The sequence below is a fragment of the Melospiza melodia genome, chromosome 1 (assembly GCF_035770615.1).
Source record: "Melospiza melodia melodia isolate bMelMel2 chromosome 1, bMelMel2.pri, whole genome shotgun sequence".
Classification (NCBI taxonomy): domain Eukaryota; kingdom Metazoa; phylum Chordata; class Aves; order Passeriformes; family Passerellidae; genus Melospiza; species Melospiza melodia.
In genome coordinates this window covers 173628768-173768330 of record NC_086194.1, presented here as the reverse complement: position 1 = coordinate 173768330, position 139563 = coordinate 173628768, and the positions used below count along the sequence as shown (strand labels likewise).

At 47.6% G+C, this 139563-nt stretch overlaps 3 protein-coding genes across 4 annotated transcripts; 1 reads left to right on the top strand and 2 right to left on the bottom strand.

Annotated features, from left to right (window-relative positions):
• The first annotated feature begins 17548 nt into the window (after positions 1-17548).
• Positions 17549-32976, top strand: LOC134431043 (leucine-rich repeat-containing protein 14-like). 2 transcript variants are annotated; one of them, XM_063179031.1, is made up of 4 exons: positions 17549-17604; positions 22578-22878; positions 25158-25787; positions 32185-32976. In XM_063179031.1, exons 2-4 carry the CDS (start codon positions 22586-22588, stop codon positions 32738-32740), a joined length of 1479 nt encoding a protein of 492 aa, XP_063035101.1. In that variant the 5' UTR covers positions 17549-17604; positions 22578-22585; the 3' UTR covers positions 32741-32976. The 2 variants fall into 2 exon arrangements, with proteins under 2 accessions (XP_063035101.1, XP_063035093.1); XM_063179023.1 differs by lacking the exons at positions 17549-17604; positions 22578-22878 and adding an exon at positions 23299-23364 and having other exon boundaries at positions 32185-32975.
• A 37290-nt stretch (positions 32977-70266) lies between these two features.
• Positions 70267-96718, bottom strand: LOC134417724 (leucine-rich repeat-containing protein 14-like). Its single transcript, XM_063155334.1, has 8 exons — positions 96648-96718; positions 92857-93086; positions 92499-92584; positions 91045-91180; positions 90812-90905; positions 85260-85697; positions 80656-81294; positions 70267-70855 (listed from the first exon to the last, which is right to left on the bottom strand). Exons 1-8 carry the CDS (start codon positions 96716-96718, stop codon positions 70282-70284), a joined length of 2268 nt encoding a protein of 755 aa, XP_063011404.1. The 3' UTR covers positions 70267-70281.
• A 15437-nt stretch (positions 96719-112155) lies between these two features.
• On the bottom strand, positions 112156-123315 carry LOC134417668 (rho GTPase-activating protein 39-like). Its single transcript, XM_063155197.1, has 5 exons — positions 123260-123315; positions 122594-122974; positions 118575-118666; positions 118309-118478; positions 112156-112358 (listed from the first exon to the last, which is right to left on the bottom strand). Exons 1-5 carry the CDS (start codon positions 123313-123315, stop codon positions 112164-112166), a joined length of 894 nt encoding a protein of 297 aa, XP_063011267.1. The 3' UTR covers positions 112156-112163.
• Positions 123316-139563: the final 16248 nt, after the last annotated feature.

Below are 139563 nucleotides of genomic sequence, written 5' to 3'. Positions count from 1 at the left end.
TGGGGGTCTTTAATTTTGGGATTTTCCAATCTTGAAAGACAGAAAAAAGGCAGGGACAAGTTGGAAAAAGGCAGAGAAAAGCTGGGGAAAAGTTGGAAAAAGGCTGGAAAAGGTGGGGAAAAAGTGGGAAAAGCTGGAAAAGGTGGGGAAAAAGTGGAAAAATCTAGAAAAAAAGTGGGAAATGTTTTAAAAAAATGGGAAAAAGGCAGAAAAATGCAGAATTACCGAGCTCTGCGTGCACTTTTGGGTTTCTCTTCCTCCTCCTCTTCCTCCTCCAGGAATCCTCCAGATCGATTTTGGGATTTTTCCTTTTCCTGATTTTCCTGATTTTCCCAATTTTCCCGCTTTTCCCAATTTTCCTGCTTTTCCCTCACCCGAAAATTCTGGATTGGGTTCTTTGATCTTGGCTGGAACCTCCCCATCCCCATCCTCATCCGGGGCCTTTTCCCCCCAAAATTCCCACAAAATTCCGCCCCAAAATTCCCCAAAAATTCCTCATTTTTTGGGGATTCCCAAATTTTCTGGGATTCCTCCACCCTCTGGATCCAGGCGGGGTCCAGAGAGCCCAAAGTTTTGGCCACGCTCGCTGGAGCCGCTGGAATTTTCCAGAAATGGGGAAAAATTGGGGATTTGGGCCAAAAATTCGGGGGAATTTGGGGAAATTTTGGGATTTTTTCTAATGAGGTTGGAGGGGAAATTTTGGGGAATTTTTGGGATTTCCTGATGGAATTTTGGGCCCAAGTTCTGGGAATTCTTGGGAATTTTGGGGATTTTCTGATGGAATTTCAGCTCCAGCTCTGGAAAATTTTGGGAATTTTTGGATTTTTTTCTAATGAGGGAGGAAGGAAAAAATCTGGGAATTTTGGGAATTTTTGGGATTTTCTGATGGAATTTCAGCTCCCAACTCTGGGGATTTTTGGGAATTTTTAGGATTATTTTCTATTGAGGTTGGAAGGGAAAATTCTGGAAATTCTTGGAATTTTCTGATGGAATTTTGGGTCCCAACTCTGGGAATTCTTGGGAATTTTTGGGATTTTTTCCCATTGATTGAGGAAGGAAAAAATTTTGGGAATTTTTGGGATTTTCTGATGGAATTTCAGCTCCCAGCTCTGGAATTTTTTGGGAATTTTTGGGATTTTCAGCTCCCAGCTCTGGAAATTTTGGGGAATTTTGGGAATTTTTGGGATTTCCTGATGGAATTTCAGCCCCCAGCTCTGGGAATTTTGGGGAATTTTTGGGATTTTCAGCTCCCAGCTCTGGGTTTTTTGGAATTTTGGGAATTTTTGGCTTTTTTCGGAGGTTTGGGGTCAGAGGAGGCTCCTGGAGAAAAAAGAGAGAAAATTTAAATTTTTTATCCACTGGAATTTCAAATGCTGAATTTAACAGGGATTTGGAGAAAATCCAAATTTTGGGGTTTCAACTTTTGGGATTCTTCATTTTTGGGGTCTCTGATTTTGAGGGTCTTTAATTCTAGGGGATCCCAAATTTTGGGGTTCTCCAATTTTTGGGTTCTCCAATTTTCCAAAATCCCAAATTTTGGATTTCTCCAACTTCAGGAGTTTCCAGTTTTTGGGGTCTTTCATTTTAAGGGGTCCCAAATTTTGGGATTTTTCTGAATTTTGGGGGTCTCTGAATTTCAGGATCTCCAATTTTTGGAGTCCCAAATTTTGGGACTTTTCCATTTATAGGGGTCCAAATTTTGGGATTTTTCAATTTTTAGAGTCCCAAATTTTGGGATTTTTCCATTTTCAGGGGTCCAAATTTGGGGATTTTCTGAATTTTTGGGGTCTCTGAATTTCAGGATCTCCAATTTTTGGAGTCCCAAATTTTGGGATTTTTCAATTTTAGAGTCCCAAATTTGAGATTTTTCAAATTTTTTTGGGATTTTTCAATTTTTGGAGTCCCAAATCTGGGGATTTTTCAATTTTTTGGAGTCCCAAATTTTGGCATTTTCCAATTTTTTAGAGTCCCAAATTTTGTGATTTTTCAATTTTTAGGGTCCCAAATTTTGGGATTTTTCCATTTTTAGGATCCCAAATTTGGGGATTTTTCCATTTTTAGGGTCCCAAATTTGGGATTTTCAATTTTTGGAGTCCCAAATTTTGGGATTTTTCAATTTTTAGGTCCCAAATTTCGGGATTTTTCCATTTTCATGGGTCTCCAATTTTGGGGTTTCATTTTTTGGGGTCTCCAATTTTGGGCATCCCAAATTTTAGGATTCTCCAATTTTTGGGGTCTCTGATTGTGGATTCTCCATTTTTTTGAGTCCCAAATTTTGGATTTTTCAATTTTTGGAGTCCAAATTTTGGGATTTTCCAATTTTTTAGAGTCCAAATTTTAGGGTTTTTTCCATTTTCAGGGTCCCAAATTTTGGGATTTTTCCATTTTCAGGGGTCCAAATTTGGGGATTTTCTGAATTTTGGGAGTCTCTGAATTTCAGGATCTCCAATTTTTGGAAGTCCCAAATTTTGGGATTTTTCCATTTTTTAGAGTCCCAAATTTTGAGATTTTTCAATTTTTAGGGTCCCAAATTTGGGGATTTTTCCATTTTTAGGGTCCCAAATTTTGGGATTTTTCCATTTTTAGAGTCCCAAATTTTAGGATTTTTCATTTTAGGAGTCCCAAATTTTGGGATTTTTCCATTTTTAGGATCCCAAATTTTGGATTTTCCAGTGGTCCCAAATTTTGGGATTTTTCCATTTTTTAGGGTCCCAAATATTTTGATTTTTCAATTTTTAGGGTCCCAAATTTTGGGATTTTCCAATTTTTTATGTCCCAAATTTTGGGATTTTTCCATTTTTAGGGTCCCAAATTTTGGGATTTTTCAAGATTTTGGAATCCCAAATTTTGGGATTTTTCAATTTTTTAGAGTCCAAATTTTGGGATTTTTCCATTTTTAGGATGCAAATTTTGGATTTTTCAATTTTTGGAGTCCCAAATTTTGGGATTTTTCAATTTTCAGAGTCCTAAATTTTGGGATTTTTCCATTTTTAGGTTCCCAAATTTTGAGATTTTTCCATTTTCAGGAATCCCAAATTTGGGATTTTTCCATTTTTTAGCGTGCCAAATTTTGGGATTTTTCAATTTTTGGAGTCCCAAATTTAGGGATTTTTCAATTTTTTAGAGTCCCAAATTTTGAATTTTTCAATTTTTGGAGTCCCAAATTTTGGATTTTTCCATTTTCAGGGGTCTCCAATTTTGGGATTTTTCCATTTTTAGGGTCCCAAATTTTGACATTTCTCCATTTTTAGAGTCCCAAATTTTGGATTTTTCCATTTTCAGGGGTCTCCAATTTTGGAATTCTCCAATTTTGGGGTTTCTTTTTTGGGGGTCTCCAATTTTTGGGGTCTCTGATTGTGGATTCTCCAATTTTCAGGTCCCAAATTTTGGGATTTTTCCATTTTTAGGGTCCCAAATTTTGGGATTTTTCATTTTTAGGTTCCAAATTTGAGATTTTTCCATTTTCAGGAATCCCAAATTTTTGGGATTTTTCCATTTTTTAGCGTCCCAAATTTGGGATTTTTCCATTTGTAGGGTCCCAAATTTTGGGATTTTTCAATTTTTAGAGTCCCAAATTTTGGGATTTTTCCATTTTTTTCGGGGTCCCAAATTTTGGGATTTTTCCATTTTTTCAGGTCCCAAATTTTGGGATTTTTCCATTTTTAGGGTCCCAAAATTTGGGATTTTTCAATTTTTTAGGATCCCAAATTTTGGATTTTTCCATTTGTAGGGTCCCAAATTTTGAATTTTTCAATTTTCAGAGTCCTAAATTTTGGGATTTTTCCATTTTTAGGGTCCCAAATTTGGGGATTTTTCCATTTTTAGGGTCCCAAATTTTGGGATTTTTCCATTTTCGGGGTCTCCAATTTTGGGATTCTCCAATTTTGGGGTTTCTTTTTTTGGGGTCTCCAATTTTGGGGTTCCCAAATTTGGATTCTCCAATTTTTGGGGTCTCTGATTGTGGATTTTTCAAGTTTTTAGAGTCCCAAATTTTGGAATTCTCCAATTTTTGGTTTGTTGGTTTTTTTTTTCCATTTTAAGGGGTCTCCAATTTTGGGATTTTCTGAATTTTGGGGGTCTCTGAATTTCAGGATCTCCAGTTTTTAGAGTCCCAAATTTTGGGATTTTTCCATTTTTGGGGTCCCAAATTTTTGGTTGTTTTTTTTTGGTTTCTTTGGTTTTTTTGTTTTTTTTTTTTTTTTTTTTTTTTTTGTTTTTTTTTTTTTTTTTTGTTTTTTTTTTGTTTTTTTTTGGTTTTTTTTTTTTTTTTTGTGTTGTTTGGGTTTTTTTGGTGTTTTTTTTGTTGTTTTGTTTTTTTTTTTGTTGTTGTTTTTTTTGTTGTTTTTTGGTTTTTTTTTTTGTTTTTTTGTTTTTTTGGTTTTTTTTTGTTTGTTTGGGGTTTTTTTTTGATTTTTTTTTTTCCCAAATTTTGGGGATCCCAAATTTCAGGATTCTCCAATTTTTGAGATCTCTGAATTTAGGATTTTTCAATTTTGGGGTTTCTTTTTTTGGGGTTTCCGATTTTGGGGCCCCCAAAGTCCCCCCTTTTCCCCTTTTAACCCCTTCCTGACCTTCCCAGTGGGTCCCAGTTTGGGTTTGAGTCGGATCCCGCAGAATTGGGAAATTCCCGCCCGGGGCTGCCGGGCCCGGGGGGTTTGGGGGGCTCTGTTCAGGTGGGACCCCAAAACCCCAAATCCTCCTCCTGCAAAGAGAGAAAAACGAGAAAATCCACAAAATCTGATCAAAAATAGGAAAAAATTTCGAAAAAAATCAAAATTTCAGGTCAAAGTTACAGAAAAACCCCAAAATTTCAGCCCGGAATCGCCAAATATTCCCAAAATTCCAAAGAAAATCCCAAATAAAAATCTCATCCCTGGATCCCAAAAAATCTCAGCACAAAACCCCCAAAATTCCCAATCCCAACGTCTCCCAAAATTCCCAAAATCCAAAAAATCTCCTAAAACTTCCCCCCAAATCTCCAAATCTGCTCAATGCCAGCCCCCCCAAAATTCCCCCAATCCAAAATATCCCAGCCCTAAATCCCCAAAATACCCCCCAAAATTCCCAATGCAATATGCCAAAAAATCCCACCAGAATCCCAAAAAATCCCCTCAAAAAAACCCACAAAAATCCAAAAAAATCCCCAAAAATCTCCCAAATTCCCAAATCCAAATCCACAAAAATCCACAAAAATCCAAAAAATCCCCCAAAAATCCAAAATATCTCAGCCCCGAATCCCAGAAAAATCCCAAAAAATCTCAGCCCAAACCCCAAAAATCCAAAAAATCCCAAAAATTCCCAATTCCAAATCCCCTAAAAATCCAAAAAAAACCCCAAAAGTTCCATCCCAAAATCCAAAAAATCCCCAAAAATTCCCCCAAATCTCAGCTCAGAATCCCAAAAATCCCCAAAAATCCCCTCAAAAAACCCCACAAAAATCCAAAAAATCCCCAAAAATCTCCCAAATTCCCAAGTCCAAACCCCACAAAAATCCCCCAAAAATCCAAAAATCCCCCAAAAATCCAAAATATCTCAGCCCAGAATCCCAGAAAAATCCCAAAAAATTCCAGCCCCAAACAATCCCAAAAATCCCCAAAATTCCCAATTCCAAATCCCCAAAATCCCAGCCCAAACCCCAAAAGTTCCATCCCAAAATCCAAAAAATCCCCAAAATTCCCCCAAATCTCAGCTCAGAATCCCAAAAATCCCCAAAAATCCCCTCAAAAAAACCCCAAAAATCCCCTCAAAAACCCCCACAAAAATCCCAAAAAAATCCCCTCAAAAAACCCCAAAAAATCCAAAAATCCCCTCAAAAAAACACAAAAAATCCAAAAAAATCCCCCAAAATCTCCCAAATTCCCAATTCAAACCCCCCAAAAATCCCAGAAAAATCCCCAAAAATCCAAAAAATCCAAAAAAAATCCCAAAAATTCCCAATTCCAAATCCCCCAAAAATCCCAGCCCAAACCCCAAAGTTCCATCCCAAAATCCAAAAAATCCCCAAAAATTCCCCCAAATCTCAGCTCAGAATCCCAAAAATCCCCAAAAATCCCTCCAAAAAACCCCACAAAATCCAAAAAATCCCCAAAAATCTCCCAAATTCCAAGTCCAAATCCCCCAAAATCCCAAATACTCAGCTCAGAATTCCAGAAAAATCCCAAAATTCCAGCCCCAAACCCCCCAACAATCCCCAAAAATCCCAAAAAATCCAAAAAAATCTCAACCCCAAACCCCAAACCCCAAAAATCCCAAAGATCTCAGCCCCAAATCCCAAAAAATCCCAAAAAATCCCCAAAATCTCAGCCCCAAACCCAAAAATCCCAAAATCTCAGCCCCAAAAATCCAAAAAATCCCAAAAAATCTCAGCCCCAAACCCCAAAAATCCCAAAAAATTCCCCAACATTCAAAAAAAACCCCCAAAATCCCAAAAAATCCCCCAAAATCCCAAAAATACCCAAAATCCCACCCCAAATCCCAAAAAATCCCAAAAAATCCCAAAAATCCCAACCCCAAACCCCAAAAAACCTCAAATCTCAGCCCCAAACCCCAAAAATCCCAAAAAATCCCAAAAAATCCCCCAAAATCTCAGCCCAAACCCCAAAAATGCCTCAAAAATCCCAAAAAATCTCAGCCCCAAATCCCAAAAATCCCCAAAATCTCCGCCCCAAACCCCAAAAATCCCAAAAAATCTCAGCCCCAAACCCAAAATCCCCCAAAATCCCCCAAATCCCCAAAATCCCCAAAATCCCAGCCCCAAACCCAAAAACCCCCTAAAAATCCCCAAAATCTCAGCCCCAAACCCCAAAAATCCCAAAATCTCAGCCCCAAAAATCCCAAAAATCCCTCAAAAATCCCAAAATCCCAGCCCCAAACCCCAAAAAATCCCAAAAGAATCCCAAAAAATCCCAGCCCCAAACCCCAAAAATCCCCAAAATCTCAGCCCCAAACCCCAGAAATCCCAAAAAATCTCAGCCCCAAACCCCAAAAATCCCAAAAAATCTCAGCCCCAAACCCCAAAAATCCCAAAAAATCCCAAAAATCCCAAAAAAATCTCAGCCCCAAACCCCAAAAATCCCAAAAAATTCCCCAAAATTCAAAAAATACCCCAAAATCCCAAAAAATCCCAAAATCCCAGCCCCAAATCCCAAAAAATCCCAAAAAATCCCAGCCCCAAACCCCAAAAATCCCAAATCTCAGCCCCAAAAATCCCAAAAATGCCTCAAAAATCCCAAAATCCCAGCCCCAAACCCCAAAAAATCCCAAAAAAATCCCAAAAAAATCCCAAAAAATCCCAGCCCCAAACCCCAGAAATCCCAAAATCTCAGCCCCAAAAATCCCAAAAAATCCCCAAAATCTCAGCCCCAAACCCCAAAAATGCCTCAAAAATCCCAAAATCCCAGCCCCAAACCCCAAACCCCAAAAATCCCAAAAAATTCCCCAAAATTCAAAAAAAAACCCAAAATCCCAAAAAATCCCAAAATCCCAGCCCCAAATCCCAAAAATCCAAAAAAATCCCGAAAAATCCCAGCCCCAAACCCCAAAAATCCCAAAATCTCAGCCCCAAAAATCCCAAAAATGCCTCAAAAATCCCAAATCCAGCCCCAAACCCCAAAAATCCCAAAAAAAATCCCAAAAAATCTCAGCCCCAAACCCCAAAAATCCCCAAAATCTCTGCCCCAAACCCCAGAAATCCCAAAAAATCTCAGCCCCAAACCCCAAAAATCGCCAAAAATCCCAAAAATCCAGCCCCAAACCCCAAAAATCCAAAAAATCCAAAAATCCAAAAAAATCTCAGCCCCAAACCCCAAAAATCCCAAAATCTCAGCCCCAAAAATCCCAAAAAATCCCCAAAATCTCAGCCCCAAACCCAAAAATCCAAAAAAATTTCCCAAAATTCAAAAAAAACCCCCAAAATCCCAAAAAATCCCAAAAAATCCCCAAAAATCCCAAAAAATCCCAAAATCCCAGCCCCAAATCCCAAAAAAATCCCAAAAAATCCCAAAAAATCTCAGCCCCAAACCCCAAAAATCCCAAAAATCCCCAAAAATCCCAGCCCAAACCCAAAAATCCCCTAAAAATCCCCAAAATCTCAGCCCAAACCCCAAAAATCCCAAAATCTCAGCCCCAAAAATCCCAAAAAATCCCAAATCCCCAAAATCTCAGCCCCAAACCCCAAAAATGCCTCAAAAATCCCAAAATCCCAGCCCCAAACCCCAAACCCCAAAAATCCCCAAATCTCAGCCCCAAACCCCAAAAATCCCAAAAAATTCCCCAAAATTCAAAAAAAAAAAACCAAAATCCAAAAAATCCCAAAATCCCAGCCCCAAATCCAAAAATCCCAAAAAATCCCAACCCCAAACCCCAAAAAACCCTCAAATCTCAGCCCCAAACCCCAAAAATCCCAAAAAATCCCAAAAAATCCCCAAAATCTCAGCCCCAAACCCCAAAAATGCCTCAAAAATCCCAAAAAATCTCAGCCCCAAATCCCAAAATCCCCAAAATCTCCGCCCCAAACCCCAAAAATCCCAAAAAATCTCAGCCCCAAACCCCAAAAATCCCCCAAAATCCCCCAAAATCCCCCAAAATCCCCAAAAATCCCAGCCCCAAACCCAAAAACCCCCTAAAAATCCCCAAAATCTCAGCCCCAAACCCCAAAAATCCCAAAATCTCAGCCCCAAAAATCCCAAAAAATCCCAAAAAATCCCCAAAATCTCAGCCCCAAACCCCAAAAATCGCCAAAAATCCAAAAAATACCAGCCCCAAACCCCAAAAAATCCCAAAAATCCCCCAAAATCTGAGCCCCAAACCTCAAAAATCCCAAAAAATTCCCAAAAATCCAAAAAAATCTCAGCCCCAAACCTCAAAAATCCTTTTGGGGTTTTGGGTTTTTTTTTTTTTTGGGTTTTTGGGGTTTTCTTTGGATTTTTGGGTTTTCTTTGGGATTTTTGGGTTTTCTTTGGATTTTTGGGTTTTCTTTGGGGTTTTTGGGGTTTCAGGGCCCTGCTCCTCCTTTGGGGTTTTTATTTTGGATTTTTTGGGATTTTTGGGATTTTTTGGGGTTTTTGCGTTTGGGGGTTTTTTGGGTTCCAGGCCCTGCTCCTCATTTGGGATTTTTTGGGATTTTTTGGGATTTTTTGGGATTTTTGGATCCCTCACCTGCTCCTCCTTTGGGATTTTTGGTTTTTTGTGGGTTTTTTTTTTATTTTTGGGGATTTTTTTGGGGGATTTGGGGGTTTTGGGGATTTTTTAGGATTTTTGCTTCCATCACCTGCTCCTCCTTTGGGGTTTTTGGTTTTTTGTGGGTTTTTTTATTATTATTTTTTGGGGTTTTTTTGAGGTTTTTTAAAAGATTTTTTAAGATTTTTGGGGGTTTTGGGATTTTTTAGGATTTTTGGGTCCCTCACCTGCCCCTCCTTGGGGTTTTTGGGTTTTTTGGGGGTTTTTATTATTTTTTAGGGTTTTTTGGGATTTTTTTTAGGATTTTTGTGGTTTTTGGGGATTTTTTTTTAGGATTATGGGATTTTTTTAGGATTTCTGGGTGCCTCACCTGCTCCTCCTTTGGGGTTTTGATTTTTTGGGGGTTTTTGATTTTTGGGGGTTTTTTGGATTTTTTTAGAATTTCTGGGTTTCTTGGGATTTTTTAGGATTTTTCAGTCCCTCACCTGCTCCTCCTTTGGGGTTTTTTGATTTTTTTGGTTTTTTTTTTTATTTTCTGGGTTGTTTTTTTTTTATTTTTTGGGGGTTTTTTTTGTTTTTTTTGGGTTTTTTGGGGTTTTTTGGGATTTTTTAGGATTTTCGGTTCCCTCACCTGCTCCTCCTTTGTGATTTTGGGTTTTTGGGATTTTTTTAGGATTTTGGGGGTTTTTTGGGGATTTTTTAGGATTTTTGAGTGCATCACCTGCTCCTCCTTTGGGGGTTTTGATTTTTGTGTTTTTCTTTAATTTTTGGGGGGTTTTGGGATTTTTTTTTAGGATTTTTGGGGATTGTTTTTTAGGATTTGGGGTTTTCTGGGATTTTTTAAGATTCCTGGGTCCCTCACCTGCTCCTCCTTTGGGTTTTTGCTTTTTGTGGGTTTTCTGTTTTTTGGTTTGGGGATTTTTTGGGATTTTTTTCAGATTTTTGGGTTTTTTGGGGGTGTTTTCTGGATTTTTGGGATTTTTTGGATTTGTTTTTAGGATTTTTGAGGATTTTAGGGATTTTTTTTGGGTCCATCACCTGCTCCTTCTTTGGGTTTTTTTTTTTATTTTTTGGGGTTTTTGGTTTTTTTTTTTTTTTTTTGTGGGTTTTTTTATTTTTGGGGTTTTCTTGACTTTTTGGGATTCTTTTTAGAATTTTTGGTTCCATCACCTGCTCTTCCTTTGGGGTCTTTGTTTTTTTGTAGGGTTTTTTTTTTATTTTTTTGGGGTTTTTTGGACTTTTTGGATTTATTTTCGGATTTTTGGTTCCATCACCTGCTCCTCCTTTGGGGTTTTTGATTTTTTGGGGGTTTTTTGGGATTTTTTTTAGGATTTTTGGGTCCCTCACCTGCTCCTCCTTTGGGGTTTTTGCTTTTTGTGGGTTTTCTGTTTTTGGTTTGGGGGATTTTTTGGGATTTTTTTTCAGATTTTTGGGTTTTTTGGGGGTGTTTTTCGATTTTTGGGATTTTTTGGGATTTTTTTTTTAGGATTTTTGAGGATTTTAGGGATTTTTTTGGGGTCCATCACCTGCTCCTTCTTTGGGGTTTTTTTTTTTATTATTTTTTGGGGTTTTTTTGATTTTTGTTTTTTTTTTTTTCTTTATTTTTTGGGGTTTTTTTGGGATTTTTTAGGATTTTCAGTTCCCTCACCTGCTCCTCCTTTGTGGTTTTTGTTTTTTGTGGGTTTTTTTTAATTTTTTGGGGGTTTTTTTTTGATTTTTGGGGATTTTTTTAGGATTTTGGGTCCATCAACTGCTCCTTTTTGGGGCTTTTTTTGGTTTTTTGGGTTTTTTTTTGGGATTTTTTAGCATTTTTGGGGTTTTTGGGAATATTTTTAGGATTTGGGGGGTTTTTTGGGATTTCTTTTTAGGATTTTTGGGATTTTTGGGGATTCCTTGGTCCCTCACCTGCTCTTCCTTTGGGGGTTTTGGTTTTTTTGTGGTTTTTTTTTATCTTTTGAGTTTTTTGTATTTTTTTTTTTTTTTTAGGATTTTTGGGTTTTTTTGGGGTTTTTTTTAGGATTTTGGGGATTTTAGGGATGTTTCAGGATTTTAAAGGATTTTTTAGGATTTTTTTTAGGATTTTTGGGATTTTTTGGGATCTTTTTTAGGATTTTGGGTTTTTTTGTGGGTTTTTTTTTTTTTTTTTTTGATTTTTTAGGATTTTGGGTATTTTGGGGATTTTTTTTTAGGATTTTGGAGGTTTTTTGGTATTTTAGGATTTTTGGGATTTTTTAGGATTTTGGGTGCCTCACCTGCTGCTCCTTTGGGGATTTTTGTGCCCCAGGATTTTCTGCCTTCCTGGGGGTTTTTGGAGCCGTTTCAGCTCCCGGTACTCCCGGTACAGCCCTGGCAAAGGAAATTCCTGAAATTATTGGAAAATTGGAAAATTTAGGGAAAATTTCAAAAATTTGGGAATTTGGGGAAAATTTGGGGAAAATCAGGGGAAATTTTGGGGAAATTTGGAGAAAATTGGTGCATTTTGGAAGGAATTGGAACAAATTGGGATTTTTAGGATAAAAATGCTGCAGAAATTGGGAAAAAATGAGGAAATTTGAGAGATTTGGGGGAATTGCGGGAAGAATCTGGGGAAAATGAGAATTTGGGGGGAAATTGAGGAAAGGGGGAAAAAATTTGGGGAAAAATTTGGAAAATGGGAGAATTTGGAGGAAATTTTGGTCAAAATTTGGAGAATATTTGGAAATTTTGGGGGAAAATTTCGGAAAAAAATTGGGAAATTGGAGGAAAAATTGAAAATTTGGGGAAAAATGGGAAACTGGAGAGAATTTGGGGAAAATTTGGATTTTTTGGGGAAATTTGGAGAAAATGGTGCATTTTGGAAGGAAATTGAACAAATTGGGATTTTTAGGATAAAAATGATGCAGAAATTGGGAATTCGGGGAAATGGGGAAAATTGATGAAAAAAGGGGAGGGATTTGGAGAAAATTTGGGAAAATGGAGAATTTGGAGGAAATTTTGGTGGAAATTTGGAGAATATTTGGGAATTTTTGGGAAAAATTTGGAAAAAATTTGGGAAATTTGGGGGAAATTGGAGAAAAATGGGAAATTTTGAGACAATTTGGGAAAAATTCGGGAAATTTTGGGAATTTGGGAGAACTTGGGATTTTGAGAATTAGGGAGAAATGGGGAATTTGGGGGAAAATTGGAAATTTTGGATACATTTGAGAATTTTGGGGCAATTTTGAGGAAAATTTGGAATTTTGGGTGTAAGTTGAGAATTTTTGGAATTTTGGGGGAAACATTGGGAAATTTGGGGAGAAATGAAGGAAATTTGAAGGAAATGTGAGAATTTTGGGGTAAATTTGGGAATTCTAGGAAAAAAATATTTTTGAGAGGAAAAAGGGGGGATTTGGGAAAATTTGAGAACTTGGGGCAATTTTGAATGAAAATTGGGAAATTTGAAGGTATTTTGGAAAACATGGAAATTTGAGGGAAAATTGGATTAAAATTTGGAAAATTGGGAGAAATTGGGAATTTTGGGTAATTTTGAGGAAAATTTGGAATTTATTGGGAAATTGGGGGGAAATGTGGGAATTTTGTGTGAATTTTATGGAAATTTTGGGGAAAAATTGGGAATCTGAGAATTTTGGGGAAAAATGTGAGACAAATTTTGGGGTAATTATGAGGAAAAAATTGTAATTTGGGGGAAATTTAGGATTTTTTTTAAATTTGAGGGAAATATGAGGGGAAAAATTGGATATTTGGGATAAAAAATCAGAAAATTTGGGTAAAATTGGGAATTTTTGAAAATTTTGGGAAAATGTGAGGCAAATTTTGGAGAAAAAATGGAAATTGGGGGAAAAATGGGAATTTTGGGGTAATTATGAGGAAATTTTGTAATTTTGGGGTAAAATTTGGGAATTTTGGGGCAATTTCCAGGAAAACATGAGGATTTGGGTGAAAATTGGGAATTTTCAGATCTGGGGAGGTTTAGGGGAAATTTGGGAAAATTTGAGAGATTTGGGGGTCATTTTGAGGGAAAATTGGGAAATTTTAGAATTTTGGGGGGAATTTGGGGATTTTGGCGAAAATTTTGGTAGAAAATTGGGGAAAATGGGGGATTTTGGGGTAATTTTGAAGGAAAATTTGTAGTTGGGGAAGCTGGGAAATTTTTTTAGAAATTTGAGGGATTTTTGGGGAAAATTTGGAAATTTTCTAGAAATTTGAGGGAATTGGGGGTAATTTTGAGGAAAATTTGGGTAAATTGGGGATTTTTGGGGAAAATGTGAGGCAAATTTTGGGAAAAATTGGGATATTTTGGGGGAAATTTGGGTATTTTGGGAAAAATTGGGGAAATTTCGTAAAATTTGGGGATTTTGGGGGTAAATTTGGGGATTTTGGGGGGTAAATTTGGGGATTTTTGGGCACTCACTGCGAGTTTCCTCTGGAGCCTCCTCGATGTCGGCCTGGAAGGAAAAAAATCCCAAAAAATAAGAAAATTTGAGAATTGTCCCAAATTCTGGACAGGGGAAGGATTTGGGGGTTTTGGGGGTTTTTTGTGGGGGATTTTGGGGTTTTTTGGGGGGATTTTATGGTGAGAAACCAAAGGAATTTTTTTTAATGGGGAAAAAAAAACCAAAACCTCCAAGGACCCCCTGAGGCCCCCAAAAATGGCCCCAAATATTCCAAGGACACCCCAAAATCCCATCAAGCAAAATCCCCATTTCAGGGACTCCCCAAACCCCCAAAACCACCTCAAGATCACCCAAAAAAAACCCCAAGACCCCCCTAAATCAAATCCTCCCCATTGCAGGAGCCCTCTAAAGCACCCAAGGAGCCCAAAACCTCCCAAGGGACACCCCAAAAAGCCCAGACCCCCCTAAATCAAACCCTTCTCATTCCAGGACATCATTAAATCGCCCCAAGGACCCCAAAAAAAAAAAAACAGGACCCCTAAACCAATCCTGCCACCCCAGGACCTCCCTAAACCACCCCAAGGACACCCCCAGCACCCCAAAATCACATCAAGGACCACCCAAAAAAACCAGGACTCCCCTAAACAAACACTCACTAATCCAGGGCCTCCCTAAACCACCCCAAAAACACCCTCAGACCCCAAAACCACCCCAAGGACACGCCAAAACCCCAAAGACCTCCCTAAACCAAATCCCCCCATTCCAAGGATCCCCCTAAAGCACTCTCAAAACCCCCTCAGACCCCAAAAAACACCCCAAGAAAACCCAAGACCCCCTTAAACCAAATTTTTACCATTCCAGGACCCCCCAAAACCACTTCAAGGACCCCAAAACCATCCCAAGGTCCCCCCAGATCCGCCCCCACCAATCCCGGGCTTCCCCTCAGGAATTTTCCCCTCACGGTTCCCCTCAGGAATTCTCCCCTCAGGATTTTTCCCCCAGGAATTTTCCCTCAGGAATTTTCCCCTCACGATTCCCCTCAGGAATTTTCCCTCACGATTCCCCTCAGGAATTCTCCCCTCAGGATTTTTCCCTCACAATTCCCCTCAGGATTTCTCCCTCACGATTCCCCTCAGGAATTCTCCCTCAGGAATTTTCCCCTCAGGAATTTTCCCCTCACGATTCCCCTCAGGAATTCTCCCTGACGATGCCTCTCAGGAATTTTCCCCTCAGGAATTTTCCCCTCACGGTTCCCCTCAAAATTTTCCCTCAGGAATTCTCCCCTCAGGATTTTTCCCCCTAGGAATTTCCCCTCACGATTCCCCTCAGGAATTCTCCCTCAGAATTTTCCCTTCTCAAGTTTTCCCCTCATGGATTTTCCCCTCAGGAATTCTCCCCTCAGATTTTTCCCCCAGGAATTTCCCCTCACAATTCCCCTCAGGAATTTTTCCCCTCAGGAATTCTCCCCTCAGGATTTTTCCCCTCGGAATTTTCCCCTCAGGAATTCTCCCCTCAGGAATTCTCCCGTCAGGATTTTCCCCTCGGGAATTTTCCCCTCAGGAAAATCCCTCACGATTCCCTCAGAATTTTCCCCTCAGGAATTCTCCCCTCAGGGATTTTCCCCTCACGATTCCCCTCAGGAATTCTCCCCTCAGGATTTTCCCTCACGATTCCCACAGGAATTCTCCCCTCAGGAATTTTCCCCTCAGGAATTCTCCCCTCAGGACTTTTCCCCCAGGAGTTTCCCTCACGATTCCCCTCAGGAATTCTCCCCTCAGGGATTTTCCCCTCAGGAATTCTCCCCCTCAGGATTTTTCCCCCCAGGAATTTCCCCTCACGATTCCCCTCAGGAATTCTCCCCTCAGGGATTTTCCCTCACGATTCCCCTCAGGAATTTTCCCCTCACGAGTTTTCCCCTCAGGAATTCTCCCCTCAGGATTTTTCCCCCCAGGAATTTCCCCTCACGATTCCCCTCAGGAATTCTCCCCTCAGGGATTTTCCTCACGATTCCCCTCAGGAATTCTCCCCTCAGGAATTCTCCCCTCAGGAATTTTCCCCTCAGGAATTCTCCCCTCAGGATTTTTCCCCCCAGGAATTTCCCCTCACGATTCCCCTCCGGAATTTTCCCCTCACGATTCCCCTCAGGAATTCTCCCTCAGGAATTTCCCTTCTCAAGTTTTCCCCTCATGGATTTTCCCCTCAGGAATTCTCCCCTCAGGATTTTTCCACCCAGGAATTTCCCCTCACGATTCCCCTCAGGAATTTTCCCCTCAGGAATTCTCCCCTCAGGATTTTTCCCCTCGGGAATTTTCCCCTCAGGAATTCTCCCCTCAGGAATTCTCCCTCAGGATTTTTCCCCTCGGGAATCTCCCCTCAGGAATTTTCCCCTCAGGAATTCTCCCCTCAGGGATTTTCCCCTCACGATTCCCACAGGAATTCTCCCCTCAGGAATTTTCCCCTCAGGAATTCTCCCCTCAGGACTTTTCCCCAGGAATTTCCCCTCACGATTCCCCACAGGAATTCTCCCCTCAGGAATTTTCCCCTCAGGATTTTTTCCCCCAGGAATTTCCCCTCACGATTCCCCTCAGGAATTCTCCCCTCAGAATTTTCCCGTCAGGAATTCTCCCTCAGGGATTTTCCCCTCAGGAATTTTCCCCTCCGGAATTTCCCCTCACGACTTTTCCCCTCAGGATTTTTCCCCTCACGAATTCTCCCCTCACGATTCCCCTCAGCCGCACCTGGCTGGGTTTGCGCTGCCGCTCCCGCAGGAATTCCGCTTCCCAACGCTTCAGCAGCACCTTCAGCTCCTGCTGCCGCTCCATGGCCGCCAAGCGGGATTGGGGTCGGGATTTGGGGTTTGGATCGGGAATTGGGGTCAGGGATCGAGGGAGGCTCCGGGGGGATCCCAGAGCCGCCTCAGAGCGAACCTCCCGCTCCCGCCAACCGCCAGCCAATAGGAAGGCAGGGATCAATGATTGACAGCCAAATGAGCCAATGGGAAGGCGAATGTACAAGAGCCCGCCGTGTCGCCTTAAACCAATGAGAAGTTTTAAAAGTATTGACGGACAGCTGGAGAAGCCAATTGAAATAAAGGAGTCAGCCCCCAAGGCGGGTTTTGCCCGCTGATTGGTTGTCACAACGAGCAGACACGGAAGTGAACCTTCTGTACGGGATGGGGGCCAGCGGAGTTTGCGGGCGGGCGGTGAGTGGGGGGCGCCATGAGGATCGGGAATCGGGATTGGGACCGGGACTGGAGTCTATGATCGGGATTAGGACCGGGATTGGGGTCGGGAATTGGGGTCGAGGATCAGGGAAGCTGCGCCGAGAACCCCAAAGCCGCCTCAGAGCGAACCTCCCCCTCTCGCCAAGCGTCAGCCAATAGGAAGGCAGGGATTCGTGATTGACAGCGAAATAAGCCAATGGAAAGGCGGATGTAGAAGAGCCCGCCCGTGTCCGCCTTGAACTGATGAGAATTTTAAAAAGCATTGACGGACAACTATAAGAGCCTATTACAGAAAAGGACTGAGCCCCTAAGGCGGGTCTTGGACGTTGATTGGTTGTCACAACGAGGAAACACGGAAGTAAACATTCCGTACGATTTGGGAGACTGCGGGCGGGCGGTGACTGGCTGCCGCCATGTGGATCGGGAATCGGGCGGGGATTAGAACCGGGATTGGGGTCGGGATTCGGGACTAGAACCGAGATTTGGGGTCGGGATCGGGAATTGGCGTCGGGATCGAGGGAGCTCCGGAGGGATCCCAGAGCCGCCTCAGAGCGAACCTCCCGCTCCGCCAAGCGCCACCCAATGGGAAGGCAGAGATTAGTGATTGACAGCGACATGAGCCAATGGGAAGGAGGATGTAGAAGCGCCCGCCTCTCGCTTTGAACCAATGAGAAATTTAATAAAACTTTGACAGACAGATGCAAGAGCCAATTGAAAGAAAGGTATCATCCACTAAGGGGTGTTTTGCTCGCTGATTGGTTGTCACAACGAGCAAACAAGGAAGTAAAGCTTCCGTACGCGCTGGGGGCAGCCGGGGGCTGCGGGCGGGCGGTGAGTGCGGGGCGCCATGTTGGGGGAAGCTCCGGTCCCCCCGCTTTTGTGGGTGCCTGAGGGGACTTTGGGATAATTTGGGGATCCCTGTGGGAATTTCCACATCCCCGGGAGGGGAATTTGGGATCCTGTGGGAACTTCCGGATCATCGGGAGGGATTTGAGATTCTGTGGGATTTTGGGGTGTCCGGGTGAGGTGGGGGAAGTCGGGGGTCTCCGAGACGCCCTGAGGGTCCCCTCACAACCGCCGCCATCTTCTCCTGGCTTTTCTTTGGGGTCTCTTCCCATCTGGGGTTTCTTTGGAATTCTTTGCTTCTCCATCACCCAAGGGGTCCCCAAATCCCCACAGGCCCCCAAAATCCTGGCTTTTCTTTGGGATATCCTCACATTTGGGGTTTCCCTGCAATTCTTTGATCCCCAAATCTCCATAGCCCACCCCGAGACTCGCTGAGGTTCCCCTCACAACTGCTGCCATCTTGTCCCGGCTTTTCTTTGGGATCTCCTCACATTTGGGGTTTTTCTGGAATTCTTTGCTTCGCCATCACCCAAAGGGTCCCCAAATCCCCACAGCCCTCCCAAAATCCAAGTTTTTCTTTGGGATATCCTCACATTTGGGCTTCTCTGCAATTCTTTGTTCCCCAAATCCCCACAGCGCCCTTCGACACGTGCTCAGGGTCCCCTCACAACCACCGCCATCTTGATCCCAGCTTTTCTGTGGGATCTCCTCGCATTTGGGGTTTTTCCATCGCCCAAAGGGTCCCCAAATCCCCACAGCCCCATAAAATCCAAATTTTTCTTTGGGTTACTTTGCATTTGGGGTTTCCTTGGAATTCTTTGATCCCCAAATCCCCACAGCCTCCCCCGAGACGCCCTGAGGGTTCCCTCACAACCGCCGCCATCTTGTCCCGGCTTTTCTTTGGGATCTCCTCGCATTCGGGGTTTCTCTGGAATTCTTTGCTTCTCCATCACCCAAAGGGTCCCCAATCCCCACAGCCCCCAAAATCCAAATTTTTCTTTGGGATTATCCTCACATTTGGGGTTTCTCTGCAATTCTTTGATCCCCAAATCTCCAAAGCCCACCCCGAGACTCGCTGAGGTTCCCCTCACAACCGCCGCCATCTTGATCCCAGCTTTTCTTTGGGATCTCCTCACATTTGGGGTTTCTCTGGAATTCTTTGCTTCTCCATCACCCAAAGGGTCCCCAAATCCCCACAGCCCCCCAAAATCCAAGTTTTTCTTTGGGATATCCTCACATTTGGGGTTTCTCTGCAATTCTTTGATCCCCAAATCTCCAAAGCCGACCCCGAGACGCGCTGAGCATCCCCTCACAACCGCCGCCATCTTGTCCCGGCTTTTCTTTGGGATCTCTTCACATTTGGGGTTTTCCTGGAATTCTTTGCTTCTCCATCACCCAAAGGGTCCCCAAATCCCCACAGCCCTCCCAAAATCCAAGTTTTTCTTTGGGATATCTTCACATTTGGTTTTTCTCTGAAATTCTTTGTTCCCCAAATCCCCACAGCGCCCTTCGACACGTGCTCAGGGTCCCCTCACAACCACCGCCATCTTGATCCCAGCTTTTCTGTGGGATCTCCTCGCATTTGGGGTTTTTCCATCGCCCAAAGGGTCCCCAAATCCCCACAGCCCCCCCAAATCCAAGTTTTTCTTTGGGATATCCTCAGATTTGGGGTTTCCTTGGAATTCTTTGATCCCCAAATCCCCACAGCCCTTCCGAGGCGCGCTGAAGGTCCTCTCACAACCGCCGCCATCTTGTCCTGGCTTTTCTTTGGGATCTCCTCGCATTTGGGGTTTCTCTGGAATTCTTTGATCCCCAAATCCCCACAAGCCCCCCAAATCCTGGCATTTCTTTAGGAGATCCTCACATTTGGGGTTTCTCTGCTATTCTTTGATCCCCAAATCCCCACATTCCTCCCCGAGACGCGCTAGGGGTCCCCTCACAACCGCCACCATCTTGTCCTGGCTTTTCTTTGGGATCTCCTCGCATTTCGGGTTTCTCTGGAATTCTTTGCTTCTCCATCACCCAAAGGGTCCCCAAATCCCCACAGCCCCCCAAAATCCAAGTTTTTCTTTGGGATATCCTCAGATTTGGGTTTTCTCTGAAATTCGTTGTTCCCCAGATCCCCACAGCGCCCTTCGACACTTGCTCAGGGTCCCCTCACAACCGCCGCCATCATGATCCCAGCTTTTCTTTGGGATCTCCTCGCATTTGGGGTTTTTCCATCGCCCAAAGGGTCCCCAAATCCCCACAGCCCCCCCAAATCCAAGTTTTTCTTTGGGATATCCTCACATTTGGGGTTTCTCTGCAATTCTTTGATCCCCAAATCCCCACAGCCCTTCCGAGGCGCGCTGACGGTCCTCTCACAACCGCCGCCATCTTGTCCTGGCTTTTCTTTGGGATCTCTTCGCATTTGGGGTTTCTCTGGAATTCTTTGCTTCTCCATCACCCAAAGGGTCCCCAAATCCCCACAGCCCCCCAAAACCCAAATTTTTCTTCGGGTTACTTTGCATTTGGGGTTTCCTTGGAATTCTTTGATCCCCAAATCCCCACAGCTCCCCCTGAGACCCCCTGAGGGTTCCCTCACAACCGCCGCCATCTTGATCCCAGCTTTTCTTTGGGATCTCCTCGCATTTGGGGTTTTTCCATCGCCCAAAGGATCCCCAAATCCCCACAGCCCCCCCAAATCCAAGTTTTTCTTTGGGATATCCTCACATTTGGGGCTTCTCTGCAATTCTTTGTTCCCCAAATCCCCACAGCCCTTCCGAGGCGCGCTGACGGTCCTCTCACAACCGCCGCCATCTTGTCCTGGCTTTTCTTTGGGATCTCCTCACATTTCGGGTTTCTCTGGAATTCTTGGATCCCCAAATCCCCACAGCCCCATAAAATCCAAATTTTTCTTTGGGATATCCTCAGATTTGGGGCTTCTCTGCAATTCTTTGTTCCCCAAATCCCCACAGCGCCCTTCGACACGTGCTCAGGGTCCCCTCACAACCACCGCCATCTTGATCCCAGCTTTTCTGTGGGATCTCCTCGCATTTGGGGTTTTTCCATCACCCAAAGGGTCCCCAAGTCCCCACAGCCCCATAAAATCCAAGTTTTTCTTTGGGATCTCCTCGCATTTGGGGTTTCTCTGGAATTCTTTGATCCCCAAATCCCCACAAGCCCCCCAAATCCTGGCATTTCTTTAGGAGATCCTCACATTTGGGGTTTCTCTGCTATTCTTTGATCCCCAAATCCCCACATTCCTCCCCGAGACGCGCTGGGGGTCCCCTCACAACCGCCACCATCTTGTCCCGGCTTTTCTTTGGGATCTCCTCGCATTTTGGGTTTCTCTGGAATTCTTTGCTTCGCCATCACCCAAAGGGTCCCCAAATCCCCACAGCCCCCCCAAAATCCAAGTTTTTCTTTGGGATATCCTCACATTTGGGGCTTCTCTGCAATTCTTTGTTCCCCAAATCCCCACAGCGCCCTTCGACACGTGCTCAGGGTCCCCTCACAACCACCGCCATCTTGATCCCAGCTTTTCTTTGGGATCTCCTCGCATTTGGGGTTTTTCCATCGCCCAAAGGGTCCCCAAATCCCCACAGCCCCCCCAAATCCAAGTTTTTCTTTGGGATATCCTCACATTTGGGGTTTCTCTGCAATTCTTTGATCCCCAAATCCCCACAGCCCTTCCGAGGCGCGCTGACGGTCCTCTCACAACCGCCGCCATCTTGTCCTGGCTTTTCTTTGGGATCTCTTTGCATTTGGGGTTTCTCTGGAATTCTTTGCTTCTCCATCACCCAAAGGGTCCCCAAATCCCCACAGGCCCCCAAAATCCAAGTTTTTCTTTGGGATATCCTCACATTTGGGGTTTCTCTGCAATTCTTTGATCCCCAAATCTCCAAAGCCGACCCCGAGACGCGCTGAGGTTCCCCTCACAACCGCCGCCATCTTGATCCCAGCTTTTCTTTGGGATCTCCTCGCATTTGGGGTTTCTCTGGAATTCTTTGCTTCTCCATCGCCCAAAGGGTCCCCAAATCCCCACAGCCCCCCCAAATCCAAGTTTTTCTTTGGGATATCCTCACATTTGGGGTTTCTCTGCAATTCTTTGATCCCCAAATCTCCAAAGCCCTTCCGAGGTGCGCTGAGGGTCCTCTCACAACCGCCGCCATCTTGTCCTGGCTTTTCTTTGGGATCTCCTCACATTTGGGGTTTCTCTGGAATTCTTTGCTTCGCCATCACCCAAAGGGTCCCCAAATCCCCACAGCCCTCCCAAAATCCAAGTTTTTCTTTGGGATATCCTCACATTTGGGGCTTCTCTGCAATTCTTTGTTCCCCAAATCCCCACAGCGCCCTTCGACATGTGCTCAGGGTCCCCTCACAACCACCGCCATCTTGATCCCAGCTTTTCTTTGGGATCTCCTCGCATTTGGGGTTTTTCCATCGCCCAAAGGGTCCCCAAATCCCCACAGCCCCCCAAATCCAAGTTTTTCTTTGGGATATCCTCACATTTGGGGTTTCTCTGGAATTCTTTGATCCCCAAATCCCCACAGCCTCCCCCGAGATGTGCTCAGGTTCCTCTCACAACCGCCGCCATCTTGTCCTGGCTTTTCTTTGGGATCTCCTCGCATTTGGGGTTTCTCTGGAATTCTTCGGTCCTCAAGTCCCCACAATCCCCCCAAATCCTGGCTTTTCATTAGGAGATCCTCACATTTGGGGTTTCTCTGCAATTCTTTGATCCCCAAATCCCCACAGCCCACCCCGAGATGCGCTGAGCGTCCCCTCACAACCGCCGCCATCTTGTCCCGGCTTTTCTTTGGGATCTCTTCACATTTGGGGTTTCTCTGGAATTCTTTGCTTCTCCATTGCCCAAAGGGTCCCCAAATCCCCACAAGTTCCCAAACTCCTGGCTTTTCTTCGTGATATCCTGACATTTCTGTTTCCTCTGCAATTCTTTCTTCCCCAAACCCCCACAGCCCCGCCGATGGATTCCCTCCTCTTCCTCTGCGCCCGCCGCGTCGTCGCCCACCGCCCTCTTCCCGTCCTTCCCGCCGATCTCCACCCCGTCCTCTTCCAGGCGGCGTTCCTGGACGGGCGGCCCCTGGTGCTGCGGGACCTGGTGGCCGCGTGGCCGTTCCCGGTGCTCAACTTCCAGCGGCTGGTGGGGCGCCGGGAGCTGCTGCGGGACCATCCCTGCAAGCTCTGCGTCCAGGCCGTCATCCTGGCCGTGGTGGCGCAGCTGCGGCGGCAGCTGGAGGAGCCCGGCCACGACGCCAGGTGGGTTCTGGGCAGCGTCGGGATGGGGGCACCACCTCCGTTCCTGAGGTTCCTCCGTCGCTTTTGGTGGTTCCTGCTTGGTTGCGATGGTTTCCTTCTTGTTTTTCATGGTTTCTTCCCATTTTTGATGGTTCCATCCCGTTTTTGATGGTTCCTTGCTGTTTTTGAGGGTTCCTTCTTGATTTTGATGGTTTCCACCCATTTTTGATGGTTCCTTCCCATATATGGTTTCCTCCCATTTTTGTCACTTTAGATGGTTCCTTCCTTGACGGTTCCATCCCGTATTTTTGATGGTTCCTCCTGTTCTTGATGGTTCCTTCCCATCCTTACTGGTTTCTCTCATTTTTTGGTGGTTTCTTCCCATTTTTTATGGTTTCCTCCCATTTTTGATGGCTCCATCCCTGTTGATGAATTCCTGCTTTTGATGGTTTTTTCCGTGGTGGCGCAGCTGCGGCGGCAGCTGGAGGAGCCCGGCCACGACGCCAGGTGGGTTCTGGGCAGCGTCGGGATGGGGGCACCACCTCCGTTCCTGAGGTTCCTCCGTCGCTTTTGGTGGTTCCTGCTTGGTTTGGATGGTTTCCTTCTTGTTTTTCATGGTTTCTTCCCATTTTTGATGGTTCCATCCTGGTTTTGATGGTTCCTTTCTGGTTTTGAGGGTTCCTTCTTGATTTTGATGGTTTCTTCCCATTTTTGATGGTTCCTTCCCATTTATGGTTTCCTCCCATTTTTGATGGTTCCTTGCCACTTTGGATGGTTCCTTCCTTGACGGTTCCATCCCGTTTTTGATGGTTCCTTTCTGGTTTTGAGGGTTCCTTCTTCATTTTGATGGTTTCTTCCCATTTTTTGATGGTTCCTTCCTGTTTTTGGTTTCCTCCCATTTTTGTCACTTTAGATGGTTCCTTCCTTGACGGTTCCATCCCATTTTTGATGGTTCCTGTTTTTGATGGTTCCTTCCCATCCTTAATGGTTTCTTTCATTTTTTGATGTTCCCTTCCCATTTTTGGTGGTACCTTGTTGGTTTGGATGGTTTCCTTCTTGTTTTTCATGGTTCCTTCCCATTTTTGATGATTCCATCCCATTTTTGATGGTTCCTTTGCATTTTTGATGGTTCCTTCCCATTTTTGGTTTCCTCCCATTTTTGATGGTTTCTTGCCGCTTCAGATGGTTCCTTCCTTGACGGTTCCTTCCCATTTTTGAGGACTTCCTCCTGTTTCTAATGGTTTTCTCCCATTTTTGATGGTTTCCTCCAGTTTTTCATGGTTTCTCTTTGTTTTTGATGTTTCCTTCCTGTTTTTGACCATTTCCTCCCATTTTTGATGGTTTCTTGCCACTTCAGATGTTTCCTTCCTTGACGGTCCCATCCCATTTTTGATGGTTCCATTTTTGATGATTCCCTCCTGTTTTTGATGGTTCCTTCTTGGTTTAGATGGTTCCTTCCCATTTTTCATGATTCCTTTCCATTTTCGATGCTTTTAATGGTTTCTTTGATTTTTTTTGATGGTTTCTTTGCATTTTTTATGATTTCCTCCCATTTTTAACGGTTTCCTCCTGTTTTTGATGGTTTCTTCTTGCATTTGATGATTCCGTCCCATTTTTCACGATTCCTTCCTGTTTTTGATGCTTTCCTCCCATTTGTCATGGTTTCCACACAATTTCTGATGCCTTCGTCTCATTTTTTATTATTTCTTCCCATTATTGATGGTTTCCTCTCATTTTTGATGGTTCCTTCCTGTTTTTGATGGTTTCTTCCTGTTTATGTTTTCTTCCCAGTTTTTATGGTTTTTTTCCTTTTTGATGGTTTCTTCTTGTATTTGAACGTTTTTTCCCATTTTTGATGGTTTCCTCTCATTTTTGATGGTTCCTTCCTGGTTTTGATGGTTTCTTCCCATTTACGTCTTCTTCCCACATTTTATGGGGTTTTTTTCCTTTTTTGATGGTTTCTTCTTGTATTTGAACGTTTCTTCCCATTTTTGATGGTTTCCTCTCATTTTTGATGGTTTCCTCTCATTTTTGATGGTTCCATCCTGTTTTTGATGCTTTCTTCCCGTTTATGTCTTCTTCCCTGTTTTTATGTTTTTTTTCCATTTTTGATGGTTTCTTCTTGTACTTGAACGTTTCTTCCCATTTTTGATGGTTTCCTCCAAGTTTTGACGGTTCCTTCCCATTTTTCATGGTTCCTTCCTTTTCATGATTGTTCCTTCCCAATTTTTAATGATTTCTCTCTTCCTGTTTTTGATGTTTCCATCCCATTTTCGACGATCCCTTCCCACGTCCCCCAGCCTGCGCGTTCTGGACATCACCGGCCTCCCGGACTCGGCGTCCGGCCGCGCTCCGGACGGGATGAGCGTCTGGTCGGGCACGGTGGCTTTGGCCAAGGCTTGCGTGGAGGTGTCCAAGCACCGGCGGGAATTCCAGCGGCGCGGATCCAAGCGGCACAAAGGCCGCTCCGGCGCCGCCACGGCCGCGGCCGCTCCGCAGCCGCCGGGCGTCGACGTCCACGCCGACCTGTTCGTCAACGGGACGTCCTACGGGATCCTGCGCGACGCGCTCCGCACCGGATCCGCCGGCCCGCTGCGCCTCAAGTGCCGCGAGCTCCAAGCCGAGGAGCTCTCGGCGTCGGCCATCGCGGCCTTGCTGGAATCGCTGGACCCGTCCTTCCTGCGCAGGGTGGACCTGAGATTCAACAACCTGGGGCTGGCCGGGCTCTCGGTGATCCTGCCGCACCTCTCGCGCTTCCCGGAGCTGCGCAGCCTCAAGCTGCAGTACAGCAACGTGGACGTGCGGCGCCCCACGCCCGAGTCGGCCATCGGCATCCGGTGCCTGGCCGGGCAGCTGGGAATGCTGCCCAGCCTGCGCGAGCTCAACCTGGGATCCTCCCGGCTCTCCGGGAACCTGCGCCAGATCCTCTGGTGAGCTCCTCGCGCGGCGGGGCCCGGCCGGGCCCTTCCCGCTCTTCCCCCCAAGGCTTGGGGGGCTTGGGGGTCTTTGCCACCCTCGGTGATCCCGTGGTTCCCGGATTTCATTGTCACGATGTTCCCGCGGTTCCGTTATCCCGATAGTTCGTGACTCGGTGACTCCGTTGTCCCGTCGTTCCGTGATCCCAACATTCAGTGATTCCAGGATTCTCCAATGCTGAACTTGATGATCTTGGAGATTTTTTCCAGCTTAAGTGATCCCATAATTCCAGGATTTCATTATCCCAATATTCCCATGATTCCGTTATCCCAATAATTGATGACTCAGTGATTCCATGATCCAGAACTCCATGATCCCAGGATTCTCAAAGGCTGAACTTGACGATCTTGAAAGTCTTTTCCAATCTTAGCCCCATAATTCCAGGATTTTATTATCCCAACATTCACAAGATCCCATGGCTCTGTTAACCCAAATTGTTTATGACTCAGCGATTCTATTATCCCATAATTCCATGATCCCAGAATTCCAGGATTCCCAAAGCTTGGGCTCGATGGTCTTGGAGGTCTTCTCCAATCTTGATGATCCCTTGATTCCATGATTTCATTATCCCAGTGTTACCATGTTCCCATGATTCCGTTATCCCAATAATTCATGACTCAGTGATTCCATGATCCCAGAATTCCATGATCCCAGGATTCTCAAAGGCTGAACTTGATAATTTTGGAGGTCTTCTCCAATGTTAATGATCCCATAATTCCAGGATTTCATTATCCCAACATTCCCACAATCCCATCATTCCCATATCCTATCACTCACCGCTTCCATCATCCCATAAATTCATGGTCCGATAATTCCATGATTCCAGGATTCCCAAAGATTGAGCTTGATGGTCTTGGAGGTCTTCTCCAACCTTAATGATCCCATGATTCCACAAACTCATTGTCTCATTGTTCCCATGATTCCATTGTCTCAATAGCTCATGACTCAGTGATTCCACGATCCCAGAATTCCAAGATCCCAGGATTCTCAAAGGCTGAACTTGGCAATCTTGGAGGTCTTCTCCAATCTTAGTGACTCCATGACTCCCGGATTTCATTATCCCATTGTTCCCATGATTCCCTTATCCCAATATTTTATGACTCAACAATTCCATTATCGCATAAATTCATCATCTCATAATTCCGCCATTCCAGGATTCCCAGAGGTTGGGCTCGATGGTCTTGGACGTCTTCTCCAAAATGATGATCCCTTGATTCCAGAAACTCATGATCTCTTTGTTCCCGTGATTCCATGATTCCATTGTCTCAGTAGTTCGTGACTCAGTGATTCCATCGTCGCATCATTCCAAGATCCCAGAATTCCCTGGTTCCAGAATTCCCAAAGGTTGGTCTCGATGGTCTTGAAGGTCTTCTCCAATCTTGATGATCCCTTGATTCCATGATTTCATTATCCCAATATTCCCATGTTCCCATGATTCCATTATCCCAATAATTCATGACTGGGTGATTCCACGATCCCAGAATTCCAAGATCCCAGGATTCTCAAAGGCTGAACTTGATAATTTTGGAGGTCTTCTCCAATGTTAATGATCCCATAATTCCAGGATTTCATTATCCCAACATTGCCACAATCCCATCATTCCCATATCCTATCACTCACCGCTTCCATCATCCCATAAATTCATGCTCCGATAATTCCATGATTCCAGGATTCCCAAAGATTGAGCTTGATGGTCTTGGAGGTCTTCTCCAACCTTAATGATCCCATGATTCCACAAACTCATTGTCTCATTGCTCCCATGATTCCATTGGCTCAATAGCTCTTGACTCAGTGATTCCATGATCCCAGAACTCCAAGATCCCAGGATTCTCAAAGGCTGAACTTGGCAATCTTGGAGGTCTTCTCCAATCTTAGTGACTCCATGACTCCAGGATTTCATTATCCCATTGTTCCCATGATTCCCTTATCCCAATATTTTATGACTCAACAATTCCATTCTCACATAAATTCACGATCTCATAATTCCGGCATTCCAGGATTCCCAGAGGTTGGGCTCGATGGTCTTGGAGGTCTTCTCCAATCTCGATGATCCCTTGATTCCATGATTTCATTGTCCCAATGTTCCCGTGTTCCCACGATTCTGTTATCCCAATACCTCACGACTGCGCGATTCCATGATCCCAGAATTCCATGTTCCCAGGATTCTGTGATTCCAAGATTCTCAAAGGCTGAACTTGGCAATCTTGGAGGTCTTCTCCAATCTTAGTGACCCCATGATTCCATGATGTCATTGTCCCAATATTCCCATGATCCTGTGACCCTCTCCTCCCAATAGTTTATGACTCAGCAATTCCATTATCACATAAATTCATGATCGCGTAATTCCGCAATTCCACGATTCCCAAGGTTTGGGCTCGATGGTCTTGAAGATCTTTTCCAACCTCAATGATCCCAGGTTCCCATGATCCCATTATCCCAACAGTCCATGACTCCATTTTCCCTTAAATTCAAGATTTCATAATTTCTTAATTCTAAGATTCCCAGAGCTTGGGCTTGATGGCCTTGAGCATCTTTCCCAACCGGAATGATCCATTGATTTCAGGAACTTTTTATCCCAATGTTCCCATAATCCCGTGGTTCCGTTGTCCCAAGAGTTTGCAACTCAAATATTCCATCATCCCATAATTTCATGATCCCATCATTCCTCAGTCCACAATTCCCAAGGTTTGGGCTCGATGGTCTTGGAGATCTTTTCCAACCTCAACGATCCCAGGTTCCCATGATCCCACCAGTCCATGACTCCATGATTCCATAACTACGTGACCCCACAATTCTGCGATTCCAGGATTCCCAAAGGTTGGATTTGATGATCCTGAAGCCTTTTCCAACTTCAATGGCTCCATGAGCCCGGAACTCCATGATTCCGTAATTTCATGGCTCCCTGATCCCAGAATCCCAGTATCCCACGATTCCCTAATCCCGTTAACTCCAGGATCCCAAAACTCCGTAACTCCACAATTCCCCGGCTCCGTGACTCCATAATTCCACGATTCTCAAAGGTGCAGCTTGATGGTCTTGGAGATTTTCTCCAGCTTCAGCCATTCCATCATTCCATGATTCCATGACCATGCCACTCCATGACCCCACAATCTCATGGATCCACAACTCCATGATCCCATCATCCTCAGATGTCAAACCTGATGGTCTTGGAGTCCTTTCCCAACCTGAGCCATTCCATAATTCAATAACCTCAAAACTCCAAAATCCCAGGATTTTCAGAGGTCAAACTCGATGTTCTTGGAGCTCTTTCCCAACCTCAGTCATTCCAGAATCCCATGGCTCTGTGATCCCGTAATTCCATGAATTTCAAAGCTTGAACTTGATGGTCCTGGAGCTTTTCCCCAACCTCACCCATTCCACAACTCCATGGTCCCACCATCCTCAGATGTCAAACCTGATGGTGTTGGAGACCTTTCCCAACCTGAGCCATTCCATAATTCCATGATCTGATTCCACAGTTCCGTGTTCCTGTGATCCCATAATTCCATGATTCTCAAACCTTGAACTTGATGGTCTTGGAGACCTTCCCCAACCTCAGCCATTCCATAACTCCATTATCCCATAATTCCCAAATCCCAGGATTTTCAGAGGTCAAACACGATGTTCTTGGAGCTCTTTCCCAACCTCAGTCATTCCCGAATCCCATGGCTCTGTGATCCCGTAATTCCATGAATTTCAAAGCTTGAACTTGATGGTTTTGGAGCTCTTTCACAACCTCAGTCATTCCAGAATCCCACGGCTCTGTGATCCCTTAATTCCATGATTCTCAAACCTTGACCTTGATGGTTTTGGAGCTCTTTCACAACTTCAGCCATTCCATAACTCCATGATCCCATATTCCAAAAATCCCAGGATTTTCAGAGGTCAAACTTGATGTTCTTGGAGCTCTTTCCCAACCTCACCCATTCCATAATTCCATTGTTTGATTCCACAATTCCATGGCTCCATGATCCCATAAATTCCATGATTCTCAAACCTTGACCTTGATGGTCTTGGAGACCTTTCCTGCCCTGAGTAATTCCACGATTTCATGACCCCATAACTCCAAAGTCCCAGGATTTTCAGAGGTCGAACTCGATGTTCTTGGAGCTCTTTCCCAACCTCAGCCATCCCACAATCCCACGGCTCTGTGATCCCATCACTCCATGATTCTCAATCCTTGACTTTGATGTTCTTGGAGACCATTCATGACCTGAGTAATCCCATAACTCCCTGACCCCATAACTCCAAAATCCCAGGATTTCAGAGGTCAAACTTGATTCTCGGCCATCTTTCCCAACCTCAGCCATTCCATAACTCCATGATTTTGAAACCTTGAACTTGATGCTCTTGGAGACCTTCCCAACCTCCATCATTTCATAACTCCATGATCCCATCATTCCAAAATCCCAGGATTTTCAGAGGTCAAACTCGATGTTCTTGGAGCTCTTTCCCCACATGTTCCCACCCGATCCTGACCTGTCCCTTTTCCCTCCCCGCAGCGACCTCCAGGCCCCGTTGGAGAGCTTGGAATTGGCCTTCTGCTCCCTCGTCCCCGCCGACCTCGCCTTCCTCTCCCAAAGAGTCTCTCCATGGCTCCAGAGCTCTGGGATCCATCCCAGCCTTCCATGGTCCCACATTCCACAAGTCCATGGATTATCATCCAATATCCCACATCCCAGAACTCCATGATGACAGATTCCATCATTCCATGAATTTCAAACCTTGAACTTGATGGTCCTGGAGCTTTTCCCCAACCTCAGCCATTCCACAACTCCATGGTCCCACCATCCTCAGATGTCAAACCTGATGGTCTTGGAGACTTTCCCAACCTGAGTCATTCCATAATTCCATTATTTGATTCCACAATTCCATGACCCCACGATCCCATCATTCCATGATTCTCCGACTTTGACCTTGATGTTCCTGGAGATCTTTCCCAACCTCAGCCATTCCATAACTCCACGATCCCATCATTCCAAAATCCCAGGAATTTCAGGAGTCAAACTTTACGTTCTCGGAGCTCTTTCTCAAGTTCAGCCATTCCACAATTCCATGGCTCTGTGATCCCGTAATTCCACGATTCTTAAACCTTGACCTTGATGTTCTTGGAGATCTTTCCCAACCTCAGCCATTCCATAACTCCATGATCCCATCATTCCCAAATCCCAGGATTTTCAGAGATCACACTCGTTGTTCTTGGAGCTCTTTCCCAACCTCAGTCATTCCAGAATCCCATGGCTCTGTGATCCCATAATTCCATGAATTTCAAAGCTTGAACTTGATGGTCCTGGAGCTTTTCCCCACCCTCAGCCATTCCACAACTCCATGGTCCCACGATCCTCAGATGTCAAACCTGATGGTGTTGGAGACTTTCCCAACCTGAGTCATTCCATAATTCCATAACCTCAAAATTCCAAAATCCCTGATCCCAAGACCTCACAATTCCACAATTCTACAATTCCCTGGCTCCATAACTCCATTATTCCATGAGTCTCAAACCTTGAGTTTGATGGTCTTGGAGACCTTTCCCAACTCCAGCCGTTCCATGCATTCCATGATCACAATCTCATGGACCCATCATTCCACAACTCCATGGTCCCACCATCCTCAGATGTCAAACCTGATGGTGTTGGAGACCTTTCCCAACCTGAGCCATTCCATAATTCCATTGTTTGATTCCACAATTCCATGACCCCACGATCCCATCATTCCATGATTCTCCGAATTTGACCTTGATGTTCCTGGAGATCTTTCCCAACCTCAGCCATTCCATAACTCCATGGTCCCATGATCCCATAATTCCATGATTCTCAAACCTGGAGCTTGATGGTCTTGGAGATCTTTCCCAACCTGAGCAATCCCACGATTCCATGACCCCATAACTCCACAATCCCAGGATTTTCAGAGGTCAAACTCGATGTTCTTGGAGACCTTCCCCAACCTCACCCATCTCACAATCCCAACATCCCATCATTCCAAAATCCCAGGATTTTTAGATGTCAGACGTGATGTTCTTGGAGCTCTTTCTCAACCTCAGCCATTCCAAAATTCCATGACCCCATGATCTGATAATTCCATGATTCCAATCCTTGACCTTGATGGTCTTGGAGACCTTTCCTGCCCTGAGTAATTCCTTGATTCCATGACCCCGCAACTCCAAAATCCCATGATATCAAGAGCTCAAATTTGATGTTCTTGGAGATCTTTCCCAACCTCAGCCATTCCATAACTCCATGACCCCATAATCTCAAAGTCCCAGGATTTTCAGAGGTCAAACTCGATGTTCTTGGAGCTCTTTCCCCACATGTTCCCACCCGATCCTGACCTGTCCCTTTCCCCTCCCCGCAGCGACCTCCAGGCCCCGTTGGAGAGCTTGGAATTGGCCTTCTGCTCCCTCGTCCCCGCCGACCTCGCCTTCCTCTCCCAGAGCTTCCACGCGCCGGCCCTCAAGCGCCTGGACCTGAGCGGCCACGACTTCTCCCAGGGCCTCCTGGAGCCGCTGCGGCTGCTGCTGGAGGAGACCTCGGCCTCGCTGCTGCACCTGGACCTCATGGAATGCCGCATGGCCGACCCCCACCTGGACGCGCTGCTGCCGACGCTGCGCCGCTGCTCCCGCCTGCGCTTCCTGGGACTCTACGGCAACTCCCTGTCCACGGCCGCGCTCAAGGAGCTGCTCCGCAAGACCCTGGAGCTGCCCGACCTCCGCCTGGTGGTCTACCCCTTCCCCGTGGATTGCTACAGGCCGCAGGGGTCGCGGTGGGGTTTGGGGGCCGCGGTGGATGAGGAGATGGTGGCCATGGTGGAGGTGGAGTTGGGGCGGATGCTGGAGGGTTCCGGGCGGAGCGACCTCGTGTGGAGCTCCAACCCCTGCGGGCACGGGCAGTTGGATTTCTTCGCGTTGTGATTGGGGGGAAAAGGTGATTCACGGAAAAATGCAAATTCTTCGTGCCAAAAATTCATCCCAAAATCCAAACCCTTCAATCCCAAAATCCAAATTCTTCATCCCAAAATCCAAACCCTTCAATCCCAAAATTCACCCCACAATCCAAAGCCTTCAATGCCAAAATCCAAACCCTTCATCCAAAATTCACCCCAAAATTCAAATCCTTCATCCGAAATTCATCCCAAAATCCAAACCCTTCACCCCAAAATCCAAATCCTTCACCCCAAAATTCACCCCAAAATCCAAATCCTTAACCCAAAATCCAAACCCTTCAATCCCAAATTCATCCCAAAATCCAAATTCATCATCCTAAAGTTCCCAAGTCCTTCATCCCAAATCCTTCACCCAAAAATCCAAACCCTTCAATCCCAAAAGTCATCCGAAAATCCAAATTCTTCATGCAAAAATCATCCCAAAATCCAAAGCCATCACCCAAAAATTCACCCCAAAATCCAAATTCTTCACGCCAAAAATTCGTCCCAAAATCCAAATTCTTCATCCCAAAATCCAAATCCTTCAATCCCAAAATTCACCCCAAAATCCAAATTCTTCACCCCAAACTTCATCCCAAAATCCAAACCCTTCATCCAAAATTCATCCCAAAATCCAAATCCTTCACCCCAAAGACCAAAGCCTTCAATCCCAAAATCCACATTCTTCACCCAAAAATTCATCCCAAAATCCAAATCCCTAAACCCCAAAATCAAAATTCTTCATCCAAGAATTCGTCCCAAAATCCAAATCCTTCAATCCCAAAATCCAAATCCTTCAATCCCAAAATCCAAACGCTTCAATCCCAAATTCATCCCAAAATCCAAATCCTTCAATCCCAAAATCCAAACCCTTCAATCCCAAAATCCAAATCCTTCATCCCAAATTCATCCCAAAATCCAAATCCTTCATCCAAAATCCAAACCCTTCAATCCCAAAATCCAAATCCTTCACCCCAAAATTCACCCCAAAATTCAAATCCTTCATCCCAAAATCCAAACCCTTCAATCCCAAAATCCAAATCCTTCATCCAAAAATTCATCCCAAAATCCACATTCTTCAATCCCAAAATCCAAACGCTTCAATCCCAAAATTTACCCCAAAATCCAAATTCGTCAATCCCAAGATCCAAATTCTTCATCCCAAAATTCATCCCAAAATCAAAATTCTTCACGCCAAAATCCAAATCCTTCATCCAAAATTCAACCCAAAATCCAAATTCTACACCCAAAATTCATCCCAAAATCCAAATCCTTCATCCAAAATTCATCTGAAACTCCAAATTCTTTATCCCAAAATTCATCCAAAATCCAAATTCTTCACGCCAAAATCCAAATCCTGCATCCAAAATTCATACCAAAATCCAAATCCTTCATTTAAAAATCCAAATCCTTCAGCCAAAAATCACCCCAAAATCCAAATCCTTCAATCCCAAAAATTCATCCCAAAATCAAAATTCTTCATCCACAAATTCATCCCAAAATCCAAAGTATTCATACCAAAATTCATCCCAAAATCCAAATCCTTCCATCCCAAAATCGAAACCCTTCAATCCCAAAATTCATCCCAAAATCCAAACTCTTCATCCCAAAATCCAAATTCTTCATCCCAAAATCCAAACCCTTCAATCCCAAAATTCACCCCACAATCCAAAGCCTTCAATGCCAAAATCCAAACCCTTCACCCAAAATTCACCCCAAAATTCAAATCCTTCATCCGAAATTCATCCCAAAATCCAAACCCTTCACCCCAAAATCCAAATCCTTCACCCCAAAATTCACCCCAAAATCCAAATCCTTCACCCAAAATCCAATCCCTTCAATCCCAAATTCATCCCAAAATCCAAACTCTTCATCCCAAAATCCAAATTCATCATCCTAAAGTTCCCAAGTCCTTCATCCCAAATCCTTCAGCCCAAAATCCAAATCCTTCACCCAAAAATTCATCCCAAAATCCAAATTCTTCATCCACAAATTCATCCCAAAATCCAAAGGATTCATTCCAAAATTCATCCCAAAACCCAAATCCTTCCATCCCAAAATCCAAACCCTTCAATCCCAAAATTCATCCCAAAATCCAAACTCTTCATCCCAGAATCCAATTTCTTCATCCTAAAGTTCCCAAGTCCTTCATCCCAAATCCTTCAACCCAAAATCCAAATTCTTCATCCCAAAATCCAAACCCTTCAATCCCAAAATTCATCCCAAAATCAAAATCATTCACCCCAAATTCATCCCAAAATCCAGACCCTCCATCCAAAATTCATCCCAAAATCCAAACCCTTCAATCCCAAAAATTCATCCCAAAATCAAAATTCTTCATCCGAAATTCATCCCAAAATCCAAACTCTTCACCCCAAAATCTAAATCCTTCAATCCCAAAAAATCATCCCAAAATTGAAATTCTTCATTCCAAAATTCACCCCAAAATCCAAATTCTTCACCCAAAATTCACCCCAAAATCCAAATTTTTCATCCAAAATTCATCCAACATCCAAACCTTTCACGCCAAAATCCAGACACGTCACCCAAAAATTCACCCCAAAATCAAAATTCTTCACGCCAAAATCCAAACCCTTCATCCAAAATTCATCCCAAAATCCAAATCCTTCACCCCAAAATCCAAATTCTTCACACCAAAATTCATTCCAAAATCCAAATTATTCATCCCAAAAATTCATCCCAAAATCCAAATTCTTCAATCCCAAAATTCACCCCAAAATCCAAATCCTTCATGGCAAAATCCAAACCCGTCACCCAAAAATTCACCCCAAAATCCAAATTATTCACGCCAAAATCCAAATCCTTCCTCCAAAATTCACCCCAAAATCCAAATCCTTCACCCAAAAATTCACCCCAAAATCCAAATTCTTCACGCCAAAATCCAAATCCTACGTCCAAAATTCACCCCAAAATCCAAAGCCGTCACCCAAAAATTCACCCCAAAATCCAAACCCTTCAATCCCAAAATTCACCCCAAAATCCAAATTCTGCACCCTAAAATTCATCCCAAAATCCAAATCCTTCAATCCCAGACTCCAAATCCTTCATCCCAGAATTCATCCCAAAATCCAAATTCTTCATCCCAAAATCCAGACCCATCACCCCAAAAATTCATCCCAAAATCCAAATTATTCACGCCAAAATCCAAACCCTACGTCCAAAATTCATCCCAAAATCCAAATCCTTGAATCCCAAAATTCACCCCAAAATCCAAACCCTTCAATCCCAAAATCCAAATCCTTCGTCCAAAATTCACCCCAAAATCCAAATTCTTCAATCCCAAACTCCAAATTCTTCATCCAAAAATTCACCCCAAAATCCAAATTCTGTTTTCTGTTTTATTTTATATTTTTTTACCCTGATGTTTTCTGTTTGATTTTATATTTTGTGTTTTATTTTATATTTCCCCACCCTGATGTTTTCTGTTTTATTTTATATTTTCCCCCCACCCTGATGTTGTATTTTATATTTTTTTACCCTGATGTTTTCTGTTCTATTTTATATTTTATATTTTATTTTATATTCCCCACCCTGATGTTTTCTGTTTTATTTTATATTTTATATTTTATTTTATATTTCCCCACCCTGATGTTTTCTGTTTTCTCTTTCATTTTATATTTTTTCCCCCACCCTGATATTTTGTGTTTTATTTTATATTTTTTTTATCCTGATGTTTTCTGTTTTATTTTATATTTTTCCCCCACCCCGATATTTTCTGTTTTATTTTATATTTTTTTACCCCACCCTGATGTTTTCTGTTTTATTTTATATTTTTCCCCCACCCCGATATTTTATTTTTATTTTATATTTTTTTCCCCACCCTGATGTTTTCTGTGTTATTTTATATTTTGTGTTTTATTTTATATTTTTCCCCCACCCTCATGTTTTTTATTTCATATTTTTTCCCCACCCTGATGTTTTCTGTTTTATTTTATATTTTTTATCCTGATATTTTCTGTTTTATTTTATATTTTTTCCCCCACCCTGATATTCTATTTTATATTTTTTTTAACCCCACCCTGATGTTTTCTGTTTTATTTTACATTTTTTTACCACCCTGATATTTTCTGTTTTATTTTATATTTTCCCCCACCCCGATATTTTATTTTTATTTTATACTTTTTCCCCCACCCTGATGTTTTCTGTTTTATTTTATATTTTTTTACCCTGATGTTTTCTGTTTCATTTTATATTTTCTGTTTTATTTTATATTTTTCCCCCCTCCTGATGTTTTCTGTTTTATTTTATATTTTTCCCCCACCCTGACGTTTTATTTTTATTTTATATTTTCCCCCCACCCTGATGTTTTATTTTATATTTTATATTTTTCCCCACCCTGATGTTTTGTGTTTTATTTTATATTTTTCCCCCTTCCTGATATTTCCTGTTTTATTTCATATTTATTTTCCCCCACCCTGATGTTTTCTGTTTTATTTTATATTTTTCCCCATCCAGATGTTTTCTGTTTTATTTTATATTTTATATTTTATTTTATATTTTCCCCCACCCTGATGTTTTATTTTATATTTTATATTTTTTCCCCACCCCGATGTTTTCTGTTTTATTTTATATTTTGTGTTTTATTTTATATTTTCTGGTTTATTTTATATTTTCCCCCGCCCTGATATTTTCTGTTTTATTTTATATTTTGTGTTTTATTTTATATTTTTTTCCCCACCCCGATATTTTAATTTTATTTTTTATTTTTTTCCCCACCCTGATATTTTCTATTTTATTTTATATTTTTTTACCCACCCTGATGTTTTGTGTTTTATTTTATATTTTATATTGTATTTTATATTTCCCCACCCTGATGTTTTCTGTTTTATTTTATATTTTTTTGATGTTTTGTGTTTTATTTTACATTTTTTACCCTGATGTTTTCTGGTTGTTTTTTTTACCCTGATGTTTTCTGTTTTATTTTATATTTTTTTCCCCACCCTGATGTTTTTTATTTTATTTTATTTTATATTTTGACCCCACCCTGATGTTTTCTGTTTTATTTTATATTTTTTTAACCCCACCCTGATATTTTCTGTTTTATTTTATATTTTATATTTTATTTTATATTTCCCCACCCTGATATTTTATTTTTATTTCATATTTTTTCCCCCCACCCTGATGTTTTGTTTTATATTTTTTTCCCACCCCGATATTTTCTGTTTTATTTTATATTTTTTCCCCACCCCGATATTTTAATTTTATTTTATATTTTTTTCCCCACCCCAATATTTTATTTTTATTTTATATTTTTTACCCCACCCCGATATTTTCTGTTTTATTTTATCTTTTTTCCTCACCCCGATATTTTATTTTTATTTTATATTTTTTTCCCCACCCCAATATTTTAATTTTATTTTATATTTTTTTAACCCCACCCCAATATTTTAATTTTATTTTATATTTTTTCCCCACCCCGATATTTTAATTTTATTTTATATTTTTTCCCCACCCCGATATTTTATTTTTATTTTATATTTTTTTCCCCACCCCAATATTTTAATTTTATTTTATATTTTTCCCCACCCCGATATTTTAATTTTATTTTATATTTTTTTCCCCACCCCAATATTTTAATTTTATTTTATATTTTTTTCCCCACCCCGATATTTTAATTTTATTTTATATTTTTTTTCCCCCACCCCGATATTTTATTTTATATTTTATTTTACCCCACCCTGATATTTTCTGGGTTTTTTAATATTTTTTTGACCCCACCCTGATATTTTAATTTTATTTTATATTTTTCCCCACCCCGATATTTTAATTTTATTTTATATTTTTTTTAACCCCACCCCGATATTTTATTTTTATTTTATATTTTTTTCCCCACCCTGATATTTTAATTTTATTTTATATTTTTCCCCACCCCGATATTTTAATTTTATTTTATATTTTTTTTAACCCCACCCCGATATTTTATTTTTATTTTATATTTTTTTCCCCACCCCGATATTTTATTTTTATTTTATATTTTTTTCCCCACCCCGATATTTTAATTTTATTTTATATTTTTTTCCCCACCCCAATATTTTAATTTTATTTTATATTTTTTCCCCACCCCGATATTTTATTTTTATTTTATATTTTTTCCCCACCCCGATATTTTAATTTTATTTTATATTTTTTCCCCACCCCGATATTTTAATTTTATTTTATATTTTTTCCCCACCCCAATATTTTAATTTTATTTTATATTTTTCCCCACCCTGATGTTTTCTGTTTTATTTTATATTTTGTGTTTTATTTTATATTTTTTCCCCACCCCGATATTTTAATTTTATTTTATATTTTTTTCCCCACCCCAATATTTTAATTTTATTTTATATTTTTTTTAACCCCACCCCGATATTTTAATTTTATTTTATATTTTTTTCCCCACCCCGATATTTTAATTTATATTTTTTTTAACCCCACCCCGATATTTTAATTTTATTTTATATTTTTTTTAACCCCACCCCGATATTTTAATTTTATTTTATATTTTTTTCCCCACCCCGATATTTTAATTTTATTTTATATTTTTTTTCCCCACCCCGATATTTTATTTTTACTTTATATTTTTTCCCCCCCGGATATTTTCTGTTTCATTTCAGAGTTTCCCGCCCACTTTTGGGAGATTTTCCTGCCCCAATCCCGAAGTTTTTCCCGAGGTTTTGTTGCCGCGTCCGGAGGGGAAATTCTGGAACGTCGGAATTGCCGCGGGACGTGATTTCATGATGGAATAAATGTTAATTAATGATTCAGCAGGAATTGGGGGTTCATTCATTGGATGGCACCGCCCAAATCACCCAAACCCTTCCCCCCAAAATCCAAATTCTTCACCCCAAATTCCAAATCCCAAATTCCAAATCCTTCATCCCAAAATCCAAATCCCAAAATCCAAATGTTTCACCCCAAAATCCAAATCCCAAATTCCAAACCCTTCACCCCACAATCCAAATCCCAAAATCCAAATCCCAAAATCCAAATCCTTCACCCAAAATTCATCCCAAAATCCAAATCCCAAATTCCAAATCGTTCACCCTAAAATGCTTCACCCCAAAATTCTTCACCCCAAAATCCAAATCCCAAAATCCAAATCCCAAAATCCAAATCCCAAAATCCAAACCCTTCACCCCAAAATCCAAATCCCTCATGCCAAAATCCAAATCCCAAATCTTTCACCCCAAAATCCAAATCCCAAAATCCAAACCCTTCACCCCAAAATCCAAATCCGAAATTCCAAATCCGTCACCCCAAATCCCCAAACCCTTCACCCCAAATTCCAAATCCCAAAATCCAAACCCCAAAATCCAAACCCTTCACCCCCAAATCCTTCACCCCACATTCCAAACCCTTCACCCCAAAATCCAAACCCCAAATTCCAAATCCCAAATTCCAAACCCTTCCCACCAAAATCCAAATCCGAAATTCCAAATCCTTCACCCCAAATTCCAAAACCCAAATCCCAAACCCTTCACCCCAAACTCCAAATCCTTCACCCAAAATCCAAACCCTAAAATCCAAACCCTTTACCCCAAAATCCAAATCCCAAAACCCTTCACCCCAAATTCCAAATCCTTCACCCCAAAATCCAAACCCCAAATTCCAAATCCTCACCTTAAAATCCAAATCCCAAATTCCAAATCTTTCACCCCAAAATCCAAACCCTTGACCCCAAAATCCAAACCCTAAAATCCAAATCCTTCACCCCAAAATCCAAATCCCAAATTCCAAATCCTCACCCCAAAATCCTTGCCCCCAAAATCCAAACCCTTCCCACCAAAATCCAAATCCGAAATTCCAAATCCGTCACCCCAAATCCCCAAATCCTTCACCCCAAATTCCAAATCCCAAAATCCAAACCCCAAAATCCAAACCCTTCATCCCAAAATCCAAATTCAAACCACAAAATCCAAATCCCAAAATCCAAATCCCAAATTCCAAACCCTTCACCCCAAATCCGAAAATCTTCACCCCAAAATCCTTCACCCCAAAATCCAAACCCTTCACCCCAAATTCCAAATTCAAACCACAAAATCCAAACCCCAAAATCCAAATCCCCAAATCCAAACCCTTCACCCCAAAATCCAAATCCCAAAATCCAAATCCCAAAATCCAAACCCTTCCCCCCAAATTCCAAACCCTTCACCCCAAATTCCAAATCCTTCACCCAAAATTCATCCCAAAATCCAAACCGTTCACCCCAAAATCAAAATCCCAAAATCCAAACCCTTCACCCCCAAATCCTTCACCGCAAATTCCAAATCCTCACCCCAAAATCCAAATCCCAAATTCCAAATCTTTCACCCCAAAATCCAAACCCTTCACCCCAGATTCCAAACCCTTCACCCCACAATCCAAATCCCAAAATCCAAATCCCAAAATCCAAACCCTTCACCCCAAAATCCAAATTCTTCAATCCCAAAATACAAATCCTTCAATCCCAAAATCCAAACCCTTCACCCCAAAATCCAAATCCTAAAATCCAAATCCTTCACCCCAAAACCCTTCACCCCAAAATCCAAATCCTTCACCCAAAATTCATCCCAAAATCCAAACCCTTCAACCCCAAATTCCAAATCCCAAAATCCAAATTCTTCACCCCAAATTCCAAACCCTTCACCCCAAAATCCAAATCCCAAATTCCAAATCCCCAAATCCAAATCCCAAAATCCAAATCCTTCACCCCAAAATCCAAACCCTTTACCCCAAATTCCAAACCCTTCACCCCAAAATCCAAACCCCAAAATCCAAATCCAAACCCCAAAATCCAAATCCTTCACCCCAAATTCCAAACCATTTACCCCAACATCCAAATCCCAAAATCCAAACCCTTCACCCCAAAATCCAAATCCCAAAATCCAAACCCTTCACCCCAAAATCCTTCACCCCAAATTCCAAATCCTTCACCCCAAAACCCAAATCCCAAAACCCAAATCCCAAAATCCGAATCCCAAAATCCAAATTTTTCACCCCAAATTGCAAATCCTTCACCCCAAAATCCAAATTCTTCATCCCAAAATCCAAATCCCAAAATCCAAATCTTTAACCCCAAATTCCAAACCCTTCACCCCAAAATCTTTCACCCGAAATCCAAATCCTTCACCCCAAAATCCAAACCCTTCACCTCAAATTCCAAATCCCAAAATCCAAACCCTTCACCCCAAATTCCTTCACCACAAATTCCAAATCCCAAAATCCAAATCCTTCACCCCAAAATCCAAACCCTTCACCCCCAAATCCACACATCCTTTATCCAAAGTTCCTGAATCCTTCATCCCAAATTCGCAAATCGCCAAACCCTTCACCCAAATTTCCACCCTTCATCCCAAATCCCCAAATCCTTGGTCCAAAATTCCCGAATCCTTGATCCCAAACCCCCCATCCCAAACCCTTCATCCCAAATTCCCAAATTCTCCATCTCAAATCTGCCATCCCAAATCCACAAGTCCTTCACCCCAAACCCTTCACGCCAAATCCCAAAATCCTTGGTCCAAAATTCCCAAATCCTTCATCCCAAATCCTTCACCTCAGATCCTTCATCCCAAATTCCCAAATCCTTTGTTACAAATTCCCCATCCCAAAATCCCCAAATCCCCCAACCCCAAATCCCAAACCCCCAAATTCCCAAAATCCTCGATCCAAAATCCCAAATCCTTCATCCCAAATCCCCAAACCCGCCATCCCAAAAACCCCCAAATCCCCAAACCCCAAACCCCAAATCCCAAATCCCAAAATCTTCAATTCAAATTTCCCAAATCCTTGGTCCAAAATTCCTGAATCCTTGATCCCAAATCCCGCATTCCAAGCCCTTCATCCCAAATCCCCAAATCCCCAAATCCTTCACCCCAAATCCTTCATCCCAAACCCCCAAACCTTTCATCCCAAATCTCCATCCCAAACCCCCAAACCTTTCATTCCAAATCCCCAAATCCTTGGTCCAAAGTTCCCAAACCCTTCATCCCAAATTTCCAAACCCTTCATCCCAAAAACCCCCAAATCCCCAAATCCCCAAATCCCAAAATCCTCAATTCAAATTTCCCAAATCCTTGGTCGAAAATTCCCGAATCCTTCATCCCAAATCCCCCATCCCAAACCCTTCACCCAAATCTCCAAATCCCCAAATCCTTCATCCCAAATCCTTCATCCCAAACCCCCAAACCCTTCATCCCAAATCTCCATCCCAAACCCCCAAACCTTTCATCCCAAATCCCCAAATCCTTGGTCCAAAATTCCCGAATCCTTCACCCCAAATCCTTCACCTCAGATCCTTCATCCCAAATTCCCAAATCCTTTGTTACAAATTCCCCATCCCAAATCCCCAAGTCCTTCAACCCAAATCCCCAAACCCACCATCCCAAAATCCCCCAAATCCCCAAACCCCAAACCCCAAATCCCAAACCCCAAATCCCAAAATCCTCAATTCAAATTTCCCAAATTCTTGGTTGAAAATTCCTGAATTCTTGATCCCAAATCCCCCATCCCAAACCCTTCACCCAAATCTCCAAATCCCCAAATCCTTCATCCCAAACCCCCAAATTCTTCACCCCAAATCCCCAAAACCCCAAACCCTTCATCCCAAACCCCAAACCCCAAATCCTTCATCCCAAATCTCCCATCCCAAATCCCCAAACCCTTCATCCCAAATCCTTCACACCAAATCCCCAAATCCTTCACCTCAAATCCCCAAATTCTTCCTCCCAAACACCAAACCTGTCATCCCAAAAACCCCAAACCCGAAATCCCCAAATCCCCAAATCCCCAAATCCCCAAATCCTCGATCCAAAATCCCAAACCCTTCATCCCAAATCCCCAAACCCCAAATCCCCAAACCCGCCATCCCAAAAACCCCCAAATCCCCAAACCCCAAAGCCCAAATGCCAAAATCCCAAATCCCTAAACCCCAAACCCAAACCCCAAACCCAAACCCCAAATCCCAAACCCCCAAATCCCAAACTCCCAAACCCTTCATCCCAAATCCCCAAACCCGCCATCCCAAAAACCCCCAAATCCCCAAACACCAAACCCCAAATCCCCAAACCCTTCATCCCAAATCCCCAAATTCTTCCTCCCAAACCCCAAACCCGCCATCCCAAAAACCCCCAAACCCCAAATCCCCAAACCCCAAATCCCAAACACCAAATCCCAAATCCCAAACCCCAAATCCTTGGTCCAAAATCCCCAAATCCTTCAACCCAAATCCCCAAACCCGCCATCCCAAAAACCTCCAAATCCCCAAATCCCCAAATCCCCAAATCCTTCATCCCAAACCCTTCATCCCAAATCCCCAAATCCTTCACCCCAAACCCTTCATCCCAAATCCCCAAATCCTTGATCCAAAATCCCCAAATCCTTGGTCCAAAATTCCCGAATCCTTGATCCCAAATCCCCCATCCCAAACCCTTCATCCCAAATCCCCAAATCCCCAAATCCTTCAACCCAAAATCCAAAATCCTTCATCCCAAAATCCCCAAATTCTTCCTCCCAAACCCCAAACCCTTCATCCCAAATCCCCAAACCCTTCACCCCAAATCCTTCACCTCAGACCCTTCATCCCAAATTCCCAAATCCTTTGTTACAAATTCCCCGTCCCAAATCCCCTTCAACCCAAAACCCCAAACCCCAAATCCCAAAAACCCCCAAATCCCCAAACCCCAAACCCCAAATCCCCAAACCCCAAATCCCAAACCCCAAATCCCCAAACCCTTCATCCCAAATCCCCAAATTCTTCCTCCCAAACCCCAAATCCGCCATCCCAAAAACCCCCAAACCCCAAATCCCCAAACCCCAAATCCCAAACACCAAATCCCAAACCCCAAATCCTTGGTCCAAAATCCCCAAATCCTTCAACCCAAATCCCCAAACCCGCCATCCCAAAAACCTCCAAATCCCCAAATCCCCAAATCCTTCATCCCAAACCCTTCATCCCAAATCCTTCACCCCAAATCCCCAAATCCTTCACCCCAAACCCTTCATCCCAAATCCCCAAATCCTTGATCCGAACTTCCCAAATCCTTTATCACAAATGCCCCAAAATCTGTACCTCAAAATCCAAAATCCTACATCTCAAATCCCCAAATCCTTGATCCAAAATCCCCAAATCCTTGGTCCAAAATTCCCGAATCCTTGATCCCAAATCCCCCATTCCAAACCCTTCATCCCAAATCCCCAAATCCCCAAATCCTTCAACCCAAAATCCAAAATCCTTCATCCCAAAATCCCCAAATTCTTCCTCCCAAACCCCAAACCCTTCATCCCAAATCCCCAAACCCTTCACCCCAAATCCTTCACCTCAGATCCTTCATCCCAAATTCCCAAATCCTTTGTTACAAATTCCCCGTCCCAAATCCCCAAATCCTTCAACCCAAATCCCCAAACCTGCGATCCCAAAAACCCCCAAATCCCCAAATCCCCCAACCCCAAATCCCAAACCCCCAAATTCCCAAAATCCTCGATCCAAAATCCCAAACCCTTCATCCCAAATCCCCAAACCCGCCATCCCAAAAACCCCCAAACAGCCAAATCCCCAAACCCCAAATCCCCAAACCCCAAACCCCAAATCCCAAAATCCTCAATTCAAATTTCCCAAATCCTTGGTCGAAAATTCCCGAATCCTTCATCCCAAATCCCGCATTCCAAACCCTTCATCCCAAATCCCCAAATCCCCAAATCCTTCATCCCAAACCCCCAAACCCTTCATCCAAATCTCCCATCCCAAACCCCCAAACCTTTCATTCCAAATCCTCAAATCCTTGGTCCAAAGTTCCCAAACCCTTCATCCCAAATTTCCAGACCCTTCATCCCAAATTCCCAAATCCTTTATTACAAATTCCCCGTCCCAAATCCCCAAATCCTTCATCCCAAATCGCCAAACCTGCGATCCCAAAAACCCCCAAATCCCCAAATCCCCAAAACCCCAAATCCCAAATCCCAAAATCCTCAATTCAAATTTCCCAAATTCTTGGTTGAAAATTCCTGAATTCTTGATCCCAAATCCCCCATCCCAAACCCTTCACCCAAATCTCCAAATCCCCAAATCCTTCATCCCAAATCCCCAAATCCTTCACCCCAAATCCCCAAAACCCCAAACCCTTCATCCCAAACCCCAAACCCCAAATCCTTCATCCCAAATCTCCCATCCCAAATCCCCAAACCCTTCATCCCAAATCCTTCACACCAAATCCCCAAATCCTTCACCTCAAATCCCCAAATTCCTCCTCCCAAGCACCAAACCTGTCATCCCAAAAACCCCAAACCCCAAACCTGAAATCCCCAAATCCCCAAATCCCCAAATCCTCGATCCAAAATCCCAAACCCTTCATCCCAAATCCCCAAACCCGCCATCCCAAAAACCCCCAAATCCCCAAACACCAAACGCTTCACCCCAAATTGCCAAATCCTTGGTCCAAAGTTCCCAAATCGTTCATCCCAAATGCCCAAACCCCAAATCCCCAAATCCTTGGTCCAAAATTCCCGAATCCTTGATCCCAAATCCCCCATCCCAAACCCTTCACACAAATCCCCAAATCCCCAAACCCTTCACCCCAAATTGCCAAATCCTTCAACCCAAAATCCAAAATCCTTCATCCCAAATCCCCAAATTCTTCCTCCCAAACCCCAAACCCTTCATCCCAAATCCCCAAATCCTTCAACCCAAACCCTTCACCCCAAAATTCCAAATCCTTGGTCCAAAATTCCCAAATCCTTCACCCCAAATCCTTCACCTCAGATCCTTCATCCCAAATTCCCAAATCCTTTGTTACAAATTCCCCGTCCCAAATCCCCAAATCCTTCAACCCAAATCCCCAAACCCGCCATCCCAAAAACCCCCAAATCCCCAAACCCCAAACCCCAAATCCCAAATCCCCAAACCCCAAATCCCAAATCCCCAAATCCCCAAACCCTTCATCCCAAATCCCCAAATTCTTCCTCCCAAACCCCAAATCCGCCATCCCAAAAACCCCCAAACCCCAAATCCCCAAACCCCAAATCCCAAACCCCAAATTCCCAAACCCCAAACCCCAAATCCTTGGTCCAAAATCCCCAAATCCTTCAACCCAAATCCCCAAACCCGCCATCCCAAAAACCTCCAAATCCCCAAATCCCCAAATCCCCAAATCCCCAAACCCTTCATCCCAAATCCTCCACCCCAAATCCCCAAATCCTTCACCCCAAACCCCTCATCCCAAATCCCCAAATCCTTGATCCGAACTTCCCAAATCCTTTATCACAAATGCCCCAAAATCTGTACCTCAAAATCCAAAATCCTTCATCTCAAATCCCCAAATCCTTGGTCCAAAATTCCCGAATCCTTGATCCCAAATCCCCCATTCCAAATCCTTCATCCCAAATCCCTAAATCCCCAAATCCTTCAACCCAAAATCCAAAATCCTTCATCCCAAAATCCCCAAATTCTTCCTCCCAAACCCCAAACCCTTCATCCCAAATCCCCAAACCCTTCACCCCAAATCCTTCACCTCAGATCATCCCAAATTCCCAAATCCTTTGTTACAAATTCCCCGTCCCAAATCCCCAAATCCTTCAACCCAAAACCCCAAACCCGCCATCCCAAAATCCCCCAAATCCCCAAACCCCAAATCCCAAATCCCAAAACCCAAATCCCAAAATCTTCAATTCAAATTTCCCAAATCCTTGGTCCAAAATTCCTGAATCCTTGATCCCAAATCCCGCATTCCAAGCCCTTCATCCCAAATCCCCAAATCCCCAAATCCTTCATCCCAAATCCTTCAACCCAAATCCCCAAACCTGCGATCCCAAAATCCCCCAAATCCCCAAACCCCAAACCCCAAATCCCAAATCCCAAACCCCAAATCCCAAAATCCTCAATTCAAATTTCCCAAATCCTTGGTCCAAAATTCCTGAATCCTTGATCCCAAATCCCGCATTCCAAGCCCTTCATCCCAAATCCCCAAATCCCCAAATCCTTCACCCCAAATCCTTCATCCCAAACCCCCAAACCCTTCATCCAAATCTCCCATCCCAAACCCCCAAACCTTTCATTCCAAATCCTCAAATCCTTGGTCCAAAGTTCCCAAACCCTTCATCCCAAATTTCCAAACCCTTCATCCCAAATCCCCAAATCCTTCAACCCAAACCCTTCACCCCAAAATTCCAAATCCTTGGTCCCAAATCCCCAAACCCTTCACCCCAAATCCTTCACCTCAGATCATCCCAAATTCCCAAATCCTTTGTTACAAATTCCCCGTCCCAAATCCCCAAGTCCTTCAACCCAAATCCCCAAACCCACCATCCCAAAAACCCCCAAATCCCCAAACCACAAATCCCAAATCCCAAATCCCCAAACCCTTCATCCCAAATCCCCAAATTCTTCCTCCCAAACCCCAAATCCGCCATCCCAAAAACCCCCAAACCCCAAATCCCCAAACCCCAAATCCCAAACACCAAATCCCAAACCCCAAACCCCAAATCCTTGGTCCAAAATCCCCAAATCCTTCAACCCAAATCCCAAACCCGCCATCCCAAAAACCTCCAAATCCCCAAATCCCCAAATCCTTCATCCCAAACCCTTCATCCCAAATCCTTCACCCCAAATCCCCAAATCCTTCACCCCAAACCCTTCATCCCAAATCCCCAAATCCTTGATCCGAACTTCCCAAATCCTTTATCACAAATGCCCCAAAATCTGTACCTCAAAATCCAAAATCCTTCATCTCAAATCCCCAAATCCTTGATCCAAAATCCCCAAATCCTTGGTCCAAAATTCCCGAATCCTTGATCCCAAATCCCCCATTCCAAACCCTTCATCCCAAATCCCTAAATCCCCGAATCCTTCAACCCAAAATCCAAAATCCTTCATCCCAAAATCCCCAAATTCTTCCTCCCAAACCCCAAACCCTTCATCCCAAATCCTCAAACCCTTCACCCCAAATCCTTCACCTCAGATCCTTCATCCCAAATTCCCAAATCCTTTGTTACAAATTCCCCGTCCCAAATCCCCAAATCCTTCAACCCAAATCCCCAAACCTGCGATCCCAAAAACCCCAAAATCCCCAAATCCCCCAACCCCAAATCCCAAACCCCCAAACCCCAAATCCCAAACCCCCAAATTCCCAAAATCCTCGATCCAAAATCCCAAATCCTTCATCCCAAATCCCCAAACCTGCCATCCCAAAAACCCCCAAATCCTCAAACCCCAAATCCCAAATCCCAAAATCCTCAATTCAAATTTCCCAAATTCTTGGTTGAAAATTCCTGAATTCTTGATCCCAAATCCCCCATCCCAAACCCTTCATCCCAAATCCCCAAATCCTTCATCCCAAATCCCAAAATGTTGGTCCAAAATTCCCAAATCATTCATGCCAAAACACCAAACCCTTCACCCCAAATCCCCAAACCCTTCACCCCAAATCCTTCTCCTCAAATCCTTCATCCCAAATTCCCAAATCTTGGTCCAAAATTCCCAAATAATCTCAAATTTCCCATCCCAAATCCCCAAATTCTTCACCCCAAAATCCAAAATCCTTCATCCCAAACCCCCAAATTCTTCCTCCCAAATCCCAAACCCTTCATCCCAAATCCCCAAATCCTTGATCCAAAATCCCCAAATCCTTGGTCCAAAATTCCCGAATCCTTGGTCCCAAATCCCCCATTCCAAACCCTTCATCCCAAATCTCCAAATCCCCAAACCCCAAATCCCCAAACCCCAAAATCCCAAATCCCCAAATCCTTCACCCCAAAATCCAAAATCCTTCAACCCAAATCCCCAAACCCGTCATCCCAAAAATCCCAAACTGCAAATCCCAAACCCCAAACCCCAAATCCCAAATCCCCAAATCCCCAAACCCGAAACCCCAAACCCCAAAATCCTCGATCCCAAACCCCAAATCCTTCATCCCAAATCCCCAAATCCCCAAATCCCAAACACCAAACCCCAAATCCCAAAGCCCAAATCCCAAAATCCTCGATCCAAAATCCCAAACCCCAAAATCCCCAAACCCCAAATCCCCAAACCCCAAAATCCGAAATCCCCAAATCCTTGATCCAAAATTCCCGAATCCTTGATCCCAAATCCCCCATTACAAACCCTTCATCCCAAATCCCCAAACCCCAAACCCCAAATCCCAAACCTCAAACCCCAAAATCCCAAACCCCAAATCCCCAAACCCCAAATCCCCAAATCCCAAATCCCCAAATCCCAAATCCCAAATCCCGAAACCCCAAACCCCAAACCCCAAATCCCAAATCCCCAAACCCCAAAATCCCCAAACCCCAAATCCCCAAACCCCAAATCCCAAACCCCAAACCCCAAACCCCAAAATCCTTGATCCAAAATCCCAAATCCCCAAATCCCCAAACCCCAAACCCCAAATCCCAAACCCCAAATCCCAAATCCCCAAACCCCAAATCCCCAAACCCCAAACCCCAAAATCCCAAACCCCAAACCCCAAAATCCTCGATCCAAAACCCCAAACCCCAAACCCCAAACCCCAAATCCCAAACCCCCAAATCCTTGATCCAAAATCCCAAATCCTTCATCCCAAATCCCCAAACCCCCAAATCCCCAAACCCCAAATCCCCAAAATCCCCAAATCCCCCAAATCCCCCAAATCCCCCAAATCCCCAAACCCCCAAAACCCCAAATCCCCACATCCCCAAACACCAAACCCCAAAATCCCAAACCCCAAATCCCAAATCCCCAAACCCCAAAACCCCAAACCCCAAAATCCTCGATCCAAATCCCCAAATCCTTCATCCCAAATCCCCCAAGTCCTTGATCCAAAGTTCCTAAATCCTTGATCCCAAATCCCCAAATCCCCAAACCCAAAACCCCCAAACCCTCGATCCAAAATCCCAAACCCTTCATCCCAAATCCCCAAATTCTTTCTCCCAAAACCCAAAACCCAAATCTCCAAACCCCAAATCCCAAATCCCAAATCCCCAAAATCCCCAAATCCCCCAAATCCCCCAAATCCCCAAACCCCCAAACCCCAAATCCCAAATCCCAAATCCCAAACCCCAAACCCCAAAATCCTCGATCCAAATCCCCAAACCCTTCATCCCAAATCCCCCAAGTCCTGGATCCAAAGTTCCTAAATCCTTGATCCCAAATCCCCAAATCCTTCATCCCAAATCCCTAAATCCCTCATCCCAAATCCCCAAACCCTTCACCCCAAATCCCCAAATCCTCGATCCAAAACCCCAAATCCTTCATCCCAAATCCCCAAATCCCCAAAATCCCAAACCCCAAATCCCAAATCCCAAATCCCCAAACCCCAAACCCCAAACCCCAAACCCCAAACCCCAAATCCCAAACCCCAAACCCCAAAATCCTCGATCCAAATCCCCAAACCCTTCATCCCAAATCGCCCAAGTCCTTGATCCAAAGTTCCTAAATCCTTGATCCCAAATCCCCAAATCCTTCATCCCAAATCCCTAAATCCCTCATCCCAAATCCCCAAATCCTTCATCCCAAACCCTTCACCCCAAATCCCCAAATTCTTCCTCCCAAACCCCAAACCCCAAATCCCAAACCCCAAACCCCAAAATCCCCAAATCCCAAACCCCCAAATCCCAAACCCCCAAATCCCAATCCCCAAATCCCAAAATCCCAAATCCCCAAATCCCCAAACCCCAAACCCCAAAATCCTCGATCCAAAATCCCAAACCCCAAACCCCAAACCCCAAATCCCCAAACCCCAAATCCTCGATCCAAAATCCCAAACCCCAAACCCCAAATCCCCAAACCCCAAACCCCAAACCCCAAAATCCCCAATCCCCAAACCCCAAAATCCTTGATCCAAAATCCCAAATCCCCAAACCCCAAATCCCAAACCCCAAACCCCAAATCCCAAACCCCCAAATCCCCAAACCCCAAACCCCAAATCCCCAAAGCCCAAACCCCAAATCCCAAATCCCCAAATCCCCAAATCCCCAAACCCCAAATCCCAAACCCCCAAATCCCAAATCCCCAAACCCCAAAATCCTTGATCCAAATTCCCAAATCCCCAAACCCCAAACCCCAAATCCCAAGTCCCAAATCCCCAAATCCCAAATCCCCAAATCCCAAACCCCAAGTCCCAAATCTCCAAACCCCAAATCCCCAAGTCCCAAATCTCCAAACCCCAAATCCCCAAACCCCAAATCCCAAAACCCCAAACCCCAAACCCCAAACCCCAAATCCCAAACCCCAAATCCCAAATCCCAAACCCCAAACCCCAAATCCCCAAACCCCAAATCCCAAACCCCAAATCCCAAATCCCAAACCCCAAATCCCAAACCCCAAAATCCACAAACCCCAAAACCCCAAATCCCAAATCCCCAAATCCCAAATCTCCAAACCCCAAATCCCCAAATTCCAAATCCCAAACCCCAAATCCCCAAATTCCCAAATCCCCAAACCCCAAACCCCAAAATCCCAAACCCCAAACCCCAAACCCCAAACCCCAAATCCCCAAATTCCCAAACCCCAAATCCCCAAACCCCAAATCCCCAAACCCCAAATCCCCAAATCCCAAATCCCCAAACCCCAAAATCCCAAACCCCAAATCCCAAATCCCCAAACCCCAAATCCCCAAACCCCAAACCCCAAAATCCCAAACCCCAAATCCCAAACCCCAAATCCCCAAATCCCCAAACCCCAAAATCCCAAACCCCAAACCCCAAATCCCCAAATCCCAAACCCCAAATCCTCAAACCCCAAACCCCAAATTCAGCATTTAAACAAGGAATTAATTTAATTTTCTTGGGGGAAATTTTTAGAAATTTCTGGGATGAGAAAAAAGAGGAATTGGGAAGGGGGAGCCCATCCTGAAATTAATTCTGGAAATCAAAAATAAAATTTTGGGGTTTTTTTCCAGGATTTTTTTAGGGTTTTTTGGGGTTTTTGGGGTTTTCTTGGTGATTTTTTGGAGGCAATTTTTGGTGTTTTTTGGGGTTTTTTCAGGATTTTTTAGGGTTTTTTTGGGGTTTTTTGGGGTTTTCTCGGTGTTTTTTGCAGGGGATCTTTGGTGGTTTTGGGGTTTTTTTTTCAGAAATTTTTTAGGGGTTTTGGGGGTTTTGGGGTTTTTTTCAGTATTTTTTAGGGTTTTTGGGGCTTTTTTGGTGGTTTTTTGGTGATTTTTTTCAGGATTTTTTTGGGTTTTTTGGAGGATTTTTGGAGGGGATCTTTGGTGGTTTTGGGTTTTTTTCAGTATTTTTAGGGGTTTTTTTGGGGTTTTTGGGGCTTTCTTGGTGGTTTGCTTGCAGAAGATCTTTGGTGTTTTTGGGGTTTTTTTCAGGATTTTTTTAGGGTTTTTGGGGTTTTTTTCTGTATTTTTTTAGGATTTTTTAGGGTTTTTCTGGGGTTTTTTGGTGTTTTTTGGAGGGGATCTTTGGTGGTTTTTTGGGGTTTTTTTTCAAGGATTTTTAGGGGTTTTTTTGGGTTTTCTCAGTGGTTTTTTGCAGGGGCTCTTTGGTGTTTTGGGGTTTTTTTTCAGGATTTTTTAGGGTTTTTGGGGGATTTTTGGGGGGTCTTTTGTGGTTTTGGGGTTTTTTTCAGTATTTTTTAGGGGTTTTTTGGGGTTTTTGGGGCTTTTTTGGTGTTTTTTTGGAGGGGATCTTTGGTGGTTTTGGTTTTTTTTTTCAGTATTTTTTAGGGTTTTTGGGGGCATTTTTGCAGGGGATCTTTGGTGTTTTTGGGGTTTTTTTCAGGACTTTTTTTTGGGGTTTTTGGGGCTTTCTCGGTGGTTTTCTTGCAGAAGATCTTTGGTGTTTTTGGGGTTTTTTTTCAGGATTTTTCAGGGGTTTTTTAGGGGATTTTTGGAGGGGATCTTTGGTGGTTTTGGGTTTTTTTCAGTATTTTTTGGGGTTTTTGGGGTTTTTTGGGGCTTTCTTGGCGGTTTTTTGGAGGGGATCTTTGGTGTTTTTGGGTTTTTTTTCAGGATTTTTTTAGGGTTTTTTGGGGTTTTTTTTCAGGATTTTTCGGGTTTTTTAGGGGTTTTTTGGGGCTTTCTCGGTGGTTTTTGGAGGGGATCTTTGGTGTTTTGGGGGTTTTTTTTTCAGGATTTTTTGGGTTTTTTTTGGGTTTTTTCAGTATTTTTTAGGGTTTTTTGGGGTTTTTTGGGGTTTTCTCGGTGTTTTTTGCAGGGGATCTTTGGTGTTTTTGGGGTTTTTTTTTTCAGAAATTTTTTAGGGGTTTTGGGGGTTTTGGGGTTTTTTTCAGTATTTTTAAGGGTTTTTTGGGGCTTTTTTGGTGGTTTTTTGGTGATCTTTTTCAGGATTTTTTAGGGGTTTTGGGGGGATTTTTGGAGGGGATCTTTGGTGTTTTTGGGGTTTTTTTTCAGTATTTTTTAGGGGTTTTTTGGGGTTTTTTGGGGCTTTCTCGGTGGTTTTTGCAGGGGATCTTTGGTGATTTTGGGGTTTTTTTCAGGATTTTTTGGGGTTTTTTTTGGGTTTTTTCAGTATTTTTTAGGGTTTTTTGGGGGTTTTTGGGGCTTTCTTGGAGTTTTTTTGGAGGGGATCTTTGGTGCTTTTGGGTTTTTTTTTTTCAGAAATTTTTTAGGGTTTTTTTGGGGACTTTTGGGGTTTTTTTCAGTATTTTTTAGGGTTTTTTGGGGGCTTTTTTGGTGGTTTTTTGGTGATTTTTTTCAGTATTTTTTAGGGTTTTTTTTCAGGTTTTTTGGGGCTTTCTCGGTGTTTTTTTGGAGGGGATCTTTGGTGGTTTTGGGTTTTTTTTCAGGATTTTTTGGGGTTTTTTGGGGGGATTTTTGGGGCTTTCTCAGTGATTTTTTGGAGGGGATCTTTGGGGTTTTTTTGGTTTTTTTTTCAGGATTTTTTTAGGATTTTTTGGGGGTTTCTTGGAGGTTTTTGGGGTTTTTTTCAGTATTTTATAGTGTTTTTTGGGGGGGATATTTGGTGTTTTTGGTGTTTTTATGCTGGGGATCTTTGTTGTTTTTGGGGTTTTTTTCAGGACTTTTTAGGATTTTTTTTGGCTTTTTGGGGCGTTCTCGGTGGTTTTTTTAGGAGGGGATCTTTGGTGGTTTTGGGGTTTTTTTTTCAGTATTTTTTAGGGTTTTTTGGGGTTTTTTGGGGTTTTCTCGGTGTTTTTTTGGAGGGGATCTTTGGTGTTTTGGGGTTTTTTTTTCAGGAATTTTAGGGTTTTTTTTGGGGCTTTCTTGGTGGTTTTTTTGGAGGGGATTTTTTATGTTTTCGGGGTTTTTTTCCAGGATTTTTAGGGGTTTTTTGGGCTTTTTTGGTGTTTTTTTTGAGGGGATCTTTGGTGTTTTTGGGTTTTTTTTTCAGTATTTTTTACAGGGTTTTTTTTGAGCTTTCTTGGTGTTTTATGGAGGGGATCCTTGGTGTTTTTGGGGTTTTTTTCAGTATTTTTTAGGGTTTTTTTGGGGATTTTTTGGTGTTTTTGGGGTTTTTTTCAGTATTTTTTAGGGTTTTTTTGGGGAATTTTTGGTGGTTTTGGGTTTTTTTCAGGATTTTTTTAGGGTTTTTAGGGTTTTTTTGGGGTTTTCTCGGTGTTTTTTTGTCGGGGATCTTTGGTGTTTTGGGGATTTTTTTCAGGATTTTTTAGGGTTTTTTTGGGGCTTTCTTGGTGGTTTTTTTGGAGGGGATTTTTTATGTTTTTGGGGTTTTTTTCCAGTATTTTTTAGGGGTTTTTTGGGGCTTTCTCGGTGATTTTTTGGAGGGGATCTTTGGTGTTTTTGTGGTTTTTTTTTCAGTATTTTTAAGGTTTTTTGGGGGTTTTTTGGGGCTTTCTTGGTGGTTTTTTTGCAGAGGATCTTTGGTGTTTTGAGGTTTTTTTTTCAGGATTTTTTTAGGATTTTTTTGGGGCTTTCTTGGTGTTTTTTGGAGGGGATTTTTGGTGGTTTTTTGGGTTGTTTCAGGACTTTTTTTTTAGGGTTTTTTGAGGGTTTTGGGCTTTTTTGGTGTTTTTTTTTGGAGGGGATCTTTGGTGTTTTGGGGTTTTTTTTCAGGACTTTTTTTTGGAGGTTTTGGGGCTTTCTCGGTCGTTTTCTTGCAGAAGACCTTTGGTGATTTTGGGGTTTTTTTTCAGTATTTTTTAGGGTTTTGGGGGGATTTTTGGGGGGGTCTTTGGTGTTTTTGGGGTTTTTTTTCAGTATTTTTTAGGGTTTTTTAGGGTTTTTTTTGGGTTTTCTCGGTGATTTTTTGCAGGGGATCTTTGGCGGTTTTGGGGTTTTTTTCAGGATTTTTTAGGGTTTTTGGGTTTTTGGGGCTTTCTCGGTGATTTTTTGGAGGGGATTTTTGGTGGTTTTTTGGGTTTTTTCAGGACTTTTTTTAGGGTTTTTTGAGGGTTTTTTTTTGTTTTTTTCAGTATTTTTTAGGGTTTTTTGGGGTTTTTGGGGCTTTCTTGGTGATTTTTTGGGGGGGGATTTTTGGTGTTTTTGGGGGTTTTTTTTCCAGGACTTTTTTTAGGGTTTTTTGGGGTTTTTTTGCAGGGGATCTTTGGTGGTTTTGGGGTTTTTTTTTCAGAAATTTTTTAGGGGTTTTTTGGGGTTTTTGATTTTTTTTCAGTATTTTTTAGGATTTTTGGGCTTTTTTGGTGGTTTTTTGGTGATTTTTTCAGGATTTTTTAGGGGGTTTTTGGGGGATTTTTGGAGGGGATCTTTGGTGGTTTTGGGGTTTTTTTCAGGATTTTTTTTAGGGTTTTTTGGGGGTTTTTGGTGGTTTTTGGAGGGATCTTTGGTGGTTTTGGGTTTTTTTTCAGGATTTTTTGGGGTTTTTTGGGGGTTTTTGGTGTTTTTTGGAGGGGATCTTTGGTGGTTTTGGGGTTTTTTTTCCGGATTTTTTAGGATTTTTTGGGGCTTTCTTGGTGGTTTTTTGGAGGGTTTTGTGGTTTTTTTTTCAGTATTTTTTAGGGTTTTTTTGGGATTTTTGGGGCTTTCTCGGTGGTTTTTTGGAGGGGATCTTTGGTGTGTTTGGTGATTTTTTTTCAGTATTTTTTAGGGTTTTTTTTGGGGTTTTTTGGGGTTTTTTGGAGGGGATCTTTGGTGTTTTTGGTGATTTTTTTTCAGTATTTTTAGGGGTTTTTGGGGCTTTTTTGGTCGTTTTTTGGAGGGGATTTTTGGTGTTTTTTTGGGTTTTTTCAGGACTTTTTTTAGGGTTTTTTGAGGGTTTTTTTTGTTTTTTTTTCAGTATTTTTTAGGGTTTTTGGGGTTTTTGTGGCTTTCTTGGTGATTTTTGGAGGGGATCTTTGGTGGTTTTGGGGTTTTTTTTTCAGGATTTTTTGGGGTTTTTGGGGCTTTCTTGGTGTTTTTTTGCAGGGGATCTTTGGTGTTTTTGGGGGTTTTTTCCTGGATTTTTTAGGGTTTTTTTCTGTTTTTTTTTTCAGTATTTTTTAGGGGTTTTTTGGGGCTTTCTTGGTGTTTTTTGCAGGGGATCTTTGGTGTTTTGGGGTTTTTTTTTCAGAATTTTTTTAGGGTTTTTTGGGGATTTTTTTTCAGTATTTTTTAGGGTTTTTTGGGGCTTTTTTGGTGGTTTTTTGGAGGGGATCTTGGTGGTTTTGGGTTTTTTTTCAGTATTTTTTAGGGTTTTTTTGGGGGATTTTTGCAGGGGATCTTTGGTGGTTTTGGATTTTTTTCAGTATTTTTTAGGGGTTTTTTGGGTTTTTTTGGGTTTTTTTGGAGGGGATCTTTGGTGGTTTGGGGTTTTTTTTCAGGATTTTTTAGGGTTTTTTTGGGGGATTTTTGCAGGGGATCTTTGGTGGTTTTGGGGTTTTTTTTCAGGATTTTTTTAGGGTTTTTTGGGGCTTTTTTGGGCTTTCTTGGTGTTTTTTTTTTTTGGAGGGGATCCTTGGTGGTTTTGGTTTTTTTTTTCAGTATTTTTTAGGGGTTTTTGGGGATTTTTGGAGGGGATCTTTGGTGTTTTGGGGGTTTTTTCAGTATTTTTAGGGGTTTTGGGGTTTTTTTGGGGCTTTTTTGGTGTTTTTTTGCAGGGGATCTTTGGTGATTTTGGGGTTTTTTTTCAGGATTTTTTTAGGGGTTTTTTTGGGTTTTTTGGGGTTTTCTTGGTGGTTTTTGGAGGGGATCTTTGGTGGTTTTGGTTTTTTTTTTTCAGGATTTTTTGGGGTTTTTTTTGGGTTTTTTCAGGATTTTTTTAGGGGTTTTTTTTGGGGTTTTTGGGGCTTTCTTGGAGTTTTTTTGAGGGGATCTTTGGTGCTTTTGGTTTTTTTTTTTTCAGAAATTTTTAGGGGTTTTTGGGGTTTTTGGGGTTTTTTTCAGTATTTTTTAGGGGTTTTTGGGGCTTTTTTGGTGGTTTTGGGTTTTTTTTCAGTATTTTTTAGGGTTTTTTGGGGGATTTTTGGAGGGGATCTTTGGTGTTTTTGGGGTTTTTTTCAGGATTTTTTAGGGGTTTTGGGGCCTTTTGGATGTTTTTTTTGCAGGGGATCTTTGGTGTTTTCGGGGGTTTTTTTAGGATTTTTTAGGGTTTTTTGGTGTTTTTCTGGAGGGGATCTTTGGTGTTTTTGGGGTTTTTTTCAGGATTTTTTAGGGGTTTTTGGGGTTTTTGTGGCTTTCTTGGTGATTTTTGGGGGGGATTTTTGGTGCTTTTGGGGTTTTTTTTCAGGATTTTTTTTGGGGTTTTTGGGGACTTTCTCGGTGGTTTTTTGCAGGGGATCTTTGGTGGTTTTGGGTTTTTTTTTCAGGATTTTTTAGGGTTTTTTTTGGGGGATTTTTGCAGGGATCTTTGGTGTTTTGGGGCTTTTTTTCAGTATTTTTTAGGGGTTTTTAGGGGCTTTCTTGGTGTTTTTTTTCAGGGATCTTTGGTGGTTTCGGGGTTTTTTTTCAGTATTTTTTAGGGTTTTTGGGGGGATTTTTGCAGGGGATCTTTGGTGGTTTGGGTTTTTTTCAGTATTTTTTAGGGTTTTTTAGGGGATTTTTGGAGGGGATCTTTGGTGTTTTTGGTGATTTTTTTTCTTCAGTATTTTTTAGGGGTTTTTTGGGTTTTTTTTTTGCAGGGGATCTTTGGTGTTTTTGGGGTTTTTTTCAGGACCTTTTTAGGGTTTTTTGAGGGTTTTGGGGCTTTTTTGGTTTTTTTTTTTTTTTTTTGTCGGGGATCTTTGGTGGTTTTGGGGTTTTTTTCAGGATTTTTTGGGGTTTTTTTGGGGCTTTCTTGTGGTTTTTTTGGAGGGGATTTTTAATGTTTTTGGGGTTTTTTTCCAGTATTTTTTAGGGGTTTTTTGGGGTTTTCTCGGTGATTTTTTGGAGGGGATCTTTGGTGGTTTTCGTTTTTTTTTCAGTTTTTTTTTCCGGGTTTTTTGGGGGCTTTTTTGGTGATTTTTTTGCAGGGGATCTTTGGTGTTTTGGGGCTTTTTTCAGTATTTTTTAGGGGTTTTTTCGGGGATTTTTGGGGCTTTCTGGGTGGTTTTTTTTTTTGAGGGGATCTTTGGTGTTTTTGGGTTTTTTTTTTCAGGATTTTTTAGGGTTTTTTGGGGTTTTTTGGGCTTTCTTGGTGGTTTTCTTGCAGAAGATCTTTGGTGTTTCGGGGTTTTTTTTCAGGATTTTTTTAGGGTTTTGGGGTTTTTTTCTGTATTTTTTTAGGATTTTTTAGGGTTTTTCTGGGGTTTTTTGGTGTTTTTTGGAGGGGATCTTTGGTGTTTTTGGGTTTTTTCAGTATTTTTTAGGGGTTTTTTGGGGTTTTTTTGGGTCTTTCTTGGTGTTTTTTTGAGGGGATCCTTGGTGTTTTTGGGGTTTTTTTTCCGGATTTTTTAAGGGTTTTTTTGGGGGTTTTTCAGTATTTCTTAGGGGGTTTTGGGGTTTTTTCAGTATTTTTTAGGGGTTTTTTGGGGGGTTTTTGGGGCTTTCTCGGTGGTTTTTTGGAGGGGATTTTTGGTGTTTTTTTGGGTTTTTTTCAGGACTGTTTTTAGGGTTTTTTTAAGGGGTTTTTTTTTTGTTTTTTCAGTATTTTTTAGGGTTTTTTGGGGTTTTTTGGGGTTTTCTCGGTGATTTTTTGCAGGGGATCTTTGGTGTTTTGGGGTTTTTTTCAGGATTTTTTAGGGGTTTTTGGGGTTTTTGTGGCTTTCTTGGTGATTTTTTGGGGGGATTTTTGGTGCTTTTGGGGTTTTTTTCCAGGATTTTTTAGGGGTTTCTTTGGGGTTTTTTTTCAGTATTTTTCAGTATTTTTTAGGGGTTTTTTGGGGCTTTCTTGGTGTTTTTTTGCAGGGCATCTTTGGTGGTTTTTTGTTTTTTTTCAGGATTTTTTCAGTATTTTTTAGGGGTTTTTGGGGCTTTCTCGGTGGTTTTTTGCAGGGGATCTTTGGTGGTTTTGGGGTTTTTTTTCCAGTATTTTTTAGGGTTTTTTGGGGGGTTTTTTGGTGTTTTTTTGGAGGGGATCTTTGGTGTTTTGGGGTTTTTTTCAGTATTTTTTTAGGGGTTTTTGGGTTTTTTTGGGTTTTCTCGGTGATTTTTTGCAGGGGATCTTTGGTGTTTTTGGGGTTTTTTTTCAGGATTTTTTTGGGGCTTTCTCGGTGTTTTTTGCAGGGGATTTTTGGTGTTTTTTTGGGTTTTTTCAGGATTTTTTTAGGGTTTTTTTGGGGCTTTCTCGGTGTTTTTTGGAGGGGATCTTTGGTGCTTTTGGTTTTTTTTTTTTTCAGAAATTTTTTAGGGGTTTTTGGGGTTTTTTTCAGTATTTTTTAGGGTTTTTTGGGGCTTTTTTGGTGGTTTTTTGGTGATCTTTTTCAGGATTTTTTAGGGGTTTTGGGGGAATTTTTGGAGGGGATCTTTGGTGTTTTTGGGGTTTTTTTTCAGTATTTTTTAGGGGTTTTTTGGGGTTTTTTGGGGCTTTCTCGGTGGTTTTCGCAGGGGATCTTTGGTGATTTTGGGGTTTTTTTCAGGATTTTTTGGGTTTTTTTTTGGTTTTTTTCAGTATTTTTTAGGTTTTTTTGGGGGTTTTTGGGGCTTTCTTGGAGTTTTTTTGGAGGGGATCTTTGGTGCTTTTGGGTTTTTTTTTCAGAAATTTTTTAGGTTTTTTTGGGATTTTTGGGTTTTTTTTTTCAGTATTTTTTAGGGTTTTTTGGGGCTTTTTTGGTGGTTTTTTGGTGATTTTTTCAGTATTTTTTAGGGGTTTTTTTCAGGGTTTTTGGGGCTTTCTCGGTGTTTTTTGGAGGGGATCTTTGGTGGTTTTGGGTTTTTTTTCAGGATTTTTAAGGGTTTTTTGGGGGGTTTTGGTGTTTTTTGGAGGGGATCTTTGGTGTTTTTCGGGTTTTTTTCAGTATTTTTTAGGGGTTTTTTTGGGTGATTTTTGGGGCTTTCTCGGTGTTTTTTGCAGGGGATCTTTGGTGTTTTTTTGGGGTTTTTTTTCAGGATTTTTTAGGGTTTTTTTGGGGTTTTTGGGGCTTTCTTGGTGGTTTTCTTGCAGAAGATCTTTGGTGTTTTTGGGGTTTTTTTTCAGGATTTTTTAAGGGTTTTTGGGGTTTTTTTCTGTATTTTTTTAGGATTTTTTAGGGTTTTTTTGGGTTTTTTGGTGTTTTTTGGAGGGGATCTTTGCTGTTTTTGGGTTTTTTCAGTATTTTTAGGGGGTTTTGGGGTTTTTTTTTTCAGTATTTTTCAGGGGTTTTTTGGGGTTTTTTTGGGGGGTTTTCCTGTGGTTACTTGGGGTTTGTTTGAGGTTTTTATGGAGTTTGATTTGGGCTTTGCTGGGGTTGTTTTTTTTGGGTTTTTTTTGGGGGTTTTTTGGGTTTTTTTTTTGGTGCTTTGGATTTTCTCAGTGTCTTTTTGGGGTTATTTTAGGTGGGATTTTTGGAGTTTTCCAGTGGGGTTTTGGGGTTTTTCTCGGGCGATTTTTTGGGGTTTAATCCAGGTTCCATCCGGCTTTAATCGCGGTTTAATCCGGCTTTAATCGAGCTTTAATCGGAATTATTCTGGGATCTGATCAGGATCCCCCCGGCTTTTCTGTGGGATCCTCGCTGCGATTTTTTCGGGATCTGCCCCGAATCCAGACGGGATCCGTTGCCCAGAACCCCCTCCCGCCCCCCCCCCCCCCCAACCCTTATCAATCCCTTATCAATCCCTTATCAATTCCTTATCAATCCCATATCATTCCCCCTCATTTCTCCTTATCTACGTAATAAAAACACTCGCGGATTCCGCAGCCCCGCCCCCACCCTCATGGCGACCCCCGACAGGGCCGGGCCCCTCCCTGTCGCCCCTCCCTGTCGCGACAGGCGACAGCGACAGCCAAGGCCGCGCCACCCGGAAGTGGCCACATGGGGGACCGCAATGTGCGAGCACCTCAAGTGGTGCGGCGCTGAAAAGGTTCCGGGGGGAAACGGAAATTGAAGGAGAAGGGCCTGGGGGATTTTTCGGTTATAGGGGATTCTATAGATCTCTAAATCCTATGGAATCCTTCTAGAGACCCCTCAGAGTTTCTCTGTAGGGGCTCAAAGGCATAAAAAGCCTCAGCGACGCCATAAAAATCCCGCCATAGGTTCCTATAGCGCTGCGCCCCCTCATGGATGCGCCCCCGCCCCCCTCACGGCGGCTTCCCGCCATTTTCCCCTCAGGGCCCTCAGAGCCCGGGAGGCGACGAGAAAAGCTCCGGGTGAGGGAAAAAGTTGAAAATGAGGCGGAAAAATCTCCGGGATGAGGGGAAATGTTGGAAAATGAGGCGGAAAAAGCAGCGGGATGAGGGAAAAAGTTGAAAAATGAGGCGGAAAATGCAGCGGGATGAGGTAGAAAAAGAGCTGGGATGGGGCGGAGAAAGAGCGGGATGAGGGGAAAACATGACGGGGGGAAATTGGAACATGAGGGGAAAAGGTGGAAAATGAGGGGGAAAACACAGAGAGGAGGGGAAAAACCACTGGGATAAGGGGGAAAATGTAAAAATTAGTTGACAAGACAAAAAAAAAAAAAAAGGAGGGGGGGAATAAGTAATGAAATGAGGTAAAAACGCAGCAAAATGAGGTGGGAAGAAAATGGGCTGAGGGGAAAGCCACTGGGATAAGGGGGAAAATATCAAAATTAGGTGAAAAATAAAATAATAAGGGGGGACACCACCAGGATGAGGGGAAAACCACTGGGATAAGGGGGGAAAATATGAAAATGAGTTGAAAAACAAAAAAAAAGAGGGGGGATAAGTAATGAAATGAGGTAAAAACGCAGCAAATTTAGGCGGGAAAAACTGGGCTGAGGGGAAAGCCACTGAGGGATAAGGAGGAAAAGATCAAAATTAGGTGAAAAACAAAAACAATTAAGATGGGAAATAGGACCAGGATGAGGGGAAAACCACTGGGATAAGGGGGAAAATATAAAAATGAGGTGAAAAACTAAAAAAAAAATGAGGGGGATAAGTAATGAAATGAGGTAAAAACGCAGCAAATTTAGGCGGGAAGAAAATGGGCTGAGGGGAAAGCCACTGGGATAAGGGGGAAAATATCGAAATTAGGTGAAAAACAAAAAAAATTAAGATGGGAAATAGGACCAGGATGAGGGGAAAACCTCTGGGATAAAGGGAAATAAAAATGAGGTGAAAAACTAAGAAAAAAATGAGGGGGATAAGTAATGAAATGAGGTAAAAACGCAGCAAAATCAGGCGGGAAGAAAATGGGCTGAGGGGAAAGCCACTGGGATAAGGAGGAAAATATCAAAATTAGGTGAAAAACAAAAAAAAATAAGAGGGAAATAGGACCAGGATGAGGGGAAAACCTCTGGGATAAGGGGGAAAATATAAAAATGAGGTGAAAAACTAAAAAAAAAAGAGGGGGATAAGTAATGAAATGAGGTAAAAACGCAGCAAAATGAGGTGGGAGGAAAATGGCTGAGGGGAAAGCCACTGAGGGATAAGGAGGAAAATATCAAAATTAGGTGAAAAACACAACAAAAAGGGGGGAAACCACCAGATGAGGGGAAAACCACTGGGATAAGGGGGAAAATATAAAAATGAGGTGAAAAACTAAAAAAAAAATGAGGGGGATAAGTAATGAAATGAGGTAAAAACGCAGCAAATTTAGGCGGGAAGAAAATGGGCTGAGGGGAAAGCCACTGGGATAAGGGGGAAAATATCAAAATTAGGTGAAAAACAAAAAAAAAAAAGAGGGGAAATAGGACCAGGATGAGGGGAAAACCACTGGGATAAGGGGGAAAATATAAAAATGAGGTGAAAAACTAAAAAAAAAATGAGGGGGATAAGTAATGAAATGAGGTAAAAACGCAGCAAAATGAGGTGGGAGGAAAATGGGCTGAGGCAAAAAATCTGAAAATGAGGTGGAAAAACAACAGGATGAGGGGAAAATTATTGGGGTAAGGGGAAAATATTAAAATTGTGTAAAAATCTGAGGGGATAAAGGTGAAAATACCAAAATGAGGTGGGGAAAATATCAAAATGAGGTAGAAAACCAGCAGAATAAGGGGAAAATAGTAAAATAAAGTTGAAAATTAGCAGAATGAGGGTGAAATGTTAGGATAAAGTAAAAAACAGCCCAAATTTAGGTGGAAAAAAATCAAAATAAGGGAGAAAAAAATAAGGAATGAAGGGGAAATAATGGGATGAGGGGGAAAATACAAAAATGAGGTTGAAAAGCAGCAAAATGAGGTGGAAAATCACCAAAATGAGATGAAAATCAGCAAAATGAGGTGGAAAATCACCAAAGTGAGGTGGAAATCACCAAAATGAGATGAAAATCACCAAAATGAGATGAAAATCACCAAAATAAAGTGGAAAATCAGCAAAATGAGGTGAAAAATCAGCAAAATGAGATGGAAATCACCAAAATGAGATGAAAATCACCAAAATAAAGTGGAAAATCACCAAAATGAGGTGAAAAGCACGAAAATGGGGTGGAAAATCACCAAAATGAGGTGAAAATCACCAAAATGGGGTGGAAAATCAGCAAAATGAGGTGAAAAATCACGAAAATGAGGTGAAAATCACCAAAATGAGGTGGAAAATCACCAAAATGAGATGAAAATCACCAAAATGAGGTGAAAATCACCAAAATGAGGTGGAAAATCACCAAAAATCGGTGGAAAATCACCAAAAATCGGTGGAAAATAACAAAAATGGGTCGGAAATGATGGAAATAATGGAAAATTCTTGGATTGGGAGGAGGAAATTCCATCAGGGAACGTCAAACGCGGCGGCGGCCGGGCCAGGAGGAGTTGATTGTTTATTTTTATGTGTTTATTCTTTTTTTATTTATTGTTTATGTGTTTATTGTTTAATTGTTTAGTGTTTATTTGTTTAGTGTTTATTTGTTTATCGTTTATTTGTTTATGGTTTATGTGTTCATTGTTTCTCGTTTATTTGTTTGTGGGTTATTGTTTTATTGTTTATTGTTAATTTGTTTATCGATTTATTTGTTTATTGTTTGTTGTTTTTGTTTATTTGTTTATTGTTTACTTGTTTATTGTTTATTTGGTTATTTGTGTATTATTTGTTTGTTTATTTGTTTATTGTGCATTTGTTTAATTGTTTATTTGTTTTGGTAATTGGTTATTTGTTAGTTTGTATATTGTTTATTAGTTTATTGTATATTTGTTTATTCTTTATTTGTTTATTGTTTATGGTTTATTGGTTCATTGTTTATTTGTTTATTGTTTATGGTTTCATTGTTTATTTGTTTGTTGGTTTTTATTTTATTGTTTATTTGTTTATTGTTTTTGTGGTTTATCGGTTTATTTGTTTATTTGTTTATTGTTTATTTGTTTGTTGTTTACTTGTTTATTGTTTATTTGGTTATTTGTGAATTATTTGTTTGTTTATTTGTTTATTGTGTATTTGTTTAATTGTTTATTTGTTTTGGTAATTGGTTATTTGTTAGTTTGTATATTGTTTATTAGTTTATTATATATTTGTTTATTCTTTATTTGTTTATTGTTTATGGTTTATTGGTTCATTGTTTATTTGTTTATTGTTTATGGTTTCATTGTTTATTTGTTTGTTGGTTTTTATTTTATTGTTTATTTGTTTATTGTTTTATTGGTTTATCGGTTTATTTGTTTATTTGTTTATTGTTTATTTGTTTATTGTTTACTTGTTTAATGTTTATTTGGTTATTTGTGTAGTATTTGTTTCTTTATTTGTTTATTGTTTATTCGTTTAATAGTTTATTTGGTTTTGGTAATTGTTTATTTGTTAGTTTGTTTACTGTTTATTTGTTTATTGCTTATTTTATTGTTTATTTGTTCATTGTTTATGTGTTTATTGTTTATATGTTTAATTGTTTATTTGCTTTTGGTAATTGTTTATTTGTTAGGTTGTTTATTGTTTATTTGTTTATTTCTTTATTGTTTATTTTATTGTTTATGTGTTTATTGTTTATTGGTTTTTGTTGTATTGTTTATTGTTTGTTTTTTGTTTTATTGGTTTATTTGTTTATTGGTTTATTGTTTATTTGGTTATTTGTGTATTATTTGTTTGTTATTTTGTTTATTTGTTTATTGTTTATTTGTTTAATTGTTTATCTGTTTTTGGTAATTGTTTATTTGTTTATTGTTTATTTGTTCATTGTTTACTTGTTTAATGTTTATTTGGTTATTTGTGTACTATTTGTTTCTTTATTTGTTTGTTTATTCGTTTAATTGTTTATTTGGTTTTGGTAATTGTTTATTTGTTAGTTTGTTTATTGTTTATTTGTTTATTGTTTGTTTTGTTTATTTGTTCATTGTTTATGTGTTTATTGTTTATATGTTTAACTGTTTATTTGCTTTTGGTAATTGTTTATTTGTTAGGTTGTTTATTGTTTATTTGTTTATTTCTTTATTGTTTATTTGTTTATTGTTTATTGGTTTTTGTTTTATTGTTTATTGTTTGTTTATTGTTTTATTGGTTTATCGGTTTATTTGTTTATTGGTTTATTGTTTATTTGGTTATTTGTGTATTATTTGTTTGTTAATTTGTTTATTTGTTTACTGTTTATTTGTTTAATTGTTTATATGTTTTGGTAATTGTTTATTTGTTTATTGTTTATGGTTTATTTGTTAATTGTTTATTTGTTATTTGTTTATTTGTTATTTATTGTTTATTTGTTTATGTATTTATTGGTTTTTGTTTTATTTATTGTTTATTTGTTTATTGGTTTATTTGTTTATTGGTTTATTTGTTTATTGTTTAATTGTTTAGTGCTTATTTGTTTATTGTTTATTTGTTTATGGTTTATTGTTTATTTGTTTGTTTTTGTTTTATTGTTTATTGTTTATTGTTTTATTGTTTGTTTATTGTTTTGTTGGTTTATCAGTTTATTGGTTTATCGGTTTATTGGTTTATTTGTTTATTGTTTATTGGTTATTGGTTATGTGTTTATTTATTTGTTGGTTTTTGTTTTATTGTTTATTGTTTATTTGTTTATTGTTTATTTGTTTATTGTTTATTTGTTTTGTAATTGTTTATGTGTTAGTTTGTTAATGGTTTATTTGTTTATTGTTTATTTCTTTATTGTTTATGGTTTATTTGTTAATTGTTTATTTGTTTATTTTTAATGGTTTGTTTATTGTTTATTTGTTTTTGTTAATTTTTATTGTTAATTGCTTATTGTTTATTTGTTTATTGTCTATTTGTTTGTTGTTTAATTGTTTATTGGTTCATTGTTTATAGTTTATTTCTTTATTTTTTATTTCTTTATTTCTTTATTTGTTCATTTCCAGCAGACCCCGAGCAGGAGAACCAAGAGCCCAAATCCAACTTTGCCCTCCCCCAATTCCCCCTCGGTCCCGGCGTTCCCTCCGACGTTCCGGGGAGATTTCCGTGGATTTCGACACTTTGGGAAGAGTTTTCCGTGGATTTCAAAACTTTGCGAAGAGTTTTCCATGGAATTCTTGGCCATGGGAAGAGTTTTCCGTGGATTTCTCAACTTTGGGAAGAGTTTTCGGTGGATTTCTCAACCATGGGAAGAGTTTTCCATGGAATTCTCAATTTTGGGAAGAGTTTTCCGTGGATTTCTTGGCCATGGGAAGAGTCTTCCATGGATTTCTCAATTTTGGGAAGAGTTTTCTGTGGATTTCTTGACCATGGGAAGAGTTTTCCATGGATTTTTCAACTATGGGAAGAGTTTTCCATGGATTTTGCCAAGATGAATCCGTCCCACTACAAGTTTTCCATGGATTTCAAAACTTTGGGAAGAGTTTTCCATGGATTTCTTGGCCATGGGAAGAGTTTTCCATGGATTTCTCAACTTTGGGAAGAGTTTTCCATGGATTTCAAAACTTTGCGAAGAGTTTTCCATGGATTTCTCCAAGGTGAATCCATCCCACTGCAGATTTTCCATGGATTTCTTGGCCATGGGAAGAGTTTTCCGTGGATTTCTCCAAGATGAATCCATTCCCAGGTGAGTTTTCCATGCATTTTTCCAAGGTGAATCCGTCCCACAGCAAATTTTCCGTGGATTTCTTGGCCATGGAGAAGAGTTTTCCGTGGATTTCTCAATTTTGGGAAGAGTTTTCTGTGGATTTCTTGACCATGGGAAGAGTTTTCCATGGATTTTTCCAAGATGAATCCGTCCCACTACAAGTTTTCCATGGATTTCAAAACTTTGGGAAGAGTTTTCCATTGATTTCAAAACTTTGGGAAGAGTTTTCCGTGGATTTCTTGGCCATGGGAAGAGTTTTCCATGGATTTTTCAACTATGGGAAGAGTTTTCCGTGGATTTCTCAACTTTGGGCAGAGTTTTCCGTGGATTTCAAAACTTTGGGAAGAGTTTTCCGTGGATTTCTCCAAGATGAATCCATTCCAAAGTAAGTTTTCCATGGATTTCTCAATTTTGGGAAGAGTTTTCGATGGATTTCTCAATTTTGGGAAGAGTTTTCCATGGGTTTTTCCAAGGTGAATCCGTCCCACTGCAGATTTTCCATGGAATTCTCAACTTTGGGAAGAATTTTCCGTCGATTTCTTGGCCATGGGAAGAGTTTTCCGTGGATTTCTCAACTTTGGGAAGAGTTTTCCATGGATTTCTCAACTTTGGGAAGAGTTTTCTGTGGATTTCTCAACTTTGGGAAGAGTTTTCCGTGGATTTCTCCAAGATGAATCCATTCCCAGGTGAGTTTTCCGTGGATTTCTTGGCCATGGGAAGAGTTTTCCGTGGATTTCTCAACCATGGGAAGAATTTTCCATGGATTTCTAAACTTTGGGAAGAGTTTTCCGTGGATTTCAAAACTTTGGGAAGAGTCTTCCGTGGATTTCTCCAAGATGAATCCATTCCAAAGTAAGTTTTCCATGGATTTCTCAACTTTGGGAAGTTTTCCGTGGATTTCTCAACTTTGGGAAGAGTTTTCCATGGATTTCTCAACTATGGGAAGAGCTTTCCTTGGATTTCTCAACTATGGAATTTTCCGTGGAGTTCTCCAAGATGAATCCGTCCCCAGGTAAGTTTTCCATGGATTTCTCAACTTTGGGAAGAATTTTCCGTCGATTTCTTGGCCATGGGAAGAGTCTTCCATGGATTTCTCAACTTTGGGAAGAGTTTTCCATGGATTTCTCAACTTTGGGAAGAGTTTTCCGTGGATTTCAAAACTTTGGGAAGAGTTTTCCGTGGATTTCTCCAAGATGAATCCATTCCAAAGTAAGTTTTCCATGGATTTCTCAACTTTGGGAAGTTTTCCGTGGATTTCTCAATTTTGGGAAGAGTTTTCCATGGATTTCTAAACTATGGGAATTTTCCATGGATATTTTAGTTCCGGGAAAAGTTTTCCGTGGATTTCTTGGTTGTGGGAAGAGTTTTCCATGGATTTCTCCATGAATCCACCCCCAGGTAAGTTTTCCATGGAATTCTCGTCCCGCCGCGAGAGTTTTCCACGGATTTCTCCACGATAAATTCCTCCTGGATTTTTCCAAAGGGCCAAACCATGGGGAATATCCTGCTCCAAAGGTTTCGTCCTCCATGGGATTCCTCCCAGGAATCTGCTCCGTTTTTTATCATGGAATCTTCAGCTTCAGGATGAGCCTGGAATTTTTGGGAATTTTTGGGAATTTTTGGGAATTTCCACTCTAGCACCACGGAATCGTCTCCAGACTCGTTTCTCTGCAAAATTCCCGCTCTGGAATTCCATCTGCGCCCGGATTGGTTTTTTTTCCAACTTCAGTCTCGTTCCAGAAGCGACGCCGCCGTTCCCGACGGGATCGGGAGAAGCTTCCGGAAGCTTCCCGCGGAATCAATCCAGCCCCGGAGCCTTCCCGGGATTTTGGCCAAATTCCTGATTGGAAATTCCAATTTTCCTGATGGAAAAACACCGGGATGGGCTGGAAAAGCAACGAAATGAGAGGAAAAATATCGGGATCGGGCGGAAAAATAACGAAATGAGAGGAAAAAAAACGGGATGAGGTGGAAAATACTGGGATGGGAGGAAAACTATCGGGATGAGGGGAAAACTATCGGGATGGGGTGAAAAAAAAATCTCAAACCGTGGCAGAAAAACTACAAAATCGGGGAAAAACTTGGGATAGGGAGGAAAAACATCGGGACGAGCTGGAAAAATACTGAGAACGGGTGGAAAAGCACCGAAAAAAAGGGGAAAAAAAAAAAACTGGAACGAGGCGGAAAAACGCCCGGAATTTCGGAAAAGGACCCGGCGCCGCTTTTCCGTCGCGGAGGCTCCGAGCTTGTTTTTTTGGGAATCACAAAGAGAAGTAGTCCAGCGTGCCGTGGCCGTAGGGGTTGTAAGTCCAGACGAGGTCGGTGCGGCCGGAATTGGCCAGCAGCTGGGAGATCTCCGCCGTGGCCGCCGCCAAGCGCTCGCCGTCCATGGGCTCCTCGTAGATGCGCCGGGAGCCCGGCACGCGGCGCGGCGGCTCCGGCTTGTAGCAATCCACGGGGAAGGGGTAGACCACCAGGCGGAGGTCGGGCAGCTCCAGGGTCTTGCGGAGCAGCTCCTTGAGCGCGGCCGTGGACAGGGAGTTGCCGTAGAGTCCCAGGAAGCGCAGGCGGGAGCAGCGGCGCAGCGTCGGCAGCAGCGCGTCCAGGTGGGGGTCGGCCATGCGGCATTCCATGAGGTCCAGGTGCAGCAGCGAGGCCGAGGTCTCCTCCAGCAGCAGCCGCAGCGGCTCCAGGAGGCCCTGGGAGAAGTCGTGGCCGCTCAGGTCCAGGCGCTTGAGGGCCGGCGCGTGGAAGCTCTGGGAGAGGAAGGCGAGGTCGGCGGGGACGAGGGAGCAGAAGGCCAATTCCAGGCTCTCCAACGGGGCCTGGAGGTCGCTGCGGGGAGGGAAAAGGGACAGGTCAGGATCGGGTGGGATTGGTGGGGAAATGTGGGGAATGAGAGCTGGGATTGCATCCGTGGGATCATGGGATTGTGGGATGGGTGAGGCTGGGAAAGAGCTCCGAGAACATTGAGTTTGACTTTTGAAAATCCTGGGATTTTGGAATGATGGGATCATGGAGTTATGGAATGCCAGAGGTTGGGAAAGATCTCCAAGAACATCAAGTTCGAGCTCTGGATATCCTGGGACTTTGGAGTTATGGGGTCATGGAATCAAGGAATTACTCAGGGCAGGAAAGGTCTCCAAGACCATCAAGGTCAAGGATTGGAATCATGGAATTATCAGATCATGGGGTCATGGAATTTTGGAATGGCTGAGGTTGAGAAAGAGCTCCAAGAACATCGAGTTTGACCTCTGAAAATCCTGGGATTTTTGAGTTATGGGATCCTGGAGTTATGAAATGATGGAGTTTGGGAAGGTCTCCAAGACCATCAAGTTCAAGGTTTCAAAATCATGGAGTTATGGAATGGCTGAGGTTGGGAAAGGTCGCCGAGAATCAAGTTTGACCTCTGAAATCCTGGGATTTGGGAGTTCTGGGGTCATGGAGTTATGGGATTACTCAGGTCATGAATGGTCTCCAAGAACATCAAAGTCAAGGATTGAGAATCATGGAGTGGTGGGATCGCAGAGCCGTGGGATTGTGGGATGGCAGAGGTTGGGAAAGAGCTCCAAGAACATCACGTCTGACCTCTGAAAATCCTGGGACTTTGGAGTTATGGGATCATGGAATCGTGGAATTACTCAGGGCAGGAAAGGTCACCAAGACCATCAAGGTCAAGGTATGAGAATCATGGAATTATGGGATCATGGGTTCATGGAATTGTGGAATTAAATAATGAAATTTTGGCGTGGCTGAGGTTGGGAAAGAGCTCCCAGAACGTCAACTCTGACCCCTGAAAATACTGGAATTTCGGAATTATGGAGTTATGGAATGGCTGAGGTTGGGGAAGGTCTCCAAGACCATCAAGCTCCAGGTTTGAGATTCATGGAATTATGGGATCACACAGCCATGGAATTGTGGAATGGCTGAACTTGAGAAAGGGCTCCGAGAACGTAAAGTTTGACTTCTGAAAATCCTGGGATTTTGGAATGATGGGATCGTGGAGTTATGGAATGGCTGAGGTTGGGAAAGATCTCCAGGAACATCAAGGTCAAAGTCGGAGAATCATGGAATGATGGGATCGTGGGGTCATGGAATTGTGGAATCAAATAATGGAATTATGGAATGGCTCAGGTTGGGAAAGTCTCCAACACCATCAGGTTTGACATCTGAGGATGGTGGGACCATGGAGTTATGGAATGGCTGAGGGTGGGGAAAAGCTCCAGGACCATCAAGTTCAAGCTTTGAAATTCATGGAATGATGGAATCTGTCATCATGGAGTTCTGGGATGTGGGATATTGGATGATAATCCATGGACTTGTGGAATGCGGGACCATGGAAGGCTGGGATGGAACCCAGAGCTCTGGAGCCATGGAGAGACTCTTTGGGAGAGGAAGGCGAGGTCGGCGGGGACGAGGGAGCAGAAGGCCAATTCCAAGCTCTCCAACGGGGCCTGGAGGTCGCTGCGGGGAGGGAAAAGGGAGAGGTCAGGATCGGGTGGGAACATGTGGGGAAAGAGCTCCAAGAACATCGAGTTTGAGCTCTGAAAATCCTGGGATTTTGGAATGATGGGATCATGGAGTTATGGAATGGCTGACGTTGGGAAGGTCTCCAAGAGCATCAAGTTCAAGGTTTGAGAATCATGGAACTCTGGGGATCACAGGATCATGGAATTGTGGAATGTTTGAAGTTGAGAAAGAGCTCCAAGAACATTGAGTTTGACCTCTGAAAATCCTGAGATTTTGAAATGATGGGATCATCATGGAGTTATGGAATGGCTGAGGTTGGGAAAGGTCTCCAAGGACATCGAGTTTGACCTCTGAAAATCCTGGGACTTCGGAGTTATGGGGTCATGGAATCGCGGAATTACTCAGGGCAGGAAAGGTCACCAAGAACATCAAGCTCCAGGTTTGAGAATCATGGAATTATGGGATCATGGAGCCATGGAATTGTGGAATGGCTGAGGTTGGGAAAGAGCTCCAAGAACATCGAGTTCAACCTCTGAAAATCCTGGGATTTTGGAATGATGGGATGTTGGGATTGTTAGATGGGTGAGGTTGGGAAAGAGCTCCAAGAACATCAAGGTCAACGATTGAAAGGCATGGAATTATGGGATCACGGAGTCATGGAATTTTGGAATTAAATCATGGAATTTTGGCGTGGCTGAGGTTGGGAAAGATCTCCAAGAACATCAGGTTTGAGCTCTGAATATCCTGGGATTTTGGAGTTATGGGGTCATGGAGTTATGGAATTTCTCAGGTCAGGAAAGGTCTCCAAGACCGTCAAGATCAAGGTTTGAGAATCATGCAATTATCAGATCATGGGGTCATGGAATTTTGGAATGACTGAGGTTGGGAAAGATCTCCAAGAACATCGAGTTTGAGCTCTGAAAATCCTGGTGTGTTTGGAATGATGGGATTGTGGGATTGTGAGATGGGTGAGTTTGGGAAAGGTCTCCAAGAACATCGAGTTCGACCTCTGAAATCCTGGGATTGTGGAGTTATGGGGTCATGGAGTTATGGAATGGAGTCATGGAGTTATGGAACTCAGGTCAGGAAAGGTCTCCAAGAACATCAAGGTCAAGGTTTCAAACTCATGGAGTTATGGGATCACAGAGCCATGGAATTGTGGAATGGCTGAGGTTGGGAATGAGCTCCAAGAACATCGAGTTTGACTTTTGAAAATCCTGGGACTTCGGAGTTATGGGGTCATGGAATCATGGAATTACTCAGGGCAGGAAAGGTCTCCAAGACCATCAAGGTCAAGGTTTGAGAATCATGGAATTATGGGATCACAGAGCCGTGGGATTGTGGAATGGCTGAACTTGAGAAAGGGCTCCGAGAACGTAAAGTTTGACTCCTGAAAATCCTGGGATTTTGGAATGATGGGATCGTGGAGTTATGGAAGGGCTGAGGTTGGGAAAGATCTCCAGGAACATCAAGGTCAAAGTTGGAGAATCATGGAATGATGGGATCGTGGGGTCATGGAATTGTGGAATCAAACAATGGAATTATGGAATGGCTCAGGTTGGGAAAGTCTCCAACACCATCAGGTTTGACATCTGAGGATGGTGGGACCATGGAGTTGTGGAATGATGGGTCCATGAGATTGTGATCATGGAACGCATGGAACGGCTGAAGTTGGGAAAGGTCTCCAAGACCATCAAACTCCAGGTGTGAGACTCATGGAATAATGGGGTCATGGAGCCACGGAATTGTAGAATTGTGGAATTGTGAGGTCTTGGGATCAGGGATTTTGGAATTTTGAGGTTATTGAATTATGGAATGGCTCAGGTTGGGAAAGTCTCCAGCACCATCAGGTTTGACATCTGAGGATGGTGGGACCATGGAGTTATGGAATGGCTGAGGTTGGGGAAGGTCTCCAAGACCATCAAGTTCAAGGTTTGAGAATCATGGAATTATGGGATCACAGGAACACAGAACTGTGGAATCAGATCCTGGAATTATGGAATGGCTCAGGTTGGGAAAGTCTCCAGCACCATCAGGTTTGACATCTGAGGATGGTGGGACCATGGAGTTATGGAATGGCTGAGGGTGGGGAAAAGCTCCAGGACCATCAAGTTCAAGCTTTGAGAATGATGGAATTATGGGAGCACAGAGCCATGGGATTCGGGAATGACTGAGGTTGGGAAAGAGCTCCAAGAACATCGAGTTTGACCTCTGAGGATCCCGAGATTTGGGAATTATGGGATAATGGAGTTATGGAATGACTCAGGTTGGGAAAGAGCTCCAAGAACATCAAGTTTGACCTCTGAAAATCCTGGGATTTGGGAATTTTGAGGTTATTGAATTATGGAATGGCTCAGGTTGGGAAAGGCCTCCAAGACCATCAGGTTTGACATTTGAGGATGATGGGATCATGGAGTTGTGGATCCATGAGATTGTGGGGCCATGGAGTGGCATGGTCATGGAATCATGGAATTATGGAATGGCTGAAGTTGGAGAAAATCTCCAAGACCATCAAGTTGCACCTTTGAGAATCGTGGAATTATGGAGTCACGGAGCCGGGGAATTGTGGAGTTACGGAGTTTTGGGATCCTGGAGTTAACGGGATTAGGGAATCGTGGGATATTGGGATTCTGGGATCAGGGAGCCATGAAATTACGGGATCATGGAGTTCCGGGCTCATGGAGCCGTTGAAGTTGGAAAAGGCTTCAGGATCATCAAATCCAACCTTTGGGAATCCTGGAATCGCAGAATTACGGGGTCACGTAGTTATGGAATCATGGAGTCATGGACTGGTGGGATCATGGGATCATGGGAACCTGGGATCGTTCAGGTTGGAAAAGATCTCCAAGACCATCAAGCCCAAACCTTGGGAATCGTGGACTAAGGAATGATGGGATCATGGAATTATGGGATGATGGAATCACTGGGTTGTCAACTCTTGGGACAACGGAACCACGGGATTATGGGAACATTGGGATAAAAAGTTCCTGAAATCAATGGATCATTCCGGTTGGAAAAGATGCTCACGGCCATCAAGCCCAAGCTCTGGGAATCTTAGAATTAAGAAATTACGAAATCTTGAATTTGAGGGAAAATGGAGTCATGGACTGGTGGGATAATGGGATCATGGGAACCTGGGATCATTGAGGTTGGAAAAGATCTCCAAGACCATCGAGCAGAAACTTTGGGAATCTTGGAATTGCGAAATTATGGGATCATGAATTTATGTGATAATGGAATTGCTGAGTCATAAACTATTGGGATGAGAGGGTCACAGGATCATGGGAATATTGGGACAATGACATCATGGAATCGTGGGGTCACTAAGATTGGAGAAGACCTCCAAGATTGCCAAGTTCAGCCTTTGAGAATCTTGGAATCACAGAATCCTGGGATCTTGGAATTCTGGGATCATGGAATCACTCAGTCATGAGCTATTGGGATACCAGAATCATGGGAACATGGGAACATTGGGATAATGAAATCATGGAATCAAGGGATCATTGAGATTGGAGAAGACCTCCAAGACCATCGAGCCCAAACCTTGGGAATCGTGGACTGAGGAATGATGGGATCATGAAATTATGGGATGACGGAATCACTGGGTTGTCAACTCTTGGGACAACGGAACCACGGGATTATGGGAACTTTGGGATAAAAAGTTCCTGAAATCAATGGATCATTCCGGGTGGAAAAGATGCTCACGGCCATCAAGCCCAAGCTCTGGGAATCTTAGAATTAAGAAATTACGAAATCTTGAATTTGAGGGAAAATGGAGTCATGGATTATTGGGATAATGGGATCATGGGAACCTGGGATCATTGAGGTTGGGAAAGACCTCCAAGACCATCGAGCCCAAACCTTGGGAATCGTGGACTAAGGAATGATGGGATCATGAAACTATGGGATGATGGAATCTTTGAGTTGTAAACTATTGGGACAACAGGATGACAGAACCATGGCAGCATTGGGATAATAAAATCCTGGAGTCGTGGGATCATCAAGATTGGAGAAGACCTCCAAGACCATCGAGCCCAAACTTTGGCAATCTTGGAATGGCGGAATGATGCGATCATGAATTTATGTGATAATGGAATTGTTGAGTCATAAACTATTGGGATGAGAGGGTCATCATGGGAATATTGGGACAATGACATCATGGAATCATGGGGTCACTAAGGTTGGAGAAGACCTCCAAGATTGCCAAGTTCAGCCTTTGAGAATCTTGGAATCACAGAATCCTGGGAACATGGAATTATGGGATCATGGAATCGCTCAGTCGTGAGCTGTTGGGATAACAGAATCGTGGGAACACGGGAACATTGGGACAATGAAATCATGGAATCAAGGGATCATTGAGGTTGGAGAAGACCTCCAAGACCATCGAGCCCAAACCTTGGGAATCGTGGACTGAGGAATGATGGGATCATGACATTATGGGATGATGGAATCACTGGGTTGTCAACTCTTGGGACAACGGAACCACGGGATTATGGGAACATTGGGATAAAAAGTTCCTGAAATCAATGGATCATTCCGGTTGGAAAAGATGCTCACGGCCATCGAGCCCAAGCTCTGGGAATCTTAGAATTAAGAAATTACGAAATCTTGAATTTAAGGGAAAATGGAGTCATGGATTATTGGGATAATGGGATCATGGGAACCTGGGAGCATTCAGGTTGGAAAAGATCTCCAAGACCATCGAGCCCAAACCTTGGGAATCGTGGACTAAGGAATTATGGGATCAGGGAGTTACGGGGTCATGGAGCCGTTGAAGTTGGAAAAGGCTTCAGGATCATCAAATCCAACCTTTGGGAATTCTGGAATCGCAGAATTGTGGGGTCACGTAGTTATGGAATCATGGAGTCATGGACTGGTGGGATCATGGGATCATGGGAACCTGAGATCATTCAGGTTGGAGAAGATCTCCAAGATTGCCAAGTTCAGCCTTTGAGAATCTTGGAATCACAGAATCCTGGGATCTTGGAATTCTGGGATCATGGAATAACTCAGTCATGAACTATTGGGATACCAGAATCGTGGGAACACGGGAACATTGGGACAATGAAATCATGGAATCAAGGGATCATTGAGATTGGAGAAGACCTCCAAGACCATCGAGCCCAAACCTTGGGAATCGTGGACTGAGGAATGATGGGATCATGAAATTATGGGATGATGGAATCACTGGGTTGTCAACTCTTGGGACAACGGAACCACGGGATTATGGGAACATTGGGATAAAAAGTTCCTGAAATCAATGGATCATTCCGGGTGGAAAAGATGCTCAAGACCATCAAGCCCAAGCTCTGGGAATCTTAGAATTAAGAAATTACGAAATCTTGAATTTGAGGGAAAATGGAGTCATGGACTGTTGGGATAATGGGATCATGGGAACCTGGGATCATTAAAGTTGGGAAAGATCTCCAAGACCATCGAGCCCAAACTTTGGCAATCTTGGAATTGCGGAATGATGCGATCACGAATTTATGCGATAATGGAATTGTTGAGTCATAAACTATTGGGATGAGAGGGTCATCATGGGAATATTGGGACAATGACATCATGGAATCGTGGGGTCACTAAGGTTGGAGAAGACCTCCAAGATTGCCAAGTTCAGCCATTGAGAATCTTGGAATCACAGAATCCTGGGAACATGGAATCACTGAGTCATGAATTATTGGGATAACGGAATCATGGGAACATGGGAATATTGGGATAATGAAATCATGGAATCAAGGGATCATTGAGGTTGGAGAAGACCTCCAAGACCATCCAGCCCAACCTCTGGGAATCCTGGACTGGCGGAATTATGAGATTGTGAATTTATGTGAGAATGGAATTGTTGAGTCATAAAATATTGGGATAAGGGAATCATGGGAACAATGGGATAATGAAATCCTGGAGTCATGGAGTCACTAAGATTGGAGAAGACCTCCAAGATTGCCAAGTTCAGCCTTTGGGAATCCTGGGATCTTGGAATTCTGGGAACGTGGAATCACTGAGTCAAGAGCTATTGGGATAATGGGATCATGGGAACTTGGGATCATTGAGGTTGGAAAAGATCTCCAAGACCATCGAGCCCAAACCTTGGGAATTGTGGACTGAGGAATGATGGGATCATGAAATTATGGGATGACGGAATCACTGGGTTGTCAACTCTTGGGACAACGGAACCACGGGATTATGGGAACATTGGGATAAAAAGTTCCTGAAATCAATGGATCATTCCAGGTGGAAAAGATGCTCAAGGCCATCAAGCCCAAGCTCTGGGAATCTTAGAATTAAGAAATTACGAAATCTTGAATTTAAGGGAAAATGGAGTCATGGACTGTTGGGATAATGGGATCATGGGAACCTGGGACCGTTCAGGTTGGAAAAGATCTTCAAGACCATCGAGCAGAAACTTTGGGAATCTTGGAATTGCGGAATTATGCAATCATGAATTTATGTGATAACGGAATTGTTGAGTCATAAACTATTGGGATGAGAGGGTCACAGGACCATGGGAATATTGGGACAATGACATCATGGAATCATGGGGTCACTAAGGTTGGAGAAGACCTCCAAGATTGCCAAGTTCAGCCTTTGAGAATCCTGGAATCTTGGAATTCTGGGATCATGGAATCACTGAGTCATGAATTATTGGCATAATGGAATCATGGGAACATGGGAATGCTGGGATAATGAAATCATGGAATCAAGGGATCATCAAGATTGGAGAAGACCTCCAAGAACATCGAGACCAAACTTGGGGAATCCTGGAACCAGGGAATTCTGGGATCTTGGAATGATGGGACAATGGAATCACTGAGTCACGAACTATCGGGGTAACGGAATCATGGGAACATCGGGATAATGAAATCCTGGATCCACGGGATCACTGAGGGTGGGAAAAACATCCAAGAGCATTGAGCCTGACCTGTGAGACTCCTGGAATGATGGGACCGTGGAATTATGGGATAATGGAATAACTGAGTCAGGAACTATTGGGATAACAGAACCGTGGGATCTTGTGAATGTTGGGATAATAAAATCCTGGAATTATGGGGCGAAGATTGGAAAAGACTTCTAAGATCGTCAAGTTCAGCCTTTGAGAATCCTGGGATCATGGAGTTCTGGGATCATGGAATCACTGAGTCATGAATTATTGGGATAACGGAATCATGGGAACATGGTAATGCTGGGACAATGAAATAATCGAATCAAGGGATCATCAAGATTGGAGAAGACCTCCAAGACCACCAAGACCAACCTTTGGGAATCCTGGAACCAGGGAATTCTGGGATCTTGGAATGATGGGACAATGGAATCACTGAGTCACGAACTACTGAGACAATGGAATCATGGAATCACGGGAACAAAGAGATCATGAGTTGCTGGAATCAAGGGATCATTGAGATTGGAGAAGACCTCCAAGACCATCGAGCCCAACCTCTGGGAATCCTGGAATGGCGGAATTATGAGATCGTGAATTTATGTGATAACGGAATTGTTGAGTCATAGGATATTGGGCTGATGGGACCATGGGAATATTGGGATAATGAAATCATGGAATCATGGAGTCACTAAGATTGGAGACGACCTCCAAGATTATCGAGACCAACCTCTGGGAATCTTGGAATCGTGGAATTATGGGATCGTGAATTTATGGGATAATGGAAGCCTTGAGTCATAAAATATTGGGATTATGGGTTCGTGGGAATATTGGGATAATGAAATCATAGAATCAGGGAGTCACTAAGATTGGAGAAGACCTCCAAGATTATCGAGACCAACCTTTTGTAATGGTGGAATTATGGGATCGTGAATTTATGGGATAATGGAAGCCTTGAGTCATAAAATATTGGGATTATGGGTTCGTGGGAATATTGGGAGAATGAAACCCTGGAATTATGGGATCACTTAAGCTGGAAAAAATCTCCAAGATCATCGAGTTCAGCATTGGAGAATCCTGGAATCACTGAATGTTGGGATCACGGAACGACGGGACAACGGAGTCACCGAGTCACGAACTATCGGGATAACGGAACCGCGGGAACATCGGGACAATGAAATCCGGGAACCACGGGATCACCGAGGGTGGCAAAGACCCCCAAGCCCCCCAAGCCTTGGGGGGAAGAGCGGGAAGGGCCCGGCCGGGCCCCGCCGCGCGAGGAGCTCACCAGAGGATCTGGCGCAGGTTCCCGGAGAGCCGGGAGGATCCCAGGTTGAGCTCGCGCAGGCTGGGCAGCATTCCCAGCTGCCCGGCCAGGCACCGGATGCCGATGGCCGACTCGGGCGTGGGGCGCCGCACGTCCACGTTGCTGTACTGCAGCTTGAGGCTGCGCAGCTCCGGGAAGCGCGAGAGGTGCGGCAGGATCACCGAGAGCCCGGTCAATCCCAAATTCCGGAAGCGCAGATCCACCCTCCGCACGCAGGAGGGGTCGAGAGTTTCCAGCAGGCTGACGATTCCGGCCAGGGAGAGCTTCTCCGCTTGGAACTCGCGGCACTTGAGGCGCAGCGGGCCGGCGGATCCGGTCTGGAGCGCGTCGCGCAGGATCCCGTAGGACGTCCCGTTGACGAACAGGTCGGCGTGGACGTCGACGCCCGGGGGCTGCGGAGCGGCCGCGGCCGTGGCGGCGCCGGAGCGGCCTTTGTGCCGCTTGGATCCGCGCCGCTGGAATTCCCGCTGGTGCTTGGACACCTCCACGCAAGCCTTGGCCAAAGCCACCGTGCCCGACCAGACGCTCATCCCGTCCGGAGCGCGGCCGGCCGGGTCGTCCGGAACTCCCGTCACGTCCAGCACGCGTAGGCGGCACCCGCTGGGAAAAAAAACGGGAACAAAAGGTCAAAACGGGGAAGAAACCATCAGAAACGGGAAAGAAACCATGAAAAATGGGAGGAAACCATCAAAAATGGGAACCATCAAGAACGAGAGGAAACCCTCAAAAATGGGAGGAAACCATAAAAAATGGGAGAAAACCACCAAAAAATGAGAGCAACCATTAAGGATGGGAAGGAACCATCAAAAACAGGAGGAACCATCAAAAATGGGATGGAACCGTCAAGGAAGGAACCATCCAAAGTGGCAAGAAACCATCAAAAATGGGAGGAAACCATAAATGGGAAGGAACCATCAAAAATGGGAAGAAACCATCAAAACCAAGGAGGAACCCTCAAAAACAGCAAGGAACCATCAAAAACGGGATGGAACCATCAAAAATGGGAAGGAACCATGAGAAACAAGAAGGAAACCATCCAAACCAAGAAGGTACCACCAAAAATGGGAAGAGAACATCAAACATGGGAATAAACCATCGAACACACGAAGGAAACCATCCAAACCAAGAAGGCACCACCAAAAATGGGAAGGGAACATCAAACATGGGAATAAACCATCGAACACACGAAGGAAACCATCGCAACCAAGCAGGAACCACCAAAAGCGACGGAGGAACCTCAGGAACGGAGGTGGTGCCCCCATCCCGACGCTGCCCAGAACCCACCTGGCGTCGTGGCCGGGCTCCTCCAGCTGCCGCCGCAGCTGCGCCACCACGGAAAAAACCATCAAAAGCAGGAATTCATCAACAGGGATGGAACCATCAAAAATGGGAGGAAACCATAAAAAATGGGAAGAAACCACCAAAAATTGAAAGAAACCATTAAGGATGGGAAGGAACCATCAAAAACAGGAGGAACCATCAAAAAAACGGGATGGAACCGTCAAGGAAGGAACCATCTAAAGTGACAAAAATGGGAGGAAACCATAATAAATGGGAAGGAACCATCAAAAATGGGTGGAAACCATCAAAATCAAGAAGGAACCCTCAAAAACAGCAAGGAACCATCAAAAACGGGATGGAACCGTCAAGGAAGGAACCATCCAAAGTGGCAAGAAACCATCAAAAATGGGAGGAAACCATAAATGGGAAGGAACCATCAAAAATGGGAAGAAACCATGAAAAACAAAAAGAAGCCATTAAAAATGGGAGGAATCCATCAAAAACAAGAAGGAAACCATCCAAACCAACAAGGTACCACCAAAAATGGGAAGGGAACGTCAAACATGGGAATAAACCATCAAACACAAGAAGGAAACCATCCAAACCAACAAGGCACCACCAAAAACGGGATGGAACCATCAAACATGGGAATAAACCATCGAACACAAGAAGAAACCATCGCAACCAAGCAGGAACCACCAAAAGCGACGGAGGAACCTCAGGAACGGAGGTGGTGCCCCCATCCCGACGCTGCCCAGAACCCACCTGGCGTCGTGGCCGGGCTCCTCCAGCTGCCGCCGCAGCTGCGCCACCACGGAAAAAACCATCAAAGCAGGAATTCATCAACAGGGATGGAACCATCAAAAATGGGAGGGAACCATCAAAAACGGGAACCGTCAAGAACGAGAGGAAACCCTCAAAAATGGGAGGAAATCATAAAAAAATGGGAAGAAACCACCAAAAATTGAAAGAAACCATTAAGGATGGGAAGGAACCATCAAAAACAGGAACCATCAAAAACGGGATGGAACCGTCAAGGAAGGAACCATCCAAAGTGGCAAGAAACTATCAAAAATGGGAGGAAACCATAAATAGGAAGGAACCATCAAAACTGGGAAGAAACCATGAAAAACAAAAAGGAAACCATCCAAACCAAGAAGGTACCACCAAAAATGGGAAGGCAACATCAAACCTTCAAACACAAGAAGGAAACCATCACAACCAAGCAGGAACCACCAAAAGCGACGGAGGAACCTCAGGAACGGAGGTGGTGCCCCCATCCCGACGCTGCCCAGAACCCACCTGGCGTCGTGGCCGGGCTCCTCCAGCTGCCGCCGCAGCTGCGCCACCACGGAAAAAACCATCAAAAGCAGGAATTCATCAACAGGGATGGAACCATCAAAAATGGGAGGAAACCATAAGAAATGGGAAGAAACCACCAAAAATTGAAAGAAACCATTAAGGGTGTGAAGGAACCATCAAAAACAGGAACCATCAAAAAAACGGGATGGAACCGTCAAGGAAGGAACCATCTAAAGTGGCAAGGAACCATCAAAAATGAGAGGAAACCAAAAACGAGAAGGAACCATCAAAAATGGGAAGCAACCATCAAAACCAAGAAGGAACCCTCAAAACCAGAAAGGAACCATCAAAAACGGGATGGAACCATCAAAAATGGGAAGGAACCATGAAAAGCAAGAAGGAAACCATCCAAACCAAGAAGGCACCACCAAAAACGGGAAGGGAACATCAAACATGGGAATAAACCATCGAACACAAGAAGGAAACCATCGCAACCAAGCAGGAACCACCAAAAATGGGAAGGGAACATCAAACATGGGAATAAACCATCGAACACACGAAGGAAACCATCGCAACCAAGCAGGAACCACCAAAAGCGACGGAGGAACCTCAGGAACGGAGGTGGTGCCCCCATCCCGACGCTGCCCAGAACCCACCTGGCGTCGTGGCCGGGCTCCTCCAGCTGCCGCCGCAGCTGCGCCACCACGGAAAAAACCATCAAAAGCAGGAATTCATCAACAGGGATGGAACCATCAAAAATGGGAGGGAACCATCAAAAACGGGAACCGTCAAGAACAAGAGGAAACCCTCAAAAATGGGAGGAAACCGTAAAAAATGGGGAGAAACCACCAAAAATTGAAAGAAACCATTAAGGATGGGAAGGAACCATCAAAAACAGGAAGCATCAAAAAAACGGGATGGAACCGTCAAGGAAGGAACCATCTGAAGTGACAAAAATGGGAGGAAACCATAAATGGGAAGGAACCATCAAAAATGGGAAAAAACCATCAAAACCAAGGAGGAACCCTCAAAACCAGAAAGGAACCATCAAAAACGGGATGGAACCGTCAAGGAAGGAACCATCTAAAGTGGCAAGAAACCATCAAAAATGGGAGGAAACCATAAATGGGAAGGAACCATCAAAACTGGGAAGAAACCATGAAAAACAAGAAGGAAACCATCCAAACCAAGAAGGTACCACCAAAAATGGGAAGGGAACATCAAACATGGGAATAAACCATCAAACACAAGAAGAAACCATCGCAACCAAGCAGGAACCACCAAAAGCGACGGAGGAACCTCAGGAACGGAGGTGGTGCCCCCATCCCGACGCTGCCCAGAACCCACCTGGCGTCGTGGCCGGGCTCCTCCAGCTGCCGCCGCAGCTGCGCCACCACGGAAAAAACCATCAAAAGCAGGAATTCATCAACAGGGATGGAACCATCAAAAATGGGAGGAAACCATAAGAAATGGGAAGAAACCACCAAAAATTGAAAGAAACCATTAAGGATGTGAAGGAACCATCAAAAACAGGAACCATCAAAAAAACGGGATGGAACCGTCAAGGAAGGAACCATCTAAAGTGACAAAAATGGGAGGAAACCATAAATGGGAAGGAACCATCAAAAATGGGTGGAAACCATCAAAATCAAGAAGGAACCCTCAAAAACAGCAAGGAACCATCAAAAACGGGATGGAACCGTCAAGGAAGGAACCATCCAAAGTGGCAAGAAACCATCAAAAATGGGAGGAAACCATAAATGGGAAGGAACCATCAAAACTGGGAAGAAACCATGAAAAACAAGAAGGAAACCATCCAAACCAACAAGGTACCACCAAAAACGGGAAGGGAACATCAAACATGGGAATAAACCATCAAACACAAGAAGAAACCATCACAACCAAGCAGGAACCACCAAAAGCGACGTAGGAACCTCAGGAACGGAGGTGGTGCCCCCATCCCGACGCTGCCCAGAACCCACCTGGCGTCGTGGCCGGGCTCCTCCAGCTGCCGCCGCAGCTGCGCCACCACGGCCAGGATGACGGCCTGGACGCAGAGCTTGCAGGGATGGTCCCGCAGCAGCTCCCGGCGCCCCACCAGCCGCTGGAAGTTGAGCACCGGGAACGGCCACGCGGCCACCAGGTCCCGCAGCACCAGGGGCCGCCCGTCCAGGAACGCCGCCTGGAAGAGGATGGGGTAGAGGTGGGCGGGCATGGCGGGCAGCAGCACGGGCAGCGGGTGCTGCGCCACCATGCGGCGGGCGCAGAGGAAGAGCAGCGAGTCCGAGTAGCCCGGCGGGAGCTGGCGCTTGGGGACGCACGGCGGGATCTGGGTGGAGCGGCTGCGCGACGGAGCCATGGCGGCGCTTCCGGGTGGGAGAAGGTTCCGGAATGCCGGGGGGTTGTCCCGACGGCGGAAGCTGTGGGAGAAATGAGGTGGTGAGGGGAACATTCCGGAATTCCGGGGTTTCCCGCCACCAGAAGCTGTGGGAGAATGTTCCGGAATTCCGGGGGTTGTCCCCAGTGGAAGCTATTGGAGAATTGGGGTGGGGGCAGAACGTTCCAGAATACCAGGGAATTGCCGCCGACGGAAGCTGTGGGAGAAATGGGGCAGTGAGGAGAAATGGGGCAGTGAGGAGAACGTTCTGGAATTCCGGGGTTTCCCGCCACCAGAAGCTGTGGGAGAAATGGGGTGGGTGAGGAGGACGTTCCGGAATTCCGGGGAATTGCCGCCAATGGAAGCTGTGGGAGAAACGAGGTGGTGAGGAGAAGGTTCCGGAATTCTGGGGGTTGTCCCCACTGGAAGATGTGGGAGAATGTTCCGGAATTCTGGGGGTTGTCCCGACGGCGGAAGCTGTGGGAGAAATGAGGCGGTGAGGAGAAGGTTCTGGAATTCCGGGGGTTGTCCCCACTGGAAGATGTGGGAGAAGGTTCCGGAATTCCGGGTGTTGTCCCCACTGGAAGATGTGGGAGAAATGGGGTGGTGAGGAGAAGGTTTCGGAATTCCGGGGGTTTCTCCTGCTGCTGGAAGATGTGGGAGAACGTTCTGGAATTTTGGGGAATTCCCGTTGTCGGAAGCTGTGGGAGAAATGGGGTGGTGGGAGAATGTTCCGGAATTCCGGGGTTGTCTCCACCCGTGGAAGCTGTGGGAGAGATGAGGTGAGGAGGAGAAGGTTCCGGAATTCCGGGGGTTGTTCTGGAAGATGTGGGAGAAATGGGGTGAGGAGAAGGTTCCGGAATTCCGGGGGTTGTCCCCACTGGAAGATATGGTAGAATGTTCCGGAATTCCGGGGGTTGTTCTGGAAGCTGTGGGAGAAATGGGGTGGAGGGAGAACGTTCTGGAATTCCGGGGTTGTCTCCACCAGTGGAAGGTGTTGGGGAAATGAGGTGGTGAGGAGAACGTTCCAGAATTCCGAGGGTTGGCCCCACTGGAAGCTGTGGGAGAAATGCGGTGGTGAGGAGAAGGTTCTGGAATTCCGGGGGTTGTCCCCACTGGAAGCTATTGGAGAATTGGGGTGGGGGCAGAACGTTCCGGAATTCCAGGGAATTGCCGCCGACGGAAGCTGTGGGAGAAATGAGGTGGTGAGGAGAATGTTCTGGAATTCCAGGGTTTCCCGCCATCGGAAGCTGTGGGAGAAATGAGGCGGGGGGAGAACGTTCTGGAATTCCGGGGGTTGTCCCCACTGGAAAATGTGGGAGAATGTTCTGGAATTCCGGGGTTGTCCCACCATCGGATGCTGTGGGAGAAATGGGGTGGAGGGAGAACATTCCGGAATTCCGGGGAATTCCTGCTGCTGGAAGCTGTGGGAGAAATGGGGTGGTGAGGAGAATGTTCTGGAATTCCAGGGAATTGCCGCCAACGGAAGCTGTGGGAGAAATGAGGCGGTGAGGAGAAGGTTCCGGAATTCCGGGGGTTGTCCCCACTGGAAAATGTGGGAGAACATTCTGGAATTCCGGGGTTTCCTGCCATTGGAAGCTGTGGGAGAAATGGGGTGGTGAGGAGAACGTTCTGGAATTCCGGGGGTTGTCCCCGCTAATGGAAGCTGTGGGAGAACGTTCCGGAATTCCGGGGGTTTCTCCTGCTGCCGGAAGGTGTGGGAGAAATGGGGTGGGGGCAGAACGTTCTGGAATTCTGGAATTCCGGGGGTTGTCCCCACTGGAAAATGTGGGAGAACATTCTGGAATTCCAGGGTTGTCCCGCCATTGGAAGCTGTGGGAGAAATGAGGTGGTGAGGAGAAGGTTCCGGAATTCCGGGAGTTGTCCCCACTGGAAGATGTGGGAGAACGTTCCGGAATTCCGGGGATTGTTCTGGAAGCTGTGGGGGAAATGGGGTGGTGGGAGAACGTTCCGGAATTCCGGGGAATTCCTGCTGCTGGAAGCTGTGGGAGAAATGGGGCGGTGAGGAGAACGTTCTGGAATTCCGGGGGTTGTCCCGCTGCCGGAAGTTGTGGGAGAACGTTCCGGAATTCCGGGGAGTTGCTGCCGTCGGAAGCTGTGGGTGGGAAATGGGGGTGGGGGGGAGGGTGAGTGAGGGGAGGGGTCCTAAAAATGGGGGGTGCAGTGTGACCCCAGGGATCCCCCAAACCGGCCCGGGGACCCCAAACCAGCCCAGGGACCCCAAACCAATCCAGGGATCCCCCAAACCAGTCCAGGGCAACCCTAAACCAGTCCAGGGACCCCAAACCAGTCCAGGGATCCCCAAACCAGTCCAGGGACCCCAAACCAGTCCAGGGATCCCCAAACCAGTCCAGGGACCCCAAACCAGTTCAGGGATCCCCCAAACCAGTTCAGGGATCCCCCAAACCAGTTCAGGGATCCCCCACACCAGTCCAGGGATCCCCTAAACCAGTCCAGGGATCCCCCAAACCTGTCTGGGGACCCCAAAATTGGCTCAGGGATCCCAAACCAGTCCAGAAACGAAACCCCAAACCAGTCCAGGGACCCCAAAACCAGTCCAGGGACCCCAAAACCAGTTCAGGGACCCCCAAAACCCATCCGGGGACACCAAACCCAGTGCAGGGATCCCCCAAAACCAGTCCAGGGACCCCAAAATCGGTTTGGGGAACCCTAAACCAGTTCAGGGATCCCCCAAAACTGCCCGGGGACCCCAAAACTGGTTTGGGGAACCCTAAACCAATCCAGGGATCTCCCAAACCCGTCCAGGGACCCCACAAACCCAGCCCAGTGACCCCAAAACCATTCCAGGGATCCTCCAAACCTGTCTGGGGACCCCAAAATCGGTCCAGGGATCCCAAAACCAGTTTGGGGAACCCTAAACCAGTCCAGAAACCCCTAAACCAATCCAGGGACCTTAAAATCAGTTTGGGGACCCCAAAATTAGCCCAGAGACCCCTAAACCTGTCCAGGGACCCCAAACCCGTCCAGGGATCCCCAATTCCAGCCCAGGGACCCCCAAACCAGTTCAGGGACCCCTAAACCAGTGCAGACACACCCCAAAACCAGTTCAAGGACCCCAAACCCATCCAGAAACCCCAAAACCAGGCCAGGGACCCCAAACCCAGTCTGGAGACCCCAACACCAGTTTGGGGACCCCAAAACCAGTCCAGGGACCCCTAAACCAGTTCAGGGATCCTAAAACCAGTCCAGAAACGCCTCATCTCGTCCAACGACCCTAAACCAGTGCAGAGATGCCCCAAACCTGCCCGGGGACCCCAAAACCAGTCCAGGGACCCCACAAACCACTCCAGGGACCCCAAAACCAGTCCAGGGACCCCCAAAACCTGTCTGGGGACCCCAAACCAGTCCAGGGATCCCCTAAACCAGCCCAGTGACCCCAAAACCATTCCAGGGATCCCCCAAACCTGTCTGGGGACCCCAAAATCGGTCCAGGGATCCCAAAACCAGTTTGGGGAACCCTAGACCAGTCCAGAGACCCCAAAACCGGTCCAGGGACCCCAAACCAGTCCAGAAACCCCTAAACCAGTTTGGGGACCCCAAAACCAGTCCAGGGATCCCCCAAACCTGTCTGGGGACCCCAAAATCGGCCCAGGGATCCCAAACCAGTCCAGAAACTAAACCCCAAACCAGTTCAGGGACCCCAAACCAGTCCAAAGACCCCAAAACCAGTTCAGGGACCCCCAAAACCCATCCGGGGACACCAAACCCAGTGCAGGGATCCCCCAAAACCAGTCCAGGGACCCCAAAATCGGTTTGGGGAACCCTAAACCAGTTCAGGATCCCCCAAAACTGCCCGGGGACCCCCAAAACTGGTTTGGGGAACCCTAAACCAATCCAGGGATCTCCCAAACCAGTTCAGGGACCCCAAACCAGTCCAGGGACCTTAAAATCACTTTGGGGACCCCAAAACGAGCCCAGGGACCCCTAAACCTGTCCAGGGACCCCAAACCCGTCCAGGGATCCCCAAAACCAGTCCAGGGGACCCCAAAATCGATTCAGGGACCCCAAACCAGTCCAGGGACCCCAAACCAGTCCAGAGATGCCCTAAACCAATCCAGGGACCCCAAACTGGTTTGGGGACCCCTAAACCACTTGAGGGACCCCAAAACCAGCCCAGAGACCCCAAAACCAGTCCAGGGACCCCAAAACCAGTCCAGGGACCCCTAAACCCATCCGGGGACACCAAACCCAGTCCAGGGATCCCAAAACTGGTTTGGGGAACCCGAAACCTGCCCAGGGACCCCAAAACCGGTCCAGGGACACCCAAACTGGTCCCGGGACCCCCAAACCAGTCCAGGGATTCCCAAAACCAATTTGGGGACCCCAAAACCAGTCCAGGGACCCCAAACCAATCCAGGGACCTCTAAACCTGTCCAGGGACCCCAAAACCAATCCAGGGACCCCCAAACCAATCCAGGAACCCCAAAACCAGTCCGGGATCGCCTAAACCACTGCAGGGACCCCCAAACAACTTGACGGACCCCAAAACCAGTCCAGGAACCCCCAAACCAATCCAGGGACCCCAAAACCAATCCAGGAACCCCAAGACCAGTCCAGGATCGCCTAAACCACTGCAGGGACCCCCAAACCACTGCAGGGACCCCCAAACCACTCGACGGACCCCAAAACCACTCGACGGACCCCAAAACAAGTTTGGGGACCCCCAAACCACTCCAGAGACCCTCCAAGCCAGTCCAGGGATCCCCCAAACCCCTCCAGGACCCCCCCAAATGAACCCCGGGACCCCCAAACCCAGCCCAGAGACCCCAAACCCCGCCCCCCCCCCCCACAACCCACCCCAGCCATCCCCTAAATCCACCCCGAGGAACCCCCAAACCCACCCCGCCCCTCCCTTGGGGACCCCCCCCCCCAAAAAATCCCCTCAGGGACCCCTCCCGGCATCCCCAATGCAGCCCGTCCCACCCACAGGCTCCTTCCCATCCTCCCCCAGCCAGCCCGGGACCCCTCCCCAACCGCCCTGAGCCCCCCCAGGGGGCGCCCCCAGACCCCCCAAACCCCCTGAGGGTCCCCCCGGTGTGCGGAGCCCCCCCCGGGACCCCCCGGACCCCCAAAGCCGCCCCGGCGCCCCCCCCCAACATGGCGTCCCCCACTCACCGCCTGCCCGCGGCCCCCGCCCGCCCCGGCCGCGACGGGAGCTCCGCCTGCGGGGCTGCGCGCTGCGCCCGCCAATCAGCGAGCGGGAGCCACCCTAAGGGCGGAACATCAGAATTTTATTGGCTATTCTAGCTGTCTGTCAAAATTCACCGTAGCGTCTCATTGGTTGGTGGTGCGTAGGCGGGCGAATCGGGGTGCTCTGATGCTTATTGGTTTGCGTTGCTGTCAATCACTAGTCTCTGCTTTCCTATTGGCTAGCGCGCTGTTGGAGCGGGAGGTTCGCTCTGAGGTGGCGGCTCCGCGTTCCCTCCCGAGCTCCGCTCGACCCCCGGTCCCGATCCCGGTTCCAGTCAGCGAGCGGGATCCACCCTAAGGGCGGAACATCGCAATTTTATTGGCCATTCTAGCTGTCTGTTAAACTTCATCGTAGTAGGGTCTCAGTGGTTGGAGGTGTGTGGGCGGGCGCTTCGCGATACTCTGGTGTTTATTGGCTTGCGTTGCTGTCAATCACTAGTCTCTGCTTTCCTATTGGCTAGCGCGCGGTTGGAGCGGGAGGTTCGCTCTGAGGCGGCGGCTCCGGGTTCCCTCCCGAGCTCCGGTCGATCCCCGGTCCCGATCCCGGTCCCGATCCCGGTTCCAATCAACTGAGCGGGATCCACCCTAAGGGCGGAACATCACAATTTTATTGGCTATTCTAGCTGTCTGTCAAAATTCACCGTGGCGTCTCATTGGTTGGTGGTGCGTAGGCGGGCGAATCGGGGTGCTCTGATGTTTATTGGTTCGCGTTGCTGTCAATCACTAGTGTCTGCTTTCCTATTGGCTGGCGCGCTGTTGGAGCGGGAGGTTCACTCTGAGGCGGCGGCTCCGCGTTCCCTCCCGAGCTCCGCTCGATCCCCGGTCCCAGTCAGCGAGCGGGATCCACCCTAAGGGCGGAACATCACAATTTTATTGGCTATCCTAGCTGTCTGTTAAACTTCATCGTAGTAGGTCTCATTGGTTGGTGGTGTGTGAGCGGGCGCTTCGCGGTAATCTGGTGTTTATTGGCTTGCTTTGCTGTCAATCATGAATCTCTGCATTCCTATTGGCTATCTCGAGGTCGGAGAGGGAGGTTCGCTCTGAGGCGGCGGCTCCGGGGTCCCTCCCGAGCTCCGCTCGATCCCCGGTCCCGACCCCAGTCCCGATCCCGGTTCCAATCAGCAAGCGGGATCCACACTAAGGGCGGAACATCACAATTTTATTGGTTATTCTAGCTGTCTGTCAAAGTTTATCGTGTCGTCTAATTGGTTGGTGGTGTGTGGGCGGGCGAATCGGGGTGCTCTGATGCTTATTGGTTTGCGTTGCTGTCAATCATGAGTCTCTGCATTCCTATTGGCTATCTCGAGGTCGGAGCGGGAGGTTCACTCTGAGGCGGCGGCTCCGGGTTCCCTCCCGAGCTCCGCTCGATCCCCGGTGCCGACCCCAGTCCCGATCCCGGTTCCAATCAACGAGCGGGATCCACCCTAAGGGCGGAACATCACAATTTTATTGGCTGTTCTAGCTGTCTGTCAAAATTCACCGTGGCGTCTCATTGGTTGGTGGTGTGTAGGCGGGCGAATCGGGTACTCTGATGTTTATTGGTTTGCGTTGCTGTCAATCACTAGTCTCTGCCTTCCTATTGGCTAGCGCGCTGTTGGAGCGGGAGGTTCACTCTGAGGCGGCGGCTCCGGGGTCCCTCCCGAGCTCCGCTCGATTCCCGGTCCCGATCCCGGTTCCAGTCAGCGAGCGGGATCCACCCTAAGGGCGGAACATCGCAATTTTATTGGCTATTCTAGCTGTCTGTTAAACTTCATCGTAGTAGAGTTTCATTGGTTCGTGGTGTGTGGGCGGGCGTACTCTGGTGTTTAAGGGCGGAACATCACAATTTTATTGGTTATTCTAGCTGTCTGTCAAAGTTTATCATGCCGTCTAATTGGTTGGTGGTGTGTGGGCGGGCGAATCGGGGTGCTCTGATGTTTATTGGTTTGCGTTGCTGTCAATCACTAGTCTCTGCTTTCCTATTGGCTAACGCGCGGTCGGAGCGGGAGGTTCGCTCTGAGGCGGCCTCGCGTTCCCCCCCCGAGCTCCCCGGTCCCGATCCCGGTCCCGGTCCCGATCCCGGTTCCAATCCCGATCCCGCGGCCACCGGGAGCTGAGGGCGCTGCCGAAGCGCTGGAACCGGAATCCCTGCGGGAACAGCGGCGCAAACCCAGCCCGGTCCTGCTGAGGGCCCGCGCGGGAAATCGTGAGGGGAAAATTCCTGAGGGGAACCCCGGAATTGCTGTGGGGGCAGGGCTGGCTTAGGGGTCCTTGGGGTGGTTTTGGGGTTCTCTGTGATGATTTTGGGGGTCCCGGGGAAGTTTCTGGGCTGGTTTTGGGGCGCTGGGCAGGGGGAAGTTTCTTGGGGTGATTTTGGGGCGCTCTGCGATGGTTTTGGGGTTCCCAGGGAATTTTCTGGGGTGGTTTTGGGGCGCTGAGCAAGGAGAGGCTGCCTGGCTGGTTTGGGGGTCCCTGAGGTGGGTTTTGGGGGTCCCTGGAGTGATTTTGGGGGTCCCGGGGAAATTTTTGGGATCATTTTGGGGCGCTGGGCAGGGCGAGGCTCCCTGGCTGGTTTGGGGGTCCCTGTGGGGTTTGGGGGGTCCCTGTGGGGTTTTGGGGTCCTGGGCTGGTTTGGGGTCCCTGGGCTCATTTTGGGGTTCCCAGGGAATTTTCTGGGGTGGTTTTGGGGCGCTGGGCAGGCGAGACTCCCTGGCTGGTTTGGGGTCCCTGAGGTGGTTTTGGGGTCCCTGGGCTGGTTTGGGGGACCCTGGGTTGGTTTTGGGGCGCTCTGCGATGATTTTGGGATCCCGGGGAAGTTTCTGGGCTGGTTTTGGGGCGCTGGGCAGGGGGAAGTTCCTTGGGTGATTTTGGGGCGCTCTGCGATGGTTTTGGGTTCCCAGGGAATTTTCTGGGCTGGTTTTGGGGCGCTGAGCAAGGAGAGGCTGCCTGGGCTGGTTTGGGGTCCCTGAAGTGGTTTTGGGGGTCCCTGGAGTGGTTTTGGGGGTCCCGGGGAAATTTTTGGGATCATTTTGGGGCGCTGGGCAGGGGGAGGCTCCCTGGGCTTGGTTTGGGGTCCCTGGGCTGATTTTGGGGTTCCCAGGGAATTTTCTGGGCTGGTTTTGGGGTGCTGGCAGGGCGAGACTCCCTGGGCTGGTTTGGGGGTCCCTCAGGTGCTTTTGGGGTCCCTGGGCTGGTTTGGGGGACCCTGGGTTGGTTTTGGGGCGCTTTGTGATGGTTTTGGGGGTCCCGGGGAATTTTCTGGGGTGGTTTTGGGGCGCTGGGCAGGGCGAGACTCCCTGGGCTGGTTTGGGGGTCCCTGTGGGGTTTTGGGGTCCTGGGCTGGTTTGGGGGACCCTGGGTTGGTTTTGGGGCGCTTTGTGATGATTTTGGGGGTCCCGGGGAATTTTCTGGGTGGTTTTGGGGCGCTGGGCAGGGGGAAGTTCCTTGGGGTGATTTTGGGGCGCTCTGCGATGGTTATTTGGGGATCCCAGGGAATTTTGGGGTGCTGGTGAAGGGAGAGCTCCCTGGGCTGGTTTGGGGGTCCCTGCGGGGTTTTGGGGTTCTCTGTGATGATTTGGGGATCCCGAGAAGTTTCTGGGCTGGTTTTGGGGCGCTGGGCAGGGGGAGGGTCCTTGGGGTGGTTTTGGGGCGCTCTGCGATGATTTTGGGGATCCCGGGGAATTTTGGGGTGCTGGTGAAGGGAGAGGCTCCCTGGGCTGGTTTTGAGGTTCCTGTGGAGTTTTGGGGTTCTCTGTGGTGATTTTGGGGATCCCGAGAAAGTTTCTGGGCTGGTTTTGGGGCGCTGGGCAGGGGGAGGGTCCTTGGGGTGATTTTGGGGCGCTCTGCGATGGTTTTGGGGATCCCAGGGAATTTTGGGGTGCTGGTGAAGGGAGAGACTCCCTGGGCTGGTTTGGGGGTCCCTGTGGGGTTTTGGGGTCCCTGGGCTGGTTTGGGGGACCCTGGGTTGGTTTTTGGGGCGCTTTGTGATGATTTTGGGGGTCCGGGGAATTTTCTGGGGTGGTTTTGGGGCGCTGGGCAGGGGGAGACTCCCTGGGCTGGTTTGGGGTCCCTGAGGTGGTTTTGGGGTCCCTGGGCTGGGTTAGGGGTCCTTGGGGTGGTTTTGGGGTTCTCTGTGATGATTTTGGGGGTCCCGGGGAAGTTTCTGGGCTGGTTTTGGGGCGCTGAGCAAGGAGAGGCTGCCTGGGCTGGTTTGGGGGTCCCTGAGGTGGTTTTGGGGTCCCTGGAGTGGTTTTGGGGGTCCCGGGGAAATTTTTGGGATCATTTTGGGGCGCTGGGCAGGGGGAGGCTCCCTGGGCTGGTTTGGGGGTCCCTGGGCTCATTTTGGGGTTCCCAGGGAATTTTCTGGGGTGGTTTTGGGGCGCTGGGCAGGGCGAGACTCCCTGGGCTGGTTTGGGGGTCCTGAGGTGGTTTTGGGGTCCCTGGGCTGGGTTAGGGGTCCTTGGGGTGGTTTTGGGCGCTCTGCGATGATTTTGGGGATCCCGGGGAATTTTGGGGTGCTGGTGAAGGGAGAGACTCCCTGGGCTGGTTTGGGGGTCCCTGCGGAGTTTTGGGGCGCTCTGCGATGATTTTGGGGGTCCCGGGAAGTTTCTGGGGTGGTTTTGGGGCGCTGGGCAGGGGGAAGTTCCTTGGGCTGGTTTTGGGGCGCTCTGCGATGGTTTTGGGGTTCCCAGGGAATTTTCTGGGGTGGTTTTGGGGCGCTGAGCAAGGAGAGGCTCCTGGGCTGGTTTGGGGGTCCTGAAGTGGTTTTGGGGGTCCCTGGGGTGGTTTTGGGGGTCCCGGGGAAATTTTTGGGAATCATTTGGGGCGCTGGGCAGGGGGAGGCTCCCTGGGCTGGTTTGGGGGTCCCTGGGCTCATTTTGGGGTTCCCAGGGAATTTTCTGGGGTGGTTTTGGGGCGCTGGGCAGGGCGAGACTCCCTGGGCTGGTCTGGGGGTCCCTGTGGGGTTTTGGGGTCCCTGGGCTGGTCTGGGGGTCCCTGTGGGGTTAGGGGTCCTTGGGGTGGTTTTGGGGGCTCTGCGATGATTTTGGGGATCCCGGGGAATTTTGGGGTGCTGGTGAAGGGAGAGACTCCCTGGGCTGGTTTGGGGGTCCCTGTGGGGTTTTGGGGTTCTCTGTGATGATTTTGGGGGTCCCGAGAAAGTTTCTGGGCTGGTTTTGGGGCGCTGGGCAGGGGAAGTTCCTTGGGCTGGTTTTGGGGCGCTCTGCGATGATTTTGGGGATCCCGAGAAAGTTTCTGAGGTGGTTTTGGGGCGCTGGCAGGGGGAGACTCCCTGGGCTGGTTGGGGGTTCTTGAGGTGGTTTTGGGGTCCCTGGAGTGATTTTGGGGGTCCCGGGAAATTTTTGGGATCATTTTGGGGCGCTGGCAGGGGGAGGCTCCCTGGGCTGGTTTGGGGTCCCTGAGGTGGTTTGGGGGTCCCTGGGGTGGTTTTGGGGGTCCCGGGGAAATTTTTGGGATCATTTTGGGCGCTGAGCAAGGAGAGACTCCCTGGGCTGGTTTGGGGTCCCTGGGCTCATTTTGGGGTTCCCAGGGAATTTTCTGGGGTGGTTTTGGGGCGCTGAGCAGGGCGAGACTCCCTGGGCTGGTTTGGGGGTCCCCGCGGGGTTTTGGGGCGCTTTGGGATGATTTTGGGGTTCCCAGGGAATTTTTTGGGGTGGTTTGGGGTTCCCTGTGGCGTTTCTGGGGTGTCCCTGCAATAGGAGTCGCCTGTTAGGGCTTTCCCCTATAAAATCCCCTATAAATCCCCCGCTCCGATCCAGCTCACAAAAACACCCGCGGCTTCTTTGTCGCGATGTCCCCGCCCTGTCGCGACAGCGGCGACCGGAAGTGCGCCATGGGGGACCGGAATGCGGGGAGCACCTTTGAGGTTGGTGCGGCAATAAAAACGTTCCGGGTGGAACCAACAGCAGGGGGAGGACATTTTGGGGACAAACAAAATCCCAAATTCCCAAATCTCATCCCGAATTCCCAAATCTCATCCCAGATTCCCAAATTCCATCCCGAATTCCCAAATCTCATCCCAAATTCCCAAATTCCCGCCCTTTCCCCGCTCCAAAAGTCAGCCGGAACCAGCAGCGCTTTCCATACGGAGCTTTATTCACACGCGAGGGAGGGCCGCAGCCCCCCCCCCAAATACAGAATTCGGCGCCCCCTTTTTGGGGGGACCCCAAAAAATCCAAACCTCCCCCCCCCTCCCCCTTTGTGTGGGGTGAGGGGAGGAAAATTCCCGAAGGAATTCCGAGGAATTCCCGGGATCGGGGAATCCTGGGAAAACCCCGGGGGGAGGGAGCAGGGCCGGGTCTGTCCCTTTAAATTCGGATTTTTTAATATTTTTTTTAATCCATTAATTTTTATGTCGTTTAATTTAATTAATTAATAATAATAAATAAAAACCTCGAGGCTTTAAAAAAAAAAAAAATAAACCCCCCAAAAAAACCCCACCGGGAAAAAAACGATTTAAAAACTAATGAGCGAGCCCTAGGAATTAATTAAGAATTAATTAAAACTTAATTAAGCCGAGGAGGAAAATTGGGGGTCCCCTGGCAGTGAGCAGAGCTGGGAGTAGCGCTGGTTGGCCCCACCACCCCCAGTTTGGGGACCCCCCCATTACCCCAATTTGGGGACCCCCACCCTAATTGGGGACCCCCACCCTAATTTGGGACCCCCACCCTAATTTGGGGGACCCCCACCCTAATTTGGCACCCCCATTTTGGGACCGTCCCATTTTGGGGACCCCTTGATGGGATCCCCTATTTTGGGGACCTTCTTCATCTTGGACTCTCCCATTTTGGGGACCCCCCCCTCCATTTTGGGCACTGTCCCCACCTTGGTGACCTTCTCCATTTTGGGGACCCCCATTTTGGGGGCCTTCTCCATTTTGGGGACCCCCAGTTTTGGGGACTGTCCCCACCTTGGTGACCTTCTCCATTTTGGGGACCTTCTCCACCTTGGGGACCCCCATTTTGGGGACCCCCCCCTCCATTTTGGGCATTGTCCCCACCTTGGTGACCTTCTCCATTTTGGGGACCTTCTCCACCTTGGGGACCCCCATTTTGGGGACCATCCCCATTTTGGGGACCCCCCATTTTTGGGGACCATCCCTATTTTGGGGACCCCCTCCATTTTGGGGACCGTCCCCATTTTGGGGACCCCCTTGATGGGATCCCCTATTTTGGGACCTTCTTCATCTTGGACTCTCCCATTTTGGGGACCCCCCCTCCATTTTGGGCACTGTCCCCACCTTGGTGACCTTCTCCATTTTGGGGACCCCCCCAGTTTGGGGACCCCCCCATCAGTTTGGGGACGTCACCCATGGGACCCCATTTGGGGACCATCCCCATTTTGGGGACCTTCTCCACCTTGGGGACCCCATTTTGGGGGACCTTCTCCATTTTGGGGACCCCCAGGTTTTGGGGACTGTCCCCACCTTGGTGACCTTCTCCATTTTTGGGGACCTTCTCCACCTTGGGGACCCCCATTTTGGGGACCATCCTAATTTGGGGGACCCCTCCATTTTGGGGACCGTCCCCATTTTGGGCACCCCCTTGATGGGATCCCCTATTTTGGGGACCTTCTTCATCTTGGACTCTCCCATTTTGGGGACCCCCCCTCCATTTTGGGCACTGTCCCCACCTTGGTGACCTTCTCCATTTTGGGGACCCCCCCAGTTGGGGACATCACCCATGGGACCCCCATTTGGGGACCATCCTCATGTTGGGGACCCCCTTTATGGGATCCCCTATTTTGGGGACCTTCTCCATTTTGGGGACCCCCTCAATTTTGGGACTGTCCCCACCTTGGTGACCTTCTCCCTTTTGGGGACCTTCTCCACCTTGGGGACCCCCATTTTGGGGACCATCCCCATTTTGGGGACCTTCTCCATTTTGGGGACCATCCCCATTTTGGGGACCCCATTTTGGGACCTCTCCATTTTGAGGACCTTCTCCATTTTGGGGACCATCCCCACCTTGGTGACACCCCCATTTTGGGGACCTTCAATGGGATCCCCCATTTTGGGGACCATCTCCATTTTGGGGACCCCCTTCATGGACCCCCCCCTTTTGGGGACTGTCTCCACCTTGGAGATCCCCCCACTTTGGGGACATCACCCATGGGACCCCAATTTTGGGGACCTTCTCCATTTTGGGGACGTTCTTCATTTTGGGGACCCCCATTTTGGTGACCTTCTCCATTTTGGGGACCTTCTCCACTTTGGGGACCTCCATTTTTGGGGACCATCCCCATGTTTGGGGACCCCCTTCATGGGACCCTTCATTTTGGGACCTTCTCCATTTTGGGGACCTTCTCCACCTTGGGGACCCCCTTCATGGGACCCTTCATTTTGGGGACCTTCTCCATTTTGGGGACCTTCTCCATTTTGGGACCTTCTCCACCTTGGGGATCCCATTTTGGGGACATCCCTAATTTGGGGACCCCCATTTTGGGGACCATCCCCATTTTGGGGACCCCCATTTTGGGGACCATCCCCATTTTGGGGACCCCCTTCATGGGACCCTTCATTTTGGGGACCTTCTCCATTTTGGGGACCTTCTCCACCTTGGTGACCCCCATTTTAGGGACCCCCCCATTTTAGGGGACCATCCCCACCTTGGTGACCTTCTCCACCTTGGGACCTCAATTTTGGGGACCATCTCCATTTTGGGGACCCCCTTCATGGGACCCTCCATTTTGGGGACTGTCCCCACCTTGGTGACCTTCACCATTTGGTGGATCTTCTCCACCTTGGGGACCTCCATTTTGGGGACCTCAGTCCCATGGGACCCCCTTCCCCCATTTGGGGACCATCCCCACCTTGGTGACTCCCCCATTTTGGGGACCTTCAATGGGACCCCCCCATTTTGGGGACCTTCTCCATTTTGGGACCTTCTCCACATTGGGGACCTCCATTTTGGGGACCATCCCCACCTTGGTGACCTTCTCCATTTTGGGGACCTTCTCCATTTGGTGATCTCCCAGGACTTGGTGGCCATTTTGGGACACCTCCATTTTGGGAAACTCCTCCATGGGACCCCCCCCATTGAGGTGACCCCATCCCCACCTTGGTGACACCCCCAGTTTGGGGACATCACCCATGGGACCCCCAAGTTTGGGGACCATCCCCACCTTGGGGACCTTCTCCATTTTGGGGAACTTCTCCATTTTGGGGACCATCCCCACCTTGGGGACCTTCTCCAAGTGCCCTCCTCCATTTTGGGGACCTTCTCCACCCTGGTGACCCCACCTTGAGGATCTCCACCCTGGTGACCCCCAATCTCCTCCAGGAGCCACCTTGGTGACCCCCCCCCATTTTTGGGGACCTTCTCCACTTTGGGGACCTCCCACCCATAGGAACCCACCCAGTTTGGGACCTTCTCCATTTTGGGGACCTTCTCCACTTTGGGGACCTCCCACCCATGGGACCCCACCCAGTTTGGGACCTTCTCCATTTTGGGGACCTTCTCCACTTTGGGGACCTCCCACCCATGGGACCCCACCCAGTTTGGGACCTTCTCCACTTTGGGCACCTCCCAGGACTTGGTGGCCATTTTGGGACACCTCCATTTTGGGAAACCCCTCCATGGGACCCCCCCCATTGAGGTGACCCCATCCCCACCTTGGTGACACCCCCAGTTTGGGGACATCACCCATGGGACCCCCAAGTTTGGGGACCATCCCCACCTTGGGGACCTTCTCCATTTTGGGGACCTTCTCCATTTTGGGGACCTTCTCCATTTTGGGGACCTTCTCCATGTGCCCTCCTCCATTTTGGGGACCTTCTCCATTTTGGGGACCTTCTCCACTTTGGGGACCTTCTCCACCCTGGTGACCCCACCTTGAGGATCTCCACCCTGGTGGCCCCCAATCTCCTCCAGGAGCCACCTTGGTGACCCCCCCCCCATTTTTGGGGACCTTCTCCACTTTGGGGACCTCCCACTCATGGGACCCCACCCCCCCAATTTGGGGACCTTCCATGGGACCCCACCCAATTTGGGGACCTTCTCCATTTGGTGATCTCCCAGGACTTGGTGGCCATTTTGGGACACCTCCATTTTGGGAAACCCCTCCATGGGACCCCCCCCCATTGAGGTGACCCCATCCCCACCTTGGTGACACCCCCAGTTTGGGGACATCACCCATGGGACCCCCAAGTTTGGGGACCATCCCCACCTTGGGGACCTTCTCCATTTTGGGGAACTTCTCCATTTTGAGGACCTTCTCCACCTTGGGGACCTTCTCCATGTGCCCTCCTCCATTTTGGGGACCTTCTCCACCCTGGTGACCCCACCTTGAGGATCTCCACCTTGGTGGCCCCCAATCTCCTCCAGGAGCCACCTTGGTGACCCCCCCCCATTTTTGGGGACCTTCTCCACTTTGGGGACCTCCCAGGACTTGGTGACCATTTTTGGACCAAGCTCCACCTTGGGGACCATCCCAGGATCTTGGGGACCCCCCCACTGTGGGGACTTCTCCATTTTGGGGGACCTGGTGGACATTGGGGACACCGAGGTGGCACCTGGAAGTGGTGGGAGCACCAAGGTGGGACCAGGAGAAGGTTTGGGGTCACCAAGGTGGGACCTGGAGAAGGTTTGGGGTCACCAAGGTGGGACCTGCAGGATCTAAAGAAGATTGAGGGACACCAAGGTGGGACCTGGAAGTGGTGGGGGCACCAAGGTGGGACCTGGAGAAGGTTTGGGGTCACCAAGGTGGGACCTGGTGGAGATTGGGGACACCAAGGTGGGACCTGGAAGTGGTAGGGCCACCAAGGTGGGACCTGGCGAAGATTTGAGGTCACCAAGGTGGGACCTGGAACTGGTGGGAGCACCAAGGTGGGTCCTGCTGGAGATAGAGAGTCACCAAGGTGGGGCCTGGTGGGACTTGGGGGACACCAAGGTGGGACCTGGTGGAGGTTTGGGGTCATCAAGGTGGGACCTGGAGGATCTGAAGAAGATTGAGGGACACCAAGGTGGGACCTGGAGAAGATTGAGGTCACCAAGGTGGGACCTGGAGAAGATCTGGGGTCACCAAGGTGGGACCTGGAGGAGATCTGGGGTCACCAAGGTGGGACCAGGAGAAGGTTTGGGGTCACCAAGGTGGGACCTGGAGGAGATTGGGGTCACCAAGGTGGGACCTGGTGGAGATTGGGGTCACCAAGGTGGGACCTGAAGAAGATCTGGGGTCACCAAGGTGGGACCAGGAAGATCTGAAGAAGATTGAGGGACACCAAGGTGGGACCTGGAACTGGTGGGAGCACCAAGGTGGGACCAGGAGAAGGTTTGGGGTCACCAAGGTGGGACCTGGAGAAGATTGAGGTCACCAAGGTGGGACCTGGAGGAGATCTGGGGTCACCAAGGTGGGACTTGGAGAAGGTTTGGGGTCACCAAGGTGGGACCTGGTGGACATGGAGGTCACCAAAGTGGGACCTGGAGAAGGTTTGGGGTCACCAAGGTGGGACCTGGAGGATCTGAAGAAGATTGAGGGACACCAAGGTGGGACCTGCTGGAAGTTGGAGGTCACCAAGGTGGGACCTGGTGGGACTTGGGGGACACCAAGGAGGGACCTGCTGGAGATCTGGGGTCACCAAGGTGGGACCTGGAGGTTCTGGAGAAGATTGAGGGACACCAAGGTGGGACCTGGAGGAGATCAGGAACACCAAGGTAGAACCTGCTGGAGATTTGGGGACACCAAAGGTGGGACCTGGAAGTGGTGGGGACACCAAGGTGGCACCTGCTGGAACCTGGAGGACCCCAAGGTGGGACCTGGTGGACATCGGGGACACCAAGGTGGGACCTGGAGGATCTGAAGAAGATTGAGGGACACCGAGGTGGGACCTGGAAGTGGTGAGATCACCAAGGTAGAACCTGCTGGAGATTTGGGGACACCAAAGGTGGGACCTGGAAGTGGTGGGAGCACCAAGGTGGGACCTGGTGGAGATCTGGGGTCACCAAGGTGGGACCTGGAGAAGGTTTGGGGTCACCAAGGTGGGACCAGGAGGATCTGAAGAAGATTGAGGGACACCAAGGTGGGACCTGCTGGAAGTTGGAGGTCACCAAGGTGGGACCTGGTGGGACTTGGGGGACACCAAGGTGGGACCTGGAGAAGGTTTGGGGTCACCAAGGTGGGACCTGGAGAAGATCTGGGGTCACCAAGGTGGGACTTGGAGAAGGTTTGGGGTCACCAAGGTGGGACCTGGTGGACATTGGGGTCACCAAGGTGGGACCTGGAAGATCTGAAGAAGATTGAAGGGCACCAAGGTGGGACCTGCTGGAGATCTGGGGTCATCAGGGTGGGACCTGGTGGAGATCTGGGGTCACCAAGGTGGGACCTGGAGAAGGTTTGAGATCACCAAGGTGGGACCTGGAGGATCTGAAGAAGATTGAGGGACACCAAGGTGGGACCTGCTGGAGGTTGGAGGTCACCAAGGTGGGACCTGGTGGGACTTGGGGGACACCAAGGTGGGACCTGGAGAAGGTTCGGGGTCACCAAGGTGGGACCTGGAAGTGGTGGGATCACCAAGGAGGTCCTGCTGGACATTGGGGGTCATCAGGGTGGGACCTGGAGAAGATTTGGGGTCACCAAGGTGGGACCAGGAAGATCTGAAGAAGATTGAGGGACACCAAGGTGGGACCTGGAGGAGATCAGGGACACCAAGGTGGGACCTGGTGGACATTGGGACACCGAGGTGGCACCTGGAAGCGGTGGGAGCATCAAGGTGGGACCTGGAGAAGGTCTGGGGTCACCAAGGTGGGACCTGGAGAGGTGGAACCTGGAAGTGGTGGGGACACCAAGAAGGTCCTGCTGGAAGCTGAGGGACACCAAGATGGGACTTGGAGATCTGGGGACACCAAGGTGGGACCTGGAGAAGGTTTGAGATCACCAAGGTGGGATCTGGAGGATCTGAAGAAGATTGAAGGACACCAAGGTGGGACCTGCTGGAGGTTGGAGGACACCAAGGTGGGACCTGGTGGGACTTGGGGGACACCAAGGTGGGACCTGGAGAAGGTTTGAGATCACCAAGGTGGGATCTGGAGGATCTGAAGAAGATTGAGGTCACCAAGGTGGGACCTGGTGGACATCGGGGTCACCAAGGTGGGACCTGGAGAAGGTTTGGGGTCACCAAGGTGGGACCTGGAAGTGGTGGGAGCACCAAGGTGGGACCTGGAGGAGATTGGGAGTCACCAAGGTGGGACTTGGAGATCTGGGGTCACCAAGGTGGGACCTGGAGAAGGTTTGGGGTCACCAAGGTGGGACCTGGAGGATCTGAAGAAGATTGAAGGACACCAAGGTGGGACCTGGTGGAGGTTGGAGGTCACCAAGGTGGGACCTGCTGGGACTTGGGGGACACCAAGATGGGACCTGGAGATCTGGGGCCACCAAGGTGGGACCTGGAGAAGATTTGGGGTCATCAGGGTGGGACCTGGAGGAGATCTGGGGACACCAAGGTGGGACCTGGAGAAGATTTGGGGTCATCAGGGTGGGACCTGGAAGTGGTGGGAGCACCAAGGAGGTCCTGCTGGACATTGGGGGTCATCAGGGTGGGACCTGGAGATCTGGGGTCACCAAGGTGGGACCAGGAGAAGGTTTGGGGTCACCAAGGTGGGACCTGCTGGAGATCTGGCGTCACCAAGGTGGGACCTGGAGGATCCGAAGAAGATTAAAGGAACACCAAGGTGGGACCTGCTGGAGGTTGGGGTCCATCAGGGTGGGTGTGGAGGACCTGGAGTAGATGGGAGGGCACCAAGGTGGGACCTGGAGGATCTGGAGAAGATTGAGGGACACCAAGGTGGGACCTGGAGAAGATCTGGGGACACCAAGGTGGGCTGGGCAGGACCAGGTGGAGATGGGTGCCCTGGTGGGTCCTGGAGGAGATGGTGGACACCAGGATGGACCCAGCAGGAGGTGGTGGACACCCAGGTAGGTTCAGGAGAAGATGGTGGACACCAGGATGGGCCCAGGAGGAGATGGTGGACACCCAGGTGGACCCAGGAGGAGATGATGGACACTCAGGTTCAGGAGGAGATGGTGGACACCAGGATGGACCCAGAAGAACCATGAGGAGATGATGAACCCCAAGATGGACCCAGGAGGAGATGGTGGACACCAGGATGGACACCAGGAACTGATGGTGGACACCAGGATGGGCCCAGGAGGAGATGGTGGACACCAGGATGGGTTCAGGAGCTGATGGTGGACACTCAGGTTCAGGAAGAGATGATGGACACCAGGATGGACCCAGGAGGAGATGGTGGACACCAGGATGGGTTCAGGAACTGAAGGTGGACACCAGGATGGGCACAGGAGAACCATGAGGAGATGATGGACACCAGGATGGGTCAAGGAGAAGCAGGAGGAGATGATGGACACCAAGATGGACACAGGAGGAGATGGTGGACACCAGGATGGGCCCAGGAGCTGAAGGTGGACACCAAGATAGGTTCAGGAGCTGAAGGTGGACACCAGGATGGGCCCAGCAGGAGATGGTGGACACTCAGGTTCAGGAGGAGATGGTGGACACCAGGATGGGCCCAGAAGAACCATGAGGAGATCATGAACCACAAAATGGCTCCAGGAGGAGATGGTGGACACCAGGATGGACACCAGGAACTGATGGTGGACACCAGGATGGGCCCAGGAGGAGATGGTGGACACCAAGATGCGCCCAGGAGGAGATGATGGACACTCAGGTTCAGGAGGAGATGGTGGACACCAGGATGGGTTCAGGAGCTGATGGTGGACACTCAGGTTCAGGAGGAGATGGTGGACACCAGGATGGGTTGAGGAGAAGCAGGAGGAGATGACGGACACCAGGATGGACCCAGGAGGAGATGGTGGACACCAGGATGGGCCCAGGAGGAGATGGTGGACACCAGGATGGGCCCAGGAGCTGATGGTGGACACCAGGATGGGTTCAGGAGATGGTGGACACCAAGATGGGCCCAGAAGAACCAGGAGGAGATGGTGGACAGCAGGATGGGCCCAGGAGGAGATGGTGGACACCTAGAAAGGTTCAGGAACTGATGGTGGACACCGGGATGGACCCAGAAGAACCAGGAGGAGATGGTGGACACCAGGATGGGTTCAGGAACTGAAGGTGGACACCAAGATGGACCCAGGAGGAGATGGTGGACACTCAGGTTCAGGAGGAGATGGTGGACACCAGGATGGGCCCAGAAGAACCAGGAGGAGATGGTGGACACCTAGACAGGTTTAGGAGCTGAAGGTGGACACCAGGATGGACCCAGCAGGAGATGGTGGACACCTAGAAAGGTTCAGGAGGAGATGGTGGACACCAGGATGGGTTCAGGAGGAGATGGTGGACACCAGGAGGAGATGGTGGACACCTAGAAAGGTTCAGGAACTGATGGTGGACACCAGGATGGGCCCAGGAGAACCAGGAGGAGATGGTGGACACCTAGAAAGGTTCAGGAGGAGATGGTGGACACCAGGATGGGCCCAGAAGAACCAGGAGCAGCAGATGGGAGGTCCTGGCACAGCTCCTGGTGGTGCCACCGTGGTGGGACGGGATGGACACGGGGACACCAGGGGACACCAGAGCTCCTCAGGGTGGACAATCGGCCACCCCAGGATGGACAATCGGCCACCAGAGCTCCTCAGGATGGACAATCGGCCACCACGGCTCTCCAGGATGGACAATCGGCCACCACGGCCACCCCAGGATGGACAATCGGCCACCACGGCTCTCCAGGATGGACAATCGGCCACCACGGCCACCCCAGGATGGACAATCGGCCACCAGAGCTCCTCAGGATGGACAATCGGCCACCACGGCTCCTCAGGATGGACAATCGGCCACCAGAGCTCCTCAGGGTGGACAATCGGCCACCACGGCCACCCCAGGATGGACAATCGGCCACCACGGCTCTCCAGGATGGACAATCGGCCACCACGGCTCCTCAGGATGGACAATCGGCCACCACGGCTCTCCAGGATGGACAATCGGCCACCACGGCCACCCCAGGATGGACAATCGGCCACCACGGCCACCCCAGGATGGACAATCGGCCACCACGGCTCCTCAGGATGGACAATCGGCCACCACGGCCACCCCAGGGCCACCACACCCGTGAGGACCTCCCAGGTCTCCTCCATGGTCACTGAGGTCCTCTGGTGTCCAGGTGACCTCCTGAAGCCCATGGAGATCCCTCAGGGCCAGGATGTTCCTCAGGAACCCCCGAGAAGAACCGGTGGTGGCACAGCCAGGTCAGGGTGGACCTCGAGGACTTCTCCTGCTCTGGGTGGGGGAGGATGGGGACAACCCCTGGCCAGGAGGTCCCGCTGGAGATGGAGCTCGGTGAGGGGAGCGTGGAGAAGCTCCTGGAGATCCTGGATCTTGGTGGAGATGGAGCTCAGCACGTGGTGAAGAACCTCATGGACCTCCAGGTTCTTGGTGGAGATGGATCTCACCACGTGGAGAAGAAGCTCATGGACCTCCAGGTTCTTGGTGGGCATGGAGCTCAGCACGTGGACCTCCAGGTTCTTCATGAAGATGGAGCTCAGCACGTGGTGAGGAACCTCATGGACCTCCTGTTCCTGGTGGAGATGGAGCTCAGCACGTGGTGAAGAACCTCATGGACCTCCAGGTTCCTGGTGGAGATGGAGCTCAGCACGTGGTGAAGAACCTCATGGACCTCCAGGTTCTTCATGCAGATGGATCTCACCACATGGTGGAGAACCTCATGGACCTCCAGGTTCTTGGTGGAATTGGAGCTCAGCACGTGGTGGAGAACCTCATGGACCTCCAGGTTCTTCATGAAGATGGAGCTCACCACGTGGTGAAGAACCTCATGGACCTCCAGGTTCTTGGTGGAGATGGGTGCCACCACGTGGTGAAGAACCTCCTGTTCCTGGTGGAGATGGATCTCACCACGTGGTGGAGAAGCTCATGGACCTCCAGGTTCTTGGTGGACATGGAGCTCACCACATGGTGAAGAACCTCATGGACCTCCTGGTTCTTGGTGGGCATGGAGCTCAGCACGTGGTGGAGAAGCTCATGGACCTCCAGGTTCTTCATGAAGATGGAGCTCAGCACGTGGTGGAGAAGCTCACGGAGATCCTGGTTCCTGGTGGAGATGGAGCTCACCACATGGTGAAGTTGGAGAAGCTCATGGACCTCCAGGTTCTTCATGAAGATGGAGCTCACCACGTGGTGAGGAACCTCACAGACCTCCAGGTTCCTGGTGGAGATGGATCCCACCACATGGTGAAGAAGCTCATGGACCTCCTGTTCTTGGTGGAATTGGAGCTCACCACGTGGTGGAGTTGGAGAATGTCATGGACCTCCAGGTTCTTCATGAAGATGGAGCTCAGCACCTGGTGGAGAACCTCATGGACCTCCAGGTTCTTCATGGAGATGGAGCTCAGCACCTGGTGGAGAAGCTCATGGACCTCCAGGTTCCTGGTGGAATTGGAGCTCACCACGTGCTAAGTTTGTAGAACCTCATGGACCTCCAGGTTCTTCATGCAGATGGATCTCACCACATGGTGGAGAACCTCATGGACCTTCAGGTTCTTGGTGGAGATGGAGCTCACCACGTGGTGAAGAACCTCACAGACCTCCTGTTCTTGGTGGAGATGGATCTCCCCACATGCTGAAGAACCTCATGGACCTCCAGGATGTTGGTGGAGATGGAGCTCACCATGTCATGGAGAACCTCACAGACCTCCTGTTCCTGGTGGAGATGGATCTCCCAACATGGTGAAGAACCTCCAGGATCTTGGTGGAGATGGAACCCACCATGTGGTGAAGAACCTCCTGGATCTTGGTGGAGATGGATCTCACCACATGGTGAAGAACCTCATGGACCTCCAGGTTCCTGGTGGAGATGGAGCTCACCACATGGAGAAGAACCTCATGGATCTCCACGTTCTTGGTGTAGATGGAGCTCAGCACATGGACCTCCAGGTTCTTGGTGGAGATGGATCCCACCACATGGTGAAGAACCTCATGAACCTCCAGGTTCTTGGTGGAGATGGAGCTCAGCACGTGGTGGAGAACCTCCTGTTCCTGGTGGAGATGGGTGCCACCACGTGGTGGAGAACCTCATGGACCTCCAGGTTCTTGGTGGAGATGGAGCTCAGCACCTGGACCTCCAGGTTCTTCATGGAGATGGAGCTCACCACGTGATGGAGAACCTCATGGAGCTCCTGGTTCTTCATGAAGATGGAGCTCAGCACCTGGTGAAGAACCTCATGGACCTCCAGGTTCTTGGTGGAGATGGAGCTCACCATGTGATGGAGAACCTCATGTTCCTGGTGGAGATGGATCCCACCACGTGATGGAGAACCTCACAGACCTCCAGGTTCCTGGTGGAGATGGATCTCCCCACATGGTGAAGAACCTCATGGACCTCCTGTTCCTGGTGGAGATGGGTGCCACCACACGCTGAAGAACCTCCAGGTTCCTGGTGGAGATGCATCTCCCCATGTGGACCTCCTGGTTCCTGGTGGAGATGGATCTCACCACCTGCTGAAGAACCTCCAGGTTCCTGGTGGAGATGGAGCTCACCACATGGACCTCCAGGTTCTTGGTGGAGATGGATCCCACCACGTGGTGAAGAACCTCATGGACCTCCTGTTCTTGGTGGAGATGGATCTCCCTACATGGTGAAGAACCTCATGGACCTCAGGGTTCCTGGTGCAGATGGAGCTCACCACATGGACCTCAGGGTTCCTGGTGGAGATGGGTGCCACCACACGGTGAAGAACCTGCTGTTCCTGGTGTAGATGGATCCCACCACGTGATGGAGAACCTGCTGTTCCTGGTGGGGATGGATCTCACCACATGGACCTCAGGGTTCCTGGTGGAGATGGATCCCACCACACGGTGAAGAACCTGCTGTTCCTGGTGTAGATGGATCCCACCACGTGATGGAGAACCTGCTGTTCCTGGTGGAGATGGATCCCACCACGTGATGGAGAACCTGCTGTTCCTGGTGGAGATGGATCTCACCACATGGACCTCAGGGTTCCTGGTGCAGATGGATCCCACCACATGGTGGAGAACCTCATGGACCTCCCTGGCAGGGGACAGTGGTGGGGTGGGACAGTGGTGGGATGTCCACTATAGGACGCCCTCCATGAAGCTGCTGTCCAGGTGCTGCATGAGGACACCGGTGGGGTGGGGTGGGACAGATGGACAATTGATGTCCACTATAAGATGCCCTCCATGAAGCTGGTGTCCAGCTGCTGCATGAGGACACCGGTGGGGTGGGACAGTTGGTGGGACAGATGGACAATGTCCACTATAGCACGCCCTCCATGAAGCTGGTGTCCAGGTGCTGCATGAGCACCCTCATGAAGGATGGGACAGTTGGTGGGACACCGGTGGGGTGGGACAGATGGACAATCGGTGGCCGCTATAGGACACCCTCCATGGCGCTGGTGTCCAGGTGCTGGATGGGACACCGGTGGGGTGGGACAGGTGGGACAGATGGACAATGTCCACTATAGGACGCCCTCCATGGCGCTGGTGTCCAGGTGCTGCATGAGGACACCGGTGGGGTGGGACAGTTGGTGGGGTGGGACAGATGGACAATGTCCACTATAGCACACCCTCCATGGCGCTGGTGTCCAGGTGCTGCATGAGCACCCTCATGAAGGATGGGACAGTTGGTGGGACAGATGGACAATCGGTGGGTTGTCCACTATAGGACGCCCTCCATGAAGCTGGTGTCCAGGTGCTGGATGAGCACACCGGTGGGGTGGGACAGATGGACAATCGGTGGGATGTCCACTATAGGACGCCCTCCATGGCGCTGGTGTCCAGGTGCTGCATGAGGACACTGGTGGGGTGGGACAGATGGACAATCGGTGGGGTGGGACAATGTCCACTATAGCACGCCCTCCATGGCGCTGGTGTCCAGGTGCTGGATGGGACACCGGTGGGGTGGGACAGATGGACAATGTCCACTATAGGACGCCCTCCATGGCGCTGGTGTCCAGGTGCTGGATGAGCACCCTCATGAAGGACGGGACACCGGTGGGGTGGGACAGATGGACAATCGGTGGGGTGGGACAGTTGATGTCCACTATAGGACGCCCTCCATGAAGCTGGTGTCCAGGTGCTGCATGAGCACCCTCATGAAGGATGGGACACCGGTGGGGTGGGACAGATGGACAATGTCCACTATAGGACGCCCTCCATGAAGCTGGTGTCCAGGTGCTGGATGAGGACACCGGTGGGACAGATGGACACTTGGTGGCCGCTATAGGACGCCCTCCATGAAGCTGGTGTCCAGGTGCTGGATGAGGACCCTCATGAAGGACAGGACAGCGGTGGGGTGGGACAGATGGACAATCGGTGGGGTGGGACAATCGATGTCCACTATAGGACGCCCTCCATGAAGCTGGTGTCCAGGTGCTGGATGAGCACCCTCATGAAGGATGGGACACCGGTGGGGTGGGACAGGTGGACAATCGGTGGGATGTCCACTATAGGACGCCCTCCATGGCGCTGGTGTCCAGGTGCTGCATGAGCACCCTCATGAAGGATGGGACACCGGTGGGGTGGGACAGGTGGGACAGATGGACAATCGGTGGGGTGGGACAGTTGATGTCCACTATAAGATGCCCTCCATGAAGCTGGTGTCCAGGTGCTGGGTGAGGACACACAGGAAGGATGGGACAGTTGGTGGGACACCGGTGGGGTGGGACAGATGGACAATCGATGTCCACTATAGCATGCCCTCCATGGCGCTGGTGTCCAGGTGCTCCATGAGGACACCGGTGGGGTGGGACAGGTGGGACAGATGGACAATCGGTGGGATGTCCACTATAGCACGCCCTCCATGGCGCTGGTGTCCAGGTGCTGGATGAGCACCCTCATGAAGGATGGGACAGTTGGTGGGACACCGGTGGGGTGGGACAGATGGACAATGTCCACTATAAGATGCCCTCCATGAAGCTGGTGTCCAGGTGCTGGATGAGCACCCTGATGAAGGATGGGACACCGGTGGGGTGGGACAGGTGGACAATGTCCACTATAGGACGCCCTCCATGAAGCTGGTGTCCAGGTGCTGGATGAGCACCCTGATGAAGGATGGACACCGGTGGGGTGGGACAGTTGGTGGGACAGATGGACAATGTCCACTATAGGACGCCCTCCATGAAGCTGGTGTCCAGGTGCTGGATGAGCACCCTCATGAAGGATGGGACAGTTGGTGGGACACCGGTGGGGTGGGGTGGGACAGTTGATGTCCACTATAGGACGCCCTCCATGAAGCTGGTGTCCAGGTGCTGGATGAGGACACCGGTGGGATGTCCACTATAAGATGCCCTCCATGAAGCTGGTGTCCAGGTGCTGGATGAGCACCCTGATGAAGGACATCTCCTTGCGCGTGTTCTCGAAGATGACGCGCGGGTCCTCGGAGCGGCAGCGCAGGCAGTTGGGCGCCATCACCATGGCCAGGTTGTTGACGTCCATCTTGGTCACCGCCACGTTGGCCGGCTGCACGAACACCTGAGGGACAGCAGAACATGGAGGTCACGGTGGTGGGACAGCTGGTGGGGTTGGACCTTCAGCTGGTGGTGACCATGGAGAACCCAAAAGCACGTCAGGAGAACCCATGGGGTGGGAGAAAGATGGAGGTGATGGGATTGGTGGAACTCCTGGTTCTTCTCATGGAGAACCCAAAACCACCTCAGGAGAAGGAACCAGACCTGGAGGTCACCAGGATCTCATGGAATGGGAGGAAGATGGAGGTGATGGGGTTGGTGGAACTCCTGGTTCCTCTCATGGAGAACCCAAAACCACCTCAGGAGAAGGAACCAGACCTGGAGGTCACCAGGATCTCATGGAATGGGAGGAAGATGGAGGTGATGGGGTTGGTGGAACTCCCGGTTCCTCTCATGGTGACCTCGAAGAACCCAAAAGCACGTCAGGAGAAGGAACCAGGAGCTCCAACCCATGGAATGGTAGAAGGGAAATGGAGGTGATGGGGTTGGTGGAACTCCTGGTTCTTGTGTCACCATGAGGTGAAGGTGGAGAACCCAAAAGCACCTCAGGAGAAGGAACCAGACCTGGAGGTCACCAGGAGAACCAACCCATGAAATGGGAGGAGAAACATGGAGGTGGTTGGTTGGTGGAACTCCTGGTTCTTCTCATGGGGACCTTGAGGAACCCAAAACCACCTCAGGAGAACCAACCAGACCTGGAGGTCACCAGGAGAACCAACCCATGGGGTGGGAGGAGGAGATGGAGAAGATGGGGTTGGTGGAACTCCTGGTTCTTGGCCACCACGTGGTGACCTTGGAGAACCCAAAACCACCTCAGGAGAAGGAACCAGGATCTCCAACTCATGGGGTGGGAGGAGAAAGGTGGAGGTCAAGGGGTGGTGGGACACCAGGTGGACACGGTTCTTCAGCTTGTGGTGACCACGGAGAACCCAAACCCACCTCAGGAGAAGGAACCAGACCTGGAGGTCACCAGGAGAACCAACCCATGGGGTGAGAGAAGGAAGGTGGACGTGATGGGGTTGGTGGAACTCCCGGTTCCTCTCATGGTGACCTCGAAGAACCCAAAACCACCTCAGGTGAACCAATCAGACCTGGAGGTCTCCAGGAGCTCATGGAATGGGAGGAAGATGGAGGTGATGGGGTTGGTGGAATTCCTGGTTCTTCTCATGGTGACCTCGAGGAACCCAAACCCACCTCAGGAGAAGGAACCAGGAGCACCAGGAGAACCAACCCATGGGGTGAGAGAAGGAAGGTGGACGTGATGGGGTTGGTGGAACTCCCGGTTCCTCTCATGGTGACCTCGAAGAACCCAAACCCACGTCAGGAGAAGGAACCAGACCTGGAGGTCTCCAGGATCTCATGGAATGGGAGGAAGGTGGACGTGATGGGGTTGGTGGAGCTCCTGGTTCTTCTCATGGTGACCTCGGAGAACCCAAACCCAACTCAGGAGCAGGAACCAGGAGCACCAACCCATGGAATGGTAGAAGGGAAATGGAGGTGATGGGGTTGGTGGAACTCCTGGTTCCTCTCATGGTGACCTCGAAGAACCCAAAGCCACCTCAGAAGAAGGAACCAGACCAGGAGGTCACCAGGATCTCATGGAATGGGAGAAAGATGGAGGTGATGGGGTTGGTGGAACTCCTGGTTCTTCTCAAGGTGACCTCGAGGAACCCAAACCCACCTCAGGAGAAGGAACCAGGACCACCTAACCATGGGGTGGGAGGAGAAAGGTGGAGGTCAAGGGGTGGTGGGACACCAGATGGACACGGTTCTTCAGCTTGTGGTGACCACGGAGAACCCAAAACCACGTCAGGAGAACCCATGGGGTGGGAGAAAGATGGAGGTGATGGGGTTGGTGGAACTCCTGGTTCTTCTCATGGAGAACCCAAAGCCACATCAGGAGAAGGAACCAGACCTGGAGGTCACCAGGAGAACCAACCCATGGGGTGGGAGGAGAATGGTGGAGGTCAAGGGTGGTGGGACAGCTGGTGGGGTTGGACCTTCAGCTTGTGGTGACCACGGAGAACCCAAAAGCACGTCAGGAGAAGGAACCAGACCTGGAGGTCACCAGGAGCACCAACCCATGGGGTGAGAGAAGGAAGGTGGACGTGATGGGGTTGGTGGAACTCCCGGTTCCTCTCATGATGGCCTTGAAGAACCCAAAACCACATCAGGAGAACCAACCAGACCTGGAGGTCTCCAGGAGCTCATGGAATGGGAGGAAGATGGAGGTGACGGGGTTGGTGGAACTCCCGGTTCTTCTCATGATGACCTTGAGGAACCCAAACCCACCTCAGGAGAAGGAACCAGGAGCACCCACCCATGGAACAGCTGACGGGCGATGGAAGCCATGGGCGTGGTGGAACTCCCGGTTCCTCTCCTGATGGCCTCGAAGAACCCAAACCCAACTCAGGAGCAGGACCCAGGAGCACCAACCCATGGGGTGGTAGAAGGGAAGTGGAGATGATGGGGTTGGTGGAACTCCCGGTTCCTCTCATGGAAACCTCGGAGAACCCAAACCCACCTCAGAAGAAGGATCCAGGAGGTCACCAGGAGATCATGGAATGGGAGAAAGATAAAGGTGATGGGGTTGGTGGAACTCCTGGTTCTTCTCACGGAGAACCCAAACCCACCTCAGGAGAAGGAACCAGGAGAACCAACCCATGGGGTGGTAGACGGGAAATGGAAGTTCTGGGCTTGGTGGAACTCCCGGTTCCTCTCATGGTGATCTCGAGGAACCCAAACCCACGTCAGGAGAAGGAACCAGACCAGGAGGTCACCAGGATCTCATGAATGGGAGAAAGATGGAGGTGATGGGGTTGGTGGAACTCCTGGTTCTTCTCATGGAAACCTTGAAGAACCCAAAGCAACCTCAGGAGAAGGAACCAGGAGCACAAACTCGTGAAGTGGCAGAAAGAAAAACGGAAGTGATGGGGCTGGTGAAACTCCCGGTTCCTCTCATGGTGACCTCGGAGAACCCAAAGCCACCTCAGGAGAAGGAACCAGGAGAACCAACCCATGGAATGGCAGAAGGAAAATGGAAGTGATGGGATTGGTGGAACTCCTGGTTCTTCTCATGGTGACCTCAGAGAACCCAAAGCCACCTCAGGAAAAGGAACCAGGAGGTCACCAGGATCTCATGGAATGGGAGAAAGATAAAGGTGATGGGGTTGGTGGAACTCCTGGTTCTTCTCATGGAGAACCCAAACCCACCTCAGGAGCAGGAACCAGGAGCACCAACCCATGGGGTGGTAGAAGGGAAGTGGAGATGATGGGATTGGTGGAAGTCCTGGTTCCTCTCATGGTGACCTCGAAGAACCCAAACCCACCTCAGGAGAAGGAACCAGGAGCTCCAACCCATGGGGTGGTAGACGGGAAATGGAAGTTCTGGGCTTGGTGGAACTCCCGGTTCCTCTCATGGTGACCTCGAGGAACCCAAACCCACCTCAGGAGCAGGACCCAGGAGCACCAACCCATGGGGTGGTAGAAGGGAAATGGAGATGATGGGGTTGGTGGAACTCCTGGTTCCTCTCATGGTGACTTCGAAGAACCCAAACCCACGTCAGGAGAAGGAACCAGACCAGGAGATCACCAGGATCTCATGAAATGGGAGGAAGATGGAGGTGATGGGGTTGGTGGAACTCCTGGTTCCTGTCATGGTGACCTTGAGGAACTCAAACCCACCTCAGGAGAAGGAACCAGGAGCACCTAACCATGGGGTGGTCGATGGGAAATGGAGGTGATGGGCTTGGTGGAACTCCTGGTTCTTCTCATGGAAACCTTGAAGAACCCAAAGCCACCTCAGGAGAAGGAACCAGGAGCGCAAACTCGTGAAGTGGCAGAAAGAAAAACGGAAGTTCTGGGCTTGGTGGAACTGCCGGTTCCTCTCATGGTGACCTCGGAGAACCCAAACCCACCTCAGGAGCAGGACCCAGGAGCACCAACCCATGGAGTGAGAGAAGGAAGGTGGAGGTGATGGGATTGGTGGAACTCCTGGTTCTTCTCATGGAAACCTTGGAGAACCCAAACCCACCTCAGGAGAAGGAACCAGGAGGACACCAGGATCTGATGGAATGGGAGGAAGATGGAGGTGACGGGGTTGGTGGAACTCCCGGTTCCTCTCATGGTGACCTCGAGGAACCCAAACCCACCTCCGGAGCAGGACCCAGGAGCACCCACCCGCGGAACGCCCGACGGCAGATGGACGCCATGGGCGTGGTGAAACTCCCGGTTCCTCTCATGGTGACCTCGAGGAACCCAAACCCACGTCAGGAGAAGGAACCAGGAGCTCCAACCCATGGGGTGAGAGAAGGGAAGTGGAGATGATGGGATTGGTGGAGCTCCTGGTTCCTCTCATGGTGATCTCGAGGAACCCAAACCCACCTCAGGAGAACCAACCAGACCTGGAGGTCACCAGGATCTGATGGAATGGGAGAAAGATGGAGGTGATGGGGTTGGTGGAGCTCCTGGTTCTTCTCATGGTGACCTCGAGGAACCCAAAGCCACCTCAGGAGAAGGAACCAGGAGCACCAACCAGCAGCACAAACTCATGGGGTGGTAGAAGAGAAATGGAGGTGATGGGGTTGGTGGGACTCCTGGTTCTTCTCATGATGACCTCGAAGAACCCAAACCCACCTCAGGAGAAGGAACCAGGAGGTCACCAGGAGCACAAACTCATGGGGTGGTAGAAGGGAAGTGGAGATGATGGGGTTGGTGGAACTCCTGGTTCTTCTCATGGAAACCTTGAAGAACCCAAAGCCACGTCAGGAGAAGGAACCAGGAGCACCCACCCATGGGGTGGATGGAGGAAGATGGAGGTGATGGGGATGCTGGAACTCCCGGTTCCTCTCATGGTGACCTCGAGGAACCCAAACCCACCTCAGCAGCAGGACCCAGGAGCGCCCACCCACGGAACGCCCGACGGCAGATGGATGCCATGGGCTTGGTGAAACTCCCGGTTCCTCTCATGGTGACCTCGGAGAACCCAAACCCACCTCAGGAGCAGGACCCAGGAGCACCAACCCATGGGGTGGTAGACGGGAAATGGAAGTTCTGGGATTGGTGGAACTCCCGGTTCCTCTCATGGTGACCTCGAGGAACCCAAACCCACGTCAGGAGCAGGAACCAGACCTGGAGATCACCAGGAGCACCAACCCATGGGGTGGTAGAAGAGAAACGGAAGTTCTGGGATTGCTGAAACTCCCGGTTCCTCTCATGGTGACCTCGAGGAACCCAAAGCCACCTCAGGAGAAGGAACCAGGAGCACCCACCCATGGGGTGGATGGAGGAAGATGGAGGTGATGGGGATGCTGGAACTCCCGGTTCCTCTCATGGTGACCTCGAGGAACCCAAACCCACCTCAGGAGCAGGACCCAGGAGCGCCCACCCGCGGAACGCCCGACGGCAGATGGACGCCATGGGCTTGGTGGAACTCCTGGTTCCTCTCATGGAAACCTCGGAGAACCCAAACCCACCTCAGGAGAAGGAACCAGGAGATCACCAGGATCTCATGGAATGGGAGAAAGATGGAGGTGATGGGGTTGGTGGAACTCCTGGTTCCTCTCATGGTGACCTCAGAGAACGCAAACCCACCTCAGGAGAAGGAACCAGGAGCACCCACCCATGGGGTGGTAGAAGGGAAGTGGAGATGATGGGATTGGTGGAACTCCTGGTTCCTCTCATGGTGACCTCGAGGAACCCAAACCCACCTCAGGAGCAGGACCCAGGAGCACCAACCCATGGGTGGTAGACGGGAAATGGAAGTTCTGGGATTGGTGGAACTCCCGGTTCCTCTCATGGTGACCTCGAAGAACCTCAGCAGCAGGACCCAGGAGCGCCCACCCGCGGAACGCCCGACGTGAGATGGAACCCATGGCCGTGGAGACCCCACAACCACGTCCGGACACCCGCCCCCACCCTTGGGTCCCGCCCCCCCAGAAGGTCCCCGCGGTCACCTGGAGGAAGCGGATGAGGTAGCAGAGGACCATGCGGTTGATGCGGGGCAGCGCGTGCACCACGGCCACGGCGGCCTCGGGGCTCTCGTAGTGCGCGATGCAGCGCTCGTAGAACTCGTGCGGGATCAGCGGCTCCTCCAGCTCGCGGTACCACAGCTTCAGCAGCGACGCTGCAGAAGACAACCCACCACCGACCGACCCACCGTGAGGACCTCCTGCTGGCGGACACGGAGGTCCCACCGGCAGGCGCCGCCCCCAGGTCCTACCGGGAACGTGCGGGTCCTCCAGGCCCGTGGGGATCTTCCACTGGTCCACCTGGAGCTTGAGGGCGTTGACCTCGTCGATGTCGCCGGGGACCCTGCGGGGGGCATGGACGGGTTGGTGGGGTGGGACCGGCGGGGACAACCTGGAGCTGCAGAGCCCCTCCAGGAGAAGCTGGTGGGGACGTCAGCTGGGCATGGAGATGATGGGGGCCACCAGGATTCCACCATGACTGTGGTGGCCACCTTGGAGAAACCTCCATGGAGCAATGAGAACCTGGATGGTGCCACCAAGATCTCACCATGACCTCCATGGAGAAACCTCCATGGCCTTGGAGACATCTTGGGAGCTTCTTGGTGCCACCAAGATCTCACCATGACTCTGGTGGCCACCATGGAGAAACCTCCATGGAGCAATGAGAACCTGGATGGTGCCACCAAGATTCCACCATGACTGGTGGCCACCATGAAGGAACCTCCATGGCCTTGGAGGTGTTTTGGGAGCTTGGTGCCACCAGGACCTCACCATGGCTGTGGTGGCCACCACGGAGAAACCTCCATGGAGCAACGAGAAGCTGGATGGTGCCACCAAGATCTCACCATGACTGTGGTGGCCACCATGGAGAAACCTCTATAGACCAAGGAGAACCTAGATGGTGCTACCAAGACCTTGCCATGGCTGTGGTGGCCACCATGGAGAAACCTCCATGGCCTTGGAGAAGATTTGGGAGCTTGGTGCCACCAGGAGCGCATCTTGAAGGACATTGTGGAGAAACCTCCATCGGGGATGGACGGGGTTGGTGGGGTGGGACCGGCGGGGACAACCTGGAGCTGCAGCTCTGGGTGGTCCAGGAGAACCTGGTGGGGACGTCAGCTGGGCACGGAGATGGTGGGGGCCACCAGGAGGCCATCTTGGGGGAGATCGTGGAGGAACCTCCATGGCCTTGTAGAGATCTTGGGAGCTTGGTGTCACCAAGAACTCACCATGACCTCCATGGAGAAACCTCCATGGCCTTGGAGACATCTTGGGAGGTCCTTGGTGCCACCAAGACCTCACCATGACTGTGGTGGCCACCATGGAGAAACCTCCGTGGAGCAATGAGAACCTGGATGGTGCCACCAAGACCCCATCATGACTGTGGTGGCCACCATGGAGAAACCTCCATGGCCTTGGAGAAGATTTGGGAGTTGGTGCCACCAGGAGCGCATCTTGAAGGACATTGTGGAGAAACCTCCATCGGGGATGGACGGGGTTGGTGGGGTGGGACCGGCGGGGACATCCCGGAGCTGCAGGGCCCCTCCAGGAGAAGCTGGTGGGGACACCAGCTGGGCATGGAGATGGTGAGGCCACCAGGATTCCACCATGACTGTGGTGGCCACCATGGAGAAACCTCCATGGAGCAAGGAGAACCTGGATGGTGCCACCAAGATCTCACCATGACCTCCATGGAGAAACCTCCATGGCCTTGGAGACATCTTGGGAGCTTCTTGGTGCCACCAAGATCTCACCATGACTCTGGTGGCCACCATGGAGAAACCTCCGTGGCCTTGGAGATGTTTTGGGAGCTTCTTGGTGCCACCAAGATTCCACCATGACTGGTGGCCACCATGGAGAAACCTCTATAGACCAAGGAGAAGCTGGATGGTGCCACCAAGACCCCACCATGACTTTGGTGGCCACCATGGAGAAACCTCCATGGCCTTGGAGTTGTTTTGGGAGTTGGTGCCACCAGGAGCGCATCTTGGGGGACATTGTGGAGAAACCTCCATCGGGGATGGACGGGTTGGTGGGGTGGGACCGGCGGGGACAACCCGGAGCTGCAGGTCCCCTCCAGGAGAACCTGGTGGGGACGTCAGCTGGGCACGGAGATGGTGGGAGCCACCAGGAGACCATCTTGGGGGAGATCGTGGAGGAACCTCCATGGCCCTGGAGACATCTTGGGAGGTTCTTGGTGCCACCAAGATCTCACCATGACTCTGGTGGCCACCACGGAGAAACCTCCATGGAGCAAGGAGAACCTGGATGGTGCCACCAAGATCTCACCATGACTCTGGTGGCCACCACAGACAAACCTCTATGGAGCAAGGAGAACCTGGATGATGCCACCAAGACCTGGCCATGACTGTGGTGGCCACCACGGAGAAACCTCCATGACCTTGGAGGCATCTTGGGAGCTTGGTGCCACCAAGATCTCACCATGACTCTGGTGGCCACCATGGAGAAACCTCCATGGAGCAAGGAGAACCTGGATGGTGCCACCAAGACCTTGCCATGACTCTGGTGGCCACCATGGAGAAACCCCCATGGCCTTGGAGATGTTTTGGGAGCTTCTCGGTGCCACCCGGAGCGCATCTTGAAGGACATCATGGAGAAACCTCCATCGGGGATGGACGGGGTTGTTGGGGTGGGACCGGCGGGGACAACCCGGAGCTGCAGCTCTGGGTGGTCCAGGAGAAGCTGGTGGGGACGTCAGCTGGGCATGGAGATGGTGGGAGCCACCAGGAGGCCATCTTGGGGGAGATCGTGGAGGAACCTCCGTGGCCTTGGAGACATCTTGGGAGGTTCTTGGTGCCACCAAGATTCCACCATGACTGTGGTGGCCCACCACGGAGAAACCTCTATAGACCAAGGAGAACCTGGATGGTGCCACCAAGATCTCACCATGACTGTGGTGGCCACCACAGACAAACCTCTATGGAGCAAGGAGAACCTGGATGGTGCCACCAAGACCTGGCCATGACTGTGGTGGCCAACATGGAGAAACCTCCATGACCTTGGAGGCATCTTGGGAGCTTGGTGCCACCAAGATCTCACCATGACTCTGGTGGCCACCATGGAGAAACCTCCATGGAGCAAGGAGAACCTGGATGGTGCCACCAAGACCTCACCATGACTGTGGTGGCCACTGTGGAGATACCCCATGGCCTTGGAGGTGTTTTGGGACCTTGGTGCCACCAAGATCCCGCCATGACTGTGGTGGCCACCATGGAGAAACCTCTATGGACCAAGGAGAACCTGGATGGTGCCACCAAGAACTCACCATGACTGGTGGACACCATGGAGAAACCTCCATGACCTTGGAGGCATCTTGGGACCTTGGTGCCACCAAAGCCCCACCACACCTTTGGTGTCCACCACCAACCATCCCCATGACCTCAGAGCACCCACCAGAGCAGCAGAACCCCCAGAAACCCAAACCTCACCAGAACCTCCATCCATCTCATCACCACCACCAGCACCGTGACAGTGGTGGCTTCCATGGAGAAACCTCCATGGACTTAAACTAAGGAGAAGCTGGAGGAACCCACTGGGTGGTGCCACCAAGACCTGGCCATGACTGTGGTGGCCACCATGGAGTGAGGAGAAGTTGGAGGGACCCAGCGGATGGTGCCACCAAGACCTGGCCATGACTTTGGTGGCCACCATGGGGAAACCTCCATGGCCTTGGAGGCATCTTGGGAGCTTGGTGCCACCAAGACCTCACCATGACTGTGGTGGCCACCATGGAGAAACCTCCGTGGAGCAAGGAGAACCTGGGTGGTGCCACCAAGACCCTGCCATGACTGTGGTGGCCACCATGGAGAAACCTCCATGACCTTGGAGGCATCTTGGGAGCTTGGTGCCACCAAGATCTCACCATGACTCTGGTGGCCACCATGGAGAAACCTCCGTGGCCTTGGAGATGTTTTGGGAGCTTCTTGGTGCCACCAAGATCTTGCCAGGACCTCCATGGAGAAACCTCCGTGGCCTTGGAGACATCTTGGGAGCTTGGTGCCACCAAGACCTCACCATGATTGTGGTGGCCACCATGGAGAAACCTCTATGGACCAAGGAGAACCTGGATGGTGCCACCACAACCCCACCACACCTTTGGTGTCCACCACCAACGACCCCCATGACCTCAGAGCGCCCACCAGAGCAGCAGAACCCCAGAACCCCAAACCTCACCAGAACCTCCATCCATCTCACCACCAGCACCACCACCAGCCCCACCACCACCACGCGCCGTCCCTGGTGGCCCCACCTGAAGATGCCCTCGGTCTGGTCGCCGTTGAGGGCCAGCACCTCCTCGGAGAGGCGCGTCTGCACCCAGGGCAGCTGGCGCTCGGGGTAGCGCTCGCGCTGCATGGCCACGATCTCCTGCAGCGAGCTGCCGAACATGGACGGGCTGAAGATGGCGTTCTTGGCGTGGCGGACCTCCTCCAGGTTCGGCTTCTTCAGGCCCTGCAGAGGACAACCCGAGGTCACCGCGGTGGTGGAGGTGGGATCTGCTGGGTGACGCGGCCCGCGCGTGGTGGGGACGGGGAGGGGTTCAGGGACGCGTGGAGATGGTGGTGCCACACCACCAGGCAAGGGGTGAAGGTGGGGAAGATAAAACCCTGTGGTGGCCACCACGGAGAAAGCTCTGAGGAGCAAGGAGAAGCTGGATGGGGCCACCAAGGCCCTGCCGTGGTTGTGGTGGCCACCACGAAGAAACCTCTGTGGAGCAAGGAGAACCTGGATGGGGCCACCAAGACGCTGCCATGATTGTGGTGGCCACCAGGGAGAAACCTCTGGAGCAACGAGAACCTGGATGGGGCCACCAAGGCCCTGCCGTGGTTGTGGTGGCCACCATGGAGAAAGCTCTGTGGAGCAAGGAGAAAGAACCTGGATGGGGCCACCAAGGCCCTGCTGTGGTTGTGGTGGCCACCGCGGAGAAACCTCCATGGCCTTGGAGCCCTTTTGCGACCTTGGTGGCACCGACATCCCACCATGACTGTGGTGGCCACCATGGAGAAACACACATGGCCTTGGAGACATCTTGGGAGCTTGGTGCCACTGAGATCCCGCCATGATTTGGTGGCCACCATGGAGAAACCTCCATGGCCTTGGAGACACTCGGGAGCTTGGTGGCACCAAGACCTCACCATGACAGTGGTGGCCACCACAGAGCGAGGAGAAGTTGGAGGGACCCATGACTGGTGGCCAGCATGGAGAAACCTCCATAGAGCCAGGAGCTGGTTTGGGAGCTGTGGTGGCACCAAGAGACCATCGTGGGGGACACCATGGAGAAACCTCATGGCCTTGGAGCAAGGAGAAGTAGAGAGAACCCAGTGGATGGTGGCCACTGAGGGGACCTCAGGAGAAGGAACCAGATCCATCCATGGATCCATCAATCCTTCCATCATCCATCCATCATCCATCCATCCATCATCATCCATCCATCATCCATCCATCATCCATCATCCATCATCCATCCATCCATCCATCCATCATCCATCCATCATCCATCCATCATCCATCCATCATCCATCATCCATCCATCATCCATCCATCCATCCATCCATCCATCCATCCATCCATCCATCCATCATCCATCCATCCATCCATCCATCCATCCATCATCCATCCATCCATCATCCATCCATCCATCATCCATCCATCATCCATCCATCCATCCATCCATCATCCATCCATCCATCCATCCATCATCCATCCATCATCCATCCATCATCCATCCATCCATCCATCCATCCATCCATCCATCCATCCATCCATCCATCCATCATCCATCCATCCATCCATCCATCATCCATCCATCCATCCATCATCCATCCATCATCCATCCATCATCCATCCATCCATCCATCCATCCATCCATCCATCCATCCATCCATCCATCATCCATCCATCCATCATCCATCCATCCATCCATCCATCCATCCATCCATCCATCCATCCATCCATCCATCCATCCATCATCCATCCATCCATCCATCCATCCATCCATCATCCATCCATCCATCATCCATCCATCCATCATCCAATCCATCATCCATCCATCCATCCATCCATCATCCATCCATGCCATCCATCCATCCATCCATCCATCATCCATCCATCCATCCATGCCATCATCCATCCATCCATCCATTCATCATCCATCCATCATCCATCCATCCATGCCATCATCCATCCATCCATCATCCATCATCCATCCATCATCCATCCATCCATCCATCCATCCATCCGATCCATCATCCATCCATCCATCCATCATCCATCCATCCATCATCCATCATCCATCCATCCATCCATCCATCCATCATCCATCCATCCATGCATCCATCCATCATCCATCATCCATCCATCCATCATCCATCCATCATCCATCATCCATCCATCATCCATCCATCCATCCATCCATCATCCATCATCATCCATCCATCCATCCATCCATCCATCCATCATCCATCCATCATCCATCCATCATCCATCCATCCATCCATCATCCATCCATCCATCATCCATCATCCATCATCCATCCATCCATCATCCATCCATCCATCATCCATCCATCCATCCATCCATCCAGCCATCCATCATCCATCCATCCATCATCCATCCATCCATCATCCATCCATCCATCCATCATCCATCCATCCATCATCCATATCCATCGATCCATCATCATCCATCAATCCATCCATCCATCCATCATCCATCCATCCATCCATCATCCATCCATCCATCCATCCATCCATCATCCATCATCCATCCATCCATCCATCATCCATCCATCATCCATCCATCATCCATCATCCATCATCCATCATCCATCCATCCATCCATCCATCCATCATCCATCCATCATCCATCAGCCATCCATACATCATGCCATCCATCATCATCCATCCATGCCATCATCCATCCATGCCATCCATCCATCCATCCATCCATCCATCCATCATCCATCCATCCATCCATCCATCCATCATCCATCCATCATCCATCCATCCATCATCCATCCATCCATCATCCATCCATCCATCCATCATCCATCCATCATCCATCCATCATCCATCATCCATCCATCCATCCATCATCATCCATCATCCATCCATCCATCCATCCATCATCCATCCATCCATCCATCATCCATCCATCATCCATCCATCCATCCATCCATCCATCCATCCATCCATCATCCATCCATCCATCCATCATCCATCCATCCATCCATCATCCATCCATCCATCATCCATCCATCATCCATCCATCCATCCATCATCCATCCATCCATCCATCCATCCATCCATCCATCCATCCATCCATCCATCCATCATCCATCCATCCATCATCCATCCATCCATCCATCATCCATCCATCATCCATCCGATCATCCATCCATCCATCCATCCATCATCATCCATCCATCCATCCATCATCCATCCATCATCCATCCATCATCCATCCATCATCCATCATCCATCCATCCATGCATCCATCCATCATCCATCCATCCATCCATCCATCCATCCATCCATCATCCATCCATCCATGCCATCATCCATCCATCATCCATCCATCATCATGCCATCATCCATGCATCCATCCATCCATCATCCATGCCATCATCCATCCATCCATCCATCCATCCATCATCCATCCATCCATCATCCATCCATCATCCATCCATCATCCATCATCCATCATCCATCATCCATCATCATCCATCCATCCATCCATCCATCCATCCATCCATCCATCCATCATCCATCATCCATCCATCCATCCATCCATCCATCCATCCATCCATCCATCATCCATCCATCCATCCATCATCCATCATCATCCATCATCATCGATCCATCATCCATGCATGCCATCCATGCATCCATCCATCCGATGCCATCCATCCATCGATCCATCATCCATCATCCATCATCCATCATCATCCATCCATCCATCCATCATCCATCACATCCATCCATCATCCATCCATCCATCCATCCATCATCCATCATCCATCCATCCATCCATCATCCATCATCCATCCATCCATCCATCCATCCATCATCCATCATCCATCCATCCATCCATCCATCCATCATCCATCCATCCATCCATCCATCCATCATCCATCATCATCCATCCATCCATCCATCATCCATCCATCATCCATCCATCCATCCATCATCATCCTCCATCATCCATCATCCATCCATGCCATCATCATCCATCATCCATCATCCATCCATCAATCCATCATCCATCATGACATCATCCATCGATCCATCCATCCATCCATCCATCCATCATCCATCCATCATCATCCATCCATCCATCCATCCATCCATCCATCATCCATCCATCATCCATCCATCATCCATCCATCATCCATCCTGATCCATCCATCATCCATCATCCATCCATCCATCCATCATCGATCCATCCATCATCCATCCATCATCCATCCATCCATCCATCCATCGATCCATCATCCATCATCCATCCATCATCATCCATCCATCCATCATCCATCCATCATCCATCCATCATCCATCATCCATCCATCCATCCATCCATCATCCATCCATCCATCCATCCATCCATCCATCATCCATCCATCCATCATCCATCCATCATCCATCCATCATCCATCATGCCATCCATCCATCCATCCATCATTCATGCCATCCATCATGCCATCCATCCATCCATCCATCCATCATCCATCATCCATCCATCCATCATCCATCCATCATCCATCCATCCATCCATTATCCATCCATCCATCCATCCATCCATCCATCCATCCATCATCCATCCATCATCCATCCATCATCCATCATCCATCCATCATCCATCCTTCATCATCATCCATCCATCATCCATCCATCCATCATCCATCATCATCCATCAATCATCATCCATCCATCCATCCATCATCCATCCATCCATCCATCCATCCATCCATCATCCATCCATCATCCATCCATCCATCATCCATCCATCCATCCATCATCCATCATCACATCATCCATCCATCATCCGATCCATCATCCATCCATCCATCCATCCATCCATCCATCCATCGATCCATCCATCATCCATCCATCATCCATCATCCATCATCCGATCCATCCATCCATCATCCATCATCCATCCATCCATCATCCATCATCCATCCATCATCCGATCCATCCATCCATCCATCCATCCATCCATCCATCCATCCATCATCCATCATCCATCCATCCATCCATCCATCCATCCATCATTCATCCATCCATCCATGCCATCCATCCATCCATCCATCCATCATCCATCCATCCATCATCCATCATCCATCCATCATCCATCATCCATCATCCATCCATCATCCATCCATCCATCCATCCATCCATCCATCCATCCATCCATCATCCATCCATCATCCATCCATCCATCCATCACATCCATCCATCCATCCATCCATCATCCATCCATCCATCCATCAATCCATCCATCCATCATCCATCATCCATCCATCATCCATCCATCATCATCCATCCATCCATCATCCATCCATCATCACATCCATCATCCATCCATCATCCATCCATCCATCCATCATCATCCATCATCCATCCATCCATCATCCATCCATCCATGCATCATCCATCCATCCATCATCCATCCATCCATCATCCAGCCATCCATCCATCCATCCATCCATCCATCATCCATCCATCCATCCATCCATCCATCCATCCATCCATCATCCATCTCATCATCCATCCATCCATCCATCCATCCATCCATCCATCCATCCATCCATCATCCATCCATCCATCCATCATCCATCATCCATCCATCATCCATCCATCCATCCATCCATCATCCATCATCCATCCATCCATCATCCATCCATCCATCCATCCATCCATCATCCATCATCCATCCATCCATCATCCATCCATCAGCCATCATCCATCCATCCATCATCCATCCATCCATCAGCCATCCATCATCCATCCATCATCCATCCATCCATCCATCCATCCATCCATCCATCCATCCATCATCCATCCATCCATCATCCATCCATCATCCATCATCCATCCATCCATCCATCCATCCATCCATCATCCATCCATCCATCCATCCATCCATCCATCCATCCATCCATCATCCATCCATCATCCATCCATCCATCATCCATCCATCCATCCATCATCCATCCATCCATCATCCATCCATCATCCATCCATCCATCCATCCATCCATCCATCCATCCATCATCCATCATCATCCATCCATCATCCATCCATCCATCATCCATCCATCCATCATCATCCATCCATCCATCCATCCATCCATCCATCCATCCATCATCATCATCCATCCATCCATCCATCCATCCATCCATCATCCATCCATCCATCCATCCATCCATCATCCATCCATCATCATCCATCCATCATCCATCATCCATCCATCCATCCATCATCCATCATCATCCATCATCCATCCATCATCCATCCATCCATCCATCCATCCCCATCCATCCATCATATCCATCCATCCATCCATCCATCCATCCATCCATCATCATCCATCCATCCATCATCCATCCATCCATCATCCATCCATCCATCCATCCATCATCCATCCATCCTCCATCATCCATCCATCATCCATCCATCCATCATCCATCCATCCATCCATCCATCCATCCATCATCCATCCATCCATCCATCCATCCATCCATCCATCATCCATCATCCATCATCCATCCATCCATCATCCATCCATCCATCATCCATCCATCCATCATCCATCCATCCATCCATCCATCCATCCATCATCCATCCATCATCCATCATCCATCCATCCATCCATCCATCCATCCATCCATCATCCATCCATCCATCCATCATCCATCATCCATCCATCCATCATCCATCATCCATCCATCCATCATCCATCCATCCATCCATCCTTCCATCATCCATCCATCCATCCATCATCCATCATCCATCCATCCATCCATCCATCATCCATCCATCATCCATCCATCCATCATCATCATCCATCCATCATCCATCCATCCATCATCCATCCATCCATCATCCATCCATCCATCCATCCATCCATCATCATCCATCATCCATCCATCCATCCATCACCATCATCCATCCATCCATCCATCCATCATCCATCCATCATCATCCATCCATCCATCCATCCATCCATCATCCATCATCCATCCATCCATCCATCCATCCATCATCCTCATCCATCCATCCATCCATCCATCATCCATCCATCCATCATCCATCCATCATCCATCATCCATCCATCCATCCATCATCCATCCATCCATCCATCCATCATCCATCCATCCATCCATCCATCCATCATCCATCCATCCATCCATCCATCCATCCATCCATCCATCCATCATCATCCATCCATCATCCATCATCCATCCATCCATCCATCCATCATCCATCCATCCATCATCCATCCATCATCCATCCATCCATCATCCATCCATCCATCCATCCATCCATCATCCATCCATCATCCATCCATCCATCCATCATCCATCATCCATCCATCCATCATCCATCCATCCATCCATCCATCATCCATCATCCATCCATCCATCCATCATCCATCATCATCCATCCATCATCCATCATCCATCCATCCATCCATCATCCATCCATCCATCCATCCATCCATCCATCCATCCATCCATCATCCATCCATCATCCATCATCCATCCATCCATCATCCATCCATCCATCCATCCATCCATCATCCATCCATCCATCCATCATCCATCCATCATCCATCCATCCATCCATCCATCCATCATCCATCCATCATCCATCCATCCATCCATCCATCCATCCATCATCCATCCATCCATCATCCATCCATCCATCCATCCATCATCCATCCATCATCCATCCATCCATCCATCCATCCATCCATCATCATCCATCCATCCATCATCCATCATCCATCCATCATCCATCCATCATCCATCCATCCATCCATCCATCCATCCATCATCCATCCATCCATCCATCCATCCATCCATCCATCCATCATCCATCCATCCATCCATCCATCCATCATCATCCATCCATCATCCATCATCCATCCATCATCCATCCATCCATCCATCATCCATCCATCCATCATCCATCATCCATCCATCCATCCATCATCCATCCATCCATCCATCCATCCATCCATCCATCCATCCATCCATCCATCATCCATCCATCCATCCATCATCCAATCCATCATCCATCATCCATCCATCATCCATCCATCCATCCATCATCATCATCCATCATCCATCATCATCCATCCATCCATCCATCCATCATCCATCCATCCATCCATCCATCCATCCATCATCCATCCATCATCCATCCATCCATCATCCATCATCATCCATCCATCATCCATCCATCCATCCATCCATCCATCCATCCATCATCCATCCATCATCCATCCATCCATCCATCCATCATCCATCCATCCATCCATCCATCCATCCATCCATCATCCATCCATCATCCATCATCCATCCATCCATCCATCCATCATCCATCATCCATCCATCATCCATCCATCCATCCATCATCCATCCATCCATCCATCCATCCATCATCCATCATCCATCCATCCATCCATCCATCCATCCATCCATCATCCATCCATCCATCCATCCATCCATCCATCCATCCATCCATCATCCATCCATCATCCATCATCCATCCATCATCCATCCATCCATCCATCCATCATCCATCCATCCATCCATCATCATCCATCATCCATCCATCCATCATCCATCCATCCATCCATCATCCATCCATCCATCCATCCATCCATCCATCCATCATCCATCCATCCATCCATCCATCCATCATCCATCCATCATCCATCATCCATCCATCCATCCATCATCCATCCATCATCCATCCATCATCCATCCATCCATCCATCATCCATCCATCCATCATCCATCCATCCATCCATCCATCCATCCATCCATCATCCATCCATCATCCATCCATCCATCCATCCATCCATCCATCCATCCATCCATCATCCATCATCCATCCATCATCCATCCATCCATCCATCATCCATCCATCATCCATCCATCCATCATCCATCATCCATCCATCATCCATCATCCATCCATCCATCCATCATCATCCATCCATCCATCATCCATCATCCATCCATCCATCCATCATCCATCCATCCATCCATCCATCCATCCATCCATCCATCCATCCATCATCCATCATCCATCCATCCATCCATCATCATCATCATCCATCCATCATCCATCCATCCATCCATCCATCCATCCATCCATCATCATCATCCATCATCCATCCATCCATCCATCCATCCATCATCCATCCATCATCCATCCATCCATCCATCCATCATCCATCATCCATCCATCCATCATCCATCATCCATCCATCATCCATCATCCATCCATCATCCATCATCCATCCATCCATCATCCATCATCCATCCATCATCCATCCATCCATCCATCCATCCATCCATCCATCCATCCATCCATCCATCCATCATCCATCATCCATCCATCCATCCATCATCCATCATCATCCATCCATCATCCATCCATCATCCATCATCCATCCATCCATCCATCCATCCATCATCCATCCATCCATCCATCCATCCATCCATCCATCCATCCATCCATCCATCCATCCATCCATCATCCATCATCCATCCATCATCCATCCATCCATCCATCCATCCATCCATCCATCATCCATCCATCCATCCATCCATCCATCCATCCATCCATCCATCATCCATCCATCATCCATCCATCCATCCATCATCCATCCATCCATCCATCCATCCATCCATCATCCATCCATCCATCCATCCATCCATCCATCCATCCATCATCCATCCATCCATCCATCATCCATCCATCCATCCATCCATCCATCATCCATCCATCATCCATCCATCATCCATCATCCATCCATCCATCCATCCATCATCCATCCATCCATCATCCATCCATCCATCCATCCATCCATCATCATCCATCCATCCATCATCCATCCATCCATCCATCCATCATCCATCCATCCATCCATCATCATCCATCCATCATCCATCCATCCATCCATCCATCCATCCATCCATCCATCCATCCATCCATCCATCCATCCATCCATCCATCCATCATCCATCATCCATCATCCATCATCCATCATCCATCCATCCATCATCCATCCATCCATCCATCCATCCATCCATCATCCATCCATCCATCATCCATCCATCCATCCATCATCATCCATCCATCCATCCATCCATCCAATCCATCATCCATCCATCCATCCATCATCCATCCATCCATCCATCCATCATCCATCCATCCATCCATCATCCATCATCATCCATCATCCATCATCCATCCATCCATCCATCATCCATCCATCCATCATCCATCATCCATCCATCCATCCATCCATCATCCATCCATCCATCCATCCATCCATCCATCCATCCATCATCCATCCATCATCCATCCATCCATCCATCATCCATCATCCATCCATCATCCATCCATCCATCCATCCATCCATCATCCATCCATCCATCATCCATCCATCCATCATCCATCCATCATCCATCCATCCATCCATCATCCATCCATCATCCATCATCCATCCATCCATCCATCATCCATCCATCCATCCATCATCCATCCATCATCCATCCATCCATCCATCCATCCATCATCATCCATCCATCCATCATCCATCATCCATCCATCCATCATCATCCATCCATCCATCCATCCATCATCCATCCATCCATCCATCCATCATCCATCCATCCATCCATCCATCCATCCATCCATCCATCATCCATCCATCCATCCATCCATCCATCATCCATCCATCCATCATCCATCCATCCATCATCCATCCATCCATCCATCCATCCATCCATCATCCATCCATCATCCATCCATCCATCATCCATCCATCCATCCTCATCCATCCATCATCCATCCATCCATCCATCATCCATCATCCATCATCCATCCATCCATCCATCCATCCATCCATCCATCCATCCATCCATCATCCATCCATCCATCATCCATCCATCCATCCATCATCCATCCATCCATCCATCATCCATCCATCATCCATCCATCCATCATCCATCCATCATCCATCCATCCATCCATCATCCATCCATCATCCATCCATCATCCATCATCCATCCATCATCCATCATCCATCCATCATCCATCCATCCATCCATCCATCCATCCATCCATCCATCATCCATCATCCATCCATCCATCCATCCATCCATCCATCCATCCATCCATCCATCCATCCATCATCCATCCATCCATCCATCCATCCATCCATCCATCCATCCATCCATCCATCCATCCATCCATCCATCCATCATCCATCCATCCATCATCCATCCATCATCCATCATCCATCCATCATCATCCATCATCCATCCATCCATCCATATCCATCCATCCATCCATCCATCCATCCATCCATCCATCCATCATCCATCCATCCATCATCCATCCATCCATCCATCATCCATCCATCATCCATCCATCCATCCATCATCCATCATCCATCATCCATCCATCCATCCATCCATCCATCATCATCATCCATCCATCATCATCATCCATCCATCATCCATCATCCATCCATCCATCCATCCATCCATCCATCATCCATCCATCATCCATCATCCATCCATCCATCATCCATCCATCATCCATCCATCCATCCATCATCCATCCATCCATCATCATCCATCATCCATCCATCCATCCATCCATCCATCCAGTCATCATAGCCATCCATCCATCCATCCATCATCATCCATCCATCCATCATCATCCATCCATCATCCATCCATCATCCATCCATCATCCATCCATCATCCATCATCCATCATCATCATCCATCATCATCCATCCATCCATCCATCCATCCATCATCCATCCATCCATCATCCATCCATCATCCATCATCCATCCATCCATCCATCCATCCATCCATCATCCATCCATCCATCATCCATCCATCCATCCATCATCCATCTCCATCCATCATCCATCCATCCATCCATCCATCATCCATCCATCCATCCATCATCCATCCATCCATCCATCCATCCATCCATCCATCCATCATCCATCATTCCATCCATCCATCCATCCATCCATCCATCATCCATCCATCCATCCATCAATCCATCCATCATCCATCCATCCATCCATCTTCCATCATCCATCCATCATCCATCATCATCATCCATCCATCCATCATCCATCCATCATCCATCCATCCATCAATCCATCCATCCATCATCCATCCATCCATCATCCATCCATCCATCATCCATCCATCATCCATCATCCATCCATCCATCCATCCATCCATCATCCATCCATCATCCATCCATCATCCATCCATCCATCCATCCATCATCCATCCATCCATCCATCCATCATCCATCCATCCATCCATCATCCATCATCCATCCATCCATCCATCCATCCATCCATCCATCCATCCATCCATCCATCATCCATCCATCATCCATCCATCCATCCATCATCCATCCATCCATCCATCATCCATCCATCATCATCATCATCCATCATCCATCATCCATCATCCATCCATCCATCCATCCATCATCCATCCATCATCCATCCATCCATCATCCATCCATCCATCCATCATCCATCATCCATCCATCCATCCATCCTCCATCCATCATCCATCCATCCATCATCCATCCATCATCCATCCATCCATCCATCATCCATCCATCCATCCATCATCCATCTTCATCCATCCATCCATCATCCATCATCCATCCATCATCCATCCATCCATCATCCATCATCCATCATCCATCCATCCATCATCCATCCATCATCCATCATCCATCCATCCATCCATCCATCCATCCATCCATCATCCATCCATCCATCATCCATCCATCCATCATCCATCCATCATCCATCCATCATCCATCCATCCATCCATCATCCATCCATCCATCCATCCATCATCCATCCATCCATCCATCATCCATCCATCCATCCATCATCCATCCATTCCATCCATCCATCATCCATCCATCCATCCATCCATCCATCATCCATCCATCATCCATCCATCCATCATCCATCCATCCATCCATCCATCCATCATCCATCCATCCATCCATCCATCATCCATCCATCCATCCATCCATCCATCCATCCATCCATCCATCATCCATCCATCACCATCCATCCATCCATCATCCATCCATCCATCCATCCATCATCCATCCATCATCCATCATCCATCCATCATCCATCCATCCATCCATCCATCCATCATCCATCCATCCATCCATCATCCATCCATCCATCCATCATCCATCATCCATCCATCATCCATCCATCCATCCATCCATCCATCCATCCATCATCCATCCATCATCATCCATCCATCCATCCATCCATCCATCATCCATTCCATCCATCCATCCATCCATCCATCATCCATCCATCCATCCATCCATCCCATCCATCATCCATCCATCCATCCATCCATCCATCCATCATCCATCCATCCATCCATCCATCATCCATCCATCCATCATCCATCATCCATCCATCCATCCATCATCCATCCATCATCATCCATCCATCATCCATCCATCCATCCATCCATCCATCCATCATCCATCCATCCATCATCATCATCCATCCATCCATCCATCATCCATCCATCCATCATCATCCATCATCCATCCATCCATCATCCATCCATCCATCCATCATCCATCCATCCATCCATCCATCCATCCATCCATCATCCATCCATCATCCATCATCCATCCATCCATCCATCCATCCATCCATCCATCCATCCATCCATCATCCATCATCCATCATCCATCATCATCCATCCATCCATCATCCATCCATCCATCATCCATCATCATCATCCATCATCCATCATCCATCATCCATCCATCATCCATCCATCATCCATCTTCCATCATCCATCCATCCATCATCCATCCATCCATCCATCCATCCATCCATCATCCATCCATCATCATCCATCCATCCATCCATCCATCCATCCATCATCCATCCATCCATCATCCATCCATCCATCCATCCATCCATCATCCATCCATCCATCCATCCATCCATCCATCATCCATCATCCATCCATCCATCATCCATCATCCATCCATCCATCATCATCCATCATCCATCCATCATCCATCATCCATCCATCATCCATCCATCCATCCATCCATCATCCATCCATCCATCCATCCATCATCCATCCATCATCCATCCATCCATCATCCATCCATCCATCATCCATCCATCATCCATCCATCATCCATCCATCCATCCATCCATCCATCCATCATCCATCCATCCATCCATCCATCCATCCATCATCCATCATCCATCCATCCATCCATCCATCATCCATCCATCCATCCATCCATCCATCCATCATCCATCATCCATCCATCTCCATCCATCCATCCATCATCCATCCATCCATCCATCCATCCATCCATCATCCATCCATCCATCATCCATCCATCATCCATCATCATCCATCCATCCATCCATCATCCATCCATCCATCCATCCATCCATCCATCCATCCATCCATCATCCATCCATCATCCATCCATCATCATCCATCCATCCATCCATCATCCATCCATCATCCATCCATCATCCATCCATCCATCCATCCATCCATCCATCATCCATCCATCCATCCATCATCCATCATCCATCCATCCATCCATCATCCATCCATCATCCATCCATCCATCATCCATCCATCATCCATCCATCCATCCATTCCATCCATCCATCCATCCATCATCATCCATCCATCATCCATCATCCATCCATCATCCATCCATCACCATCCATCCATCCATCCATCCATCCATCCATCATCCATCCATCCATCATCCATCCATCCATCCATCCATCCATCATCCATCATCCATCCATCATCCATCCATCCATCATCCATCATCCATCCATCCATCCATCCATCCATCATCCATCCATCATCCATCCATCCATCCATCCATCCATCCATCCATCATCCATCCATCCATCCATCCATCATCCATCCATCCATCATCCATCATCCATCCATCCATCCATCCATCCATCCATCCATCCATCCATCCATCATCATCCATCCATCCATCCATCATCCATCCATCATCCATCCATCCATCCATCATCCATCCTTCATCCATCCATCCATCCATCATCCATCATCCATCCATCATCCATCCATCATCCATCCATCCATCCATCCATCCATCCATCCATCCATCCATCATCCATCCATCCATCCATCATCCATCCATCCATCCATCCATCCATCATCCATCCATCCATCATCCATCCATCCATCCATCATCCATCCATCATCCATCATCATCCATCCATCCATCCATCCATCATCCATCCATCCATCCATCCATCATCCATCCATCATCCATCCATCCATCCATCATCCATCCATCCATCCATCCATCCATCCATCCATCATCCATCCATCCATCCATCCATCCATCCATCCATCATCATCCATCATCCATCCATCCATCCATCCATCATCCATCCATCCATCCATCCATCCATCCATCCATCCATCCATCATCCATCCATCCATCCATCCATCCATCCATCCATCCATCCATCATCCATCCATCATCCATCCATCATCCATCCATCCATCCATCCATCCATCCATCATCATCATCCATCCATCCATCATCCATCCATCATCCATCATCCATCATCCATCCATCCATCCATCCATCCATCCATCCATCATCCATCCATCATCCATCCATCCATCTCCATCATCCATCCATCCATCCATCCATCATCCATCCATCCATCCATCCATCATCCATCATCCATCATCATCCATCATCATCCATCCATTCCATCCATCCATCCATCCATCATCCATCCATCCATCCATCCATCCATCCATCCATCCATCCATCATCCATCCATCATCCATCCATCCATCCATCATCCATCCATCCATCCATCCATCATCCATCCATCATCCATCATCCATCCATCCATCCATCCATCCATCCATCATCCATCCATCCATCATCCATCCATCCATCCATCATCCATCATCCATCCATCCATCCATCATCCATCATCCATCCATCCATCCATCATCCATCATCCATCCATCCATCATCATCCATCCATCCATCCATCCATCCATCATCATCCATCCATCCATCCATCATCCATCATCCATCCATCCATCCATCATCCATCATCCATCCATCCATCATCCATCATCATCCATCCATCCATCCATCCATCCATCATCCATCATCCATCATCCATCCATCCATCCATCCATCCATCATCCATCATCCATCATCATCCTCCATCCATCCATCCTCATCATCCATCCATCCATCATCCATCATCCATCCATCCATCCATCATCCATCATCCATCCATCATCCATCATCCATCCATCCATCCATCCATCATCCATCCATCCATCCATCCATCCATCCATCATCCATCCATCATCATCCATCCATCCATCCATCCATCCATCCATCCATCCATCCATCCATCATCCATCATCCATCCATCATCCATCCATCATCCATCCATCCATCATCCATCCATCCATCCATCATCCATCCATCCATCCATCCATCCATCCATCCATCCATCCATCATCCATCCATCCATCCATCATCCATCCATCATCCTTCCATCCATCCATCATCCATCCATCATCCATCCATCATCCATCATCCATCCATCCATCATCCATCATCCATCCATCCATCCATCCATCATCCATCCATCATCCATCCATCCATCCATCCATCCATCATCCATCCATCCATCCATCCATCCATCATCCATCCATCCATCCATCCATCATCCATCCATCATCCATCCATCCATCCATCATCCATCCATCCATCCATCCATCCATACCATCCATCATCCATCCATCCATCATCCATCATCCATCCATCATCATCCATCCATCCATCATCCATCCATCCATA

What these genes read in the sequence shown, in the direction of transcription:
- LOC134431043 (XM_063179031.1), top strand. Translation starts at nt 22,586, where the DNA reads ATGGATTCCCTCCTCTTCCTCTGCGCCCGCCGCGTCGTCGCCCACCGC. An exon ending in GAGCCCGGCCACGACGCCAG is followed by an intron (nt 22,879 to 25,157) that starts GTGGGTTCTGGG and finishes CACGTCCCCCAG; the next exon opens with CCTGCGCGTTCTGGACATCA. An exon ending in AACCTGCGCCAGATCCTCTG is followed by an intron (nt 25,788 to 32,184) that starts GTGAGCTCCTCG and finishes CCCTCCCCGCAG; the next exon opens with CGACCTCCAGGCCCCGTTGG.
- LOC134417724 (XM_063155334.1), bottom strand. Translation starts at nt 96,718, where the DNA reads ATGGCGCACTTCCGGTCGCCGCTGTCGCGACAGGGCGGGGACATCGCG. An exon ending in CCCGGAGCCGCCGCCTCAGA is followed by an intron (nt 91,181 to 92,498) that starts GTGAACCTCCCG and finishes TTCCGCCCTTAG; the next exon opens with GGTGGATCCCGCTCGCTGAC. An exon ending in GCGGGGGCCGCGGGCAGGCG is followed by an intron (nt 85,698 to 90,811) that starts GTGAGTGGGGGA and finishes TTTCTCCCACAG; the next exon opens with CTTCCGCCGTCGGGACAACC.
- LOC134417668 (XM_063155197.1), bottom strand. Translation starts at nt 123,315, where the DNA reads ATGTCGGTGCCACCAAGGTCGCAAAAGGGCTCCAAGGCCATGGAGGTT. An exon ending in CAGACCGAGGGCATCTTCAG is followed by an intron (nt 118,667 to 122,593) that starts GTGGGGCCACCA and finishes TGCCCCCCGCAG; the next exon opens with GGTCCCCGGCGACATCGACG. An exon ending in GGAGGACCCGCACGTTCCCG is followed by an intron (nt 118,479 to 118,574) that starts GTAGGACCTGGG and finishes TGTCTTCTGCAG; the next exon opens with CGTCGCTGCTGAAGCTGTGG.